The 144,179-nt window shown below is 51.9% G+C and overlaps 2 protein-coding genes across 6 annotated transcripts; one reads left to right on the top strand and one right to left on the bottom strand.

The window, feature by feature from the left end:
- The first annotated feature begins 23,953 nt into the window (after positions 1-23,953).
- On the top strand, positions 23,954-92,684 carry LOC116942620 (phosphatidate phosphatase LPIN2-like). Of its 5 annotated transcripts, XM_032954753.2 has the most exons (22): positions 52,122-52,217; positions 52,556-52,739; positions 66,298-66,498; positions 68,188-68,283; positions 72,499-72,576; positions 73,898-74,151; positions 75,803-75,910; positions 76,159-76,285; positions 77,518-78,028; positions 78,158-78,257; positions 79,548-79,768; positions 80,296-80,389; positions 81,333-81,402; positions 81,999-82,082; positions 83,824-83,909; positions 84,552-84,696; positions 85,237-85,385; positions 86,139-86,225; positions 86,788-86,940; positions 88,644-88,758; positions 88,951-89,054; positions 90,979-92,684. In XM_032954753.2, the coding sequence occupies exons 3-22, from the start codon at positions 66,307-66,309 to the stop codon at positions 91,121-91,123; spliced, it is 2,919 nt and encodes a 972-aa protein (XP_032810644.1). In that variant the 5' UTR covers positions 52,122-52,217; positions 52,556-52,739; positions 66,298-66,306; the 3' UTR covers positions 91,124-92,684. The 5 variants fall into 5 exon arrangements, with proteins under 5 accessions (XP_032810639.1, XP_032810640.1, XP_032810644.1 ...); XM_032954748.2 differs by lacking the exons at positions 52,122-52,217; positions 52,556-52,739 and adding an exon at positions 23,954-24,343; XM_032954749.2 differs by lacking the exons at positions 52,122-52,217; positions 52,556-52,739 and adding an exon at positions 23,957-24,343 and having other exon boundaries at positions 77,518-77,890.
- A 1,186-nt stretch (positions 92,685-93,870) lies between these two features.
- Positions 93,871-116,337, bottom strand: EMILIN3 (elastin microfibril interfacer 3). Its single transcript, XM_032954746.2, has 8 exons — positions 114,328-116,337; positions 109,327-109,452; positions 108,323-108,612; positions 106,810-107,150; positions 103,665-105,131; positions 102,860-103,139; positions 98,539-98,667; positions 93,871-97,108 (listed from the first exon to the last, which is right to left on the bottom strand). Exons 1-8 carry the CDS (start codon positions 114,492-114,494, stop codon positions 96,774-96,776), a joined length of 3,135 nt encoding a protein of 1,044 aa, XP_032810637.1. The 5' UTR covers positions 114,495-116,337; the 3' UTR covers positions 93,871-96,773.
- Positions 116,338-144,179: the final 27,842 nt, after the last annotated feature.

Below are 144,179 nucleotides of genomic sequence, written 5' to 3'. Positions count from 1 at the left end.
ACACACACACACACAGAGGCGCACATATACACAGAGGCGCACACACACACACAGAGGCGCGCACACACACACACAGAGGCACACACATACACACAGAGGCGGACACACACACACAGAGGCGGACACACACACAGAGGCGGACACACACACACACACAGGCGCACACACACACAGAGGCGGACACACACACAGAGGCGCACACACACACAGAGGCGGACACACATACACAGAGGCGCATACACACACACGGATGCGGACACACACACACAAAGGCGCACACACACACACACAGAGGCGGACACACACACACACACAGGCGCACACACACACACAGAGGCGGACACACACACAGAGCCGCACACACACACAGAGGCGCACACACACACACACAGAGGCGCACACACACACACAGGCGGACACACATACATACAGAGGCGGACACACACACACACAGAGGCGCACACACACACACAGAGGCGCACACACACATAGAGGCGGACATACGCACACAGAGGCGGACACACACATACACAGAGGCGCACACACACACACAGAGGCGGACACACACACACAGAGGCGGACACACACACAGAGGCGCACACACACACAGAGGCGCACACACACACAGAGGCACACACACACAGACAGAGGCACACACACACAGAGGCGGACACATACACAGAGGCGGACACACGCACACAAAGGCGCACACACACACACAGAGGCGGACACACACACACAGAGGCGGACACACACACACAGAGGCGGACACACATACACAGAGGCGCGCACACACACACAGAGGCGGACACACACAGAGGCGGACACACACACACAGAGGCGCACACACACACACACAGAGGCGCACACACACACAGAGGCGCACACACACACACAGAGGCGCACACACACACAGAGGCGCACACACACATAGAGGCACACACACACACACATATAGAGAGGTGCGCACAGAGGCGGACAAATCGCAGTCCTCTGCGCACCTTTGGAGCGAAACGGAGTCTCCACGTGGCCAGAATTCCAAGCGCTCACCTCGAGAGGCGTCTTTCGTGTTGGGTTCGACGGCTCCTTAGTGGGCCTCACGCAAAAGCATGTGTGTGACCTTAAAAGGACTATTTACGCTATAGGCGACGTTTCGGACAATGGCCCTTCTTCACAGCACATACAAGAAAAAATACGCATACAGATCATTCATTGTATTGGCTCCGGAAAGCTACGTTTGAACACTTACGGAGTTTAGCTCTCTCTCTCTCTCTGGCATGTGTTTTCGGGTTGTAGCGCGTGTTGTCCGACGTTTCGCTTCACGCACAGCAAGAACGCTGAGCACAGAGGCACAAGGATATGCGATCCATCACTGACAAAGCACGCGACCAGGCAACATACTGCTTAGCTTGCAGGATCACTCCGGGCTGAATTTGCTCGCAAGAAAAAAAAATTATCTGTCACGCACACACACACAAAAAAACAACCCGTGAACGATGGCAGGCAAATCGTAGTTTCTATTTGGCTGCTTCTCGCCTATCCCATAATAGCCCTGACATGTTTACTGGCTGCTAATGTCTGCTACATCTACAGCGGCAGCAAAAGCAATCAATTACCCGTGATTTGCACTCACGTTCCTAATGGCTGCCTGGGTGAGCGAGCTAGCGGGTTGGTGGGTGGGCGGATGGGTGGGTGGGTGGATTGGTATTTGGGCGCATTGGTGGGTGGATTGGTGGATTGGTGGGTTGGTGGGTGGGCTAGCGGTTTGGTGGATGGGTGGGTGGGCGCATTGGTGGGTGGGCGTGTTGGTGGGTGGATTGGTGGATTGGTGGGTGGTTTTGTGGGTGATTTGGTGGGTAGATTGGTGGGTTGGTGGGTGGATTGGTGGGTGGGTGGGCGGGTGGGTGTGAGAAGATTCGGCAGCACAGAAACGACCCCCTGCGTCTGCCCTCTCTATTCCGCCTGTGTCATTTCTGCCCCCACATCCCACATCAAAGATCCCCCGTATAGCCCTAACAGGCTGTTGGGGCAAGTGCTGTTAGCGAGTCTCACCTGTGAAGGCGGAAACCGTACACGAGGGGGTGGGTGGCCAGCATCACCCCGGCCGTCTTTGTCTTCCGAGCGGCGACGTTTCTGGGAGGCCCGGTTCAGATAATCGTCACCGGCGTTGGCCATGAGCGGGAATCGGACTTGGGTCGCCGGGTTCGTAGTGCAGCGCGCTAACCGCTACACCACCGCTCCCCACGCACCACCACCACCACACACAGAGACACACACATACACGGGTTAACCTGCAGAGCGTGGGGTGAGTGGGGAGATGGAGCATGTCTGTAGAGAGGAATTGAAGAACGACATGGAGACTGGGGGAGAGCCACACGTTGACACTGAGCGAGACACAGAGAGAGAGAGGCCAGCAAAGAAAGCTAGAAAGACAGAGAGACAGGGAGAGCTTGACAGACAAATACAAAACAAAGACGCCCTTAAAGCCTTAACAGACTGTAGGAGCAAGTGCTGTTCCCACCTATAAAGGCCGGCACGGCACACAAGGGGGTGGGTGACCAGGTCCACGCCGGGCCCCCTTTGTCTCCCAAGTGGCGAGGTTGACACACATTTTAGGCTGAGTCGAACCAAGGGAGTCCCAGTACCGGTGTTGGCCGTTAGCGGGAGTCGAACTCCGGTCGCCGAGTTCGTAGTGCAACGCGCTAACCGCTGCACCACGGTACCACCCATAGTGAGATAGAGAAAGGAAATAGACGAATATACGACACAGCGAGAGACACAATTCTAAACATTCCAGACAGTGAGACAGAGATAAAGAAACAGATGCGGTCGTTGTACCCATCTGCACCAGCACACAGCACCACCACCACACAGCACCACCACACAGCACCACCACCACCACACAGCACCACCACACAGCGCCACCACCACCACCACCACACAGCACCACCACACATCACCACCACACAGCACCAGCACCACCACACAGCACCACCACAAAGCACCACCACAGCACCACCACACAGCACTACCACACAGCACCAGCACCACCACACAGCATCACCACACAGCATCACCACACAGCACCACCACACAGCACCACCACAGCACCACCACACAGCACTACCACACAGCACCACCATCACCACACAGCACCAGCACACAGCACCACCACCACTACCACCACACAGCACCACCACACAGCACCAGCACCACACAGCACCAGCACCACCACACAGCATCACCACACAGCACCACCACACAGCACCAGCACCACCACACAGCACCACCACACAGCACCACCACATAGCACCACCACAAAGCACCACCACACAGCACCAGCACACAGCACCAGCACCACACAGCACCACCACACAGCACCAGCACCACCACACAGCACCAGCGCCACCACACAGCATCACCACACGGCACCACCACCACCACACAGCACCACCACACAGCAACACCACACAGCACCACCACACAGCAACACCACACAGCACCACCACACAGCACCACCACACAGCACCACCACACAGCACCACCACACAGCACCAGCACCACCACACAGCACCACCACAAAGCACCACCGCACAGCACCACCACACAGCACCAGCACACAGCACCAGCACCACACAGCACCAGCACCACCACATAGCACCACCACACAGCACCACCACACAGCACCAGCACCACCACACAGCACCACCACACAGCACCACCACCACACAGCACCACCACCACACAGCACCACCACAAAGCACCACCGCACAGCACCACCACACAGCACCAGCACCATCACCACCACCACACAGCACCAGCACCACCACACAGCATCACCACACAGCACCACCACCACCACACAGCACCACCACAAAGCACCACCGCAGCACGCGAGTTCACCGGGAGCAGAGTGGTACGAGGGGAGGTGGAAGAGATTAGAGGGGGTGAAGAGGAGGGGTGAGGGATTTGTGGAGGAATTTTGTGATGGACAGGGAGCGAGATGATGAGAGAGAGATACACGGAGCGAGACGCACGCACACAGAGAAAGAGAGACAGAGAGACAGGCAAAAGGGATAGACAGAGGTAGAGCCAGAATTGGGTTAATGTAGTGGGTTGAGGAGGTGTCAGCAGAGGAGGAGTTGGATGCTAAGTGGTGGGGGGGGGGGTGTGAGTGTCTGGAGGGTTGCGAGGGGGTTTGGATATGGCAGGGAGGAGGAGCAAGAGCTGGGAGCCGTTGAGAGGGCCCAATATTCGAGACCGACGCCTTCGGCTCTGAGCCCACAGGCCGTGCCTCCCTGGTGGGCAACCACCAGGGGTGGCATCGCTTCACTAAAGTCCACTTTCTGCACATGCTCGACAATGGTGAACTGTAGCTGCGGGAGCCGATCGCCAAGAGAGCTATAACTGCGTAACCCCAGATATTCACGCTACGGTGTGTGCATTGTCCTTGTGCTTATCGCCTTTAGGCGGCCCTTTGATCTATAGCAGGGGTGGGACAAAGCCTGCATCAGGCCGTCTCTGGTGCAGGCAAATCTGTTTCAAGGGCAGTGCGTTCAGTATGGAAGCATATTTTATGTTTTGTTCCACCACAATGATGCGTGGTGAATACGGACTTGATGCGTGGCGATTGATGTGAATTTGGTGCTGGGCGCCATGGTGGCGAGATGTTAACTACCTACAGGAGGACGTGAGTTCCATCCCGATCCCGACCCTGACGCCTGCTGTATATTTGGAGTGTGCATGTCTCTCTCTCCCCGTGGTCGCGTGGATTTTTTCTCCTGGTCCTCCGGGTTTTTAGAAACATACGTTGAGAGTATTTGGCTGCTATAAATATCCACGTGATAACCCACTTCGTTGAGCTATCGTTTGTGGCCAGGTCGCTTCTGCAAAAGAACTACATAGCTCAGTGTGGAATTACCTTGTAGAATAAAAATATATATTTTTTAAATAGTTAAAACATCTTCACTGTTGTATTGACTCCAGAAGGAGTAAAGCCTGTTTCATATAATTCAATAAGTGCATGATGTGGTGACCGCGTGGTATGACTGGGCTCTCAAAACCATTCACCCGTATTGGCCGTGTAAATAAGTGTGCACGGGCGGAGGAGATATTTGCTACGTGAGGTGACATCGATTTCAGCTCAGGCTCCTGAACTATCTGGAGCTGCGTTCGATTGCTGTGTAATGCCGTTGTGTTTTACCTCTGTGCGGAGAGGCAGATATGTATGAAAGAGACGTATCATCTGTTTATTTATTTTCGTATTTATATTCTCCCTTTATATATTTAGAAACATGCTTCTAGTATCTTTAGCTGCTCTGTTTTTCCGCGCGATAAGTCAACTTCGTTGAGCTCTCATTTGTGGCCAGGTCGCTTCTGAAACAAGAGGCTAATGGCTCAGTGGGCCTTAACCTGGAAGGATTAACAAAATTGGTTGATATTCTTAGTTTTTTCGGTAAAGTCACGTTGAAGAGAAACAACAAAATAACAAAATATATATAAAACAATAAAAAATTCTCACGACGTTTCGACCATAACTCAAACGGTCATCATCAGGTGTGTCGGTTTGCATAAATTTATTTAGAAAACGGCATATTTATTTATATATATAAAAATAACGTTTGCGTCACGCGCAACGATGGCAGTTTGCCAGGACTAGTCCATCTATTTTTTTGAAAAGAGGAGGGGGGAGACGAAATTTGTTTTTATGTATGCTGTCTGAAAGGCACTGTAAGCGTGAACAATCAATCAAGAACTGAAATGATTTATCAAATCTTTCCAATGATTGCTAAGATAGAATCCATCTTCTCGGTTGAAATTGTCTCTGTGTTTGTATATGTGGATAGCCTCATGAACGAATCTCTCATGGAAGCCAGATGGCTTACAAAGAACCTCCGTCTTGGAAAAGTCAATGGCATGTGAGCCTACTGAATTAGAACAATGATCTGCTACGGCCGAGGTGTTGGTCCTACCGTGTTTAAGGTCTGCTTTATGTTCACGAATGCGGTCCGAGATATGGCGTTTGGTTTCTCCAATGTAACTACTACCACAGAGGCAACTTAGTTTGTAGACACCAGGGTATTGTATGTCCGGAATCACATCTTTTACAGACGGAACCAGATCACGGATTTTATGTAATGTGTTGAAACGGACCTGGATCTTGTGTTTATTCAAGATTTTGGAGATCTTTTTTGTGATCCCAGCAATGTAGGGTAAAGTGATGGTTTTGAAAGGCTCCTCAAGAGGGTTCTTCTTCATGGTTTGAGTGATAGCTTTGCGGATTGTATAGTCGGAGTAACCATTAGCCCTAAGAGCTTGGTGTACGTGCTTGAGTTCACTGCTTATGTGTTCCTGGTCGGATATGCATTGGGCTCTATGATACAGAGTCTTGATGAGAGAATTCTTCTGTGATGGATGGTGGTGGGAATCCGGTTTCAGATAAGCATCCGTATGGGTAGCTTTCCTGTAGACAGAGTGGCTCATTGAACCATCAGGTCTCTTTTTAATTAGGACATCCAAAAAAGGTATCTTGCCATCTATTTCGACTTCCATGGTAAATCTGATGGCTGGGTGTATGGAATTGATGTGGTCACAGAAGAATTCTCTCATCAAGACTCTGTATCATAGAGCCCAATGCATATCCGACCAGGAACACATGAGCAGTGAACTCAAGCACGTACACCAAGCTCTTAGGGCTAATGGTTACTCCGACTATACAATCCGCAAAGCTATCACTCAAACCATGAAGAAGAACCCTCTTGAGGAGCCTTTCAAAACCATCACTTTACCCTACATTGCTGGGATCACAAAAAAGATCTCCAAAATCTTGAATAAACACAAGATCCAGGTCCGTTTCAACACATTACATAAAATCCGTGATCTGGTTCCGTCTGTAAAAGATGTGATTCCGGACATACAATACCCTGGTGTCTACAAACTAAGTTGCCTCTGTGGTAGTAGTTACATTGGAGAAACCAAACGCCATATCTCGGACCGCATTCGTGAACATAAAGCAGACCTTAAACACGGTAGGACCAACACCTCGGCCGTAGCAGATCATTGTTCTAATTCAGTAGGCTCACATGCCATTGACTTTTCCAAGACGGAGGTTCTTTGTAAGCCATCTGGCTTCCATGAGAGATTCGTTCATGAGGCTATCCACATATACAAACACAGAGACAATTTCAACCGAGAAGATGGATTCTATCTTAGCAATCATTGGAAAGATTTGATAAATCATTTCAGTTCTTGATTGATTGTTCACGCTTACAGTGCCTTTCAGACAGCATACATAAAAACAAATTTCGTCTCCCCCCTCCTCTTTTCAAAAAAATAGATGGACTAGTCCTGGCAAACTGCCATCGTTGCGCGTGACGCAAACGTTATTTTTATATATATAAATAAATATGCCGTTTTCAAAATAAATTTATGCAAACCGACACACCTGATGATGACCGTTTGAGTTATGGTCGAAACGTCGTGAGAATTTTTTATTGTTTTATATATATTTTGTTATTTTGTTGTTTCTCTTCAACGTGACTTTACCGAAAAAACTAAGAATATGAATTACTGCAGTCACGAAAGCTTTAAATCAAAATTGGTTGAGTTTTATTTGTATACATATTTATTTTAAAGTAATTTATTTACCTTTCCTATACTTTGCACTCCTATCGTGCTTTGTGTATTGTTTGTTGTGGTAACGTTCTGACCTGCCCCTACTTGACATCTTTCAAAAAGAGCTTTATAGCTCTTCGGGTTCCGCCCTGATAAATACATTAACTCTGATCCTGAGCCACGTCAAAAGATGTTGGTGATCGTGGACTCCATTGAGCTTTTTGCATTGGTCACTCGTCTCAGTCGCATACAAATGTTCATTATTCATATAAGATATATTTTTACCTACAATAACGACGCCCAGTGAACTCCCACAAAGACAAAGATCCCCCGTGTAGCCTACACAGGCTGCTGGGGTAAGTGCTGTCAGCGAAGCACCTGTCGTACGTATGTTGAACTTCTTTCGCACCGTACGTTGCCAACCGTGCCAATCGGCCAACAAAACAGCAACAACACCAACCGCTATTGGCCACGAAGTAGCGGCGACGTCACAATGGCGCTTGTGCCAGGCCGGGTGCACCCCGAAGCCACGTGAACTGTCGACGGCTCGGTGACCGGAGGTCACGGGACTGACCCAGGTGCCACGGGTTGGCTGAGACGACTGCCAGATGCCCCACCTGTACCATCCCCCCCCCTCCACTGTGCCAACTTGCTCGCTTGTTGTGGTGAGCGTCGCTCCTCTGTCCTCCGCTGTTGTTGGAGGTCGACTGCCTTCATTTCCCCAGCAGCGTCCTTCACGAGCCTCTTCCATAAAGGCTTGTGCCACGAGGACAAAGATCCCCCGTATAGCCTTAACATACTGTAGGGACAAGTGCTGTTAGCGAGCACCTATAATGGCCGGCACGGCACACGAGGGGGTGGGTGGCCAGCACCACGCCCAGTCGCCTTTGTCTCCCCAGTAGCGATGTTTACACATCGCATCGCTTGTGCCACACACACGCACACAAGACACATACACACAAGCTACGTATATCTAACTAGATATAAACAACATCAACAACAAAGCCACCAACCCAGCGAGAGAACGTCAATTAATTCCCGTGATTAAATTGATTAAGCGTCAATAAATTAAAATAATTGGCTCACCCCCCCCCCCCATCCTCTACCCCCCATGTTATCTGAAATTTGTCCGTGAAAATGTTGCGCCGCCTGTCTGCTGCTACACGTGTCGTTAATTGTGCAGCTGCATCTCATAATGATCGTCTACTTCGCTTCTACTCGTGGCAATTCATGAATCGGTGGATACGAACTGCAAGACGGGAGAGAAAACTGCCGAGATCAAATGATTGCAATGCCATCTTTTGAACCGTGGCTACACCACGCGAAGCTGGAACAGGGTCAAGGGTGCAATGAATGAGCAAATAACACGCAAAGGGAAGGGAGGCGAGGGACGGAAGTCCCCAAGATGGACAAAGAGGTTGGCACGGCTCAAGATGAGCGTCAGGGAGAGAGGGAGAGGAAGAGCTCCGGGTAGGAGATGAGAGGGTGATGATGATGATGATGACGAGCACGTGGATTAACCCCACGAGTGCGAGGAGAAGAAGCGAAGAGAGACGGAGAGAGAGCAGAAGGGAGCTGCATGGAGCAGCGTCTACCGCTCCCCACACACACAAACGAAGACGAAGATCCCCCGTAGAGCCTGAAGAGGCCGTTGGAGCAAGTGCTGTTAGCGAGTAGCAACTATGAAGGCCGGCACGGCACACGAAAGGGGTAGGTGGTCAGCACCACCCCCGGCCGCCTTTGTCTCCCAAGTGGCGATGTTTATACACTGCACCAGGTAATCGTTTTTTAGGCTGAGTCGACATAGGGGGAGGCCCAGCACCGGTTCAGATGCTCGTCACTGGTGTTGGCCGTGAGCGGGAATGGAACGCGGGTGTGTGCAGCGCTACGCTACCGCTCCCCACGCGTACTCACACTCACGCGCGCGACACACAAAACACTCACACGCGCGCGACACACAAAACACTCACGCACACGCACGCGCACGCGCTCGCTCACACGCACACGCTGAAGCGCGCTGACATTTCTCTGCGGCTCGATGAGTGAGTGAGGCGTGAGGCCTCCCTCGGAGGCACGAGAGCTCCCTTCCCTGATGCAGTCTTCGTTGCACACACACAAAAAAAAAAACCCCGTCATGAATAAATGCCTCTTCTTGTCATCTTCCCCAGGGCTTATGGGAAATCCAAGCGCCAGATGTATTCCGTGAAGCTCAAGCGAGGCGTGTGTTACTGCGATTTAATTTGTCCTATATGACAATAATCTAAGTAAGAATTAAAATGATCACGTGTAGTTTTATATATCGCGTCGTCCTTCATGCAAAAATGGAGCCACGGTAGAGAGATGTTAACTACCTCGCCTTGTAGGTGAGAGGTCATGGGTTCGATCCCGACCCTGACGCCTGCTGCTGTATATTTGGAGTGTGGATGTTCTCCCCGTGGTGGCGTGGACTACTCTCCGGGTCCTCCGGTTTATCCCTTCCACATTTAGCAACGTTCGTTTAGAGCCGTTGGCTGCTGTACATTTCCGTATGCCAAGCCACTTCGTTGAGCTATTATTTGTGGCCATGTCCCTTCTGAAAAAGAGCTACATGGCTCAGTGGGACTTACCTGGTAAAATTAAATATATACTTTCGTTTAAGTTCCATCTCTCACAATCTCTGCGGACTACGGACAAGCGGGAAGGCAGCAGCAGCCAGGAGGCGAGGAGCTGGTGCCCTACGAACAATTGCCCAAGCTTCCCAGTCCTCTCCATATATTGAGATGATGTCAGTCAATCGCTTATTGTTCATACGTGTTGCAGGAAACCCGGAGGAAACCCACGCCTGCGAGGGGGCAACGCTCTATCCCGTACGGAAGGTACAGATGGAGATTAGCCCAGACTTTGCTGAACCGCCTTCTCACGGGAAGGGAGTTTCGCAACAGCATCTGTGTGGTGATCCGCCAACCGTCGATGCTGCCCCCACAGTGCTGGATTGTAGGACACGTGCATAGCCAACAGCAACCAGCTATATACAGGGGTGCTTCAAATTTGTTTTTACACTTACATGGGACTATCGTTTTTTTAATGGAAAGAACAGGGCATAATACACTTGAACGTAATAACAAATGTATGTTATTAGCTTCAAAAAGTCAAAGAGTCTCGACTTGTTCGCCATCATTGTCAACACGTGCCTGGAATCTTCTCCAGGTGTTCTCCAAAGCCCGGAGGCACATTGCTCGTGACATTGTTTCAAATTCTCCGAAGTTTTAACATGTTTTTTTAAGCTCCCTGTATATACGCTGTATTGCTTTTGTCGCCTTGGTAACCCAGGTCAGCCTTGTCATGGAGACTAATCCTCGTCCCTTGAATACTCAACTCGTGGTTCAACAAAATCGCTTCGAATCTCGGAACTCACTACCCTGCGATGCCATGATCTGCCTCTCACTGCTGCACATGAGCTGCACTCACACGCCTCCCATCACTATCATCACTCATCACCACAGCATCGACGTCATCATCACCACTACCCCCGGTCACTCCTTTCTAATGGGACTCTACCTGGTCCCTTGAGGTTCGTTCTCACCTGGCTAAACTATATCAATGTCAAACCTTGAAACGTAATCGCATGTTAAGTGCACATCGTATGCTACTGCTGCCCATGCAGCCAATGCGCACAGCGAGATGGCTATGGTCATTTGGATTCGTTTGTCTGCGGACGTGGCGATATATAGTGTCCTCTCGAAGCAATGCCTAGGAACGCAGTGACTCACCATCTGCGCCGCTACGAGCCACTTCCACGACGAGGCCACCGTTGCAAGCACACAGTGGCATGTAAGCAGGCGACGTGTCGGGCTCAGCGGGGACCCTCTTCACAACGCACTGCTGTGAAGAAGCCGCTGGCCACCCGAGTTCGATCGCCACCGCTCGCCGCCACGAACACCGCGCCACGGATGTCGGAGCACGGCGAGCAGCACAGCTCCTGCGCGCGATGCGCTGGCACGTCGCATGTGGATATGGTGCGCGCGACTGACGCAGGTGGCGCCCCCAGCTAAACCAGCCGCGAGCCCATTCTTCGTTGAGCCATTGCCAGCTCGGGCGTGCGGCCCCCATCTTCGATCCTTCCGTACCGGCGTGATTGAATGTGTGTTTGCGTGTGCGGCGCCGCGCGCACGTAGATTTAGGAAGATTTTAATGATGGCAAAGTGCTCTTTGAATGGCACCGGCCACCTCGGGGCCCGCAGTAAATTATCCCCCGAGGTGGTGGTGGTGGTGGTGGGGGGGTGAAATTTACAGGGTTCGGTATCTGCGAAGTCTTCACAAATCACGAGTCCGAGATGACACGTGGGCAGTGTGTGTGTGTGTGTGTGCGAAGGGAGGGTAGGTGTTCGCTCACAGCAGTTGCCCTACACAGTCTGTTGAGGCTATACGGGGGATCTTTGTCTTTGGAGGGAGCTGGAAAAACACTCCACTATAGGAGCACAGAGCTTGGGAAATTGTTGCTCGTTATCAAATATGGCTGCTCTTCCTCGCTCCTTTCTGGTTTCCCGTGGGGAAATGCCTCTCGCAAAATTCGACAGGGCTTTTGAGATGCGATTTGCACGGACGACTATATATGACATTAAAAACTATATATTAAGAAAAATCATATTTACACGCATACATGCTGGCATTTCACAGCACGCAAAGGAAAATACGAAGATCCCTCTATAGCCTTAACAGACTGTTGGGGAATGGACTGTTAGCGAGCACCTATGAAGGCCGGAACGGTACACGAGGGGGTGGGTGGCCAGCACGACGCCCGACCGCCTTCGTCTCCCCGGTGACGATGTTTTTACACATCGCACCAGGTACTCACTCGAGGATGAGTCCACCTAGGGGAGGCCCAGGACCGGTTCTGATAATCGTCACTGGCGTTGGCCGTGATACGGGGAATCGAACCCGGGTCGACCGTGTTCGTATCGCACCGCGCTAACCGCTACACTACCGCTCCCCCACCTTACACGCACGCACACAGAGAACGCGCGAGCGTATCGGATCACACGCCACCCTCACGGCCAACACGTGCCATGCTAAAAATAGCCACCGCCTGCTCTCCAGACCGTACAGACCACTGCAATTGATCTCCTCGCTGTCACAGCGACCGCCCCCGACTCGCGCAATGCCGCTTCCCTTTGCCAATTAATGAATGCGTACATCTGCCGGTGCCCCCCCCCCCCCCCTCCGCCTTCTTCCCCACCAAGGAGTGGATATCCTGGGATACAATAGCCATGGACAGGACGGTGAGGGGGGGGGGGGGGGTCAGGGGGGTGGGGTCACTAAACCGGCGAAGGCCAAGAGACCATCAAGATCAATGCCAACACAACACCGGGCAATAGCTACCGACCTCCTGATAGATATATGAAAACAAAAAAACTGAACACGTTCGTCAATAACACTTTGGACCGAAAAGAAACAAATATATGATAGGTGACGTTTCGGGCAACGGCCCTTCTTCATAGCACCTTTTTTTTTAAAGGCGGTGTTATTGACGGAATGTGTTGAGTCTGTGTGTCGTTTGCTGCGCGCGTGCGCCGCTGCCAAACGCAGCGGCATCACCCAATGATTCTGTTTAATTTCCTCAACGGTCAAGTTCAACGGGAATTGCATTCAGGGCTCTTCGAGTGATGAGGGGTCATTGTGACGATGATCGCATTCCTCGTTGCGCTCATCACACGCAAAGTGGTTGCCACAAACAGAACCACGATTCCTCGCTGATCTCGCATCAAGAAGCATCAGCCATCATCACGCCATCTCGGGGCATCCTCGCGGTGACAGCGGCTTTTTGCTACCAGCCATCGAACACGGACGGCGGTCACCGCATCGCGCGGCGCTTTCAGATGCGCTTCTGCGGCCGTCTGGAACGCTCTTCCCACCGATGTGAGGAAGTCACTGGGAGCTGTGCGCTTTTAAATCAAGATTAAAAAAAAACTAATTTCTTGAGAACCGCGTTTTGTGTTTAGTGTTTGATATTCTTACTCCCAGGCACCTCCAATTAGCATGGTCGGCTACGTATGGTACGAGGCTCATCCATTGCACTGCGGGTGGGTTGACCCCTGCGATTTCCCCAAATGCGGGAAACTCGACTGTATAATTTGTGATTCCGGACATACAGTACCCTGGTGTCTACAAACTAAGTTGCCTCTGTGGTAGTAGTTACATTGGAGAAACCAAACGCCATGTCTCGGACCGCATTCGTGAACACAAAGCAGACCTTAAACACGGTAGGACCAACACCTCGGCCGTGGCAGATCATTGTTATAATTCAGTAGGCTCACATGACATTGACTTCTCCAAGACAGAGGTTCTTTGTAAGCCATCTGGCTACCATGAGAGATTCGTTCATGAGGCTATCCACATATACAGGCACAGAGACAATTTTCAACCGAGAAGATGGATTCTGGCTTAGTAATCATTGGAAGGATTTGATAAACAATTTCAGGTCTTAATTGGTTGTTCACGCTTACGGTGGCTTTCAGACAGCATACATACATTTTTCGTCTCCCCCCTCCTCTTTTCAGAACATAGATGGACTCGTCCTTCTAAACAAACTGCCAAATCGCTGCCCGTGGCGCTGACGTTTTTTTTTATAAATAAATACACCGTTTAAAAATAAATAAATGCAAACCGCCACTTATTTCAAATGTTTCTTGCCGTTGGTTTTTTCACACCTGATGACGACCGTTTGTGTTATGGTCGAAACGTCGTGAGAATTTGTATTGTTTTATATATATTTTATTAATTTATTGTTTCCCTTCAACGTGACTTTACCGAAAGAGCTAAGAATATGGAACGATAAAAGTTCAACATACCTACATACAGAGTCAACCAGAGGAATTGCCTCGGAATGCGACACACACACATTGGTGGGCGGTGGTTGGCTTCCGATCTCTTCTGCCCCCCAGGGATCATCAACCAGGGAGGCCACGCGTCTCCAGCGATCCCCAGTCTCGGGGTGGGTGGGACAAGGGGTTACGTGAGGGGACCCATTGAGATGCAAGGCACGTGTGCGCGCGCATGTTGTATCGGTAATTGAAGGGCATTAATGGCACGTGGCGTGCATTTAGCGGGACTGTGTGGACACTGCAGCGAGGCGGGGGGGGGGGGTTAGCTAATGATCCAGCAACCCAGCCAATCAATTCATCGATGCAATTAAATAATCTATGGTGATTGTTATGATTATTGAATCGGTGGTTTTGCCTCTGCTTGTTTTTGGGTCGTCCACGCCGGGGGCTCGGCTGACTGCGGGCTCCAGAGCCAGCATGCGGCTCTTTACGGACTGCATCGCGACGTAGTGTATGGTGTATGTATGTTATTCACATGGCAATTGCCATGTTATTCACATGGCAATTGCGGCTCTTGAAATATTGAGGGTTTTTTTTTTACCAAATACGAAAACAAATCTCTGCTCGTTAGTTTGTGGTTACCCACCCCCGGGTTCTATGCCGTATGTTCAATATTGATTATTGTTCTGCCTCGTTTTTTTGTTTGTCATTAAAAGTCTGTCTCGTTTGTATTGTTCCTCCGCTGTCTATTGTCCGTCTCGCTGTCTATTGTCCCTCTCAATGTCTATTGTTCCTCCGCTGTCTATTGTCCGTCTCGCTGTCTATTGTCCCTCTCGCTGTCTATTGTCCCTCTCGCTGTCTATTGTTCCTCCGCTGTCTATTGTCCGTCTCGCTGTCTATTGTCCCTCTCGCTGTCTATTGTCCCTCTCGCTGTCTATTGTCCGTCTCGCTGTCTATTGTCCCTCTCGCTTTCTATTGTCCGTCTCGCTGTCTATTGTCCCTCTCGCTGTCTATTGTCCCTCTCGCTTTCTATTGTCCGCCTCGCTGTCTATTGTCCGCCTCGCTGTCTATTGTCCCTCTCGCTTTCTATTGTCCCTCTCGCTGTCTATTGTCCGCCTCGCTGTCTATTTTCCCTCTCGCTTTCTATTGTCCCTCTCGCTGTCTATTGTCCGTCTCGCTGTCTATTGACCCTCTCGCTTTCTATTGTCCGTCTTGCTGTCTATTGTCCCTCTCGCTGTCTATTGTCCGTCTTGCTGTCTATTGTCCCTCTCGCTTTCTATTGTCCCTCTCGCTGTCTATTGTCCCTCTCACTGTCTATTGTCCGTCTCGCTGTCTATTGTCCCTCTCACTGTCTATTGTCCGTCTCGCTGTCTATTGTCCCTCTCACTGCCAATTGTCCGTCTCGCTGTCTATTGTCCGTCTCGCTGTCTATTGTCCCTCTCGCTGTCTATTGTCCCTCTCCCTGTCTATTGTCCCTCTCGCTGCCTATTGTCCGTCTCGCTGTCTATTGTCCCTCTCGCTGTCTATTGTCCCTCTCCCTGTCTATTGTCCCTCTCGCTGTCTATTGTCCCTCTCGCTGTCTATTATCCCTCTCCCTGTCTATTGTCCCTCTCGCTGTCTATTGTCCGTCTTGCTGTCTATTGTCCCCCTGCTGTCTATTGTCCCTCTCGCTTTCTATTGTCCGTCTCGCTGTCTATTGTCCCTCTCGCTGTCTATTGTCCCTCTCACTTTCTATTGTCCCTCTCGCTGTCTATTGTCCCTCTCACTGTCTATTGTCCCTCTCGCTGCCTATTGTCCGTCTCGCTGTCTATTGTCCCTCTCGCTGCCTATTGTCCCTCTCGCTGTCTATTGTCCCTCTCGCTGCCTATTGTCCGTCTCGCTGCCTATTGTCTGCATCTCACTCTCGCTCTCTCTTCGTCTCGTTCCTTCCGTTATGCCCGATGGTCAACTCTCGCGTGTTGTATGCACTGCATAAGACGCGCGTTAATAAGTCAACCATCGATTATGTCACGCAATGACGATGTGCATGTTATGGGATGTGTGTAAGGGGTCTAATTTCATCGTTGAGTGCACATGCGCGACAATTTACATCATACGTTTAGACTTATATCCCCACCTGGCGGAACCTTTTAATAGTGCAAGTCACGACGATTAAATATATTAAACCACATCCCTCGTTCTCGCCGTAAGAGACTGTTTGGGTCGAGTTAGCGAGCAGCACCTATGAAGGCCGGCACGTCACACGAGGGGGTAGGTGGCCAGCACCAGGCCGGGCCATCTTTATCTCCCCAGTGGCGATGTTTACGCACCGCAGCAGGTAGCCACGGGAAGACAGAACACATCAGATGAGATGGAGTTATGACGTGAGTTCATCTGCAGGTGCTTTGTGGATTGTTAAAATTGCAGGAGCGTGAGATATGGGGAAGGTTTGGGGAGGTCTTCATCCTAAAGTCAACTCTTTTACTGTTACCAGGTAAAGCCCACTGAGCTACAGGAATCATCATGATCTGGAATCGAACCTACGACCTCCTGCATACCTGGCGAGGGAGATAACATCTCGCTACCTGACTCAAACCTGACTGCTGATGAGACACTGAATGTTGAAACCGACCCACCTTCAACTTGTATTGAACTAGTGGTTCAAGTAAGCCCTGACTCTGCTGATGAGACACTGAATGTTGAAACCGACCCAGCTTCAATTTGTATTGAACTAGTGGTTCAAGTAAGCCCTGACTCTGCTGATGAGACACTGAATGTTGAAACCGACCCACCTTCAACTTGTATTTAACTAGTGGTTCAAGTAAGCCCTGACTCTGCTGATGAGACACTGAATGTTGAAACCGACCCAGCTTCAACTTGTATTGAACTAGTGGTTCAAGTAAGCCCTGACTCTGCTGATGAGACACTGAATGTTGAAACCGACCCACCTTCAACTTGTATTTAACTAGTGGTTCAAGTAAGCCCTGACTCTGCTGATGAGACACTGAATGTTGAAACCGACCCAGCTTCAACGTGTATTGAACTAGTGGTTCAAGTAAGCCCTGACTCTGCTGATGAGACACTGAATGTTGAAACCGACCCAGCTTCAACTTGTATTGAACTAGTGGTTCAAGTAAGCCCTGACTCTGCTGATGAGACACTGAATGTTGAAACCGACCCAGCTTCAACGTGTATTGAACTAGTGGTTCAAGTAAGCCCTGACTCTGCTGATGAGACACTGAATGTTGAAACCGACCCAGCTTCAACTTGTATTGAACTAGTGGTTCAAGTAAGCCCTGACTCTGCTGATGAGACACTGAATGTTGAAACGGGCGCAGAGTTTTGCTTGTTTAGAACCAACAATGCTGCTGATGATATGTATTCATTTCTTTTAGAACTATTTTTGTGTGTTTAGTGTAGTGTTGTCTTTCCCCCGCGCCTCCGATTAGCGCGGTTGGCTACGCACGGTGCGAAAGAAGTTCAACAAACACACACGGGGGCCAAGTGGCTTGATGGGGTTTTGGTTTGACATGGAGAGACAAATATGTACGTGCACTGTGTGTATCGTCTCGTATTCACCACCACGTGGCGATATTGTTAACATTGCGTTGAGTACCTTTAAAGCAAACAAATATCACAACATTTTATTTCCGAATCTTTATTTATCCTGGAAACAAATCCGAAGAGCTACGAAGCTCTTTTATCTTTTTTTTTATTCACAGATGTCCGGCAGAGCGCGTGAAAGTTCGCGTGATTCACACGGAAACGAATCTCGATGCATTAATGATTGCAACCTCGGATTAGATTGACGCAATTAGTTTTGCATTCCTCAGAAATCAAGCAGTTATACAATCATATCTGTCAAACCCATGCTGATTACCCACTATTCTTGTCCAGGGAAATTGAGTTTTCAGGTCCATACGGCGTACAGCCGTTTGAATACGGGCAACAAAAATTGTGTTTTGTCTATTTGTTTGTGTTTCTCCCTTGTGATGGGACTTTGTAGGATGAACGTTGAGATTTATAAGCGCACGGGTTGACCAATAAGGTCTGAGTTGGTCTGTAATAAGCGAGGGCACTAAGGGGGTTGACAAGTATGTTGAAATATAAGACTAGATTTGACCTTTTATGGCAATAAAACAGTTGCGTTAAGATGTTAAAACACTAAACAGAAAGCTCTTTGCAAGGAATCATGTCTGCATTAACCACATATACTTGCGGTGAACATGCAATCCGTTTCAAAGACGATGCATCAGATGATGTTTTGTGCTTTTGTGTTCAAGGGGCCACTACGCGATCGAGTCCTCGCGTGAAACGAGGGCAAAGCAACAGCGGGCAAGGTCAAATTAAAGAGCGGTACGTAGGGGATCAAACAGTGCACAAGCATACAGCGTTTCATTATCATCGGACACGATCAATCCACTGCTGGATGTAGGCCTCCCCAAGTTACTGCCACCTCTCGCGATCCTGCGATGGAATAAACCACCAACAACCCTGCAAACACACTAGTTTACTCGCTCCGTCTCCTGTGTGGACGTTCTCTCGGGCGCGTTCCACTCATTGTTCGCCACTTTTTCATTACTCTGGACCAGGGGTGGCCAACTTGTAACAGACCAAGTGCCAACACTATACGGTACGCATGAGCTCTGACAAAGAGCCCAGTGTGTATGTATATATGTGTATAGTGACAGTTTTCGCCACGGCACGGAAGACATTAATTTTGCTTTGCTACTGTGGTAGTGCCGTCCTACGTTGTGCCCCTTCGATAGAGCCGCTTGTGGTGGATTAAATAGCCAAAGGCGGCTCGGGATATGCCAGTTGTTCCACTGCTGTTCTAGACAACTGTCCATCGTCCCTTGGAGCGAGCCATGTGGTGCCCTGCCCCGAGCCAACTTAACTTTCTGAATAGTTTCGATCGCGTCATTTAACCCGCGTATGCTTCTCTAATCCGTGTGTGCCTCTCTCAGTGTAACTATTTAGGTCAGCTTAAGAGCGGGGGAAAAAATACATGCTCGAGAGGATGATCCACTTTCAGAGACGGGAGGGATGAGATTAGCTCGTGCGCAGGAGCCCGCGTGTGTCGATGTATCGCGAAACCCGCTGCCCTCATCCAGCAGTGGGGGATAGGTCACGGCCGCTGATGATGAGAACTCTAAAATGTAGCTTTGAATTCCAGTGAGTTGCTTTTAAAATGTGATATGGTTCAAGATCAGTTGCAGCTCGTATTGTCCAAAGAATTTCCCGACAGTTTCAATGTGTGCTCGCCCTTCAAATAGAAATATTTACTGTCATGTCGACCAATCCAAGATTGTCCATTGAATGACATCGTCCATGCACTCGGCCGGGTTGCCCGAGATTGTGTCGAATGTGTGGATTGAGTAATGTTCAAGGCCTTGGCACTACGCTTATTTACCCAGGGATGCCTCACAGAATACCAAGACTCTTGCTAGGTGTTTCAGAGTAGGGGTTCTTCGATTGCAATGTCTCCCCCAATATAAGTCATTTGCTCGTACCTTTCAAAATGTGTCAAATTTGGAGCGTGACGTCGGCCTGCTCGTCTTCGAATAACGTCACGGGATCTTTAACGTCCAGCGTGAAGCAGAGTAAAACATATCCTTGCGTTTTGTGTTTAGTTGTTGTTGCACTTGCTCCCACTTCTCCGATCAGCACGGCTGGCTACGTACGGTGGGAAAGAAGTTCAACATACATACCGTATGGCCACAGTATTCTAACCAGGCCGGCCTGCCGGATGGATACCAACTGCAAGCCCCTGCAGCAAATCGCGAACGCAATACCGCTGTTCCCCATCACCACTGCTGTCTCGGCTCACGAGTGCAGGGACGGTCGCATGTATAGAGTTCGTTCTTTCATCGTTTCTTGCAAGGCTCTTTCAGGGGGCTTTCATTTATGGGCTCCAGAGATGCTTGCCAATGGAGGCTGTCGTGCTCACACATCTTTGAAAGTCCTTCTGGACCCACTTACAACTTCTTACACACTCCCAGGTCCTCTTAAAGTGTCCGGTGATGTGTTTGACCTCCTAGGGCTTTGAAGGACCTCTTGAGCTTATGCATTGCTGTAAAAGAAGCTTTAAGGACTTTGGATGTCTGTAACTCGGTTTAGAATGTTTGGGTTCGATCAAAACGTCTCTTTGTTTTGCTTTTGTTTGATTTTCCGTGGGATATTAAGTTGTGCAGCCGTCAGCGCACAGCAACCTTAGATCGGTTACCGTCTCCTGCTAACATTGGTCGGGAGCTACGTATATCTGGATCGGTCTTCGGCCCACACAGACCCCCCCCCCACCATGAACACATGAACACCATGTGTTCATGAACACCATGTGTTCATGTGTTCATGGTCAAACAACCCCCATGACCAACGGTGTGGTGAGGCCTTCATCCTTGAGTGGATTTATTTTAAATTATTTTAAGTTATCATCCAATTTCAGCGGGTTCGTTGTGGGTTTTTCCTACACCTTTACAATTTTTACGAACATATTAAAAACCACCGTTAACATCCCGTCATATGAATAAGTAGACAAAATAGGCGTATGATCACACGCCTCGGCTATTTCAACGAACTTATTTCGCCCACTGGTTCTTAAAATAACATTTCTCCCATCTTTCCATGGCCAGTCGTTTCACATTAATCAATATCCTCATTTTTCCCAGAAGTAGTTTTATGTGGCGACGCATTGCCTGCATCTATCGATTGGTACGCTTTGAAAGATGGATGTTGTGACGGTAAAAGCCTGTCAAGCATAATAGGGCCACAGATAAAATAAGTTTCTCAAGTATTGTTTTTTGTGGGTTGAATATTTTTGGAATTAATTTCCCAGAGCCGTCCATACTCTCAGCTCCCTGCTCTTGTTGAAGCCCATGACTTGGCTTTCCTCTATCTATAAGACAACTTTGCCCACTGTTTATGTAGCGGTTTTTGAGACGACGTTGTACCGATATAGATGCCCCATTAATCTGAATTGGGTGGAGCGGTCGTGCTGCAGTGGTTAGTGCAGTTCGCCACGAACCCGGCGACCCGAATTTGATTCCCGCTCACGGTCAACACCCGCGACGATAATTTGAACCGGTCCTCTGCCTCCCCTAGGTCGACTAAGCCTCAAATGAGTACCTGGTGCGGCGTGTAAACATCGCCACTCGGAAGACAAAGGCGGCCGGGCGTGGTGTTGGCCACCCACCCCCTCGTGTGTACCGTGCCTGCCTTCATAGGTGCTACTCGCTAACAGCACGTGTCCCAACAGTCTAATAAGGCTATACGGGGGATCTTTGCCTTTTGATGTTTTGCGTGTGGCTACTCGGCACAAGCTGTCCGCCTGCCTAAGCTCACAGTGCACCCTCGGATGGTCTGCGATGCATTTTCCGCACAGTGTCAAAATTAAAAAGAAAGTTGCTTTTGGCGTCATCTGATGTGACACCGGTGGTGATGCAGGGCCCTAAGGAAGGCTGCTGTCTCTGGTTGTAGGCCAATCAGTTTCAAGGACAATGCCCATCGTGTTATCAGAGCAGTGTTTGTTTGCATGTTCACAACAAGGGCCGTGTGCGGTTAATGCGAACTTGATTCCCTGCAAAGGGTTTCTATTCGGTGTTGTCGAACATCTGAACGCCTCCTGCTTTTTTTATTGCCAGAAAGGGTAAAAACCGCATCCGATTTGTTTTCAATGCAATTTTCGTCGTAAGCCACGTGGTGGCAGCAGCAGCAGCAGCTGCTGCTGGCTCCGTGACCATGGGCATGGTGAGGCTGCGGTCGGCAACTTTCGTGGGGTTAGTTGTTGCTGCCGCTGACACAACGGCAGAGTCGCGTCCGTCATCATCGCACAGTCATCGTCACGAGTTGAGTGACATTGGGCACAGTCCCACTTGGGCCAGCGGTGTCACTCGCGTGACCGTGGAACGCACGGTGCCGTTGAATAGCGGCGGGGTGAGCAGGTAAACAGCGTGATGTGTGTTCTCGCCGATGGAATTCATGTAGTTCATCATCATGGAGTGAGAGCTGTGCAAAGTGTTTGCCAGCCTCCACGGCTCGTGAATGGTCTCTTAGGGGTTTGTATGGAGACCCCCTAAGCTGTCGTAGGCGGGCGGGTGGCGGTCTTGAACCTCGATAGCTCTTTATGCCTAATTTTTTTTCTTACATTTATTATTATTATTGTTTAGAACGGAACCGAGATATCTTATGAGTGAAACGTGAAGTCGAGGGGAATTTCCACTCGCTGACGTTGGGGTTTTTTTTGTATTGGTCCCTCTTGCTTTAAAAAAAAAGCGAGTGATATTTTTTTTTGCCGTTTTGATGTGTGACGTTCGATGTGCAATGTCACGAACTCTATGTTGCTGTCAGGATCACAATCTTAATTTATCCTCGAGGAATCCGAGAGAGCTGTGGAGCTATTCTTTTCACCCATGTCCAGTAGAGGCGGCTCAGCAAGTTAACAGCGACAAACAATACACAATTTAAAAAAAAAAACCCCGATAGGAGTGCGAAATCTAAAGTGTGCAGATAAAAGTGCCGTCCGATATGCAATGCGGTCCCTGGCATTGAAACATGGCAAACAAGGAGGGGAATTGGCAGTTGCCAGGGGAAATCTAAACGGAGTTTGTAGCCATAAACATTCCGAGGTTTGAGCCGTGGCGCAACAGCACTGTGCTATCGACTTGGCAAACTGAGTTCGAGTCCCCGCACTGCCGAGGATAAGTAGCAAGTGTTATCTGAACCCATGCTGGCCGGGCCCCTGGATCCCACCAACCTTCACTGGCCGGTAAGGTGAAGTATGGTTACCGACAATGCACGGGCTGGTTTAGACACCATCTTGTTAGTCGTTGCCAAGGATTGAAACGTATGTTGGTGAGTTCAAAGCACAGCCTCCTATCGTTGTAAGTAAACATGAACATAATGATAAACACGGGGTCTCTCATCCATGCATAAAGAGTTGGGGGCTGGCATCGATAGGATCTCGGCTGAGCGGAAGGTTTTCTCTGTGATGTGTGTTGCATCGCATTTTTTATTCACAGCACGTGACCCCTGCTGATGACACGTATTCGCGATAGCATGATCGTCACTTATTAAAATCAAAGTCAAAATGTTACATTTCTGGAACTGAAAAGCCTCCCGAGTATAAAACACCATGTCGTGGAAGCAATAACTCGTATACCTAGACGGGGAAAAAAATCATTCAAGAACCCACTGCTAACGTCAGGTTACATATGGGCGCGTGTTTTTCAATTATTCAACGAATACAAGCACCAAAGGTTGCCTAGTACAACGTGTTTCGCTTGACATGAGTTCTTTGTGAAGCTCAGATAACAATACAACCGGAATCCGCTCTTTTAAGTGTCGCTATCAGCAGTGTCACGTACTGTTTACAGAGGTCAGGGCCAAACATAAACTCTGCTGAGGCTGTGATTTCGGTAATAAATGAGGCACTTCCTATTTTGCGTGGTGTTTGTTGAGCTCCGTTCCTGCAAGCGTGGTGGCACGGGAGCCACCAGATGCTGTGTCATCAAGCCATCGAGCGCGTGTCCATAGCTCTCTCTGTACCCACCCCCCACCCCCCCTGGTGTGAGGTTTTTTTTTCCAGTGCGTACTTTAACCGGTGCCAGTGCACGGGGACTTTAAACCCCGAGCTCTCCGATTTCCCCAAGATTTGCTGCGAGCTGCTCGTGTTGCCGGCCAGGTTTAAATTTAGTTCCGGGCCGCGGAACACAAATACAAAAAAAAATGTTCTCGACGCAAGTCGCCTTGTGACACTCCGTGGGAGACGCACCGAGGAATCGCGGTGCCGGCCGGGTCGTTGGATGGATCAAGAAGGTGGTGGCAATAAAGACGGGTCGGATCGAGGGCCACTCGTCAGAAGCGGTCTGAAGATGTCAGTGGACCCGCTTGAGGTTGGGGAGGAGGTGCACGAGATGGGGAATCCGCCAGAGGAGGAACAGCCCTGGTCTTTGGTAAGGACTAATTCATGGAAATCACCTGCGGTGGTTTTAATTGGGATCAAGACTTGGTTCGAAGCTTTCGTGACTGCAGGAATTACTCTTTGTTTTTTTTTGTGACTTTACGGAAAAAAACAAAAAGTTTAATTGGGATCGCCGAAATGCGTTTTACGGCTTGTGAAAAGCGTTTAACTCCCGAGCGACGGCCTAATTAATTTCACAGCAGAGATGGATGACCGGAGCGTTGAAATTCACCGTTTAGCGTAACCCATGCTGTGTCTGAATCAACTTTTGAATACAGGTTTTTTTGTGTGTGTATTGTCCAGGATAAGGAAGCACTTTCTGAAATGTTTCAGTGTTTTTTTACGCTTTGGCCAGTGATGATAGTTGATAAATCCCAGACGCAATCGTCCTCGCGTATGGCTGGATGAATACCAACGCATCGGTCGTATCAGGCAGCGGGATGCTTATAGGGTACCGCTTTGAAACAATTCGGTGGAATGAAATAATCTGCTGTCATATGTCAGAGAGCGACATCTACTGTATGTATCTATATTGGACTTCTTTAGCACCGTACGTAGCCGACCGTGCTAATCGGAGGTGCGGGGGAAGGACAACAAACTAAATACACAAAAAACAAATGCCTTCAATGTTTACGTAATTCTCTTATCACACCAACTGATCTTACCGCCACGTGATATGTCAGTAAGTGTTGTTTGGTTATGTGCGCGGTGTATTTGACGGTGCCAGTCACGATGCAGACGGCTTTTAGTGAGTAGAGAGGGGTATGATATCATTGTTTTAATGATTGTGGATAAGGTGACGGATTGTAACTGCACATTATGAGTTGCCCATTGCTTTGTATAATACAATTGGTGACGATGGCGATGATGGTGACGGTGGTGATGATGACGGTGGTGATGATGAGTTGCTGGCTGTTCGTAACGTGTATCGCTTCGTGTCTCTTACTTATTTACGATTGAGGCTTCTCATTCCCATACCCTAATACTAATTCGCATTTGTCCAATGGGGATGAACGAGACGGAACAAACGCGAAACGATACAAACGAGACCGTGACATCGACGCAAAGAGAGTCAAATAATATCCATCCCCAGCACCCAACTGTGACGCTCAAATCGTAACATGTTTGTTAGACGAGGTAACTGGGGGGAGCTAGTGTAGTGGTTAGCGCTCTGCGCAACAAACCCGGCGACCCGAGTTCGATTCCCGCTCACGGCCAACACCAGTGACGATTATCTGAACCGGTCCTGGGCCTCTCTCTCTCCTAGGTCGACTCAGCCTCAAATGAGTACCTAGTGCGGTGTATAAAATCGCCACTGAGGAGACAAAGGCGGCCGGGCGTGGTGCTGGCCACCCACCTCCTGGTGTGCCGTACCGCGATGCGGTGCCGACAGCGATTCGTGACTGCCACCCTTGACAGAGGGCCCACCAGCGTTGACACAAAACGGCCCTTACAAGATCGGCAGCTTGTAACGAGGCTGCTTTCTGCGGAGCTCCTTTCACATCCCAAACAGCCGTGCGACGTCAAGGGAGCGCGCCTAATGGAGTATTGGGTTCCTTAGCATGTGACCACGCGTGTGAGTGCGTGTGCGCGCTGTGCATCGGATGGCCTGCTTAAAAAAAAATACTTGCTTGTGAATACCTTCCGAGATACATTTGTTCAGAAACATCTCATTGCAGGTGGCTGCATGTTAGATCCGTAATGAACGACGGATTACATGAACTTGATACTGATTCTTCGGCCTGCCGTGCACGTACTTGTACGGCCCTTTTATCGCTCCACTCTCAGTCTTGTGATGCCACAATCCGTCTCAACTCCTGCACATTAACAGATCTCGTCGCTGCATATCCAGTGGCGGTCACTGAAGATCACTTCATGTGTACGTGAAGCTCTTTCCTGTGGGTCTATGTCAGAATGAATACCGTGTAAATACAGGCCGTCCCCGACATACGAACGCCCGACTTGCGAACTACCGGACCTACGAACGAACCGCCGTGGGATGTTATTTTTATGCATCCGACTTACGAACGTTCGCTCGTAATTTTGTACCGACCCGCGGGACTATTTTGTTCAGCGGAGCGATCCTCCAGGAGGTGTAATGAGTCCCAGCATTCCGAGTAATGCACAATGACAGTCAACCCTGCAACTTACGATAAGTGAATGTAAAACAGATTTTTTTATTTTGATGTTACAGTAAACCCTTGTTAATTCGACACACATTGGGCTCTGGTCTTGCCGAATTTTCCAATATTCCGAATTATGTACAATGGTATTCCCCAGTGCCACCTGCCCCAATAAAAACACATTTGTTTTCCAAACTTTTCACCATACGCATTGACACACACCCTGCATCTACCTCAATCTTTGGGTTTGTCTCGCAGACGAAGGGATTAATACTTCAATTCCTTTCTATGACTTCTTGATGTAGGTGTAGACGGCATTTCTCAGAGGGCTGCCTTGCACAGAGTGCATAAACAAGGTAAAGTCCAAAGCAACAAGTCTTGCACTAACGCTCACCACGCGCGCCACCACGAGAATGAGTCATTGTGTTGGTCGTGGCGCGAGGCGTCGCTCCAAGTGCATGCCGAAATTGCACCATTCGGTACGGAAATTCGGCTCATGGCGAATTGCTAATACTCTACATATATATTCCGAAAGCGCAGCCGTGCCGAATTATCCCCCGTTACGAGTTATCAAATACTGAAATAATGAGGTATTACTGTACTTTATTTTACTTTGTATTTACTGTACGGTATTTATTACAGTTATAAATACAAATTCACACTTTTTTTTCTATTTGTGAGTTTTAAAAAAATGCTTCCCTTTTTTGTTGTTGAACCAAACCACTTTATAACACTGACCGTACGTACAATTAAACGTTGAGTTCCGAGATACGAACAAAACGACTTACGAACGGCTCTCGGGAACGTAACCCCGTTCGTAAGTCGGGGACTGCCTGCAACAAATAAGCCGGTAGTTTTGCTGCTCGTCATCGTCAGATAATTTCCCCATGGATTTGCTTCTGTAGCACTTGGTGGTTGTTATTTTTTTTTACTTCTCTCTCTTTGTGGCATTTGTTGGCAGATCTCTTGACACGTTCTGAGTTGGCCGCCTTGCTCAGAAATCAGAGCGCTGCGTCAGCGATGCCGAGATCCACGGTTCGAATATGCCTTTGAGACTCTTTAAATTTGTCCGAAATCGGCTTCTGAAGATTATCGTCTCATCTAGGTCAACAATCATAGCATTCATAATAATGTGCAGGTTCTTTTGGGTTTGAACGCGTAAATATAAATGTGTCGTTAAAGCTGCCACCTCGCGACACAGCCAATTAGTAAGGTTTGTCACGTAAGCAAAACGTGCAAATTAGTTACCACTTCAGCACACCGGTGCGTTGGAGAGTAAACCCACAACATTTATAATTCGAGTACTGTGACGTTTCGCTGGTGATTAAAACCAGCGTTATTAGGCGATAGCCAGAATTGTGAATAATCTAACCCTAAAAACCTTTCATATGTATAAGTTTGGTCGCGAAAGCCTACGTATCAAAATTATAGCATTAAAAAAATTCAACGCGCACCCATTTGAACAGCCGATTGTATTTAAGTGTGGCCGTGGAACTGAAGTTGGCCAGGTGTTTTGGATGTACTTTTGCGTACATAGTTCTAACCCTTATTAAACGAATAACATTAAGCTTGAACGCGAAGTCAAAATCTCTGGAACCTCCGTGGGCGTTTGTTCATCGTTGCTTTGGTCGCTGGGGCGTTCGCTGTCCACTCCACAGTGCAGTGTCCCGAGTGAGAAGCGAGCTCTTCATGCCGTGAGCTTTCATTGCATCCTGAGTTTATTTGGGCGCCGTGGTGACGGTGGTTGTTGCTGTTGAATGTGCGTCAGCTGAAACGTGGACTGTTAAGTAATCATGTATTTTATTTTAGCAGGAAAAGCTTCAACGAGTGTCGGGGCTCTGTTTTCAGGAGGGTCCTGCGCCGAGATGATTATTGAATTCCGTATTAAGTTGCGTTAATGGTATGTGGGAGGAAACCAGAGTGCTCAGAGAAAACCCTTCAGGCCTTCTGCAGGATAGCATGGACGTTGTAACACAGATATGTTCACGGACCCACTTGCTGTACTGCCATCTCTGGCCACGGTGGCTAGGAGATGTTAACTACCTCGCCTGATATACAGGAGGTCGTGGATTCGACCCCGCCCCTGACGCCTGTGGTATATTATTGGAGTTTGCGTGTCTCTCTCCGCATGGTCGAGGGGGATTTTTCTCCCGGTCCTCTGGTTTTCCCCTCCGCATTCAGAATCGACGCGCGTTTTAGAGTATTTGGCTGCTATACATTTCCACGTGATGAGCCAAGTTCGTTGAGCTCTCATTTGTGGCCAGGTGGCCTCTAATAAAGAGCTACATCTCTGAGTGGGCCTTACCTGGTAGAAAAACAAAAATTGTTTACAGTCTTCGAGCAGGGCCAGTCCACTATACAGGAGGCTAGGCATGTTCACATGATTTGCTTCATATTCAATACACCATGTGGATTGACAATGTGCTGTATATTTATTGTAAACAGGATCTAAATGCGACCATATCTCCGGATGCTGTACACAAACATGTATGAGACATCCATAGAGGGGCACACAGTCGTAGGCGGAGGATAAACATCGAGGAAGTGAGCATGGATCTGAGCAGGGACAGGGAGTCAACAGCACGGTTGACTGGGGGAAGCGTGGAGGGGGGGGGAGAGGAGTGGAGAGGCGGGAGGGTTCCAGGAGGGGAGGAGAGTAAGCGGAGTGGAGAGGTGAGTGAGTTCGTGGAGGGGAGTGGAGTGATGGGAGAGTGTGTGGAGGGGAGTAGAGTGGAGGGGAGTGGAGAGGTGAGTGAGTTCGTGGAGGGGAGTGGAGTGATGGGAGAGTGTGTGGAGGGGAGTGGAGTGGAGGGGGGTTGAGAGGTGAGAGAGTTAGTGGAGGGGAGTGGAGTGATGGGAGAGTGTGTGGAGTGGAGTAGAGTGGAGGGGAGTGGAGAGGTGAGAGAGTTCGTGGAGGGGAGTGGAGTGATGGAAGAGTGTGTGGAGGGGAGTAGAGTGGAGGGGAGTGGAGAGGTGAGAGAGTTCGTGGAGGGGAGTGGAGTGATGGGAGAGTGTGTGGAGGGGAGTAGAGTGGAGGGGGGTTGAGAGGTGAGAGAGTTAGTGGAGGGGAGTGGAGTGATGGAAGAGTGTGTGGAGGGGAGTAGAGTGGAGGGGGGTTTGAGAGGTGAGAGAGTGAGTGGAGGGGAGTGGAGTGATGGGAGAGTGTGTGGAGTGGAGTAGAGAAAGGGGAGTGGAGAGGTGAGAGAGTTAGTGGAGGGGAGTGGAGTGATGGGAGAGTGTGTGGAGGGGAGTAGAGTGGAGGGGAGTTGAGAGGTGAGAGAGTGCGTGGAGGGGAGTGGAGTGATGGGAGAGTGTGTGGAGTGGAGTAGAGAAAGGGGAGTGGAGAGGCGAGAGAGTTAGTGGAGGGGAGTGGAGTGGAGTGATGGGAGAGTGTGTGGAGGGGAGTAGAGTGGAGGGGGGTTGAGAGGTGAGAGAGTTCGTGGAGGGGAGTGGAGTGATGGGAGAGTGTGTGGAGGGGAGTAGAGTGGAGGGGGTTGGAGAGATGAGAGAGTTAGTGGAGGGGAATGGAGTGATGGAAGAGTGTGTGGAGGGGAGTAGAGTGGAGGGGAGTGGAGAGGCGAGAGAGTTCGTGGAGGGGAGTGGAGTGATGGAAGAGTGCGTGGAGTGGAGTAGGGAAAGGGGAGTGGAGAGGCGAGAGAGTTAGTGGAGGGGAGTGGAGTGGAGTGATGGGAGAGTAGAGTGAGGCTCAAAGTCTTGAGCCTGGATTTGAACAGGGTCAGGGAGTCAATATCACGAATGGCTGGGTAGGGGGGGGGGGTCCAATCTGGAGGGGGCAGTAGAAGAAATGTATCGCTTCGTTAGCAGAGGGCAGCGGCGCTAAAAAAATCCCCGAGCTGAACGCCAATTGCCGTGGGTGCTGCGCCACGAGGCGTAGCTCAGGCGGTTCGAGTCGTGGGTGCTTCCAGGAGAGAGGGGCGCTGGTACAAAACTGCTACGTTAGGCAACGTTTGACCTTGTACTCGGTTGCCGTGGTAATGTGTTCTGTCAACGAAGTACTGCCAATTTGTTTTAAATATTAACAAGGATCGATCAATAGGAATGCCTCTTGTACGCAGTTCAGCACTATCGTTCACGGGACGGGGCAGTCACGTGGGTGTTTGCCCAACACGAGATATTATCACTCAGAAACGGGGAAAAAATGCTTCTCGACTTTCGTAACTTTTCCATCTAGAAAAAAAATAAAAACCCACTGCCTCGTGCATCCTTGCTACCAGGCAGCTCCGAGCACGCACTGCTCTTTGACAACGACGCAGGGCACGCGGGCAGACGAGCGGGCGGACGCCTCGACGCACTCCGGGCACATTCCAGGCACGGGCTGGCGCGTCGCTTGGAGGCCCTCCGGCACTTTTACCTGGGATCTACGGGTGGATCCGAGGAGGGTGGAGGGAGGGTTGATGATGATGGGGGCGATGACAGAATCACCCCGAGTGCTCCCGATCTTGTCAGGGCTCAGAAGCTAAGCAACTAACGAACTATATTCGTGTTGTATTATACCAGGTAAGGCCCACTGAGCTATATAGGTTTTGTTCAGAAGCGACCTGGTCACAATTGATAGCTCAACGAAGTGGCTTATCACGTGGAAATGTACAGCAGCCAAATACTCGAAACGCACGTTTATAAATGTGGAGGGAAAACCCTGAGGACCCCGAAGAAAGATCCACGCGACGACAGGGAGAGAGACACGCACACTCCAAATATACAAGCAGGCGTCAGGGTCGGGATCGAGGCCACGACCTCCTGTGTACCAGGCAAGGAAGTTAACATCTCACCACGGGGAGCGATAGAGACACGCACACTCCAAATATACAAGCAGGCGTCAGGGTCGGGATTGAGGCCACGACCTCCTGTGTACCAGGCGAGGAAGTTAACATCTCACCACGGGGAGCGATAGAGACACGCACACTCCAAATATACAAGCAGGCGTCAGGGTCGGGATCGAGGCCACGACCTCCTGTGTACCAGGCAAGGAAGTTAACATCTCACCACGGGGAGCGATAGAGACACACACACTCCAAATATACAAGCAGGCGTCAGGGTCGGGATCGAGGCCACGACCTCCTGTGTACCAGGCGAGGAAGTTAACATCTCACCACGGGGAGCGATAGAGACACGCACACTCCAAATATACAAGCAGGCGTCAGGGTCGGGATCGAGGCCACGACCTCCTGTGTACCAGGCAAGGAAGTTAACATCTCACCACGGGGAGCGATAGAGACACACACACTCCAAATATACAAGCAGGCGTCAGGGTCGGGATCGAGGCCACGACCTCCTGTGTACCAGGCGAGGAAGTTAACATCTCACCACGGGGAGCGATAGAGACACGCACACTCCAAATATACAAGCAGGCGTCAGGGTCGGGATCGAGGCCACGACCTCCTGTGTACCGAGCGAGGAAGTTAACATCTCACCACGTGGAGAGAGACACGCACACTCCAAATATAGAGCAGGCGTCAGGGTCGGGATCGAGGCCACGACCTCCTGTGTACCAGGCGAGGAAGTTAACATCTCACCACGGGGAGCGATAGAGACACGCACACTCCAAATATACAGCAGGCGTCAGGGTCGGGATCGAGGCCACGGCCTCCTGTGTACCGGGCGAGGTTGAGTCTGGATAGTGCTTGGATGAGTGACCACCGCGCATGAAACAGGCGACGTGGGCTGCTGCGCCGAAACGTTGTCATCAGAGGACAGTGGAGCAAATCCATTATTGTACAACACTCCGTGTCTATGCTCCCCTCCTGCAAACCTGCAGTGTGGTCACATGATCACCGTGAACCGCATGGTATGGGGAAGTCCTCATCCAGCAGTGGATTGACCAAGTTCCGTACACAGGCCCAGCTATTCACCCGACTAGCTGATGGAGTTTAATATGCAAGACAACCATCATGTTCTCCCTGCAATGCCACGTGCCAGCAACATTTTATAATTTAACGTTCAATACCAATTAATGTATTAAGTAATACTCATTATTGGTTTGATCATTTAAGGGTTTGTCTGTTAATCGATAGCTCCTCATAGTTAATTACTAGCATGCCGACTTTAGATCCGTTCATCACGAACCATTCTTACAATGTAATTCTCATCAGGCCCCATGGCGTTAAGTGCGGACTCTCCAGCCCTTACTTATCCAGCTCTACCTCTTCCCTCTCTCTCTCTCGTGTGCTATGAAGAACGGCCACTGCTGAAATATTTACTTTATATCTTCTTTCTGTGTTATTGGCGAACATGATAACATTGTTTATGAATACATGAAGCTCACTCTCCGGCCTTGCCTGCTGGCAGATTCATGCTTTTTCTCATTCAGTTTTTTTGTGTCTTTAGTTTTTTTTTTCTTAAAAAAAAAATTGTGACCCGAATCTATTGACCCCAGCCAATCGACGTGACGGGGAAATTGCCCTGCAGTCTTTCCCTTCGCATTCCAGGGCTTGACGCGCGCAGCGGAGCATTGGACGCTGATGAGCGCTTTAGGGGCTGGTCGATGGGAAAATACCGCTTAAAGTGAACACACTAATAATGTAGTAATAATAATAGTTTATGTTTTAGTGCCATTCATGCACTTGCATCTCACAATGCCGTACAATAATTATATGCACAATCACATTCAGGGCGACATCCTCTTTATAGCAATTATTAAGTCAATGACACGTGATTTGGTGGTGCTGCTGCTGCTGCATTCAGAGCAAAAGGTGCACACACAGCTTCTTGTGTTTGGTTTGTTGTTCTCATCCCACACCTCCGATAAGCACAGTTCGCTAAGTACAGTGCAAAAGAAGTTCAACATATATATGTAAAGACGACTTTGACGCTTCAGTCCTGGGAAGATTTTCTTCATTAAGGAGCCACGTGCTCACACTCGGACATGACTCCCCCGTCATTACCTTCCGTGGTAACTAGTCCATTCGTACTGCAGGCTGACTCCCCTGTCATTACCTCCCGTGGCCACCAGTCCACTCACACTGCAGGCTGACTCCCCTGTCATTACCTCCCGTGACCACTAGTCCACTCACACTGCAGGCTGACTCCCCTGTCATTACCTCCCGGGGCCACCAGTCCATTCGCACTGCAGGCTGACTCCCCTGTCATTAACTCCCGTAGCCACCAGTCCATTCGCACTGCAGGCTGACTCCCCTGTCATTACCTCCCGTGACCACTAGTCCACTCACACTGCAGGCTGACTCCCCTGTCATTACCTCCCGTGACCACCAGTCCATTCGCACTGCAGGCTGACTCCCCAGTCATTACCTCCCGTGGCCACCAGTCCATTCGCACTGCTGGCTGACTCCCCTGTCATTACCTCCCGTGGCCACCAGTCCATTCGCACTGCAGGCTGACTCCCCAGTCATTACCTCCCGTGGCCACCAGTCCATTCGCACTGCAGGATGACTCCCCTGTCATTACCTTCCGTGGCCACCAGTCCATTCGCACTGCAGGCTGACTCCCCAGTTATTACCTTCCATGGTAACTAGTCCATTCGTACTGCAGGCTGACTTCCCCGTCATTACCTTCCGTGGCCACTAGTCCATTCGTACTGCAGGCTGACTCCCCTGTCATTACCTCCCGTGGCCACCAGTCCACTCACACTGCAGGCTGACTCCCCTGTCATTACCTCCCGTGACCACTAGTCCACTCACACTGCAGGCTGACTCCCCTGTCATTACCTCCCGTGACCACCAGTCCACTCACACTGCAGGCTAACTCCCCAGTCATTACCTCCCGTGGCCACCAGTCCATTCGCACTGCAGGCTGACTCCCCTGTCATTAACTCCCGTGGCCACCAGTCCATTCGCACTGCAGGCTGACTCCCCTGTCATTACCTCCCGTGACCACTAGTCCACTCACACTGCAGGCTGACTCCCCTGTCATTACCTCCCGTGACCACCAGTCCATTCGCACTGCAGGCTGACTCCCCAGTCATTACCTCCCGTGGCCACCAGTCCATTCACACTGCTGGCTGACTCCCCTGTCATTACCTCCCGTGGCCACCAGTCCATTCGCACTGCAGGCTGACTCCCCAGTCATTACCTCCCGTGGCCACCAGTCCATTCGCACTGCAGGCTGACTCCCCTGTCATTACCTCCCGTGACCACTAGTCCACTCACACTGCAGGCTGACTCCCCTGTCATTACCTCCCGTGACCACCAGTCCACTCACACTGCAGGCTGACTCCCCTGTCATTACCTCCCGTGACCACCAGTCCATTCGCACTGCAGGCTGACTCCCCAGTCATTACCTCCCGTGGCCACCAGTCCATTCGCACTGGTGGCTGACTCCCCTGTCATTACCTCCCGTGGCCACCAGTCCATTCGCACTGCAGGCTGACTCCCCTGTCATTACCTCCCGTGGCCACTAGTCCACTCACACAGTAGCTTGACTCTACTATCATTACCTCCCGTGGCCACTAGTCCACTCACACAGTAGGTTGACTCTACTATCATTATACAACAAACACAATGCAATTGCTGACCCGCCCCTACTTGGACACCTGTGATAAAAGAGCTTCATAGGTCATCGGATTACTCCTGCCGTCTAAATAAAGACTGATTCTGAACAACAAAGTCAACACGCCCGTCTAGTAACACTGTGCCCTGAAAAAGGAAGGCCTGTTGTAAAGAAGGGGCCGTGCTTGAAACGTCACCGGCGTCTTTTTGAATGCAGGAGTCTGCTTAAAAAACTTTCAGAGAGAGAAACATACACATATAATAGACGATGTTTAAGGCTGTGACACTTATTTTGGAGCAAAGGCTATCTCTGTAATGACAGTGTTAAAATTTACGAATGTCACGAACTTTGTGTTGTTACTCGTGCCTGTGCGCACACTGCCGATGCAGTATCCCCAATGTGTTTCCATCGAACATTTAGAGCAGAAAAACGTCCAGGGCTAGTGGTCAGTCAGTGAGATGTTAACTACCTCGCCTGGTATACACGAAGTTGTGGCTTCCATCCCGACCCTGACGCCCGTGGTCGCGTGGACTTTGTCTCCAGGTCCTCCGGTTTTCCCCTCCACATCTAGAATCAACGTGCTTCTGCACGCGATAAGCCACTTCGTTGGGCTATCGCTCGTGATAGCCCGGTCGCTTCCGAAAAAAAAAATCTATGCAATAGCTGAGTGGTCCTTGCCTGGTAAAATAAAATAAAAGTTTACTTTTTTTGTTTGTAGTTTCAGTGAGCTATTGCTCAACCGATGCTTCCCTGGGGATGTTGCGGTTAAAGGCACGGGGGTCCGCGTTCACAATCCGTAACCCGAGCACCTACAAATGACCGGCCGGTCGGATGCTGCCTTCCCCGCCCGCCCGTCCGCCCCGCAACTACCGATGCAGGCTACACGGCGGCTCCTCTTTAGCTCATTTGGAACTCGAGTAAGAGGCTCCCATACGAAGTGCAGAGCCCTGCTGAATTTCTTCCCCGGGCCTAAGTTTAGCCGGCGCGCTGACACACGGGCGCTCGCTCAGCGTAACGTTACGCCGCCGAGCAATTCTAATGGCTTCATCGCGGGGGCGTGCGTTCAGCATGTTGAGCAACCCTGCAGTCCGACGGGTTTCTCATTGTTCGCGGAAATTTCTTCAGATTGGGTCGCCGTCGCGCCTCGCGCGCGGTGCGAAGCGGTCCCCACGGCGGTGAGCACGCGGCAGCTGTAGGCGACGGTGGCTGAGCTGTACTGATGATTCCTAAGAGGGATGAAACCGATAAATGCACAGTTGTCTCATCGTCATGCTGCTGTCTCTGCTGTCTAAAACATTATGACAATATTGTCCTGATGATTCCAAACAAAGATGGAACCCGTGTACATTTGTCTCCGGGGTTGATAAAGTAGGTACAATTTTGTGAGGATGTAAACATTGGTTGTGCTATGGATAGACTTCGCCCGTGCCATAGAAATGTGGAATTTTCCAACTTACGATTCAGGCCTGTCAACAGGCGATGAGCACCGATGCCCCAGTGCTGCTCATGGAGCACAGACTCACTTTGGGGTTGTTGTTGTTGTTGTTATTCTCGACACAAAATGATTGACGTGGTTGACAGTGAGAGGGTGTGCGTGCGGTTCTTGGTGTAACATCACGCTGGGCACCTCCTGTCCGCCTGTTTCCGCCTGGTAAGATTAACAAAAAAATGCACTTGTCTCTTTTTTCAGTAAGTTGTTTACCTTTCCCATACCTTGCACTCCTTTCGTATTTTTTTGTATTCCTTGTTGTCGCAACTTTCTTACCCGCCACTACTGGACGTCTGCAAAAACAAAACAAAAGGAAAGAGCTTTGTAGCTCATCGGATTCCTCCGGGAGAAATAAAGATTCTGATTCTGCATGACCGCGTTGTGATTTTCGGATCGTCCACGACGTTCGGACGCCACCGTGGCCATGATAACCGACCGACGACGATTGCGGTGATCGCGTTGCTGCTGCGAGCGTTCAAACAAACGCGGGGGTTGCGGTCAGCGACGGGGCCTTAATCGCCGCCACTGCCTCGTCATGGAGCCAAACGGCGAGGCAACGACAGGGCGCACTTCTGCCCTTGACCCACATGGATGGTTGCCGCGCTACGCTGACACGCGCATTGGCGCTTAAATAAGGGGAAATGTTTTTAATAACACGCGACGTCACGGGCGACCGTGGCACACACGGTCCCTCAATTTCTGTGGTCTGATGAAGGTGCCGTCGACTGAAACGTCGCCTATTATATATATTTTCCCTTCTCAGCGCCGCAGTGTTATTCAGGAATGTGTTGACAGAGTTGTTTTTTGTTGTTCACTGCTTGTGTTCCACTGCCAACGCAGCAGCAGCGGCGGCGGCAGTGATAGGATTGTGATTGGTCGAGGTATTTACTCTCCAAACTTTTTTGTTTGTTACTGTGGTGTAGGAATTGCACGCAGGTCGGAAGGTGCAGAGGTCAGCCACCCAACTACTAACGACTGCACTTTCTTACCAGTGTACCCACTGAGTTGTGCATCAGGAAGCCAATCTCGGGCCAGGTGGCACCGTGGTTTGCAATCGGAAGGTTGTGACTTCAAGTCGCAGCCAGCCATGACTCAGCCTATCATCCTCTCATTGGAGGCTAAACGCGTACCACGTTGTGGCAAGTCAACAAACAGTCCGGTGTTTTGTTAAGCAAGGTGGCGAACTCAAGAGACCAGGGCATAGTCTCGTTTGCGAGAGTGGCCTGGGGCACCCGCGCAGTATTAACCAGGGCAGCGGCTGCAATTCGAACCTCTAACTGCGCTATCGCTAGGCCACATCACCAGACTGACTCATCCCCGACAAACAAACGTGGAATTTCCACCACTGGCTTTAAACAGGAGATGCCTGCGGCCTCATAATGGCTCGACAGCAGGAAACCACTTAGAATGATTAACACGCCTGTTAATAGCCTTACACTATTGTGTTTTTATTGAGGTTAATTACGTAGAATAGTTGTTAAAATGTAGAGAATACTATTTTTTTTATTTCAACGGTTTACACTCCTACCTACGAGACATTCGGCACGGAGTACTTAATTCACCCCTCCATAAACATCGATGGATTGTCACGATGCAGGGTCGTGATTCACGGTGCCTAGGAGATGTTAACTATCTCGCCTGGTATACAGGAGGTTGTGGGTTCGATCCCGACCCTGACGCCTGCTGCTGTATATTTGGAGTTTGTGTGTCTCTCTCTCCCCGTGGTCGCGTGGATTTTTCTCCGGGTCCTCCGAATTTTCTCCTCCACATTTACAATCAACACGCGTTTAGAGTCTTTGACTGCTGCTATAAATTCCCGCATGATGATGAGCCACTTCGTTGAGCTGTCATTTTTGGGCATGTCACTTCTGAAAAACGAGCTCCTTAGCTCCGTATTGGTTCTCGTTTTACTTTATTATTACTACAGCACTTGCGCAGTGCTGTAGCTTAACCGCAATAGCGTATCGTCGTAACTAACCCTTTACATAAGCATGAGTTATCCATTGACATACGCATGATTCCATGCGTATGTCCCACGAGTGTAGAATCGGTTTTCGTTGATGCATCGTCGCATCTCTGCGAACTCGAAAACAAATATGAGTGGTGGTCATTTGCCGTTTTACAGAACCTGAGCCGGTTGTGGAAATTTGAAATTCCTATGGCAGGGTCGAGTCTATCCATCGGACAACCAATGCCGACTTCCCCACGAAGTGGTATTTATTTTATCAGCCGCGGAGAGAGGGATGATGGGCCGAGTCGACCCCGACCAGGATGCGAACTCGCAACCTCTCGATCGCGAGCCACTCGTGCTGCCACTGAGTGACCTGAACGGATTCCACCATGTGTTTTAAATGTGCCCGCGGACGTGCAGTGGAGTTTTAAAATCCAGCGAGTCTTTTTTTCGCCCAAGCACCGATCTATCCCTTAGCTCTGTAATATCCACACACTAGGATCATGCTTGATCGTGCGGTTTTGTTGAATTATAATAACGACGCATTTCCCACGCTCAAAGCACCGCACAGTAGAAAAAAAGTGTTCGATATTTTAAACCAAAAAACTATTACGTGAAAAAAAACCAGTGGCATATGTATAACACATAAGAGCGGCATTCAGAGCATTCTAGGTAGGGAATATACGAGGTGGTATAGTGGAGGAGGAAATTCAAGGCAGGTTGTAAGACCTCGTACGCTATTCTTGACAAGTGTGCGTTACACCCCAATAATAATAATAATCCTGGAAGTTCATTACTTCAACACATGCAGCATTACACACGGCTTGTATGTTTGGGAGAAGACTAAGAAAAGATGAGGAACAAAACAAATATATAGAGTTGACGGACTTGTTTTTTTCACCTTTTGACCTCTGGGCTTTTTTTGCTTGGTAACTCTTTCTTGGTTGTGGGGGGGGGGAGAGTGTGGATAGTGGGGGGAGTGGGCGGGAGTGGAGAGTGATGGGGGGGGGGTGGAGAAAAACCTTTCGTTTTAATTGGTTGGCACAGGGGACACACCACGTTTTCTCGGGACGCTCATTGGCCAAGCCCGCCCGCCCGTCCGCCTTGTTGTGCATTACGCAACGCTCCCATTGGTCACCAAACAGCCACCCCACAACAACCACCGCAAAAATATGCTCGCAACATTCGCCACTCTTCAAAAGTTCACACACAGCCGCGTGAACGGAGCCAGACTGTGTGGCAGCAACGTTGGTGGGGGAGGAGGGGAGTGTGGAGAGGTGTCGTTCATAGGCATGCGTGTAACCATGAAAATCCGATCCGCCCGGTTCAAAGTTGACCCGAACCGCTGGCGGTACATTGACTGGGATACATTTCCTGCTCGTGCATGCGTGTGGTTGCGATGGTTGTCCTTCGTCTTGCAAATCGATTAGTTGCAATGTATGAAAAGTTATCCAAACGGTGTGCTAAGGCTTGCCCTACCAATGGCCGAGCCAGGATTTTCAGATGGGGGGGGGAGGGGGCAACCCCTCTAGCAATGAAAAATGATAGAGGAGTTGTTAGTAAGGAGTTGTTAGTAAGGAGTTGTTAGTAAGGAGTTGTTAGTAAGTAAGGAGTTGTTAGTAAGCAAGGAGTTGTTAGTAAGTAAGGAGTTGTTAGTAAGGAGTTGTTAGAAAGGAGTTGTTAGTAAGTAAAGAGTTGTTAGTAAGTAAGGAGTTGTTAGTAAAGAGTTGTTAGTAAAGAGTTGTTAGTAAGGAGTTGTTAGTAAGTAAGGAGTTGTTAGTAAGTAAGGAGTTGTTAGTAAGGAGTTGTTAGTAAGGAGTTGTTAGTAAGTAATGAGTTGTTAGTAAGTAAGGAGCTGTTAGCAAGGAGTTGTTAGTAAGTAAGGAGTTGTTAGTAAGGAGTTGTTAGTAAGTAAGGAGTTGTTAGTAAGGAGTTGTTAGCAAGCAAGGGGTTGTTAGTAAGTAAGGAGTTGTTAGTAAGGAGTTGTTAGTAAGGAGTGGTTAGTAAGGAGTTGTTAGTAAGTAAGGAGTTGTTAGTAAGTAGGGAGTTGTTAGTAAGGAGTTGTTAGTAAGGAGTTGTTAGTAAGTAATGAGTTGTTAGTAAGGAGTTGTTAGTAAGTAAGGAGCTGTTAGCAAGGAGTTGTTAGTAAGTAAGGAGTTGTTAGTAAGGAGTTGTTAGTAAGTAAGGAGTTGTTAGTAAGGAGTTGTTAGTAAGGAGTTGTTAGTAAGTAAGGAGTTGTTAGTAAGTAAGGAGTTGTTAGTAAGTAAGGAGTTGTTAGTAAGGAGTTGTTAGTGAGGAGTTGTTAGTAAGTAATGAGTTCTTAGTAAGGAGTTGTTAGTAAGTAAGGAGCTGTTAGCAAGGAGTTGTTAGTAAGTAAGGAGTTGTTAGTAAGGAGTTGTTAGTAAGTAAGGAGTTGTTAGTAAGAAGTTGTTAGTAAGGAGTTGTTAGTAAGTAAGGAGTTGTTAGTAAGTAAGGAGTTGTTAGTAGGGAGTTGTTAGTGAGGAGTTGTTAGTAAGTAATGAGTTGTTAGTAAGGAGTTGTTAGTAAGTAAGGAGCTGTTAGCAAGGAGTTGTTAGTAAGTAAGGAGTTGTTAATAAGGAGTTGTTAGTAAGGAGTTGTTAGTAAGTAATGAGTTGTTAGTAAGCAAGGAGTTGTTAGTAAGTAAGGAGTTGTTAGTAAGGAGTTGTTAGTAAGTAAGGAGTTGTTTGTAAGTAAGGAGTTGTTAGTAAGTAAGGAGTTATTAGTAAGTAAGGAGTTGTTAGTAAGTAAGGAATTGTTAGTAAGTGAAGGACTTGTCCCTCGCTTGTTACTCGACGCGTGTGCGGCGATGGCACAGACATCGTTCGAGGGTCGAATTGGAACCGCGTTGTGTGATCGGCATCGCGCTCACTGAAGGTGTTGATGCCTTCAGGGAAGTCGTGTACTGTATATGCAACTGCGCACAATTCTGAGTCACTTATAACTGATGTGCCGTTACTTATTGCCAATTATGGACTCAGACTATTGTCCTATCATCTCATAGAGTCCCTGGCACGTCATAATATGCTACACAGTGGCAGTGGGGGTCGCAAAATGCCCATTTATTACTAATAAACCCCAATGATCCAATCGAAGGTAGGGATTTCGATCGGCTCATTGGGGGGGCACGTGCCACCCCCCCCCCCCCCCCCCGTGCATAGTACAATTCAATATGTACGCTAATGTGGTAAACAATTGTGTATAAGCGAGGCGATACTATTTAGCAGTGGCGCAGAGATTAATGTTCTGCAAATGTAGATTCCACTGGTTCTTCATGATTTGCAGATTGTAGATGCCGCTGGTTCTTCATGTTCTACAGATGTAGATGCCGCTGTTTCTTCATATTTTACAGAAGTAGATGGCACTGGTTCTTCATGTTATGTACATGTAGATGCCACTGGTCATTCATGTTCTTCAGATGTAGATTCCACTGGTTCTTCATGTTCTGCAGATGTAGGTGCCACTGGTTTTTCATGTTCTGCAGATGTAGATGCCACTGGTTCTTCACGTTCTGCAGATGTAGATGCCATTGGTTCTTCATGTTCTTCAGATGTAGACGCCACTGGTTCTTCACGTTCTGGAGATGTAGATGCCACTGGTTCTTCACGTTCTGCAGATGTAGATGCCATTGGTTCTTCAAGTTCTTCAGATGTAGACGCCACTGGTTCTTCACGTTCTGGAGATGTAGATGCCACTGGTTCTTCACGTTCTGCAGATGTAGATGCCATTGGTTCTTCATGTTCTTCAGATGTAGACGCCACTGGTTCTTCACGTTCTGCAGATGTAGATGCCACTGGTTCTTCATGTTCTGCAGATATAGATGCCACTGGTTCTTCACGTTCTGCAGATGTAGATGCCACTGGTTCTTCATGTTCTGCAGATGTAGATGCCACTGGTTCTTCACGTTCTGCAGATGTAGATGCCACTGGTTCTTCACGTTCTGCAGATGTAGATGCCACTGGTTCTTCACGTTCTGCAGATGTAGATGCCACTGGTTCTTCATGTTCTGCAGATGTAGATGCCACTGGTTCTTCACGTTCTGCAGATGTAGATGCCACTGGTTCTTCACGTTCTGCAGATGTAGGTGCCACCACCGCCGTCTATTGCGTGGAGGTTGAACTTACGGCTCTCAGTCCAATCGGGCCACCTGGACATGCGGGCAGGTTTGTTCATACCTCTGAAAGTTCCTAAGTCGAATGTCCGTAACAAGAGGAGTCCCTGTATGTTGAACTTCTTTCGCACCGTACGCTTCTAACCGTGCTAATCGGAGGTGCGCAGGGAAAGGACAACAAACTAAACACAAAAATCAATTATTAAAAAATGACTTTTAAATTTAGATTCAAAAGATCTGTTCGGATTGCGCGCGTGATGTGAGTGATACATATCGCCTAAATGAACCGAATGTCACTAAAATAATAAACAAAAATGGAACAACGCGACAAACAACGCGGACGGGATGAGAACGATTCGACCCATTAAGTGAATTCCGACCGGAATCTTGATCTGCAATCGTAGCGTATTGCATGAACTCGCTGTTGTCGTGGCTACGTGAACCGTCACTCGTCCTGGGTATTCGAGTCAAACTCTGAATCCCTAATCTCGGCTGCCTGCTTTCACGGCTCTCGAGCCGGTCGCGGCAGAGATTGCCTTTCTTAAAACAAGCGGATCGAGCGTTGCAACAATGGTGGATGGAGTGCGGATTAATCCCGCCGGTGGAAAAACCGCACCCGTGCCGCAATCTCACGCCGCAGCAAGGCCCAACGAGATACGAAACTGCGAGCTGGCAACACTGCAGCGGTGTTCGCGCGAGTGACCCGACCCTGAACCCTATGGAGGAGGGAGGGAGGCAGGGCAGGCAGGGTCCGTGTTGGTTGCTGCCCGCCCAGAGAACGACGTTGTTGTTGTTGCGTTTCGCGCACGCAGAGTCGTTGAGCCCCCCCTGAGCGATCCGAGGGACCACTCGACTGAATTTTAGTTTTTTTTTAAATGCGGGTAACGTCCTGTTATTATTTATAAGGACGGGGAGGGGGTGTACAGAAGGCGTGCATTATCTGTTGCGTGTGTTTTGTGAGTCATTTGTCACATTTGCACTTCGCGGGTTTTGAATTGACTGTTAATGCAGTGCCGTGCTATGGAGACGGTGTGTGTGTGTCTGCAGGCGGTGTGTGTGTGTCTGCACGCGATGTGTGTGTCTGCACGCGGTGTGTGTCTGCGTGTGGTGTGTGTGCGGTGTGTGTGTCTGCATGCGGTGTGTGTCTGCATGCGGTGTGTGTGTCTGCGTGTGGTGTGAGTGTGTGTCTGTGTGCGGTGTGTGTGCATGCGGTGTGTGTCTGCACGCGGTGTGTGTGTCTGCGTGCGTGTGTTGTGTGTCCGGGGAACGGTACTGTAGTAGTCAGCGCACTACGTTAAGAACGCGGCGGCCTGAGTTCGATTCCCGCGCACGGCCAACATCGATGACAAATATTTGAACAGGTCATGAGCCTCCCCTAGGTCGACTTGGCCTAAAATTAGTACCTCGTGCGGTGTGTAAACATCCAGACACTGGGGAGACAAAGGTGGCCGGGCATGGTGCTGGCGTCCCACCCCCTCGTGCGCCGTGCCAGCCTTCATAGGTGCTCGCTAACAGCACTTGCCCAACAGACTGTTAAGGCTACACGGGGGGGGGGGGGAGTTTGTGCCTATGGAGTCATCCATAAATGACGTCACGCGATTTTGGACGATTTTTTACTCCCCCGTCACACGGCGTCACAAAAAGTCAGACCACCCCCTCAATTATGACGTCACAAAGCTCCGCCCCCCCCCCCCAAAATAAAACATGCTTCAAATCGCTTTAAACTATTGTCATTGTAGTGCGTATTTAATGTGCCGCTGCACTCTGATGTTGCAGGAGAAAACATTTGTTAAAACGTCTATTTAATTAAGTAGAACGTGTTGACTATATTTATAAAAATTTGCGCATGTCGATGTGACGTCACATTTCTCAACCCCCCCCCCCTTTCACACATCGTCACAAATGTCTGACCTCACACCCCCCCTAGGTGCGTGACGTCATTTATGGCCCCTTTGTTGCGTGTGTTTATTCCATTCCTGGACATCTTCCTTGTCACAGTCTGTTCCACGTTTGCTTAGTGCCCGCCCGCGTCTATGTGTGTTTATTTAGTGACACACGTACACACAGACACACGTACTGCAGTACGTGTGTGTTAGTGACACACACACACGTACTGCAGTGTGTGTGTAGTGACACACGACACACACACACATGTACTACAGTGTGTGTGTGTCTGTGTGTAGTGGCACACGACACACACACACGTACTGCAGTGTGTGTCTGTGTGTGTAGTGGCACGTGACACACACACACGTACTACAGTGTGTGTGTGTCTGTGTATGTAGTGGCACACGACACACATACACGCACTACAGTGTGTGTGTCTGTGTGTGTAGTGGCACGTGACACACACACGTACTACAGTGTGTGTGTGTGTCTGTGTGTAGTGGCACGTGACACACACACACGTACTGCAGTGCAGTGTGTGTGTTAGTGACACACACACTGCACTGTGTGTGTAGTGGCCCGTGACACACAGACACACACGTACTGCAGTCACGGCGCCGTTTAATTCCTTCCCATCTCGCTCACGACGCACAGTGACTCAGAGGGTGAATGCCCCCACACACACAGACACACACACAGACACACACAGTCACACAGACACACACAGTCACACAGACACACACAGACACACACACAGACACACACACAGACACACACACACAGACACACACACAGAAACACACACAGACACAGACAGACACACACAGTCACACACACGGACACACACACACAGACCACCGTCACCACCACTCCAAACAGGGTGCCAATTACCGCCACGAACACTTCACCGTGTAACCGCCCCCCCCCCCCCCATTGTCCCAAGGGCCCTTAGGAGCCCCCCCCCACCCCTTCCTGTTCACTGATGCGGAAAAAAGGAAACGTGCAGCACAAGGAGTTTCAGTTTCAAAGTTTACTGCCAGGCACAGTCGTCTTCTGTGCCACTGGAGCTATGCACTTTTACATCCTGATTGAAAACTCATTTATTTTAGAAGTGATTTTTGTGTTTAGTTTATTGTCATCGCCCCCCCCCCCCTCTCTCTCCACCCACGCACATTCGATGAGCACGGCCGGCTACGTACGGTGCGCGAAAGAAGTGCGGCGTGCAATGCCTGCACCTCTGTGCACTCCATGGTAAATATCTCACACGCTGGCTGTGAATAACAACGTTCTGCATGTGCGCCTTTAACTAATGGGAGGGGGGGTTGGGGAATAGGCGACGTTTTGGGCAATTACCCTACTTCGTGACAAGTACATCGCGAGTGGATGATGAGAGTTGGAGACTGCACTTTACACCATTGGGAATTGATGTCCATAAATAAAACACAATAATGTAAACCCGTTTTTTTTTAAATTGGCATATGCCCCCAAAGCGCTGAATTTGTGGACGTACATCGCCCTCCCCCTCAATGTATTGATCAACATTCCAGTGCAGAGCGTTCGGTGGTGTAATATTGCAAAGGCTCCTGGCTCTCGCGTTACAGCGGCAATGGCATCTCTCGCTTAATTGTAATCGGATGCGTGCTTCTCGGTACGCGCAGATGCGCTGGAACCGAAGATCTGAGAGTTCATTATAAAGTTGATGATATAAAGTTGATTATATATAAAAAAAAAAAGTCCGTGTCCTGATGTAGCAAGGAGGGCAGCGCTTTGAACAAAGGATGGATGCTCACGGTTAAATGATTTTGCTGCGACAAATTTCCAAATGATGAGCCACATCTGTGGCCAGGTCGCTTCTGAGAAAATAATTTAATAACACAGTGGGTTTTTGCCTGGTAGGATGGGGATGGTTTAGTATTGCAGATATGTTCTTGGGTAATTTGTTTACCTTCTACTTTGCACTACAACCGTGTTGTTGTATAGTGTTTGTTGACGTTCTTACCCGCGCCTACTGGACATCTGTGAAAAAGAGCTGTATAGCTCATTGGGTTCCTCCAGTATAAAAGATATATATAAATATATAATATATAAAACATATATAAAATATTAATATATAATATATATAAAATATAAATATATATAAAAAAAATTGTAGAAATATTTTACAAATATATATTTTATTATATAAAGTAAATTTAGCACGAGGATTAGCAGATCACGGGTTTGTAATAATTCTTCCGCTTGCGATTCAATTGTCGTGATGCAGGGCAGTGATTCAATTCAAAAGACTGTGTAATTGTTTTACAGAGAGGCCGCTACATTCGCACCGTACGTAGCCAACCGTGCTAATCGGAGGTGCGCGGGGACGGACAACAAACTAAACTTTATTATGAATAAACACACGAAGCAGTTCTAATGGCCGCAGATTTCACGTGAAAGCATTACATGCAACGCACAGCGAATGAAAGAAAACCTCTATTTCTCACGGCACGCAATTCATTACGTCTACCGGTAACTTACAAATTCCTTCATAATTAATTTGTTGGGTTCGACCGTGTATTGATCCCGCCCGGTTCTTGTCGCAAGATTATGTAATCGCAAAATGTGGCTGTGAGAATTGTGCCTCAACTTTGCCGGTGATATGCAGCAATGAGGATCGTCAACGTCGTTCAACAGTCGCACACGTGACCACCGTGTGTTGACGTGGGCTGTGGAGGGTGTTGCAACAATGGCTTTCGGCCACATCGCTCCATGGCATAACCCCAAAACACATCGTATTGCTTGCGGGGAAAACAACGTATCTATTGAGCGACGAGTTGATTTATGCGTCAATCGTGAGGCCTTTGTGGGTTTACTATTGCTATTTATTATTGTTTTAGCGGTACGCACTGCAAGTGGCAAATTAATTGGTTCACTCGCGATGGGTGCTTTTATATTTTAAAGTGTTCTGCTTGTGGTCATGTGGATTTTTCTCCGGGTCCTCCGCTTTTCCCTCCACATTTAGAATCAACACGCGTTTAGAGTACTGTATTTGGCTGCTATAACTTTCTATGTAATGAAGCCACTTCGCTGAGATATAATTTGTGAGCAGGTCTCTTCTGAGAAAGAGCTATGTAGCTCAGCGGAGCTTACCTGGTCAAATAAATATATATTAGTTGAATGTGTCTGTCACGAGACTCATAGTCCATGGGCTCGAGCAGAAATCGGTACCACTTAAGTTAGCAACACTTTTATCGTACCGATTTATTCATACGGCCGACTCTTGTGTTTCTGGGCCTCCATGGTGGCGAGATGTTAACTCCCTCGCCTGCTATGTCGGAGGTTTTGTGTTCTGACCATGTGACGAGCCACTCCGTTGAGCTATTAATTTGTGGCCAGGTCACTTCTGAAAAAGCCATAGAGCTCAGTGGGCCTTGCCTGGTAAAATAAAAAAAAGTTTAGTTTTTAATGTTGTCAGCTATTCCACGGCAGCATCCGGGGTAGCCGACTGGAATAGTCGGTTTGTTCCACCAGACCACGTGTGGTTGTATCCGGGCAGCCATCAGAAATGTACGCTTGAGGCGTGTATGCCGAACTTACTTTGCAGCGTACGAAACAAACCATGCTAATCGGTTGGCTACGGGTTTCCATCTCACTTGCTAATTGGAGGTGAGGGTTTGCACCTCACTGCATTTGCAATTTGGTGGAGTTCCTGACCGCTAATTTTTTGGAGGATATATGCACACCTCCCACGTGTTGTTTTTTTCGGAAGCTGTACCCACCGTCGTCCGGACAGAGAGAAACCAACAGCGCTGTTTTTTTCCCACTTCGGGTTCGGGTCTTCAGTACGCGGCCGATACCAATTAATTACTTGACGGCCCAGTGATGCCGCGTGATTACCGCACACACACACGCACTGTGATTGGCCACATCAACCAAAGTGGAGTTTAATTCCTGAAGCCGTGGCCACCTCTAGGATATCTGCTGTGGGATCAGGGACGGTGAATGCCATTACGAACTCCAGGCCGTCCCCACCCCCCGCGTGACGAGGGAAACTCGTTGGCCCTCCATCGTAAATGTTTGGCGATTTCTGCTGTCGCAAGCGTTCGCTCTGGACTATATTCGTACCAGATGTCGGTCTCGTGATCCCTCTGAAAACATCGTCGTATTTTCTTACATCACTCGCGCATGACTGTGTATACGTACGTCAAATTCAGTGAAATGAGATCAACCGACCCTCGTTACTGGCATTGCATGGGGAGGCCCTCCATCCAGCAGTGGAACTTTGAAATTGACGACTGTATTGTAATTTATTCGTACTGTATTGCGGTGGACGTAAAGTCTCCGGAGAGGATGACCCGAGCGGAGATTGAGCCGCGAGATCAGCTTGCGCGGGTGGCTGGATGGGATCGCCGGTGTCACGAGACCTTCATGATGGCGAAAACTTCATTCAGCAGTGGATAGAGCACGGCTGATGATCGTGATGTCTCTGCACTGGCTACCAGTCAAGTATCGAGTGGACTATAAGATCCAGCTGCTAACCTACAGGCTCTCAATGGGTTAGCCCCGCAGTATTCGGAGGAACTGGTCCCTGTTTACTCTCCATACGAGGTCGCTGATATCTTTGGATTGCCTTCTTCTAAGGACAGCGAGGTCAAGGCTCTGTTCCTGGGGTGATCGGGCTGTTGCCAAAGTGCAGCTCCCAGACGATGGAACGCTTTGTGCCTTTTCTCATGAGACAATCGGGAGTTGGTTGAGCTATATGTCCCGTCTTGAAAACTCATATCTTTACACTGGCCTTTATTACATCTCCGCTAGTTGCTGCCCGTTCACTCTCCGCTAGTTGCTGCCCGTTCACCCTGGCTTTCCATACACGGTGGAGCATTGGAATCCACGGATGAAATGCACCACTTTACAAGTGTCGTTTATTATTACGTGGATGCGCAATAGGAAGGAATACGAGCTGGCCTGGTCACTCACCGGAGTTTGGTTTCACCCGGTGAACGAACGCTCACGTGAGTGCGTGCGTGCGTAAATACGTAAGTACGCGCACACGTGAACGTAAGTACGTACGTACGCATGGTTCACACACACAGGGTGCGATACTGTTTGCAAATCTGTAATTTGGTGTAATTTGTCATGCGATGCTCGGTTTCATAACACCGCTCGCACGCCTGCAAACGCAACAACGACTGTGGCCTGTCGCTATCCTAAAGAGCCTTTTAAAATTGTATGTGTTTTCAGTAAAGCAAGAGAAAAAAACGGCATACGTGGCAAACAGAAATGCATCGAAATTTGTCCCGCGTCTAAATGGCAAGTGGAACAAGTTTTGAGCAAGTTATTGAAAAACCTTTCAATAAGTTATAGATAATGTGCACAACCCTCACAGCTATGTCGTTCGTGACGGTTGTTCAACCATACTTCACCACTCCGTCTGCGGAGTGGTGAAGTAAGGGCTGGTTAGGATACCCATATTAAAGGTTTTTGGGTTATATCGCGTAAATGTGCCGTTAAACCCGCCACCACCCGACACAACCAATTAGTAAGGGGTTTGTCACGTAAACAGAACATGCCAATTCGTTACTAGTACAGCACACCGGTGTGTTGGAGAGTAAACCCACAGCATTTACAATTCGAGTACGACGTTTCGCCAGTACTTACAACCACCGTCATCATCAGCCGACGGACATATTTGTGGAGAAATCCTCCTGTTTCCGTCCCAAATAGAGGGATAAATGTGGATAATGTTGGTCGCGAAAGTCTTGCGTGGTTCGGATACCGCTCGCTCGCCCATTGATATTAGCCATGGCCGGGACTCAACGTCAGGTTGTGATGCACGATGGATGTTGCACTTCGTTCGTACCCTACGTCGCCTACGTCGCCAAACTGTGTTCATCGGAGGTGCGGGGACAAACACAAAACGTTGGCAGCTTCATATCGCAGTGCAACGGAAAAAAAACTACTCCCCTCCCGCACCACAGCACATTAAATTCGTGCATTTTAGTTTTTTTTTAAAAGAGGATCTTGAAACTATTGTACACAAAATAAATAAAATAATGCATATTTTTAGATATATATTTTTACTTGCAGTCATTGTTGTATAACAATGAGACTCCCCCCCCCACCTCCCCCCACAAAAAAACGTAACCTGTACCACGACTGTGTATAGATGCTTGTCTTTTTTTCGCCGTGCTATTGGAGTTCATTCACCTTCAGGGGGGTGGCGGCGGTGACGCACGATCCTCCCACAGCCGCCGCGGGTTCGACCCCAGCGGCCACCCTCGTTAATACCGCGGCCGTGTGCATCGTTGCGAGTCATTTTTGCCTGCCATGGATTGCCCACGCGACGATGAGACACTTCGGGTTGAGGTGTCGTTCGTCGGTGTCTTCTGAAGAAAAAATAGCTGTCTAGCTCAGTGGGCCTTACCTGGTAAAATATATATATTTTTAGTTTATTAACCGTAGCGTCGTCCGCTTCACAGCGGACCTAAAAGATCCCCTTAACGTAATTAGAATCTTAATATTTGTTTTTTTTACTGGAGGAACCCGATGAGCTATAAAGCTCTTTTTCACAGATGTCCACTAGGGGCGGGTAAGGACGTTACAACAAGCAACACAAACACGCGATAGTCGTGCAAAGTACCTGAGAGGCAAACACATCGTTCAAAAACATCAAAATTAAACCCATTAGAGAAGAGTAGGCCGTTGTGTGCCGGTGTCAGGACCCACGTGTGCCATTTCTTTTTTTAATTATCCAAAACGACCACTCAATGTGGATCACACACACACACAAACACGGGAGCGACAATCGCCCCCTACTGGCACAACGATGCCCCCAGGTCACTCTTACAAACGAGACCACCACCCTTGCCTCTGGAGTTCTCACCGGCTCCCGAAAACACCTGGAAACCCCCGAGTGGGGGGGGGGGGGTGTTCTCAAAGCCCCCCACCCCTGCTCTCGTCAGCCTCCCCCTTCCCCACCAAAGGCCCCCCCTGCTCTAGCGAGCCTCCCCCCACCCACAAAAGCCCCCCCCCCACCAAAGCCCCCCCCAACAAAGCCCCCCTGCTCTAGCGATCCTCCCCCCACAAACCCACAAAAGCCCCCCCCCACCAAAGCCCCCCCCTGCTCTCGCGAGCCCTTCCCACCAAAGCCCCCCCCCTGCTCGAGCGAGCCCCCCCCCCACCAAAGCCCCCCCCACCAAAGCCCCCCCCACCAAAGCCCCCCCACCAAAGCCCCCCCCACCAAAGCCCCCCCCAAAGCCCCCCCCACCAAAGCCCCCCCACCAAAGCCCCCCCCCCACCAAAACCCCCACCAACCCCCCCCCCCACCAAACCCCCCCCCACCAAACCCCCCCCCCAAACCCCCCCCCACCAAACCCCCCCCCACCTAACCCCCCCCCCCACCAAAACCCCCCCCCACCAAAACCCCCCCCACCAAACCCCCCCCACCAAAACCCCCCCCCACCAAACCCCCCCCCCCACCAACCCCCCCCCCCCACCAAACCCCCCCCCCCACCAAACCCCCCCCCCCCACCAAACCCCCCCACCAAACTCCCCCCCCCCACCAAACCCCCCCCCCCCACCAAACCCCCCCCCCCCCCTGCTCTAGCGAGCCTCCCCCCACCCCACCCCACCCACCAATCGCCTTTCGGGTGGCGCGATCAGCTGATGTCCGCGGCTGTTGCGGCCCGCCGTGATGTCATCCGGCGGGCGGATCACGTGGTTAAAGCCCTGGCCACGCCTCCCGGTGTCGTCCCCCCTCCCTCCCTCCCTCCTCCCCCGGCTCAGCCTGCGACCGGGGCGAGTCGAGGAGCAACGCGCGTGGCTCCTCTGTCTCGGGGTTGAGTTGTGAGTGAGTGAGTGTGGGTGAGTGTGTGTGGGTGAGTGTGTGTGGGTGAGTGTGTGGGTGTGTGTGTGTGGGTGAGTGTGTGTGTGTGGGTGAGTGAGTGTGTGTGGGTGTGTGTGTGTGAGAGAGAGAGAGAAATGAACCCGGGCGGCGATGTCCTGACAAGAACTTTGTGTTCTTTGCCAACTTCCCTTGCTCGCTCGCCCTCTCTCGCTACGTCCGTGCGTGTCTTGTAAATCGTTTTCGTGTTCAACCACCACCCACCCCCTGCCACCCACCCACCCCCTGCCACCCACCCCGTGTGTTTGCTCTTTCGCCTACTTCACTTGCTTCCGAGCAGCCGGTGGCTCGGCAGTCGCTCCACGTAAACTAGGGCAAAGCTCGCCCGCCCGTCCCGCTTCATTCATTGCGGCTGCGCGGGGCTCCCCTTTGTTCTCCCGCGGACACAACAACAACCACAACAACAACCACCACAACAACAACAGCAGCAGCGGCTGCAGCAGCTACAGTGCGAAGAGCCCAAGGTAAGGATCACCACGCCCGTTACGGCGTCTCGCTGCTGGAGCACCGAATGAGCCTGCTGCAGCTGCAGCTTCGGCGTTTCGGCGTTTCGTTTCACCCCCTCCACCCCTCCCTCCTTCCACAGGCTTTCTTGTTGGTTCTCTCCGCTAACTTTGTTGACTCTAACGCGAGAGAGAGAGAGATAGACTGAGGGGGATGGCTGTGGTTGTGGTGGTGGTAGGTTGCGTTTGGAGCGTTCGAGACAATTACTGCGAACATCGCATCTTCTCTGCCGCGTGCCGAACACAATCTTCGTCTTCTCTGGTAGCGACTGAGGGGGGCCCATTGTATCGTCTCCCTCGGGGGCACGGGTTGCCCCACACGCCGGGGCCTGGCTCCTTGTTGCCCAACGCAGGGGCTGGCGAGGTTTTATTCATCATCATGATGATTATGATGATGATCATGATGATGATGATCATGGTGATCATAATGATGATCATGGTGATGATCATGGTGATCATGATGATGATCATGGTGATCATGATGATGATCATGGTGATCATAATGATGATCATGATGGTGATCATAATGATGATCATGATGATGATTCTGAGACGGGGTACTACGTGCCTCTTATTTGCCGCTGGAATTTAGAGGGTCGAGGCAGTGCCGGATGAAGCTGGTGCGGGGCCTGTGGCATCTGTTATTAAGGGGCCATAAATAAAAATACAGACAAATATTAAAACTTGCATTGTAAAGTAATTGTATGGCTTCATTTGCTATACAGCCAGATAGTACAACAAATCGCTAACCTTAAACACCCAGTCGTTGTAAAAGTTGAAGGCGGTATAGTACTATAGTAATAGAGCAAGTGCAGAATCACTGAACCGGAACTGACAGCTTGAAAGCATTTAGCGCGGGGCCCTTTAAAGTGCGGGGCCCGTAGCTACTACATATGTAGTAGTAGCTACTATATATGTAGTAGCTACTATACATGTGTAGTAGCTACTACTGCATGTGTAGTAGTAGCTACTACTACTACTACATGTGTAGTAGTAGCTACTATATATGTAGTAGTAGCTACTATATATGTAGTAGTAGCTACTATATATGTAGTAGTAGCTATATATGTAGTAGTAGCTACTACTACATATGTAGTAGTAGCTACTACTGCATGTGTAGTAGCTACTACTGCATGTGTAGTAGCTACTACTGCATGTGCAGTAGCTACTACTGCATGTGCAGTAGCTACTACTGCATGTGCAGTAGCTACTACTGCATGTGTAGTAGCTACTACTGCATGTGTAGTAGCTACTACTGCATGTGTAGTAGCTACTACTGCATGTGTAGTAGCTACTACTGCATGTGTAGCAGCTACTACTGCATGTGTAGTAGCTACTACTGCATGTGTAGTAGCTACTACTGCATGTGTAGCAAGCTACTACTGCATGTGTAGCAAGCTACTACTGCATGTGTAGCAAGCTACTACTGCATGTGTAGCAAGCTACTACTGCATGTGTAGCAAGCTACTACTGCATGTGTAGCAAGCTACTACTGCATGTGTAGCAAGCTACTACTGCATGTGTAGCAAGCTACTACTGCATGTGTAGCAAGCTACTACTGCATGTGTAGCAAGCTACTACTGCATGTGTAGCAAGCTACTACTGCATGTGTAGCAAGCTACTACTGCATGTGTAGCAAGCTACTACTGCATGTGTAGCAAGCTACTACTGCATGTGTAGCAAGCTACTACTGCATGTGTAGTAAGCTACTACTGCATGTGTAGTAAGCTACTACTACACGTGTACTACTACTACATGTGTGGCTTCACACCCCCCCCCCGTTTCCTATGCGTACACTGTCAGTAGACCCCCCCCCCCCCATACGCAAGCGTACGCATTTGGGTTAACCCTCCCCCCTCCATGCGTACGTACTAAATGGATGTCCCCTAAATGGATGTCCCCTAAATGGATGGGCCCCAAAGCAGCCGGCGGCGGCACGGCGCGCCCCAACAGGGAGACCGCTCTCTGAGCAGAGTCGGGGATGCGATGAGACGGCTCGGGGCAGCGTCATCGCCGCCGTCTAGGACGCCGCACGACGCCGCACGAAGGCGTGAGTGAGTGAGTGAATGAAGACGTCAGCACGGCACGCACGCCGCACGATGGCGTGAGTGAATGAATGAATGAAGACGTCAGCAAGGCAAACGGCACTCACTCACGCCGCACGATGGCGTGAGTGAGTGAATGAATGAAGACGTCAGCACAGCAAACGGCACTCACGCCGCACGATGGCGTGAGTGAATGAATGAAGACGTCAGCAAGGCAAACGGCACTCACTCACGCCGCACGAAGGCGTGAGTGAGTGAATGAAGACGTCAGCACGGCACGCACGCCGCACGATGGCGTGAGTGAGTGAGTGAATGAAGACGTCAGCACGGCACGCACGCCGCACGATGGCGTGAGTGAATGAATGAATGAAGACGTCAGCAAGGCAAACGGCACTCACTCACGCCGCACGATGGCGTGAGTGAGTGAATGAATGAAGACGTCAGCACAGCAAACGGCACTCACGCCGCACGATGGCGTGAGTGAATGAATGAATGAAGAGGTCAGCAAGGCAAACGACACTCACGCCGCACGATGGCGTGAGTGAGTGAATGAATGAGGACGTCAGCAAGGCAAACGACACTCACGCCGCACGATGGGGTGAGTGAATGAATGAAGACGTCAGCACAGCAAACGACACTCACGCCGCACGATGGCGTGAGTGAGTGAATGAATGAAGACGTCAGCAAGGCAAACGACACTCACGCCGCACGATGGGGTGAGTGAATGAATGAAGACGTCAGCACAGCAAACGACACTCACGCCGCACGATGGGGTGAGTGAATGAATGAAGATGTCAGCAAGGCAAACACGCCGTTCTGGGCGAAGCAGGAAATTCTTTCGCGCTACCCGAATCGAGTCGAGTGTACCGCCGGCTCCGTGATTTGAGCGGCACAAAGACACACAGACGCGTACACACACAAAGATCCCCCGTATAGCCTTAACAGACTGTAGGGGCAAGTGCTGTTAGCGAGCACCTATGAAGGCCGGAACGGCACCAGGTACTCATTTGAGGCTGAGTCGACCTAAGGGAGGCCCGGGACCGGTTCAGATAATCGTCACTGGTGTTGGCCGTGAGCGGGAATCAAACTCGTGTCGCCGGGTTCATAGCGCAGCGCGCTTACCGCTACACTACACACGCGCACACATACACACGTACACACACACGCGCACACATACACACGTACACACACGCGCACACATACACACGCGCACACATACACACGTACACACACGCGCACACATACACACGTACACACGCGCGCACACATACACACGCACACGCGTGTACTGTCCCGGCCATAGAAATTGCTTCTTTGCTTCAAGTGGTTCGGAGCACGGCGAGTCTCGGAAGGTTTTTTTGTTTTAGCAACATTCGGTGCCCGTAACTCGGTCGTCTGTCGAGCCACGGAGGATGCGACTTCATTTACAGCTTCGGAGGCCGGGTAAATACGGGAATCGTAAAAATGTTTTACTGTGGTGGGCCCTTTGTTTTGCGTGCCAGGGCGATGTGATTTAAGTGGCCACACGGGGCCCACGGTAATTTAAAGGCCACCCCTCCCCCCGTATGTTGCTGAATGCAGTGCGGACCCGGGGCAACGGAGTTGGGATCTGTGCCGGTGTGAACAAACGTGGCTATTGTTTTGTTGATGGTGGTATTAATCGCGTGGCCGCGAGAGATATCGGCTGCTCAATCAGTGCGTTGATCAAGCGTCGATTCTTAACGATCTCGATACCTCCCTGCTCATCGAGCTCAGAATGAGTTTTTATTTCTATATATACTGGAGGAATCCAATAAGCTATAAAGCGTTTTTTTTTCCACAGATTGCTAGTAGGGGCGGGATCACTCATTTGCGCCAGTCGATGTATTTAGGTTCTGTGTAAATGACATGCAAACGAGATGCTTGTGCAACGTTTAGGCGAAACTGTACAAGCAGTGTGTAAAAAAAAACATCCCGATAAACATTGCGAACCAAATTGTCAAAACAATAATTGATTCTTGAATCCAACTTTGACCCTGAATCGTGACAGTCGATGGAATTGCTTGGGGTGTGAATCGTGGCTCTGTGTGCGTGTTGTGTGTGTTTGGGAAGCCTTGTCAGTGAACCTTTGACACTTCACGTGGCCTCAAAGTGCCCCTAGCCTGCCACAAGCACCGTGGTGACGTCCCCATCACTTAGTGACGAACGGTGGTTTGTTGTTGTTCGAGCACTGGGTGCGATGGTTTGCGCACTGTGACCTGGGTTTGACACCCAGCCATGGGTAACATAAGTGCAACACGCAAATCGGAACTTGTCCTAGGCCTCTCCTAGGTCGACTCAGCCTTAAATTAGGTCTTGATGAAGCTTATAAACGTCAGCACTCGGGAGAGGGGCGGAAGGTCAGACCAGAACTTGCCCATTCGTGCATTGTGCCATCCTGAATAATGTGGTCGATAACAACATTCGTACCAACAGCCTACAGTAATATATGGAGGGTGGGGGGGGGTCGTTGCCATTGTGTCCTGCTCTGCCCTCCAACAACAACGGATGGCAGAGGAGCGACGCTCAGAACAACGAGCGAAGCGACGGGCTGCGAAATAACAAAGCAGCAAGTTGACACAGTTGAGGGCACAGGTGGTGCATCGGCCAGTCATCTCGGTCGGTTGGCCTACGGCACCTGGGTCTGTCCCGTAGCCTCCTGCCAGTGCACCATTCGACACTTCACGTGGCCTTAAAGTGCACGTAGCCTGGCACAAGCGCCGTGGTGACGTTACCGCCACTTCGTGACGAATGGCGGTGACGAATGTGTGTCAGCTGAAACGTGGACTGTTAAGTAATCATGTATTTTATTTTAGCAGGAAAAGCTTCAACGAGTCTCGGGGCTCTGTTTTCAGGAGGGTCCTGCGCCGAGATGATTATTGAATTGCGTATTATGTCGCGTTAATGGTTTGTGGGAGGAAACCAGAGTGCTCAGAGAAAACCCTTCAGGCCTTCTGCAGGATAGCATGGACGTTGTAACACAGATATGTTCACGGACCCACTTGCTGTACTGCCATTTCTGGCCACGGTGACGAGATGTTAACTACTTCGCCTGGTATAAGGAGGTTGTGGGTTCGATTCTGACCCTGACGCCTGTTGGAGTTTGCGTGTCTTCCCGTGGTCGCGTGGATTTTTCTCCGGGTCCTCCGGCTTTTCCCTCCACATTTAGAATCAACATGTGTTCAGAGCATTTGGCTGCTATACATTTCCACGTGATAAGCCACTTCGTTGAGCTATAATTTGTGATAGCCAGGGTCGCTTATGAAAAAAAGAGCTATATATAGCTCAGCGGTCCTTACTTGGTAAAATTAATTTAGTGTGGTTTGGGTTTTAGTTCCACCTCACAGCCCAGCAGGCATTCTGGGTGGCTACAGTTCGCCATGTGATCCATCAACGCTTGCCTCCAAGCGCTATTCACCATTGCACCCTTATCAGTAGCCATGATCTGCCCGCTGCTGGATGTGAAGGCCTCCAGTAGTTTTCACCATCCCAGCAGGCATTCTGGGTGGTTACAGTTCGCCATGTGATCCATCAACTCTTGCCTCCAAGCGCTGTTCACCATTGCACCCTTATTATCAGCAGCCATGATCTGTCCACTGTTGGATGTGAAGGCCTCCAGTAGTTTTCACCGTCCCTCGTAGCATCACGATGTAAGAACGCGGATTTATGGATTGCCTCCCCCACTCCCGTGTCGGTCACTTCAACACGTTGGTCAGTGGAGGTTGGTGAAGGGGGATACCCAGGACCGGTTCAGATCTCGCTTGCCACTGTTTAGTTTGGTAGTGGCCAGAAATCGAAGTCGGGTCGACCGGGTTCGTAGCGCAGCGTGCTAACCACTGCGCCATAGCTCCATGCACCCTAGAAATTACAAATAATTTAATGACAAACGCACCACACTTTTGACTCACACGATATAAATACATTGACTCGTTTTAGATGAGAGGCAATTAAAATGATTCAAGCAAATGGTTTGACGAAATCATACAGATTTATGTGTTTTTTTATTTATAATTATAACCCACGTAAAGATGAGTGTTCTTAACGAGTGCAGTCTATTTTATTTCCATGTTGTGAGAAATTACATTGTCGCTCTGCAAGGCTGTCCGTCATAGCACTGGAGTATAGTATTCTCCACGTACGGTGCCAAGAAGTTCACCATAATTATACATTGTACAGAGACCAAGTGAGAGCTCATTCTGACCTATGACCTGTGGCAAGGAACCATGTGACCTATGGTATCAGTAATGAGCCGTATACAACCTTTAACCTTTCGCCTAAGTCAACAAACCACAACCACACATTTTTTGCCACGTTAATTTTCGGCTTTTCTTTTATATACAGCTTTTTCTAAATTTTCTCACCATTTTTTACAGTTTGGGATTAGTTTATCAAAAATTAGCGATACAGATTAATTGAAAATTATGTTCCCTTCTACCTATGACGTTTTTGTTGCATATAATGCAATTTTATAAAAAAAAAAATTGTCATTCAAAAGACATTTAAAGGCAAGCCACAGTAGTGTGTGTGTGTGGCTTTGCAACCGAAGTATGGATCGTATAGTAAACCACTAGTCTGTGCTCCTTAAACGGAGGAGGAGAAATAGCAAAACTCCACAAACTCTCTCCTGAAAACCCTCTCGTGGCCAGCAGCCTCGATTTTGGCATTTAGTTCCTAGAACATATTTAGAGGACTTGGCTGCTATAAATTCCCAAGCGATAAGCCACTTCGTTGAGCTATCATTCGTGGCTTCTGAAAAAGAGCTGTATAGCTCAGTGGGCCTTACCTGGTAAAATAAAAAAAATAGTTTGTAGTTCATATGGCCGTCATATGCAAGAACTGACTAGAATTGATGAAAAAACTGGATTTACTGTGTTACGCAGAAAGTAGCACGGGCCAGTGCTGGTTTGTCCTCGTGCACGAGGGCTGTCGTGGCTGTGTTGCATTGCATCCCCCCCCCCCATGTCACTTATTTAGCAGGCAAACCTCACCGAGGGTCTGAAGGACCTCGGCGAGGTCTCCCGTGGCCACGTCCACGTTGCACGGTGCCCTTGCTTGTGGCAGGAAACCGGAGAACCCAGAGGAAAACTCCTCCGGGCCGTAGGAGAGAATGAGAGGATTAAAGAGAGAAGCGTCCTCACAGATGGGTTCGCGAAACCCACTTGCCACCTCGCGCAATTTAAGATGCGCTTCTGCAGCCGTCTGGATTGCTCTTCTTTCCGATATTAGGAAGCCACTGAAGCTATGGACTTTTAAACCATCATCTAGATTGAAAAGTTATTTCTTTGGAACTGCTTTGTGTTTAATTTGTTGTCCTTCCCCTGCACCTCCGATTAGTACCAATTTGTGGGGAAGTCAACAGTAGTTGTCCTACGGATGTTATCAGACCCGCCATAGGAATGTTGAATTTCCACCAGTGGCTCAGGGCTGTGAACAGGAGATGAATATCAATGGCTCAATGCTCATTTGAGCAGAAAAAACACTTCAGACTTTTTTTGGAATGTCTGGCTCACAGCTTAGGCTACAATTGTAACATTTTTTTGTAATCTTACCAGGTAAGGCCCACTGAGCTATGTAGCTCTCTTTCAGAAGCGACCCGGCTCAACGAAGTGGCTCATCACGTGGACACTTAAATACTCTAGACGCGTGACGTTGATTCTAAATGTGGAGGGAAAAACCCGAGGACCCGGACAAAAATCCACGCAACCAGGGCAAGAGAGACGTGCAAACTCCAAGTATACAGCAGCAGGCGTGTGTGTGCAACGTGCATCCCTTATCGACTTTGCGAAGTTCACACTTTTTTTTGCGAGTCACCACCGTCTACGGGATGCCACCGCTGGCTTCTGCTGCCACCCCGCAGAAGGAGCTGTTGCTCAAATGTCGCGTGGCGGAAGAACGGCTGGCCAGACAGCCCAGCTGGGTGTTGTAATAACCATTTGCGGCTTTTAAAGCGTGGGTTAAAGGGGCTGCCCTGCGTGTCGTAATTTGGTACAGTGCTGGACTCTAAACAACGACAACGCCGACAGCTGAAAAGCCCAGAGTGCAACAACAAAAAGTATACGCACGGTTACTTATGAACAATGTGTGTTATCGCTTTCAGCTGTTTGGTCAATCCACTGCTTAGTAAAGTCCTTCGGCCGCCCATGCTGTGTCAGCTATGGGTGTTGTTTGACCATACTTCACCATTTTGTGTCAGCTATGGGTGTTGTTTGACCATACTTCATCCTGTGTCAGCTATGGGTGTTGTTTGACCATACTTCACCATGTTGTGTCAGCTATGGGTGTTGTTTGACCATACTTCACCATACTGTGTCAGCTATGGGTGTTGACCATACTTCACCATACTGTGTCAACTATGGGTGTTGTTTGACCATACTTCACCATGTTGTGTCAGCTATGGGTGTTGTTTGACCATACTTCACCATCCTGTGTCAGCTATGGGTGCTGTTTGACCATACTTCACCATCCTGTGTCAACTATGGGTGTTGTTTGACCATACTTCACCATGCTGTGTCAGCTATGGGTGCTGTTTGACCATACTTCACCATCCTGTGTCAGCTATGGGTGCTGTTTGACCATACTTCACCATACTGTGTCAACTATGGGTGTTGTTTGACCATACTTCACCATGTTGTGTCAGCTATGGGTGCTGTTTGACCATACTTCACCATCCTGTGTCAGCTATGGGTGTTGTTTGACCATACTTCACCATCCTGTGTCAACTATGGGTCTTGTTTGACCATACTTCACCATACTGTGTCAACTATGGGTGTTGTTTGACCATACTTCACCATGCTCTGTCAGCTATGGGTGCTGTTTGACCATACTTCACCATCCTGTGTCAGCTATGGGTGCTGTTTGACCATACTTCACCATACTGTGTCAACTATGGGTGTTGTTTGACCATACTTCACCATCCTGTGTCAACTATGGGTCTTGTTTGACCATACTTCACCATACTGTGTCAGCTATGGGTGTTGTTTGACCATACTTCACCATACTGTGTCAGCTATGGGTGTTGTTTGACCATACTTCACCATCCTGTGACAGCTATGGGTGTTGTTTGACCATACTTCACCATGTTGTGTCAGCTATGGGTGTTGTTTGACCATACTTCACCATCCTGCGTCAGCTATGGGTGTTGTTTGACCATACTTCACCATCCTGAGTCAACTATTGGTGTTGTTTGACCATACTTCACCATGCTGTGTCAGCTATGGGTGTTGTTTGACCATACTTCACCATGCTGTGTCAGCTATGGGTGTTGTTTGACCATACTTCACCATGCTGTGTCAGCTATGGGTGTTGTTTGACCATACTTCACCATGTTGTGTCAGCTATGGGTGTTGTTTGACCATACTTCACCATCCTGTGTCAGCTATGGGTGTTGTTTGACCATACTTCACCATCCTGCGTCAGCTATGGGTGTTGTTTGACCATACTTCACCATGTTGTGTCAGCTATGGGTGCTGTTTGACCATACTTCACCATGTTGTGTCAGCTATGGGTGCTGTTTGACCATACTTCACCATGTTGTGTCAGCTATGGGTGCTGTTTGACCATACTTCACCATGTTGTGTCAGCTATGGGTGCTGTTTGACCATACTTCACCATGCTGCGTCAGCTATGGGTGTTGTTTGACCATACTTCACCATGCTGTCAGCTATGGGTGTTGTTTGACCATACTTCACCATACTGTGTCAGCTATGGGTGTTGTTTGACCATACTTCACCATGCTGTCAGCTATGGGTGTTGTTTGACCATACTTCACCATACTGTGTCAGCTATGGGTGTTGTTTGACCATACTTCACCATGTTGTGTCAGCTATGGGTGTTGTTTGACCATACTTCACCATGTTGTGTCAGCTATGGGTGTTGTTTGACTATACTTCACCATCCTGCGTCAGCTATGGGTGTTGTTTGACCATACTTCACCATCCTGTGTCAGCTATGGGTGCTGTTTGACCATACTTCACCGCTCTTGTCGGTGCGGGTTGGTGGAGCGGTTTGTCAGGTCCGGTTTTGTGCATTTCGCTCGCCACTGATGTTGGCCGTGGGCCGGGGTTAGAACCTAGGTCTCCGGGCGCACCGTGCCACGCGCCGACTAGTACGGGGCTACAAACGTATATAAGCAGCGTGCTCTTCTGATCTACTAACTCGCACCTGCAATAGGAATGAGGAATTTCCTTCCGCTACTAAGACGAGAGATGACCAGTAATAAACGGCATAGCGCTGATGAAGACAGACTCCACGCGACTGCGGTGTCAGTAACAAATATCCCAGTTGTCTGTGTGTCAGGTGCAGCAGAGTCATTAAGTGTTTGTACGCCTGGGGACATTAATGAAAACGGTTGAGAGAGACGCAACGAATCAACGATGCCTTGGCAAGTTTCCATTTTCACGGACACGACGCGTTTTGGTGGCCACCCGTCTGCGCGCCTATCGGAGGTTTGAATCTCCTTGGCGCTCGAGATCAGACGAGATCGGACGCATTCCGTGTGATTTTGGTCAAAGTCACCCGCTGGCTTTTGTTGCAATAAAAAAAAACGCGCTGACGGCCACAACCCCCCCCCCCCCCAACGCGTACCACATGGAATAGAACACGCAGCGTTTCTGTGTAGTGACATAAATACAACTCAGCGCATTTGTCAATAATGCTGAAGTATACTTTAGGCAATAGCCTTTCTTCTCAAGTGCAAGAGAAGAGCGGTTGAGTTTGTTACTTTTGTGGGTGTGCACCACTGCCAATGCGGCATCGCCTCTGGAGTTGGCAATTTTGAGGTCATTCCAAATCACAATTCAAGTGGAACTGCCAGCCGTTTGGAGGCAAGGACAACTCTGCTAGATGCAGGCCTAAGTTTGTCACAAAACTACTTCCCATCGTCCTGAATATAAGTTCTAGAGTAAATGTTTATTTACATTGGTTATTTATATTCGCCACAGCGACGCAAACTGTATTGCATTGCTTCTATTGCTGGTGACTATACTGCTACTGATGAAGATTCTGATGATGATGATGAAGTCAAAGGCAGCCACATCATTCCTCATTGACCCAATACCTTTTATTTCGCATCTCACGCTCTATAAAGGAAACTCCTCGTTAATATTATTAATTGTATTATTTACGCAATTATTAACTTAATAATTAACGCGATATGCGTTAACACATTTTGCGTCGTATCTCCCTTTATTTTACCAGTTTTTGTTGTTGTTGTTGCCCCTTCAAACCGAAATTTGCAGAGCGACTTCGCTGCACGCCGGGGCACGTCGGTCAATTTCGCACGCGCCAAAAAGGGGGGGACACTTGTGACCCCGTGTTGTTTCCCTCTAAAGTTCACCCCCTGATTGACAGCCACATCCTCCAGCGGGGGGGGGCGGGCGGCTATGGGTGGCGGGGGGGGGATGTTGCTGGCCGTGTGCGGTTTGTGTAACGAGCGATCGTGTGATCGTGTGACGTCAATTTAGCCGGGTTGGGGGGGGGGGGCGGGTTAATTACAGTAGCTCCTTTCGAGCGTTTTATTTTACATCTTTGAAACGGTGGCAGTCGGATTTTTTGTTGTCGCGTGTGTACATATGCGGTTTTATTTTTGGCCGAGGCTGCTGTCAGGTTGCGGGTGAGCCCGTTGTACGCTCGGGCTTGGGAATCGGGAGCTCGGCGATATGCAAGCTCGTCTGCCGCACACTTGTATAGGGCACGATTTTTATAGATGTTCGGGATAAACGTGAAAACCCACGTTCGGCTTGTGTCATCGTATTGGCCACGCTCGCCACATTTGAAATCGTCAACGAATCGACGCTTTGATTGGTTTTAATGCATCGTTTTCCCTGGCATATGACCGTGAAATGAACCGAATGATCGCTCACTTCGGCCACTTTGTGCTGCGTTGGAGACACTGAGCCTGCACCGTGGAGATTCTGGTGCGTGAATCCAGGTTTCATTTGGCCGTGTTTAAAAATCTGGTTGTCGAGTGTGTGCAGGTTCATGATCTCAGCTTGTTTCTCAATGTCTGCATAAAAAACAAATCGCGTTGAATGTTTTGCCGCTGAATTCATAAGTATTATTATTATTATTGCTCTCTTGGGATGAACAACATGAAGGGATTGTCGCTCATTTGCAGCTTCTCTACCTGAAAGTCAGAGCACAGCAAATCAAACCGCGTGCTCATCTTGTGGGATGAGATTCATCCTACGGGTGTAAGGTGGGTGGGAGGGGGGTGGGAGGGCCCATCCCGACACGGGGTGATGCACCATTCTCTGCTCCAATTCGCAACGTTTTTTTTCTCGACTCCGCCTGTAGATGGACCGCAAGCCCGCCGGCAGTGGCACGATTGTCGCGACCGCGACGACAAAACAACCACGGAAAAGCCATGTTTCCTTGCCGGGAATTTTCCCGGCAAGGAAACATGGTAGTGGCGCGTGGCGTGGTTTGTCAGTGGTCCCACAAAGTGGTTTATTTCTAGAAGCTGGCTGCGAGGGCAGCGGTTATGAAACGCCGCGCTCCGCATCCGTGCCGAAGTTCATCTGGCAGTTAGTTACGAGTCCGCGCTGCCGGGCCGGTGTCTGTCCCTTCACGCTCGCCCCGGTAAAAGCCCTTGGTGTTGGCTGCCAAAGCTTGTCCCCCACCTTCCCCTGCCCCCCCCCCCGCCCCGTACCGTGCCCCCCCCGCCTTGCTGCTTTGTGTCTCCGGTAACGTCCAGGGCAGAACGGTGGAAAAAGTAGCGGTATTATAAGGGCTCTGTAATCCCGCGCACGTATTTAGCCCTGCTGCTTGTGACGGCTGCGTGCGCATGTTCGCAGGCCGAATGCGGTGGTGAGATGTTAACTGCCCCGCCTTGTATGTAGAACATTGTGAGTTCGATCCCGACTCTGATGCCTGTATATTTGTAATTTGCGTGTTTCCCCGTGGTCGCGTGGATTCTTCTCCGGGCCCTCCAGTTTTTCCCTTCACATTCATGATCAACGTGCTTTTCGAATATTTGGCTGCTGCTTCGTTGAGCTATCATTTGTGACAGCCAGGTCGCTTCTGAAGAAAGCTCTATACAGCTCAAGTGGGCCTTACCTGGTAAAATAGAAAATAGAATTTGTAAGGAGCCCGTGGGCCACTTATTACAGCTATCGTCAAACTTGTTCCCCTGCTCAAACCAACAGCACCGAGAAGGCGGTGGAGGCGTTGCTCATCTCCTGAGCCCTGAGCCAGCGGTGGAATTTCCACATTCCCATGTTGGGGTTGGGGGGTTGGGGGGCAGCCAGGCGACTCGAGTCTTTGCTTTGGACAACCGCCGTTGACTTACCCACGAAGTGGTGTGACCCCGGAGAGCGGGATGATTGGCCTAGTCCACCAACTCCAACCGGGATTCGAACCCCCGCGCGATCCCCTTCCGATCGCGAGCACGCCTGGCCGTTGCCCTAACACGCCCCCCCCCGCCCCCCCCCCCTCCCCCACCTCTGCGTGTGCTACAGGCGCAGACCATGAACTACATAGGGCAGCTGGCGGGGCAGGTTGTGGTGACGGCGCGCGAGCTCTACAAGGAGCTCAACCCGGCCACGCTGACCGGCTGCATCGACGCCGTGGTGGTGCGCCACGCCGACGGCTCGTTCCAATGCTCCCCGTTCCACGTGCGCTTCGGCAAGCTCGGCGTGCTGCGCTCGCGGGAGAAAGTCGTACGTACGCTGCACGTCCGCGAGGGGTGGTGGCGGGCACGGTGGCGGGCGCGGTGATGGCTGTGGTGGTGGCGTGATAGTGGTGTGATTGTGGTGGTGGACTTTGAAGTGTTTCTCAAAGTGCACCTCAAAGTGCACCTAGCCTGGCACAAGCGCCGTGGTTACGTCACCACCGCTTGGGTGAAGAATGGTTGTTGTTGTTGGTGGTGGTGGTGTTGATGATATGATCGTGGTGGTGGTCACGGTAGTGGTGTGGCGGTAGTGGTTGCATGTCGAGTGGTATCGTGAAAGTGCTGGTGGCAGTAGCGGATGTGGTCGTTGTGGGGATGTGATAGTGGTGTGGTGGTGGTGGTGGCGGCGTTGGGGTGGTAGTGGTGACAGTGGTGTGGTCGTGGTCGTGGTTGTGGTGGTGGCGGCGGCGGTGGTGACGGTGATGGTGGTGGAGTGGCAGCCAAAGAAGAGAACACCCCGAAGAGCACGTGGGCCGAGGAGATGGAACGATGAATCTAGCTCACGTGTGTAGCTACCAGACAGATTACTGTGACCTGGCAGCACGTGGCCTGTTGGACCAGCCTTCAGCACCACGCTTGCCAGTGCAGGTTTATGAATGTGGACAGCATACATCCGGGAGCATAGAAGTTCAGTGCAACAAAGGATGTTGCTGCACTGCCTGCCCACAATGCCCATACAAGCGCTATCCATGCTTGCACCCGATTAGCTTCTGAGATCCGACGAGGTTGTGGGGGTGCATTCCAGTTCAATTGGTCAACGTCAGGGCAGTTGAATAACAACAAAAAAGTTAACAAATAAAAAAAAGAATCCCTCTTGCTTTTAGAATATCCTCCTCGATCAGGAATTCTTTAAGTGTCACTGCGACGTCACTCACCTTCCACTCACCTTCCACTCCTCTTTCCGGAACTTCTGCTTTTTCGGTTCTGCTTTTGCTTAAAACTCATCGCAAATGATCGCCGTTGGTTACATCGCGAGATCGTTTACAGCTCTCTGAAAGCTTAACTGCTCTCCAGCAAATCGGAGTGGGGCGGGGGGGACATTTCACGCCTGGAATCCGCCCGTGGGAACTGGGCCTCAACCAAAGTACCAAAAACCCCGTATTTCGTAAAAAATATTTCGTAAAAAATGATTCATACAGCGTCTCGGTTCCCTGCAAGGAAATGCGTGAGATTAATCAGTCGCTTGATCAATACGACCACATTTTTTCTTGATGTGAAACACCACGTTAGGGAAATTACACTGGCAGAAGGTTGAAAAACCGAAGCCGTAACACAGTCAGTCATTGACTGTTTTAGACAAATCAGGGTGGGCGAAATGTTAACTACCTCGCCTGGTGTGCAGGAGTTCGTGGGTTCGATCCCGACCCTGTGACGCCTGCTGTATATTTGGCGTCTGCGTGTCTCTCTCTCCCTTTGGTCACGTGGATTTTTCTCCGAGTTCCTCCGTTTTTTTTCCCTCCACATTTAGAATAAACGTCACACAAATAATTTTCGAGTATTTGGCTGCTCTAAATTTCCAGATGACGATAAGCCACTTTGGTTGAGCTATCATCTGTGACGGCCAGGTCGCTTCTCCAGAAGAGCTACACAGCAGCACAGTGGACGCTTCTTTCCTGTTGTTTCAGTTCTTTCAGTTGAAACCTCGCCCCCCCCCCCCCCCGTTGCATTGTGTGCGCAGGTTGACATAGAGATCAATGGCGAGCCGGTGGATTTGCACATGAAGCTGGGGGACAACGGAGAGGCTTTCTTCGTGCAGGAAGCGGACGACGATGGGGTGAGAGCCGCATTAAAACACCTTCCCACGGCTCGGCACGTCAGTCGACACATGCCCCCCGGGAAATCTTGATCCGCATCGGCCTCTTAGACGACGCACGTGACAGTGCAAGTCACACAAGCCCATTTTGGACCTATGCGCTTGAACCTTAAGCAATGCGGATTCAACCCCCGATGGAACCTGCAGAACTGATTGGAGTAAAACTGAACTCGCAAACAAACACTTTGTGAAAGTCCCGACCCAAAAGTTCCCAGGGTTTGATCTTCCACAAAGTTCGTAGTCCACCCTGAATCGCATCCCACTGCATAGACCATGGCGGTGGATGCGGACACCTGATGCTCAAATGGAAAATAAAAAACCCTCCAGTAGTAGTGGTGCGACTGTGGTCATCCAGAACAGACCACGGTACAACGTGTAACGACGCAATCATGCCCCTATCCACAAATACGAAGAAGGAGACATCACAGCAATACACTACGCTGCTCCTGACACGGCTACCTGGGCTTGACCACCTGCATGTGAAATTGTAGTTGCTGCTCTGCATCTATATCAGCCGTATGAAAGAAGAAAACAGTTTAATGCGTGTACACTTTCAAAGGCTATTTTACGCCATTGAACAGATGCGTTCCACTCAATGTGCTCAACTTTTGTTTGTAACCGTGACCCAGTGGTGGAAATTAATCATTCCTATGACGGGGTCTCCCCCACAGAACAACCGCTGTTGACTTCCCTGCAAAGTTGACGCTCGTTTTAATTAAACCCCGGATATGAACACGCAATCTTCCCCTTGCGTGCCCCCTCTCTCTGCCGCTGAGCCACAGCTGCGCCGATGTCAGATTCGCTAAAATATATACGGGTCTCAAAAGCGCTTATATAAAATGGCAGAATTTTTACGACATTAATTTGCGGAGTCGTTAATGCGCCTACCGACGCGGCCTTGGCGCTCGACGCATCGACGCGAAGGCTGCGTCGCGGCGGCTGTCGTCATCAGAATATTTACTTACACCGGAGAAATCCGATGAGCCATAAAGCTCTTTTTCACAGATGGTCCAGTCATCGTCGCGGGGGGTGCGCCGCACAGCGCTAATCGCGAGCACGAATAACCCACCCAACGGGAGCCAGTTTTACCCAGCGCCGATGAATTCCTTTGCCGGTGACTGGCACGGGGAACAAAGGGAGGGATTGTAAGCGGAGGGCTTGGAGGCCGTCCCGCTCACGATTGCCAAAGTGTCGTTTTGAAGGCCCAGGGATGGGACTTGGGCACCTCTCGCCCCCCACCGCGTAGGGCCGTGCAGGGGAACGGACTTTTGCCGTCCGGCCTCCACGCTGTTCGAACGCTCGTTCATTAATTTCTTCATGAATTCGTTGGTGTCTTTTATACATGGTCAGGCGAGAGTTCGTCGGGACATAATGTGCGCGTTCATTCGTGCACTTTGTTTCTAACCGGGTGAGAACACCATTCGCGTAGTGACGTCGCGGGAGATGGCGGTGCATTTTGGGGAAGCCTCTATCCAGCAGCGGATTGAACATGGCACATGATGATTGAGAGAGCCAATTGTTTAGTCATGAATTCAGTCACCGGTATACTTTAGTTATTACTCATTTGGGGGCCCATTGACACTGCTTGTCTCTTTCATGAACTTGTTAGTTAATTACTCTCCTTTATCTCCCTAAGCACGTGACGGTCCAATAATACTTGCCATCTGTTGGGCGGAAAAAAAAATATATGTATATATTTAATTAATAATTGTGACGAGGTGAGCCGCCTATTTTGTAATGGCAATTGGTAAAAAAAATATCAATTTCGTAGCCTTGTGATAAAACCAAAACAGCTTGAAAGCAATTAGCAATACAAAGCGACAGATAATTATAATTTTAATTAGGAATCAAGATTTCAGTCATATATATTTGAAAACAATGGCGCTTTGATATTGACCAAGCGGCGATTTTCCAATAATTCTCATCGGTTGTGGACAGCTTTTTTGCTTGTGGCAACCCGGCCTCATTTGTTGAAGGCCGCTGACGAGACACATACAAGTTGAAACCAGCCCACGGTTTGCTGCTTATTTAATTGCTGCTAGAAAACGTTGGTTCAAAAAGCCTGTTAGCTAGCGGCCAAAATTTTTATTTTTTTCTATATTTTCCTGGCAGTGACACAGACCACATGTCTGGTCTTTCACTTTTTTTATTACCCACAGTCTGCCAAGACCACAATAATTAATTTGAATTACTCACTGTCTGCCAAGACCACAAGAATGAACTTTCCCCAAAACTTTGACGAGCAGCCCTCCGTGGTGTGTTCATGGACGGCGCCACGTCAACCCTGTGGAATTTCTTTACCTGGCCCATTCCTGCTGATGCCACTCAGAGAAGTCGAAACCAGCCCGTTTGTTTTTCAGCTCGAACCAATGCCGCTGGGAAACGTTGCTCCAGAACATATTTTGGCCTGACGGACCTAAAACTGAAATTTTACAGGAGAAAACCCCTCTTTAACGACGGTAGTTGATTCGACAAAACGGGTCGTTGAGTGATTTGGTTGTTCAGCGAGTATAGGAAATACACGTCAAAGGCTTAATTAATTCCGATAGCATCGAACGTAAACAATGAGACAACGCTCATGAATGGACGTCGCTGATTGGGGGAGGACTGGTCAGACTACTTTGGAGCTCACCGATTGGCCGATATTGAGAGTCGCGTGCTCATCGTAAGCACGTCGTTAACAGGGGAATGGTCGGTAAGCGAACCACATTGGGCTCTATGGAGGCCTGTCGTTAAGCGATTAGTCGTTAACAGGGATGGTCGTTAAAAGGGGTTCTATGGTATTCTTTAGTGATGACACACACGGGGCATTTAATGATCTCGGGTGTACATTACAGACTTTTTAAGATCTGGGTAATCATTGATGTAATAATAATAATGATAATTGACAAGTTTTTTTTCTGTCAGCCTATTGGGACTGTCATTCGGAGGTCCGCATTTCTTAATTCGAGAGAATAGCTCGTACAATTACCGGAGTTTGGTGTCGGACGTACTCGGGGACAGACCTGACTTTTTTTCATCCATGCTGGGACGGCAGTGATGACGCAATGCAGATTCGTGTTCGCGTCTAACCCATCGACTTAATGCGCGAGTAGGCCGTGCGTTTCCGGTTTATCCCTCCACATTTAGAAACGTACGTTCAGACTTTTCAGATTATTTTGCTGCTATAAATGTGTAAATGATAAGCAACTTTGCAGATCGATCACTTGTGGCCCAGGTCGCTTTTGAAAAATAAGTTAATGCCTCGGTGGGCTTTGTCTGGTATGATGGGGAGTTTTATTTGTATGTGTTTGAGGGTGATTTGATTACCTTGTACTTTGCACTCCTATCATGTAATGGGTTTAATTTTGATGTTTTTGAACGATGTGTTTGCCTCTCCGATACTTTGCACGACTATCGTGTGTTTGTGTTGCTTTTTGGGCATCTGTGAAAAAAAGCTTTCTAGCTCATCAGATTCCTCCAGTATAAATAAATGATTCTGATTCCGAAAACGACACCCTCCGACCCGCTGCCCCCAAATGTCTCGGTCACAAGCGCGGGTCCGCTACACCTGCTTCAGTTGGCGGCTGCCAACGAGCATGCCGTGGGTTTTATCGCTTGTAGCTTTATGAACGGCAATTCGGTGGTTACCGGGTTGCGTAACCGCGCCGTAGCCATGCCACCCACGCCTTGCCGGGCGTGGCCCGCCGCGTGTTTGTGCCGCGTGTTTGTGCCGAAGGACTGTAAAAACGGTACATGTCACGCAGTTAGGCAGAGGCGCACAGAAACTCGTGGCTCTGCTGCTTATGCTCGTGTTATGAGCTTCAGTCAATGTTTAGTTGCACCGTTGTTGTTGTTGCTGATGATGACGTTGGGGATCTTTCTGTTTTCATATTGTTTCTGCAGCTGTTGCTGCTGCTGTTGATGCCGCCGCTTTTGCTGCCGATCGTGATGATGATGACGACACTGCTATTGTTGCTGCTGCTGATTCTGATGATGATGATGACGATAATTGCCGATGATGCTGCTGCTTCTGTGTGCCGATGCTAATGATGATGATGCCACTCCTATTGCTGAATCGAACCACGATGATGGTGATGGGTAATGCTGTTTCCGCTGATGATGATGATGATGCTGCTGTTGCTGATGATGATGACGACGACGACGATGCCACTGCTGCTGGTGTTGGTCATGTAGGAGGTGGTTCCTGCCCACCTGGCCACGTCGCCCATCAACACGGAAGGCGCCGATCTCATGGCCGCACACCTCGGCAAGGTGACCGCACGGCGGCCTTTCCCGCAGCGCTGCCGTTCCGCGCAAACGCGCCGGGTTTCCGCGGCCAGCATCAGGTCTCGTGTGTTAAGGCCACATGCGTGATCGCCCGGCAAACGTACGCCGCGAAACCGCCCTCCTCCATCCGGCACGGCCAGACGAGTCGAATTGTCACGCGCCAGTTTATATTTTTTTTTTTCCGGCTCGCGGCCGAGTTGGAGATGCGGAACGGTAACGTTCGGCGCGTCTCGGCGCCCGCACAGAAAGGAGGTGGTCCGTGATGGGGGCGGGAATGAGTGGAGAAAGAGAATCGTCAGGATGGTAGACCCCCCCCACCCCCGCACGAGTGGGGAGAATCCCAAGAGGAAGAAAAGGATGATGATGATGATCTACAATAGAGTTATAACACGCACACAGAGTGATCACTGTAGCGGCACATTGAGAGCAGGAGGTGAATCGATGACTGCAACGCAGGGGCAGACCGTCAGATCGTTCTTCTAAACTGTAAAGATTCAGATTCGGTGCCACCGATTGGACAGCGCCCTTAATGCACAATGAGCTTTGTTTTTTGAATTAACAATAAATTAACATTTTGATTTAAAACTTTCGTCACTGCAATAATTCATATTCTTAGCTCTATCGGTAAAGTCACGTTGAAGGGAAACAATAAAATTATAAAATAAATATAAAACAATAAACATTCTCACGACGTTTCAACCATAACACCATTTAAAAATAAATAAATACAAAACCGCCACTTCTTTCAAATGTTTCTTGCCGTTGGTTTTTTCACACCTGATGACGACCGTTTGTGTTATGGTCGAAACGTCGTGAGAATTTTTATTGTTTTATATTTATTTTATTGTTTCCCTTCAACGTGACTTTACCGAAAGAGCTAAGAATATGAAATAAATTAACAATAAACCACCCTAACCCAAGGTGGGGATAGTTCGCCATGCTACGAAGCCGGCGACCCGGGTTCGATTCCCGCTCACGGCCCACATCAGCGATGAATATCCGAACCGGTTCTCGGCCCTCCCTTAGCTCCACTCAGCTTCAAATGAGTACCTGGGGCAGTGTATAGTAAATCTCACCACTGGGGAGACAAAGGCGGTCGGGCGTGGTGCTGGCCACCCACCCCCTCGTGTGCCGTGCCGTCCTTCATAGGTGCTCGCTAACAGCACTTGCTCCAACAGTCTGTTACAGGCTATAGGGGGTGTGTGTACGTGTGGGGAGAGCGGTAGCGTAGTGGTGATCCGGGACTGTGAGTGGGTCGTGATCGCGGTGTCCATCGTTGTCCTCGCTGCTATTGTTTCCCCGGCAGGCTGCCGGTGAAGGTGCCGTCCGCGAGGGGGCGGAACGTCCTCCCTCCCCGTGTCTCCCGCTGGCCGATCCAGGATCCGGCTCCGGCTTCGCGGCGCCACCCGGCTCGGCCCCCAAGAGGAGGAGGAAGCGGCGGAAGCGGTCGGAGATGGGGGGGCAGATGAAGAAGCTGGGCGAGCAGCAGCCGTCCGACGGGGAGATCTTCGAGATGGAGATGAGCACCGACGAGGAGGCCCCGAGGCAGATCGCTCAGAGGTGGGCCGCGCGACCTTGGAACGGGTTGACCGTCTCACCTGTGTCTAGAACTTGCGATGATCGCGTCGAGTAATCGATTTTGTACAATCGGGATTGCCCAGCTCTGGATGTGACGAGCGCCTGAATTAACATCGGATTTATGGGCGCCACGGTGGCGATATGTTAACTGTCTCGCGTGGTATACGGGAGGTCGTGGTTTTGACGCCGACCTTTGACGCCTGGATATTTGGAGGTTGCGTTGCTCTTCCCGTCGTCGCGTGGATGTTTCTCCGGGTCCTCCAGTTTTTTTCCTCCACATTTAGAAACATGGGTTTTTTTTTACAATATTTGACTGCTGCTGTGAATGCATACACGATAACCCGCTTTGTTGAGCTATCGCTTCTGAAAAAGAGCTGTATAAAATAAAAATAGGGTTTTTTTTTTACAATATTTGACTGCTGCTGTAAATGCATACACGATAACCCGCTTTGTTGAGCTATCGCTTCTGAAAAAGAGCTGTATAACTCAGTGGGCCTTACTTGGTAAAATAAAAATAGTTAATAGTTTTTTTTTGTTTTACGTATGCATGCGTGCGATGCCTGGGATTAACCGCTCGAGCTGCTTACAAGAGAGAATTTATAGCAGGCACCTCGGCTGCCAAAACGGCCGCCTATGACCGCCGCATGTTTTTGGGGGTCGTAGAGGCGAAGATGTCAACCCTAGGAGTGTATGTTCGGTAATGAGCTTATCTCAGATATCGTCAAAAAAACCACGCGTGTGCTTCGGTGTGAACACGCGCGTTTGTGGTCTTCTGGGGCACGATGTAAAAACATCTAAAGAAGATAAAGTTTTTATTGGTCCCCTTCCCCCGTCTACCAAAGCAGAACATTTTGTCGATTTAAAAGTAAACAAAATTCTCACTCAATTACTGAGATGCTCACTAAAGCAACCTTTGAATCCCTATGGGTTTGTAACTGAATGTGAAAAAACCCCTCTCGATTGAGCCTCGATTAAAGTTGCACAGGGTTTTCTTGGACTAGTGCTAAGACTATGTATGAAGTATGACATTCTGACTATATTTAACACTAAACGCATACATTTTGCCAGCGAGTATTACAATTTGTAATTGTGTTTTTTTTTTGGGCTAGCCCGTGCGATTATCTGCCCAAATTTCTGCCGCAAGAACCTCCTCCGCCACCTCCCGACATTAGCCAAACTTAATGAAATCTTCACGCGCACGAGCGTTTAACGACCCGCCGAATTATTGTTTCGTGTTGTCTGCCGGCCGATCCGCCCTTGAAGAAGAGCCGCTTTGCTCTCAGTGGGCCTCCCTCGGTAAATAAACTTCCGATTCCGATTGTTGCTTCGGCTCCGTCACCACCGAAGGACGTCAAAACGTCGTTAGGAAGAGCCAAACAGTCGGAATGGCTTCCTGGAATTGTGTTGGGTGTCAGAGGTCAAAGCATTTAGGGCTCGTCGCGCGTGGCGACGGTTTAGTTTTTTGTCTTGGCTGTGTGTCGCGGCGGTTGATGGGCTTGCCGACAGACATTTGACCGAGACCGTCACTTAGCCCGACACGGAAATCGATTTGAAGAAGCGCATCAGCGCTGCTTGGGGGACTGACGTTCGTAAGGTGAATTCTCGCCGTCTTCTGTTTGCGCCTGCGTGTCAGACCGACGAGCCTGGAGGTGTCCAGGCCGGAAGTGACCGCGGTGACTGCGTTGTACTCCAGCGACACCATCCACCCCTTCTCCGACGGCGAGTGGAGCACATCCGTGGGGTCAGCACTTCTGTTTGTCCTACCCGCTTGACAACGCTCATAAATTCTTCTTATTATCGTGATTATAATCTCTGTGTTTATACGGCGCTTGAATGCCCCTGCAACTCGGAGGCCCCTTAGCGTCGCGGCGTCTCATCTCAAGTCAGACATTCGAAGGGGACCCCCCATACCCCCCTGGTCCGTGTTTGGAACGCGCTTTGCTGACTTGCGTTCCCCCCCCCCGCTTCCGCCTCGCCCCGTTCCTCCAGCCCCGACGAGTGCCGAGCGCCGTCGCCGAAGAGCGACTCGGAGCTGGTGACTCGGCCCTCGGAGGCCGCCATGCGCTCGGAGCTGCCCATGCGGTGGACTTGGGGCGAGTTCCCAGAAGCCGCGAAGGTAACATGGTGCTGCAACGATTGATCGACGACGCCTCTTAATAATAATAATGACATCTATAATGCGCCAGATGTTGCAGGCAAATCAACAACTCGGAGGCACGGAGCCAAGCCGAGGGCTGCTCGAAAGCCTGACCCAGGCCGATAGAGGAGGCCTTTAGATGTTTCTTGAAAGTCAGAGTGCATTCGATGTTGCAGATGTGCAAAGGGATTAGAGAGAGTTCCACACCGATGGGGCGATAGCAGAGCACTGACATGAGGCTGTAACAGTATAGTGTATTGTAGTGTAGGATATTATTGTGTCGTGTATAGTGGCATGTATTGTAGTGTATTGTACAGTGACGTGAGGCTGTAACAATTCGAGACCTTTGGTGTCCGAAGCAGATTTTGAGTGGCGCTGCTGCCTGGGGTTCTACGATGAACTTCAGTGCAAGGCGAGAGTAGTGAGGCGAGGTGTGGTGGTGAACGGGTCACTTCAAGAAGTAGTCGTGAGATAGAGCGTTAATGTGTTGGCCCTGTCCGTCAGTCCGTCTGCAATGGGCAGCGGCGCATGACAACTCTTACAAAAAAGATGCTCCAATGTGAAGGTGGTTTTAGAAGAAAGTGAATTCCTGCTTCAGTGAGCGTTGACGTGTACAGTGCTGAGCCAGTGGTGGCAATTCCACATTCCTCTGGTGGCGGCGAGTCTCTCCAAAGGACCCAACCGCTGTTGACATCCCCCACCGAGTGGTACTCGAAATTTAACCCCGGAGGGATGATGGGCGCGTGGCGTTCCGATTGCGAGCCTCTCACTCTCCCGCTGAGCCGCTTGACTGGCCCGTATGGATTGGACAGCAAACGCCCGCGGATTCTGGTGGCGAGGTGTTAACTGCCTCGCTTCGTATGCAGGGGGTTGTGGGTTCGATTCTGACCCTAATGCCTGCTGCTGTATATTTAGAGTTTGCGGTGTCTCTCTCCTCGTGGTCGCGTAGATTTTTCTCCGGGTCCTCCGGTTTTTCCCTCCACATTTGGAATCACGGTGCATTGAGAGTACTTGGCTGCTACAAATGTCCACGTGATGATAATCCACTTTTTGTTGAGCTATCCTTTGAGGGCACGCTGCGTCTGAAAAAGAGCTACATAGCTCAGTGTGCCCTACCTGGTAAAACAAAAACTAGTTTTTAGTATTAGCTGTGAAAAAAAACAACCGTTGCTCGTTTTGTTTTCCCCCGCCACGCTGTGCGACCTCGGCAGTACAAGAAGAGCGAGAAGTCGGTGGACTCGCCATCGACGGCGTCCGCCGACGTGCCGGCGGGCGAGCGCCCCTCCCCCGCCGACTCCCCGTGCCCCTCCGACCCCGGCGACTCGGGCCTCGTCGGCTCCGACGACCTGAGCCACGCGGCCTCGGGCTCCGAGTCTCCGGCCCATGCCTCCTGCGCCTCTCCCCTGCCCGCCGACGACGACGACGAGGAGGAGGAGGAGGAGGACGGGATGGACGGCCGGGAGGACGACGATGGCGGTCGCACCGAGACTCCGGCCACGGCGCCCCCCGCGATGCCCGCGGTGCCCGCGGAGCCCACGGAACCCGCGACGCCCGCGACGGACGACGGGAAGGCGACAGCGGGAGGCAAGTCACCCGCGCGCGAGTCTGTTGAGAGCGTCGTTCCGCCTGCCGCAGCGGCCGCCGCCGCCTCCTGCCAGGAGCCCAAGGCTCCGTCTTCTGCGAAGGACGGAGACCAAAATGGGTCGTCGTCGAAGAAGAAAGGTGAGCCCCATTTCACGAGCGCTCGCGGGAGCCCGTGGGGGGGGGGCCGCGATGAATGGCGTCGGCTGACGCCGCCGCCGCTGTGATCGTAACGATGGTCTAGCGCTGCTCCCACCCACCCCCGTGCAGACGCATCCAAGCGGAGCAGACACCAGGGCCCCTCGGACATCTACCTCGACGACCTCACCGCCCTTGACCCCGAGGTCGCCAAACTCTACTTCCCAAAGAGGTGAGTGCCACTCGTGATGCGTTGCCACCTTTTGCGCATCGTGTGTTTTGTGTTTTTTTTTTGTAATTTCGCAATTGGTGTTGTTGTGATGACTCTCGCGATATTGTATCGTTATAATCAACGAAATGTGGAGTGGGCACCTACGGGCTATCTGCCCATGGATTGTGATGATTGATGATGATGATAGTCAACATGGCAATAGTCATATCATCATCATCATCGTCGTCGTTGTGATCAACATCATCGTCGTTGGGATTGGTGTCATTGCCTTCATCGTAACGGTTATCATCATCACCATCATCATCATCGTTGTGGTCATTGTCATCACCAACTGTTGACGCAATCATTATCGTGGTCGTCATCGCCATGAGCCTGAACTCTTGTTGTCCTCGGCATGATCAGTGCGAGTCGTCATTACCGTAATTATCTTCACAATCATCATCGTCATCATGGCGATCATCATGTTTTCATTTTACCTGTTCTAAATTATGTTTCTCTCTGTGGATTTGGATGTACACACATTTGACCTTTCTGAACACAGGTCTGGTGTCTGCCATGTATCCGTAACGTTATCACTAGTTACCCATAACCCCCTGCTGTTCTTGTCTCCCCTCCCCTCCATAGCCCGCTCCTTCCCACTCCTCGCTTGCTGCCCTGCTCCCTCTTCTCACCTACCATCCGCTCTACCCCTCACCCCAACCATTCCCTTACCCACTGCTACCCTCCCTTTCACCGTCATCCCTTCAATTCCCCACGGCCTCCTATTGCCACCCTACCAGTCCCCACCTCCTCCTTCCCTTCCCTGAGATCACCACACTTTGTAACCCACCCCAACCCCTCTCCACGCTTGCACCCCCCTCCACCATGTTATGTATATCGTTTATTGTTAAATTTGAATCACATTTCCTATGGTCACTGTTACATTGTTTTTATAACTTTATTTTGGTGATTTCGAAAACGTATGATTTAGCCATGTATGTCCGTTGAAGTACAGAGTTAGCCTGATAACTTTAATCTAAATTGTCTTATGGTTGTTATTGTTTGACTTGTATCCCACTGGCATTACTGCACACAGCGTTGATGTACGGTGTTTTTTTCTGGAAGACTTTGCTGTTTTTTTCCTGGATTTTTCTGGTGCGCGTAGTTACTTTAAGATGTTCTTTCTTCATGTTTTTGTTTGTTGCGGTTGCACCCGAGTCAAGAGCCGCATGGGTCACAGGGCTATACCTAATAAATGAAACTGAAACTGAAACCACGCCCCCGCCGCTCTTCCTGCCCACCGTCTCCCAGGGAGGGAGAGCTGGGCCGACGCTGGAGCGTGAGCGGGCCGGACGCGAGAAGCGAGCGATCCGACTGCCCCTCGCCCCGCTCCACCGCCGTCGGCGGCGGCGGCGGCGGCGGCGGCGCCGTTGACAGCGGCACGGAGTGCCAGTTCGACTCCGACTCGGACGCCCTATCCGTGGGCCTCTCGCTGTGCGGGGGGCTGTGCCACAACGCCGAGGTGTCTGAAGGTGCGGATGCCCGCCCACACCGCTCGTTATAGCCGCGCGCCAGCTGTTGGTGTCAGTTGGCCGCCTACTGGTACCGGTGTGGCCCTTGGATGTTAATTATATATACGTGTGTGTGTGTGTGTTGAACTTCCTTTGCACCGTAACGTAGCCAACCACCGCTTTTTCATGTTTTGTTTGTTGGCCTTCCCCCGCACCTACGGTTAGCACGGTTGGCTGCGTACGGTGCGAAAGAAGTTCAACACGCATACATACATACATACGCGTAATGCACCTAGCATGTGAATCACACTATTAATAATAGTATGTAATAACTTGTGTATTGTGTGCAAAACTCGCGAAGAACATACCAGCCTTGCACACTTGTACATTACGTAGGTCACCGTGTGACCGCGACCAGGCCGGACTCCGGAGCCCGCCGGGACGCTGGTTTATTTTGCGGCATGGGCATCGTTTAATAGCCTCTGATTTTTTTGTTCGTTGTAATCGTCGTTGTCTTTCGCAAAAACCAAACCTCATCCTCGCGACAGAGAAGTTCCAAGAGCGGGTGATCCAGTACACGGACCTCACCCAAAACCCGGCCCTCCTGGACGACCCCAACCTCGTCATCAGAATACAGAACAAGTGAGAGATTCGTCATCTTGCGGTGCAGTTGGCACAATGGTGGGCGGCGGCGGGGGGGGGCGGGGGGCGTGTTGGTGGTGGTGGGGTGGGAGGTAGTGAGGCGGGGGGAGGTGGTAACAATGTCTCTCGTTATTTATTGGAATGCGATTAACACTCGTCTCAAAGTGCCGCGTAATTCACTCGTGACGAGGAGCGTTGGAGGGAGTCGGCGTCGCCCGCCCCTTGGGCAGCCCCTTGTGCGCCTCGCCTGAGCCCCTTTCAGTAAATCACTTCAGAGCCCAACGATTTTGGCGTCCGCTCGTCAGCGCCCGCCGTCGGGCTCTCGGGGTCAGCGGGTGACCCCCGAGCGGGAGCCGTGATTGGCGCGAGCGGCTCGGGGTCCCCTCCCTTGCAGGCCCCCCCCCCCCCCGGCCATTATCGGTCGGAGCGCGCCGCCGACGGGCAGCACGAGGCGAGCCCAAGGGTGAACGTGTCCGCGAGTTGGCACTCGTGTCTTGCTCACTGCCATCAACCCCCCCGAGTCGGTGCTGGAAATTCTTCTTTCTTATGGCTGGGCGGGGGGCGCGGGCGCAGGGGGGGGGGGCCGGAGAGTGAGTCGGCCCATCGGACAAGCGCATGCCAACTGAACTGGCAGCAAAAAAAAAACTCGGAAGTATGATCAGAATCGGAATATTTATATCCGTGGAATTTGATGAGCCGTAAAGCTCTTTTATCACATGTCCAGAAGTGGGCGGGTCAGAACGTTACAACAACAAAAAAATACAAAACACACGACAGGAGTGAAAAGTATAGGGAAGGTAAACGAATCGCTTAAAAAAAAAAGATACGGATTAAACTAAACAATTTTTTTTAATCTTACCGTGGACTGGGTCCGCTTGGCCAACCGCAATTTTGAACTCGCGACCTTCCGATCGTGAGCGGATGTTCTTGTCCCCCCGTGCAGGTATTACAACTGGGCAGTGGCGGCACCCATGATCCTGGCGATGCAGGCGTTTCACAAAGGACTGCCCAAGGTATTTCCTCCGCCCCTCGTGTACATCTCTAAGATCGTGTGCAGGGGGGGGGGAGCGGTTTATTCATCGACAAAACTAAATGACGTTGTGCTGTTTGAACGAGCTGTTTTAGCAATTAAAGCCTTGGGACTTCGATGACATTGATGATGATGATGATCATGACGAAGAAGTCGATGCTTTCCATACATTAGTATTTATTCGTCATCATGTATGTATCTCGAACTTCTTTCGCACCGTGCATAGCCAAACGCGCTAATTGGAGGTATAGGCAAGGAAAACAAACTAAACACATAACGCAGTTTTAAAGAAATGAGTTTACATCATCAGCATCGGGCCAGCAATGATCATTCCACTGCTGCTCATTACCGGGCCTAAGAGTGCGATCGAACGTCAGGTGGCAGGGGGTGCCGAAGAGATCAAGGGGGTCCGGGTTCGCTTCCTTCGGCGTTAGTTTCCTTTGATGGCCGTCAGCGCTCTACGAGAGAGAGGGAGGGAGGGAGAGGCCTCAGTCGGCACAGCTCGCCGAGATGCGGCGGTGGCGGTAGAAGCAGCATGTTGCCGGCGTTGACGTCGGCGGCGTTTTGCGTGGCGCGCAGACCACCGTGGACAAGCTGGTCAAGGACAAGATGCCCAAGAAGCCCGGACGCGGGTGGTGGTTCTGGAGCCGGAAGGACACCAAGGTGGGGGGGGGGGGGGGTTCGCGGCGCGGGGCGCACGGCCAACGGACGGTGCCGTGGGCACGCGCGTGGCTCAAAGGGACGGACGACGGTCTTTGAGCACCTGGAGGACAATCGCTGTTATCGTCTTGGAGGGGGGGGTGGCGGGGTATGGGGTAAGCGGGAGTGGTTGGTCCGGGTCAAAGAAAATTACGGAGGGAGGAAAAACAAAGGCAGAGAGTGGGCTACGGTTGCGTTCGTGCGTTCGTGCGTTGGTGCGTTGGTGCGTTGGTGCGTGTGTTGGTTGCCTGCGTAGCCGTCTTGCCCGTGTTGCTTTTTGAACGTATCAGTTTTGCTTTCCTTGACCGAGTTTTTCTGTTCAGTTTCTGGTCCTTCCCCCCGCACCTCCGATTAGCGCGGTTGGCTACGTACGGTGCGACGGAAGTTCAACACGCACAGACACATTGGCGACGAGTTTGCGGTCACATGGACGCCCCGGTCTTATCTCCGCGCGAGTTAGGAACTCCTAAAAATAAACCAGCCGCCCGGCCACTTCCTCGTTAGATCGCTACCCCCCCCCCCCCCGCCCCCTCGTGTCATTCGGGTTGTCGCCACGGTGGCCGCGGTCACTCGCAACCCAGCGGTCGCCGGTTCAATCTCCCGGCGCGGCGGTTGAAACAACTGGGCGAGTTTCTTAAAATCCCACCGCGTCTGCCCGCCCAGCGGCGCGAATGGGGTTGCTCTCATCTCTTCCGAGACGTTGTGGCCAGTGTGCAAGAGCAGGCCACAACAATGTCCTCGTGAAGGGGCTCTCTTAGACCAACCTTCATTGCAAGGCCCGCAAGGGCCACTGGCCGGCCCTTGCTGGCCTTTAGTGCGGCCCCAGACGTGCTGCCCCTTGACGATACACAAAGAGTGAAAACACCCCCCCCCCCCCCCCCCCCATCATCATCATCATTGTCGTCGTGCTGCTGTCAAACCCAAATGGTTTAAAATGTGTGGCGGCCACGGTGGCGAGATGTTAGTTACCTCGCTTGCTATACTGGAGGTCGTGGGTTCGATCCTGACGGCCTGCTGCTGTATATTTGAAGTTTGCATGTTCGCTCTCCTGGTGGTCGTGTGGATTTTTGTCCGGGTCCTCCGGTTTTTCCCTACACATTTAGAATCGCCACGCGTTCAGAGTGTTTGGCCGCTATAAATGCCCACGCGACAAGCCACTCCGTTGAACTATCATTCGTGGCCAGGTCGCTTCTGAAAAAGAGCTACATAGCTCAGGGGTGTCTTACCTGGCAAAACAGATACAGTACAGGGCGCTTTCAAAAAAATGTTAACACTTCCGAGAATGTGCAACAATACAACAAGAAATGTGCTGCTGCCTCCGGGCTCTGGAGACCACCTGGAGAAGATTCCAGGGCACGTGTTGACAATGATGGCGATTTTTTTTGAAGCTATTAACATACATTTGTTATCATGTTACAGTGTACAATTATTATCCGTTCTTTTCCCATTAAGAACGATAGTCCCATGTAGGTGTTAACATTGTTTTAAAGCGTGTAGTAAATATACTGCCGATGTTTTATCGCCGAAAGTGGAGGGGCCCCCCTCCTCCCCTTTGAAAAGAGTAAAGAAACACCGCTGTCGAACGGGAGGCCTCTTCTTTCCAGTGCGTGGCGCACGGGCGAGGAGTTGCGGGGCTGCACCTTTAACCCACGCCTCTCCCCCTCCCCCCCCCCCCCCCCCCCCCCGGCTGTTCGCCATGCCGCAGGAAATCAAGGCCGGCGGGACGGCAGCCAACGGGAACGTTTCGCCGGATTCGACGATGCCTGCCGAGAAGTTGGACGTCGGCAGCAGGTGGGTGGGGGGGTCGCTTTGCCCATTTCCACCCGCCACGTTGTCGATAAAACCTTGGGACACTCGCGGCTTCGTAATCCGTTGCGTAACGAAGAGGGGGCGGCGGGGGGGGGGGGGGGGGTGTTTTGCGGACGCGGGATGCGCGCGTGAACTTCGAGCGGCTCGTTTTGTTGACTCAAATAAAAAATGCCGCCCGCAGCAAAAATTGACATCGGCCGGTCGCAGGTCTTTCCCACGGCCCGGTCGCAGCTCTTTCCCACGTCGCAATCTTCGCACTGATCAGATTCGGTGCTCGTTCGTTCTCGAGTCGTCATGAACGCCGATTCGTGGCGCCCGCCCACGTCATCGCGAACGGCGTTCCCACAAATCGGACCGCCGCGAAAAGTGCGAGTTTAGCTTCGTGCGACGGGAAGCCTGCGGAGATCAGCGGGAGGTCTTTTGCTGCCCCTGGTCCAAGGTTTTCCCAAACTCCCAGTCCTCGTGGACCACCACACTCTGTCTTTCCATTTTGATCCAAATGTACTCTCTCGAGTTGTTGACACGGCTGCTGTTGCTGACACTGCCGCTGCTGTCACTGTTGCTGTTGTCGCTGCTGCTGCTGCTGCCCGTGCTGCTGCTGCCGCCGCCCCTGCTGCCCCGCAGGCTGGTGGATGAGGTGGTGATCTCTGCCGAGCCGCTGGCGCTAGTGGAGTGCGACGCCAAGCGGGTGGTGGTGCCCGACTCGCTGGAGGAGGCCTTGACCTGCATTTCCTTCAAGAAGTCTCTGCGTCTCTCGTCAGAGCAGATAGTACGTGCCCATCTCCACCACCCCCCTCATTAGGAGGGCTATCGTGAAAGATTTGGGCAGAGGCCGAATGTACAATTAAATAACTGCACCACATATGTGTGTTCTTCTTTCGCACCGTAACGTAGCCAACCGTGCTAATCGGAGGTGTGGTGGGAAGGACAACAAATACAAAGTGTTCAAAATAAATTACGGTCCAGTTGTTTTACGATCGTCCCTTTTCCCCAATTTTATCGCGATTATGCTTTCGGCGTCCTGTGTTGTCATGAAGCGAAAGAATCCATTAGGATATTTCGCAGGGCATCGCACAATCCCTTTCTGTTAGCGGATGTCACAGCAACCGCTCTTTGAGAGAGCTCTGTAAGTGGACGTCCGATCTACACCACACGGGTGGAGGGGGGTGACTGGGACAGTTCCTCACCCAAATTTACCAGCGATGAGATGCGCGACATTTCGCTTGAAACTCGCGCCAAGCATCTTCAAGGACTCGAGATCCACGTACGTACGTCCAACGCGACGTTTCCCCCCTTCGTGGGTGAGCAGGCGAGGCTGAACCTCCGTGAGGGTGCCAACAGCGCGACGTTCAGCATCACGACGCAGTTCCAGGGCACGACGCGCTGCGAGGGCACCATCTACCTGTGGAACTGGGACGACCGCGTTGTCATATCCGACATCGACGGCACCATCACCAAGTGCGCGCACACCGCCACTCCCCCCTGAACTCTGAACCCCTTGACGACCGCGTTCGCCTGGCGTGCGCGACGCGTCCCGTGACGTAATTATTTTTAATCGGCGATGTCGGTCAACGCCGAACCTTGCCCGACCACGCGGTCACGTCGACGGTGGGATGCGAGCGCCACGGAGAAAACTGAACGAACAAGGTTCGGGGAAGTCACGGTGTCGAGTGCGGCCGCGAGCCGCGCGGCGAGACGGGAAACGCTCGGCCTGTCCGGGAGAGCCCCCGGGGTTGTCCAAAGAACCGGATTCTTAGGCTCTTCAGAGCAGCCCAGAGCCCCCCCCCCCCCCCCCTTGTGAAACCCCGCTTGTCTGCCCTCCTATCGCCCGCTGATCCTATTAACAGGCCCCAGAAATCGTTGGAAGAACGTTCCGTTATCCGCGGTTCGACTCTCGCGGTCGCGCTGCACGGATCTCCCGCGTGCGCGCGGGTTGTGCCGCGTATTTTGTCCGGCACGATGTCCGACGTTTTGCTGCACGTGCAGTGGCAGCCGGCACCGGTCTGTAATCGAGGGACGACGGGAGCTGGTCCCGGCGCGTGCGGCGAACTGCGGACGTTGCGCCGAACAACCCTGAAGACGCGTCGGAAAGATCGTTCGTCTGATTATCCGTGGCGTTCCGCGGGGCCGGAGGAGTGAACTGAACGTGGTTGCTGGAGATGAATAGTGAAACGCTTCTTGACAAACAATGAATGTTTGCGCGTCCCGTAGGTCGGACACGCTGGGCCACATCTTGCCGCAGTTTGGCAAGGACTGGACGCACGAGGGCATCGCCAAGCTCTACCACAAAATCCACGAGTGAGTCTCTCTCGTTTGCGTTTGACGCGTATCCTCGCCCGTTTTTTGTATTGTTTGCTTGTGTGTGTGCGGTGGGGAGCACAGTTGTTGCATCTGCCGGTCATCTCATTCAGTCCCGCCATGGCACCTGGGTCTGTTACGTGACCTCCTACCGGCAGGCCATCGACACTTAATGTTGCCTCAAAAGTGCACCTAGCATGGCACAAGCGCTGGGGTGACGTCACCGTCACTTAGTGGCGATCGCGGTGTTGCGCGCTACGAACCCGGCGACCAGAGTTCGATTCCCGCTCACGACCAATAACATTGCCGAATATCAGAACCGTCCTGGGCCTCTCCTTGGTCGACTCGGCCTTAATAAAACCAGTACCCGGTGTGGTGTCTAAACATCAGCACTTGGTGGGACAAAGCCGGCCGGGTGTGGCGCCTGCCACACCACCTCCTCGTGTGCCACGCAGGCCTGCGTGTAGGCCCTCCTCGCTTAGCAGCGCTTGCCCTGGCGGTCCGTTAAAGGCTATGCGGGTGGGAGGATGATCTCCGTCTTGTGTGCACGCGGTGTCCTCAGGAATGGTTACAAGTTCCTGTACTGCTCGGCGCGTGCTATCGGCATGGCGGACCTGACCCGCAGCTACCTCGAGTGGGTGAACGAGCAGGGCGTGATGCTGCCCAAGGGCCCACTGCTGCTGTCCCCCAGCAGTCTGTTCAGAGCTTTCCACAGGTATGCCATCTCTTACCTATACTAGTTCGACTACATCTACTCGTGCCTATGACGAGTACCTATAATACTACTAGTACCTATAATACTATTACTAGTAGTACTACCTATAATACTCTTAATAGTAGTACCTATTATACCGGTACTAGTAGTACCTCTAATACTAGTACTACTAGTACCTATAGTACCACGCCTAGCAGCGCACCTGTGATGTGGTGTTTTGGAGCTAAGGGGATGGTAACAAGGTTCGCAAGGCTCCCAACACACACTTGAGATGTTAGGTGGTCAGGTGATGGCAGCACAGGCAGTGGGAACGTGAACCCGTGCGTGTGGACCTGGCGAGTGTTGCACCCACGCATGGGCGGGAGGTTTTCTCCAAGGTTCTCCCAATCTTCTTTTCCCTTCGGCTCTGTGCGTCGAGGCAAACATTCAGGTGCGGCCGGCAGGTGGCAGTACAGATATATGTACTGTTTGGTGTGGGTTGCTTGTGAGTACCCAGCTTTTACTCCGACAATAACTATGCACGTACAGCAAATAAATAATTGAGCCCAATGGCGCGTCTTTTTTTTTTTAGCGTCGTATGGATGTGCATGTCGAATCTTCTTTGGCGCCTGTACGTAGCCAACCGCGCGCATTTTTATTATTTAGTTTGCGCGCACGATTGAGACCGGGATTTGTGGAGTTGGCCGGAACTTGAGAATTCGGTCATCGCTGGTTGGTTCAGTAGCTTTCTGGTGGGGGAGGGGGGGGGGGCTAGTTGGCGGGGGGGGGGGGAGGTGCAGGAAGGGGGGTACCAATGGGGGTCGAGGTGGGGGGGGTGGTTACGACCCGGACATTGTAAAGGCGTCGTGGAATTAACATTTACATCATCTGGGCATTCCCTCCCACTTGCCACACACTCGGGAAGAAATTGGTCGAACGTCTGGGGGCAGGATCCTCGTGGTAAATTGGGTCTTGAGACTCAATGCAGCTGTTCCTCGAAATATATACGTAGATCGTACTGTTATGTTAATTGTCATCTGGTTGTGTATCTACCAACCCATGACTAAAATCACCTGCGATGTGCCAGACTCATCAGATCTCAGAAGCTAAAGCAGTGTTGAGTCGGGTTGGTGCTTGTATGGGTGACCACCATGCATAACAGGCGCTATAGGCTGTGAGGCTTTACTACGGGCAGTAAAATGCAGTGCATCAAATTGCATTATTGTACTGTAATTCTGTGCTCCCACGGCTATGCTCCCCAACTCCACCGACCCGTACTGACCAGCTCGATGAAGTATGGTCAAAATAACCCCCCCCCCCCCCCTGTCATGCCACATATGGCATGGAGAGAGGCCTTCATCCAGCAGTGGATCGACCAAATGGCTGTTATTTAGTATTTGTTTTACATCAGAATCGGGATTTGTTTTGAGACCGCAGATAGGAATCCGATGAGCTGTGAATCTCCTTGTCGCACATGTTATGTCGGGGCAGGTCGGCAAGTCACCACAACAAACAGTACCAAAACAAACGACGGGATAATGCATACACGTACAAATTGCACAAGCGCACAATTTTTCAACACTGAACAACATCTCGCAGCGGTCCTCCTGCCGGCAGCCACTGCCACAGTTATGCAGCGGATGAATGGACGCCCGGGAGGGAGAGCGACCGCGCTGTGAAGCGGTTAGATGACGACCTAAAGTGCCTACCGTCGTCCAAAACAGGGAGGTGATCGAGAAGAAGCCGGAGAAGTTCAAGATCGCGTGTCTGAGTGACATCGGACGACTCTTCCCTGCCAACTCGCAACCGTTCTACGCCGCCTTCGGAAACCGCCCCAATGTAAGGACTCGTCCAAAGTGCAGCGCGACAGCGCTCCGAGCCGTACGCGTGCAACTAACGCAGTCGATAAACCCCACGGAAATCGAATCGGTCCGATGCAAGCCTGCGAATCCTGTGTAAGTCTACGCGAGAGTTCAGTTGCGGGTGCTTGGTGCTGGCCGTGGTGCTGACGCCGTCTCGTCGGGGCGGCAGGATGTGTACGCTTACAGGCAGGTGGGGGTTCAGGAGAGCCGCATCTTCACCGTGAACCCACGCGGGGAGCTCATCCAGGAGCCGACCAAGAGCTGCAAGTCCTCGTGAGTGACGTCAGCAAGCACGCTTGCGCACATACGCACGCACCACGTACGTACGTACGCATAAGCGTACACACAGGCGTACGCACAAGCGTACGCGCCAACATACCCACCAACCTACACACCAGCGTACACACCAGTGTACACACCAACGTACACACCAACGTACCCACCAACGTACGCACCAACGTACACACCAACGTACCCACCAACCTACACAACAGCGTACACACCAGTGTACACACCAACAAACACACCAGTGTACACACCAGCATACACACCAACGTACACACCAGCGGACACACCAACGTACACACCAGTGTACACACCAGCGTACACACCAACGTACACACCAACAAACACACCAGTGTACACACCAGCGGACACACCAACAAACACACCAGTGTACACACCAGCGGACACACCAACGTACACACCAACAAACACACCAGCGTACACACCAACGTACACACCAGTGTACACACCAACGTACACACCAGCGTACACACCAGTGTACACACCAACATACACACCAACGTACACACCAACAAACACACCAGTGTACACACCAACGTACACACCAACGTACACACCAACGTACCCACCAACGTACACACCAGCGTACACACCAACGTACACACCAGCGTACACACCAGCGTACACACCAACGTACACACCAACGTACACACCAACGTACACACCAGCGTACACACCAACGTACACACCAGCGTACACACCAACGTACACACCAACGTACACACCAACGTACACACCAACGTACACACCAGTGTACACACCAACGTACACACCAGCGTACACACCAGTGTACACACCAACATACACACCAACGTACACACCAACAAACACACCAGTGTACACACCAACGTACACACCAACGTACACACCAACGTACCCACCAACGTACACACCAGCGTACACACCAACGTACACACCAGCGTACACACCAGCGTACACACCAACGTACACACCAACGTACACACCAACGTACACACCAGCGTACACACCAGCATACACACCAGCGTACACACCAGTGTACACACCAACGTACACACCAGTGTACACACCAGCGTACACACCAGTGTACACACCAGTGTACACACCAACAAACACACCAACCTACACACCAGTGTACACACCAACGTACACACCAGCGTACACACCAACCTACACACCAACAAACACACCAGTGTACACACCAACGTACACACCAGCGTACACACCAGTGTACACACCAGCGTACACACCAGCGTACACACCAACGTACACACCAGTGTACACACCAACGTACACACCAGTGTACACACCAACAAACACACCAACAAACACACCAGTGTACACTGCATGGCGGTGGTGGTGACGCCCTATGGTCAATCACTGCGGAGGCAGCAGCTCGGGTTGTTGTTGTTGGATCACTGCAGAGATGGGGTGAACCTCGCTTCGCGTGGGCGTCGAGGAGCTGTGCCGTACCCTGGCTCGCCAGCGGAAGGCGCTGCGACGAGTGGACTAATCGCCATCTGTGTCCATCTGTACGGGGGGGTTGTGCTGCCCCCTAGCTTAACGCATCCGCTGCACAGCTTGGGTTTACAACGTGACTGTGCAGTCGTACACAGAGACATTGTGGTACGGTAGCACGGTGTGATGGGTTGTGAATATTAACTTAAATGAATTAATTGAAATACCACGAGTGAGAAATTACTTGGAAGAAAATGCCTGTAGACGTGGCATTGCACCTGAGTGTAATGTTGCTCTCTTCCCATCCTCCTCCTCCACTCTCCCACCATCCCATTCTGTTCACCCACCCTCAAATCCTCCTCCTCTCCCCCCATCCGCACGCTACTCCTCTCCTCCCCCGTGCCTGCCACGCGACCGCCGCCGCTGCTGCTGTGCTTGCGTGCTGCGACCACAGCTACGTGAAGCTGAGCGAGCTGGTGGAACACATGTTCCCCCTGATGATGAGAGAAAATGCCGCGGCGTTCCCCTGCTCGGAGGAGTTCAGCCAGTTCACCTACTGGCGCAGCCCGATGCCCAGCGTCGACCTCGAACCGCTGTGACGGACGGACGGACCGGCGGACGGTCCGACCGACCGATGGATTGCGGCCTATGTGGAGGGAAGGGAGGGGCGGAGATGGGAAACACCGCACGAGGCTGGGATGTGAAGCGGAGTGGAGCAGAGTGGAATGGAGCGGACCGAAGCGGAGAGCGGGATGAAGGTGGTGTACAGCTGTCTTGTCGCCGACTCAGAAGGATGTGAGAGCTGCCTAAGTCGCACTTTGAAAAGAGACTTTTGTCTCTCCCGGCCAATTTCCTCGCGTCGCGAGTCGGGGGGGGGAGAATATTGAACAAAAAAAAAAAAACGGCGAAAATAATTTCCTGTTGCCTCTGCGGAACACGTGGGTTTCACAGCCGCTTGGATTTCCGTCTTGTTTTAAATCGGGGGCGGGTGGGGGGTGGGGGGGCAATAAAACCACTTGTACTCTGAATGTTGCTCAATTATTTTAAAACCCTTTTGCGAGATGTGAACTCCCGCTCGTGAGTTTTCCCGCCGAAACCCGAGCGACGGACGCCGCAGCGAGGAGAAGGCTTCGTGGGTGCACTGCGTCCCTCCTCCTCCTCCTCCCAGCGGTGTCACTCAGGCGGCACTTTCGGTGAAGTTGTGGCCTGGCTGAGCAAGAAAGAGACGCGCGCGCGGCTCTAAGTCTTTCACGCTCGCTGTTGTCGTCGTGCCTTCTGATTACGGAGGCCTACGACGACTGGAACTGCACGGCGGCCGCTGCCTAGAATCGGTGTACACCGAGACGAACTCGCTTTCTAACCCCGACCGTGCGGATTTTTTGCGGTAGTGCGGCGCGCTCTCGGGTTGCACACCCGCCCCACCCGCATGGAATGAAACGTCGGACATCCTTCCAGACTACGCGGCGACCTGGAAGACGCCGTGGGAGAGCCGTATCTCTAAAAACCCGGCCCGCCTCTTCCCCCCCCCCGGTCGAGACGCCGTCGGCTCAGGGGACCGCACGACCGCCGCGCTCTCACCGAGGAGCCTCGTGCGCCTGCACATGAAGCGATGCGAGTCGAGGTGGCGGGAGCAAGCAAACGACGGGAGTGAACAAAATGTGAATGTAAGAATCGGCCACACGCCCGTGTTGTTTACGGCGCTCGCAGTCCTGATTGCCGATAACTTCCCCGGAGAGAGGAAGTCAACTCTGCCGGATTAATTCTCTTTGGCGTCGCTGCTGCTGCTGCTGCTGCTGCGTCGTTGAGGACACCGCGCCGATGTCTTTGGCGTGCGGTTGGCCGCCGAAAAGCGGCGCGACGCTCGTGGGTGGTGCCGGATTCGTCGCTCCGAGGGCCGAATCACTTTAGCCGGCACACGCACAAGATCTTTCAATGGGGTGCTTTGTGCATAATTGCAAAACATATATCGGTCGTGTAGTACGTATACACATCTACGGTGTGTATATATAAACACAGCTATTGTGAATAACAAAAACTACCTTGAGAGTTGTATTATGTCCACATTCTTTCTGTGAAAGATGGGGGAAAAAGGGAAATACTGTATTAAAATAATCATTAATGTGCCATGATATCACGAATAAAGTTTAAGGCTGCTCTATAGCCATGTAGCGTGTGTTCATTTTCATTGGTTCCTCCCATCAGTAGCAGTGGCATTCGGTGCACTTCACTTTACAATCAAAGTAGATTTGCTGTGCGTGTAAAGAGAGACGCTGCAGTGCAACGGTGAGAGAGGCAGAGGAGATGAGGGAGGTCTTAAGTCTGGACTTGGACAGGGAGTCGACAGCACGGTTGGCGGGAGTAGGGAGTTCCAGGCGTTGGGGGCAGCGGAGGAGAAGGAGCGACCTCCAAACTGAGCTGAGATTGACCGGGAACTTCGACAGAACGCCTTGGCTGCTGGAGTGGAGCGAGTGTGGAGTGGAGTCGTGAGATGAAAGGGGAGAGGTAGGAGAGTGTGTGGAGGAGTGTAGAGTGAAGTAAGGACTTTACAGAGTGCGATCTTGACATTGATCCGGAATTGGATCTTGAGCCAGTGGAGGGATCGGGGCGATGTGGTCTCATGTCGAGGTGTGGGGGAGAAGTGTGACAGGCATTTCGGATCCCCTGCGGTTGTGAGGCGAGCGAGGTGGGGGGAGTTCGTGGGGCAAAGTGGCAGCTGTCGAGTGGGTGGTGGCTGATGAAGGCACTCGTGTCTCCCACAGTAGCTGTGTGTCGACGTTGAACTTCCGCACTGTACGTAGCCAACCTTGCTCATCGGAGGTGCGGTCGGAAGGACAACAAAATCAACACAAAAAGCGTCCTAAAGAAATTATGATCCAGTTGTGTTTACGTCCCTTGCCTATTATTATTTACATGATTTTATAAAATCGTCCCCGTTTTCCCCAATTTTATCGCGATTATGCTATCGGCGTGCTGTGTTGTCATGAAGTGAAGAATCCATTCGGATATTTCGCAGGGCATCGCACAATCCCCTTTGTGTCGGCGGATGTCACAGGAACTGCTCCATGAGGGCCCTGTCAGTGGACGTCCGAGCGATACAATACGGATGGAGGGGGTGGAGGGGGTGGAGAGGGTAGAGGGGGTGGAGGGGGTGGGGGGGTAGAGGGGGTGGGGGTAGAGGGGGTGGAGGGGTGACCGGGACAATTCCCCACCCAAATTTGCCAACACTCAACACAAAGCAGTTCTGAAGAAATGAGTTCAAGCTGGGCAGGGGATGAAGGAGCCAGGAAGATGTTGAGATGTGCGGATGGCGGAGGTCCAGTTGACAAATTGACGATTCACCACCACCAAAGTTGTAATCGATGTTTATTTGTTGTATAAAAACACAAGTTCGGCGATACAAAATAAGTATTTTTTTGTTATCTGGTCTATTCTTAAATACAGCTTCAAAGATGCATATATAACAATATGCTATATATAAACCATTGCGTTTAAAATATAACAATTATTTCAGCTCCACGAAAAACAAACCCTTTGTAACAAAAAAAACAGTCTCGTGTACACCGTGGCCACTCCACCACCACCACCATCCTCGTATATGTGGCGACCACTCTCAGCGCTTGGGTTAGACAATTTAAATCTGCGTCTTATAGATGACTTACTGATATAGGTAAATATGTGAACCCCCCATCCCCACCCCCCCCCCAACTTTGTACAGCATCTCGCCGATGAACCGGGACGTCGCGAGTGATAGCACCATAAAATGACAACGTTGGGTGTTGAGAGTCTCACGTATCAAGTCAAATTACCACTGTTGCTGTTGTTACTTTAATGGACGACTCATAAAGCCACGCACGCGGCCCTTGCCTTGATAATAATTATAATCCAACGCAATTCAAGCGCTCCACGAACAAACGCGGAAACAGAAGGGCCCTCCACCCCTTTCGATCAGCGCGTGCTACACGTGCACATCGCCCCGTCAACGCGTGGAAACGTTAGTCCGACGTTGTATCAACGTCGGACTTTGCTGGACTCCTAAACCCTGTGCGCGTGGCCGGGCAGCGAGATGCGACCCGAGTCCCCGGGGCGCGTGGCCCGGGTTGCATTGTGGTTATGGGGCGCGCGCGGGGTGGTGCAGGTGACACGTGTTTGGCGAAGTCATACAAATACCAGGAGACCCAGCGGGCATATAGATAGATACAAAAAGATCCCCCGTATAGCCTTAACAGACTGTAGGGGCAAGTGCTGTTAGCGAGCACCTATGAAGGCCGGAACGGCACAAGAGGGGGTTGGGGTGGCCAGCACCACGCCCGACCGCCTTTGTCTCCCCAGTGGCGATGTTTACACACCGCACCAGGTACTCATTTGAGGCTGAGTCGACCTAGGGGAGGAGGCCCGGGACCGGTTCAGATAATCGTCACCGGCGTTGGCCGTGAGCGGGAATCGAACCCGGGCCGCCAGGTTCGTAGCGCAGCGTAGCGCTAACCGCTACACTACACACACACAAACGCAAACATGTACAGCCCTTACACAAAGAACCCTCCCTCACCCACCCCCCGTATCGCCTTTAACAGGCTATTGGGGCAAGTGCTGTTAGCAAGCACCTATTAAGGCCGGCACGGCACACGAAGGGGTGGTGTGGACGTCACCATGCCCGGCTGGCTGTCTTTCCCGACCCCCACGCCCCGTTTCCGGCGTTTACGCACCGCAGCACTCATTTTTTAAGGCTGAGTCGACCTAGGGGAGACCCAGCACCGGTTCAGACGAGTGGCAAATCGAGCTCGGCTCGCCGGGTTCGTGGCGCAGCGCGCTAACCACTGCACTGCCGCTCCCCGTACTCACGCTTACGCACAACATATATACAGATGCACACACACGCGCGCGTTAACATACACTGACACTTTTACAAATGTAGCGACATCGCGGACACCACAGTGATGTGGGTGCAGTACCGGCCCTAGAGGGGCCCGGTGAGCGCTGATTGACAGCGCTGGATGGCACCACGCTTGGCGTGCAGTGCCAGCCCCTACAGGATAGGGTGTGGGAGTGCCGGCCCTAGGAACGGGGCTACCAAAGGCCGTGGAACTCTGGTTGACCCGAGAGGACACGTGACCGGTTAAGTCTACAACGAGGCCCCAAGTGGGGGTTAGGGGTGGTCACGTGGTTAGCGTCCAGATCCTGCTTGAGGGTTCTGGAAGGTGGGCGTGGCCAAGGGCGGAGCTGGCCACGCCACAGAGGATATAAGCCGGGTCCCCAGAGGGACCGGCGTTGTTGTTCATCTTGAAGCAACCTTCATCAACGTTCTACATTCTACCGAGTCTCCAACACGTGGACCTGGACCCGAGCTGTGGTTCCGGTCCGTTGTAGCTAGTCACGTGGTAACTAGTGTAGTTACTAGTGTAGTAACTAGTATAGTTAGCCAGGTGGTCACCACCAGGTTAACTACACCAGTCACGTGGTAACTAGTATAGTTAGCCTGGTGGTCACCACCAGGTTAACTACACCAGTCACGTGGTAACTAGTGTAGTTAGCCTGGTGGTCACCACCAGGTTAACTACACCAGTCACGTGGTAACTAGTGTAGTTAGCCTGGCGGTCACCGCCTGGCTAACTACACTAGTCACGTGGTAACTAGTGTAGTTAGCCTGGTGGTCACCACCAGGTTAACTACACCAGTCACGTGTTAACTAGCCTCTTTACCCCGTGTGTTGGAGTTAAATGAATGCCTCCAAGTATACGTCTGCGACTCAGTTGAACTCACTACACAAAGACAAACATCCCCCGTATAGCCTTAACAGACCTATGGGGCAAGTGCTGTGAGCGAGCAGCACCTATGAAGGCCGGCACGGCACTCAGACACAGATACAACAACGACAAAGAACCCTGCACCCCCCCATAGCCTTAATAGACTGTCGGGGCAAGTTCTGCAAGCGAGCACCTTGTGGCGATGTTTACACACCGCACCAGTGAGGCTGAGTCGACCTAGGGGAAGCCCAGGACCGATTCAGATAACCGTCACCGATGTTGGAAATCGAACTCGGGTTTGCCGGCTGTCCAGCACAGCGCGCTAACCCCGCCCCCCGCAAAGACAAACGCACATCCACACACACACACGCACACACACATACACACACACACACGCACACACACATCCACAAACACACATCCACACACACATCCACACACACACGCACACACACATCCACACACGCACACACACACACGCACCAGCACGCGGTCACACCGCGCGCGCTCACAGCGTCCCCTCCTGCGTCTCGTACAGCATCGCGGCGCTGAACGTCGCGCCACGCCCCACCTGCCCAAGCGAGCTGGCCACGTAGAGAGTGTCGCCCGCGTTGAGACCCAGCACCGCCAGGAAAGAGGAGGAGGAGGACGCGACTGCCTCCTGCTCCCCCTCCTCCTCCCCGCCGAGGTTGAGCCACGGCCCTCCTCCTTCCCCCGCCGTTGAGATCTGCCCCACGGGTTCGCCGGACACCACGAGGGTCACGCGCGACGTCGAGGGCCCGGTGCGAGCCGGGAGGGCGACGCTCACGAGGTAGCGGCCCGTGTAGGGCACGCGGAAGATGCCTGGGGGAAGAAGGGGGTCGCCGGGGTCATCTTTGTGATTGTTGCTGCTGTTGTTGTTGTCGTTATCATCATCGCCGCCAATGACACTGCTGTCACGAGCGTTCATCTTGCGGATAATACTCACCGTCATCACCAACATCACCATCAACACAATCATCATCCTCGTAACCATCATCATCAACGTCACCGTCACCACTATCATCACCATTGTCACCAATCACCACCATCATCACCATCGTCACCATCATCACCAACGTCACCGTCACAACTATCATCACCATCGTCACCGTCACCACTATCATCACCACTATCATCACCATCATCACCATCATCAACACAATCATCATCCTCGTCACCATCATCACCAACATCACCGCCACCACTATCATCACCATCGTCACCATCATCACCAACATCACCACCATCATCACCAACATCACCATCACCACCATCACCATCGTCACCATCATCGTCACCATCGTCATGACTACAAGTGGCGAATCGGGGCGTCTCTGCTGTGTGCGACTACGGCGACGAGCTCCAAACCATGGTGAGCGAGCAAGTGGACACCGTGGGGTGGACTCAGCGGGGTGGACTCAGCGAGGTGGACTCAGCAGGGTGGACTCAGCAGGGTGGACTCAGAGGGGTGGACTCAGCGGGGTGGACTCAGAGGGGTGGACTCAGAGGGGTGGACTCAGCGGGGTGGACTCTGCGGGGTGGACTCAGCGAGGTGGACTCAGAGGGGTGGACGCAGCGAGGTGGACTCAGCGAGGTGGACTCAGAGGGGTGGACGCGGCAGGGTGGACGCGGCGGGGTGGACTCGGCGGGGTGGACTCAGCGGGGTGGACTCGGAGGGGTGGACGCAGCAAGGTGGACTCAGCGGGGTGGACTCAGCGGGGTGGACTCAGAGGGGTGGACTCAGCGGGGTGGACTCAGCGGGGTGGACTCTGCGGGGTGGACTCAGCGAGGTGGACTCAGAGGGGTGGACGCAGCGAGGTGGACTCAGCGAGGTGGACTCAGAGGGGTGGACGCGGCAGGGTGGACGCGGCGGGGTGGACTCGGCGGGTTGTGGACTCAGCGGGGTGGACTCGGAGGGGTGGACGCAGCAAGGTGGACTCAGCGGGGTGGACTCAGTGGGGTGGACTCAGCAGGGTGGACTCAGCGGGGTGGACTCAGCGGAGTCGACTCAGAGGGGTGGACTTAGAGGGGTGGACTCAGAGGGGTGGACTCAGCGGGGTGGACTCAGCGGAGTCGACTCAGAGGGGTGGACTCAGCAGGGTGGACTCAGCGGGGTGGACTCAGCGGGGTGGACTCAGCGGGGTGGAATCGGTGAGGTGGACTCAGAGGGATGGACTCAGTGAGGTGGACTCAGTGAGGTGGACTCGGCGGGGTGGACGCAGCGGGGTGGACGCAGCGGGGTGGACCTGCACCTGTCGTGGGCTCGTAGTTGTCTCCGTCGTTGAGGAGGAGGCGGTCGAACCTCACGACGTCTCCCGCGGAGCGCGCAGAGAGCGCCACGGAGAAGGCGGCGGCCTTGGGGGAGTGGGGAGCAAGCGCCCCTGTGCACACAGTCACACACAGTCACACACACAGTCACGCACAGTCACACACAGTCACGCACAGTCACACGCAGTCACACACACAGTCACACACACAGTCACACACAGTCACACACACAGTCACACACAGTCACACACACAGTCACACACATTCACACACACAGTCACACACAGTCACACACACAGTCACACACAGTCACACACACAGTCACACACAGTCACACGCACAGTCACACACAGTCACACACAGTCACACACACAGTCACACGCACAGTCACACACACAGTCACACACAGTCACACACAGTCACACACACAGTCACACACATTCACACACACAGTCACACACAGTCACACACACAGTTACACACAGTCACACGCACAGTCACACACACAGTCACGCACAGTCAACAACAACCGCCATTCGCCACTAAGTGGAGGTGACGTCACCACGACGCTTGTGCCAGGCAATGTGCACCCTGAGGCCACGTGAAGTGTCGAACGCCCGCTGGCAGGAGGTCACGGGGCAGACCCAGGTGCCACGGGTCGACTCACTGAGATGACTGGCTGATGCACCAACTGTGCCCCCTATTGTGCCAACCTGCTGTGCTTTAGCCACCCGGCGCTCCGCTCGTTGTTGTGAGCGTCGCTCCTCCGCCCTCCGTTGTTGTTGGAGGGCGACTGCCTCCAACTGCCCAGTAGCGTCCTTCGCGAGCCTCCTCCACAGAGGCCGATCTTGACACCGCTGGTACCAGTCATCGGCAAGTCCACTCAGCTCCACGTCCTCCTGTACCACATCACTCCATCTCTTCTCTAGCCCGTGCAGCGCCCGCTTAGCCCCCTCAATCCGGCCGAACAAAAGCTGTTTCGGCATGCGGTGGCTGGGCATGCAGGCTACATGACCCAGCCATTGCAGCCTTCCCCGCCGGAGGAGCTCACCGATGGGACCTTGCCCAGATCTTTCAAAGATTTGTGAGCTCCTCACACAATCCAGTCTGGTTAAACCCAGGATGGATCATAGGCAGGCCAGCCTAAATGTTTCTAACCGGCGAAGATGTTCCATTAGGGGGGTCCACGTTTCGCAAGCGTAGAGAAGGGAGGGAATGACCGTGGCCGAGAAGACCTGAAGCTTAGTGCGGAGTGACAGACCAGGTAGCTTCCACACAGCGTTACGCAACCGATGAAAAGATATTGCCGCTCGACTGATTCGGAGTGAGACCTCTGCTGTTAAACTGGAGCCAGTCATAAGCACACTGCCCAGGTATGGGAAACTCTCCACTCTCTCCACAACTGCCCCATCACCGATTGGGAGTTGTGGGGGTGGAGTGTCCGATGGTACAAAATACCCAGGCAGGTGCTTAGTTTTGGTGGGGCTGATGGTAAGGCCCCACCTCTTAGTGGCACGCTCCAGTCTCAGCAGCAGCGTCTCCAACTCCTCCTCTGACTGAGCAGCTATTACCAAATCATCAGCATACGTAACGTGGTTGAGCAATAGGGAGCCATCCCTTGACACACAGTCACACACAGTCACACACACAGTCACACACAGTCACACACAGTCACACACACAGTCACACAGTCACACACAGTCACACGCACAGTCATGCACAGTCACACACAGTCACACACACAGTCACACACACAGTCACACACAGTCATACACACAGTCACGCACAGTCATACACACAGTCACACACAGTCACGCACAGTCACACACAGTCACGCACAGTCACACACAGTCACACGCACAGTCACACACAGTCACACGCACAGTCACATGCACAGTCACACGCACAGTCACGCAGTCACACACAGTCACACGCAGTCACACGCACAGTCACACGCACAGTCACGCACAGTCACACGCACAGTCACGCAAAGTCACGTTCAGTCACACGCACAGTCATGCACAGTCACGCGCAGTCACGCACAGTCACACGCACAGTCACGCACAGTCACACGCACAGTCACACACAGTCACACGCACAGTCACACACAGTCACACGCACAGTCACACACACAGTCACACACAGTCACACGCAGTCACACGCACAGTCACACGCACAGTCACGCACAGTCACACGCACAGTCACGCAAAGTCACGTGCCGTCACGCGCAGTCACGCACAGTCACACGCACAGTCACACACAGTCACACGCACAGTCACACACACAGTCACACACAGTCACACGCAGTCACACGCACAGTCACACGCACAGTCACGCACAGTCACATGCACAGTCACACGCAGTCACGCACAGTCACGCACTTTCACACACCGTCACGCACCGCGAGCGGGAAGCAAACTCTGGTCGCCGGGTTTTAAGCGCAGTGTGCCACCACTACAACAAACTGAAACAGAGATCCACACACACACGCAGAGACCCACACGGAGACCCAGAGTCTCACACGGAGATCCACGCACACACGCAGACACCCAGAGGCTCACACAGAGATCCACGCACACACGCAGACACCCAGAGACCCAGAGTCTCACACAGAGATCCACGCACACACGCAGACACCCAGAGACCCAGAGTCTCACACGGAGATCCACGCACACACGCAGACACCTCAGAGACCCAGAGTCTCACACAGAGATCCACGCACACACGCAGACACCTAGAGACCCAAAGTCTCACACAGAGATCCACGCACACACGCAGACACCTAGAGACCCAAAGTCTCACACAGAGATCCACGCACACACGCAGACACCCAGTGACCCAGAGTCTCACACAGAGATCCACGCACACACGCAGACACCCAGAGACCCAGAGTCTCACACGGAGATCCACGCACACACACAGAGACCCAGAGTCTCACACAGAGATCCACGCACACATGCAGACACCGAGATACCCAGAGTCTCACACAGAGATCCACGCACACACGCAGAGACCCAGAGACTCACACAGAGATCCACGCACACACGCAGAGACCCAGAGTCTCACACAAAGATCCACGCACACACGCAGAGACCCAGAGTCTCACACGGAGATCCACGCACACACGCAGAGACCCAGAGACCCAGAGTCTCACACGGAGATCCACGCACACACGCAGAGACCCAGAGACCCAGAGTCTCACACGGAGATCCACGCACACACGCAGAGATCCAGAGACCCAGAGTCTCACACAAAGATCCATGCACACATGCAGAGACCCAGAGTCTCACACAGAGATCCACGCACACACGCAGAGACCCAGAGTCTCACACGAAGATCCACGCACACACGCAGAGACCCAGAGTCTCACACGGAGATCCACGCACACACGCAGAGACCCAGAGACCCAGAGTCTCACACGGAGATCCACGCACACACGCAGAGACCCAGAGACCCAGAGTCTCACACGGAGATCCACGCACACACGCAGAGATCCAGAGACCCAGAGTCTCACACAAAGATCCATGCACACATGCAGAGACCCAGAGTCTCACACAGAGATCCACGCACACACGCAGACACCCAGTGACCCAGAGTCTCACACAGAGATCCACGCACACACGCAGACACCCAGAGACCCAGAGTCTCACACGGAGATCCACGCACACACACAGAGACCCAGAGTCTCACACAGAGATCCACGCACACATGCAGACACCGAGATACCCAGAGTCTCACACAGAGATCCACGCACACACGCAGAGACCCAGAGACTCACACAGAGATCCACGCACACACGCAGAGACCCAGAGTCTCACACAAAGATCCACGCACACACGCAGAGACCCAGAGTCTCACACGGAGATCCACGCACACACGCAGAGACCCAGAGACCCAGAGTCTCACACGGAGATCCACGCACACACGCAGAGACCCAGAGACCCAGAGTCTCACACGGAGATCCACGCACACACGCAGAGATCCAGAGACCCAGAGTCTCACACAAAGATCCATGCACACATGCAGAGACCCAGAGTCTCACACAGAGATCCACGCACACACGCAGAGACCCAGAGTCTCACACGAAGATCCACGCACACACGCAGAGACCCAGAGTCTCACACGGAGATCCATGCACACATGCAGAGATCCAGAGACCCAGAGTCTCACACAGAGATCCACGCACACACGCAGACACCTCAGAGACTCAGAGTCTCACACAAAGATCCACGCACACACGCAGAGACCCAGAGTCTCACACGGAGATCCATGCACACGCGAATGATCTGAGCCCGCGCCACTCACCGAACGGGGCCCCGGGCGCAAGCGACGACGCCGACTTCGCCGCGGCCGACGCGGCCGCCACCTCACGGAGGCGGCCCTCCACGCCGTCGATGGCCCCCTTGAGCTCGGCGACGTCGCGCTGCTGCGAGGCGGCGGCGCGCTCGAGGCGGGCGATGTCGGAGCGGGCGTCGTGCGCGGCGCGCTCCGTGGCGTCGCGCACGCGGTCCAGGCTCTGTGAGAAGGCGTGCAGCCTGGAGCAGGCGTCCTCCACGTGCGCCACGCGCCCGTCGAAGCCGTGCACCTGCGGGCGACCCGCCACGGTCGGTGACCGGCGCGGCGGAGCACGCGGCAGCACGTCGTCACGTGTCGCGTGTCGTCACGTGTCGCGTCGTCGCGTGTCGTCACGTGTCGCGTGTCGTCGCGTGTCGTCACGTGTTGCGTGTCGTCACGTGTCGCGTCGTCGCGTGTCGTCACGTGTTGCGTGTCGTCACGTGTCGCCTCGTCGCGTGTCGTCATGTGTCACGTGTCGTCACGTGCCGCGTCGTCGCGTGTCGTCACGTGTCGCCAGGAGCTACCGCCGGCCGCCGCCGTCGTCGTTATCCTCGTCAAGACCACCGCCGCCACCAACACCACCACCACCACCACCGTCGTCAACAATACTACCATCATCATCAACACCACCGCCACCACCACCGTCGTCAACAACACTACCACCGCCACCACCCCCATCAACACCACCACCGTCATCATCGCCACCACTGTCATCTTCATCAACACCACCACCACCACCGCCGCCGCCACGACAGCGGCGAGCGCGAGGCCCCACCTCCTCGTGCGCGGCCTTGGCCGACAGCTTGCACCGCCCGACCTCCGCCACGATCTGCCCCGCGAGCTTCCCCAGCTCGGCGCGGAGGCCACGGGCGCGTCGGTCCCCGAGCGAGATGCGCGAGCCGTGGTCGCTGAGCAGCCGCTGCATCTGCGCCACCTCGTGCACGAGCTGCCGCTCGCTCTCCTCCAGCACCGTCGTCGTCGTCGACGACGAGGACGACGTCTCGGACAGCCGCTCGTCGTGCTCGCGCCGTGCGGCCGCGTCGCGCAGCCCCTTGAGCGTGCGGTTGAAGGCGTTGAAGTTCACCTTGAGGATGGTGAGCTCGCCCTGCAGGGAGCCCACGTCCCCGTCTCCTCCTCCCCCTTCTCCTCCCCCTCCTCCTGCCCCGTCGGGCCGCCGGGCCTGCAGCTCGTGGACGCTGCGGTTGACGAGGCGCAGCGCGTGGCTCTGCCGCTCCAGGCGCAGCAGCGTCAGCTCGTGCTTGGCGCCGCAGTCGGCGATGCCCGCCCTGATGCCCTCCAGCTCGGGCTCGCTCACCACGCACTTGGTACTGCACACCTCCTCCAGCTCCCGCAGGCGCCCCTCGATGCCGTCGAGGTGAGCTGCCGCGCCCGACGAGTTCGCCGCGAACCCGGCGAGGAGGGCCCGCAGGTCGCCCAGCTCGGCGCCCAGGAGACCCGCGCCATCTGCCCCGTCGCCTCCTCCTCCTCCTCCCTGGCCGCCGATCTCCGTGATGATGTTCACGAACTTGTCCTCGAAGCCCTGCAGCTTGCTGTCGAGGCCCGTCTGGATGCCGTCGATGTCGGCCGCGAGCTGTCCCCGCAGCACGTCCTGCACGTACTGGCAGTGCACCTCGGCGTTCTTCTCGCTCGCGTTGATGCGCGCCTCCAGGTCTTCGAAGCGCTCCCGGAGCAGAGCGTCCACGTCCTCGGGCAGGGCGCCGCCCGCCACGCCGCCCAGGCGCTCCACCTCGCTGTCGAGGCGAGCGTTCAGCGTCTCGTGAGCGTCGCCCACGAGCGACACTCGCGACTCGAGCCCGCCGAGGCGAGACGCGAGGTCCCGGCAGCAGTCGCCGCCGACGTCCGAGCCGCCGGTGCCGCCGGCGGAGGGGTCGCCGACCGGGCCGGTGGGCGCGTCGAGGCGCGCTCGGAGGCTCTCCAGCTGGCCCGTGAATCCGTCGAGGGCGTCCTGCACGCGCTGGTCGCGCTGCTCCTCCTGCTGCTGCTGCAGCACCACCAGCTGCGTGTCGCAGCTGCACTTGAGCGCCGACGTCTTCTGCTCGACGCCCGACAGGATCTGCGCCCTGGCGTCGTCGATGCGCTTCTGGAGGTGCGCGTCGATGGACGAGAGGTCGTGGCCCGCCGCCGAGTCGGCGCCGTTCCTGCTGATGTCCATGAGCTGCTGGATTTTGTGCGTGTGGTCCAGCACCAGGCCCTGCAGCTCGTCCAGAGCCTCGCTCTTCGTCTGCATTGTTTTGGGACGAGAGGAGAGAAGGGGGGACGATTCGTCATGACGACGACGGTGACGATGACGGCGATAGGTCGTGACGGTGATTCGCAGCTACGTGTTTATTTGTTACGTGAGGCCACGTCGTGATCGGGCCACATTTGTGTCGTCAAGGCACCGCACCACCCAGCACAACACGAACGAATTAAATCGTCACGCGGACGAGCGTTTTTGAACGCGCCCATCATTATCGTTCATCCAGCTCACTCACCGCTGAGTTGACGGAATCGTTCTCACAGTTAAGTTTAGCGGCGATTACACACACGCGGATTACACACACGCCGGTTACACACACGTGGATTACACACACGTGGATTACACACACGTGGATTACACACACGTGGATTACACACACGCCGGTTACACACACGTGGATTACACACACGCCGGTTACACACACGCCGGTTACACACACGCCGGTTACACACACGCCGGTTACACACACGCCGATTACACATACGCGGATTACACACACGCCAATAACATACACGCCTGTTACACACAAGCCGATTACACACACGCCGATGGGGTTGGAACCATCATCAAGAAAAAATCGAGGAAGTCAGAATAACCTAACCTAATTTTATATTTACAGAGCGCCTTCGCTCAAAGCGCTTGACAATGTTCAGAAAACGGTGATACACAACGGAACGGTTTGGACGCCAAGGGGCGTGCGAGATATTGAGGAATGAGTGATAGCAGCGATAGAGGGACACTTCGGGATGACGAAAGGGGGAGGGGAGACCCGGGAAGGAGAGGCGAGGGGAGGGAAGAGGATAACAATCCAGGGTGGCCCACGTGGTGCGTGTACAGCGTTCTAAGACGCCCCGACAAAAAAAAAAAACCACTCGAATCGGTATTCAGTTACTACAATCGTTACATCTCAATCTTGATTTGAAGCTTTCGTGACTGCAGGAATCCATACTTTAACATCTCGCCACGGCGGCGAGATGTTAACTACTCGCCTGGTATGCAGGAGGTTGTGGGTTCGATCCCGACCTTGATGCCTATTTGGAGTTTGCGTGTCTCTCTCACCCCGTGGTGGCGTGGATTTTTCTCCGGGTCCACCGGTTTCTCCCTCCACATTTAGAATCAACATCACCACGCTGTTTAGAGTATTTGGCTGCTATTAATTTCCACGTGATGATAAGCCCACTTCGTTGAGCTATCATTTGTGATTTTCGGGTCGCTTCTGCGCTATAAAGCTCAGTGGGGCCTTGCCTGTTAAAATAAAACACATTTAACACTTCTGCTTTCGCGACCAATATTATTCATCATAAACGTTTTTGGGTTAGATCGCGTGAGTATAAATGTGTCGTATCCCTCCACCACCCGACACAGCCAATTAGTAAGGGATTTGTCACGTAAACAAAATGCAAATTAGTTACTACTTCAGCCCACCGGTGCGTTGGAGAATAAATCCAGAAGCATTTACAATTTTATTAGTACGACGTTTCGCTGGTAATTACATCCATCACTGTTTGGCGATTGGCTGCGTCGGATGGTGGAGGGTTGCAACAAATTTATATCTAACCCAAAAACCTTTAGTATGACAAAAAAAACCCATTGTTTTGGTTTTTTGTCCGTAGTTTTTTTTTTTTTTACATCGGCACCCGGACGCCCCCGTCCAACCCACCTTGAGCACGTCGGTCACCTGCGTGACCTTCGAGGCCACCTCCTGGAGGCCCGGCGCCACCAGCTGACCGTTGGGCCCCAGCCGAAGGCCGGCGGCGCGCAGGTCGGGCAGGAGTCCTTCGGGATCCCGGATCGCCGTGCCTTCGGGCAGGCGCGTGTTGGCGCCGCTCTCCAGCAGGCCCAGCAGCAGGCGGCTCGCGTCCTCCTGTGCGGCCGCACGGAGGCGATCGGCCATGCCGGCCAGGGAGACTCGCAGCGTCTCGAGCGACGAGGCGAGGCGCCGGTTGTCCTCCTCCAGCCGGGACACGCGCTCGCCCAGCAGGTCGGGCGGGGCCCTGCCGCCTGGGTGGAGATAAACGGCGGCGACGATGATGGTGGTGGCGGCGATGATGATGATGATGATGGTTGGTGTGGCGGTCGCGTAACGAGCGTGGGGGCACCTCTGGTGGCAAAAGCTACGAGTTGGGGCCTCCTTGACAACCACCATGAGATGTGATTTCAACAACAACAGTGTAACAGAACAACAACTTCTGTAATGATGTGATTAGGCAAGAGGAGGCCGCGGTATATAATAGCAGCCTCTAGGTGCGACCGTGCGAGACAAGTCAAATATTGGGGCCCCACCTGGCCGATTGCCGCACGCCCTGAGCTGATGATGGAGTTAGTTCCTACACCGCTGGTTGGTGGTGAGAATAGTGGTGGTGCCGGTGGTGATCGTGGTGGTGGTGTTCATGGTGGTGGCTCAGCGGTACGAGCAGTGTTCCACGTTTCAAACCATTGGGAGGTGTGACAGCAGCACGACGATGATCATGGGTGGGTGGGGTGTTGTCACGTGTTGTGTGTTTTGTCGGGAGACCGCAACGTCAGGGGCCGCACTAACGACCATCAGCGGTCGCCAGTGACCCACGTGGCCTTGCAATGAAGAACGCTGTGGGTTAAGGGCGATCACGTGGCGTTTCCACTTACGCCGTGTTTCCAACGCAGCGATTTGCGAGCACCGTGTAAATTGGTTTTCAACGAGTGACAGCGTTGGCCCTTCCACCGCTGCTCTGTGACTGAACCGCCGGTCACAGCGCCAGGCATCGGCACTCGCGGGCGGCTGCGGACGCGGTAAGCGACCGCGGTCCGGACATCCAAACCATCAAACGCGTCACCGACGAACGTCGCGCAACGTCCGTGCGACGTCCAGGCGGTGTCGCCGTGATCCACGCAGGGTCTACACTCGCTGCTGCTGCTGCCTCCTTGGATTGATTCTGAGGTGGACAACTTTTCAGAGAAGAAGCGGAAGCGGAGCCATTGTTTACCCAAAATATTTCCAGAGCCGCTAAACACGCAGAGCCACGTGCACACAAACATCTCAGCGGGCAATGAGCCGCATTCGGCTCCGGAGCCACAGGTTCCCGACCCCCGACGGATTGGGTCGAACCAACTTCAATGCGCGTCGATGACCGTCGCCTCTCCCTCCTGCCACACGGCAGGAGACGAGGACAGCGCCACCTCCGTCGTCGTCTTACCAGGTCCGTCGATCTTCTGGCTGGGAACTTGGCGTCCCCCTCCATCGCCTGCGTGCGGCCCTCCGGGCACCCCGTCCACGGAGCCCCCCGGGACCTCATCGGTGTGCCCACTGGGTCCACCTCCAGTACCCCCACCGGGCACCCCGCTGGGCAGCCCACCGGTGGCCACCCCGGGGCCGCCCGTCTCGTCCTGGCAGTTGACCCCGTGGTAGCCAGGGCAGCAGCGCCACTCGAGTTCGGTCACCGACTTGTAGCCCACGCGGTACGCGGGCCGCTGGTACACGCGGTACCTGTTGGGTCACGTGAGCGGAGCGCGCGATTTGTTGAGAAATGAAAAGGTTTTTACATTGCTACGACGTTCGTCATCTCGGCTGCACTCATCAGGTACTAGAAGGGGGGGGTGGGGGGGATAGGGAGATTCCACCGTGGTAACAACAGCCGTGTTTTTAATATTCAAATCATTAAGGTGCTCAGTCAATTCTGTCACTAAGAGCGGCCTCTTAGTGGCAGGTGTGTGTGTGTGTTGATGTGAGGAGCGGTGGCAGAGCGGTTGGCGCACTGTGCTTTGAACCTGCCGACCCAAGTTTGATTCCCGCTCATTGCGCGAAACGTCGCCTGTTAAAAACGGCAAGTCCTCGATTAACGCGTGTCCACATAACACATTTTCGCTATAACACGGGTTCTCTATTAGGAATAACTTTTCGCGAAACGCGCCGAGTTCGAAGTGCGGCGCCGCGCTGCGCTAATCGCTGCGCCACCGCTCCTTCTAAGGGCACGGCGTTGCAGACAGAACGTGCTGCGTGGGGCGGTGTGGAGAAGCGTCGTCGTCGTCATCGTCGTCATCATCGTCGTCGTCATCATCGTCATAGTCGTCGTCATCGTTGTCGTCATCGTCGTCATCGTTGTCATCGTCGTCATCGTCGTCATCGACGTCGTCGTCATCGTCGTCGTTGTCGTCGTCATCGTCGTCGTCATCGACGTCGTCACCATCGTCGTCAACCCACGTGAGAGTTCGCGAGCACTTGGAGAGTCCCCACGAACAGGGCTGGTACTCGGCCTTCACGTGGGCATCGCTGCCATTTTGTATGACGCACGTCACACTCTTGGTCACCACGAAGGCGCACCAGTTCCTGGAGTCACACCACCACCACAGCGTCACACCGTCACGGCTTCGTACCATCACGGCGTCACGTCTTCATTGCACGCTCGCACCAGTTCCTATATTCACACCACCGCAGCGTCATACCATCAAAGCATCATATCGCCTATGTATATATGTTGAACTTATATCGCACCGTACGTAGCCAGCCGCACTAATCGGAGGTACCGGGAAGCTTATCGGAGTCGCACCACCACAGTGTTAGACCATCACGGCATCATACCATCCGAGCATTACATCATCACATAATCGCACCGGTTCTTACAGTAATATCACAGCGTCATGTCGTGATATAATAATAATAATAATAGCATCACACTACACCATAACATCGTTACATCGTCGCATCATGCACTATCATTACGCTACCACGGCATCATACCGCCCACAGCATCACATCACTCCATACAAACACCCATCGCCACTTCACCATCACAACGTCGTTCCCGTAGAAGGCGCAGGAAAGGATGAAGTGGGTGAGTGAGTGGTCGCAATATCACATCATTACACCATCACGTAATTCAATCATCATCATACGAAAACATTACATCACACCAACGCATCACCATCACACGGAGATGACATGTGACACATGCCCTCTGCTAATCCGCTGTTAGATGAGGGGGTGAGCGGTGGGGGGTGAGCGGTGGGGGGTGAGTGGGTGGGGGGTGAGGGGGTGAGGGGGTGGGGGGTGAGGGGGTGGGGGGTGAGGAGGTGGGGGGTGAGGGGTGAGGGGGTTTGCCCCAGCACCGGGTTCAGAATTCACTCGCCGCTGATGTTTGCCGTGGCCTGGCATTGGACGGCAATGTGGTCGTCAAGAAATGAAGGTGTGGGTGCTGACTTGGTTTCACTCAAATGGACATACAGCCCAGACTATGGGCCGTATATTAAACCCACATATACCCATAAAGACACACGGAGACGCACATAGACCCATAGAGATAGATACTGCACAACAAGTCCCACTCACTGTTCTGAACAGTCGCAGCGATGGTGCCTCTACCCTGCGGCGTGTTCTTTATGTTAAAGTGGCCTTCACCCCGGCTCTGAGCGAGTGGGTGGGTGAGTCGGTGGGGTGGGTGATTCGGTAAGTGTGGGGAGCGGCGGTGCAGCGGTTAGCGCTACGCTGCGCTACGAACCCGGCGACCCGAGTTCGATTCCCGCTCACGGCCACCAGCGCCAATGACGATTATCTGAACCGGCCGTGGGTCTCCCCTAGGTCGACTCAGTCTCAAATGAGTACCTGGTGCGGTGTGTAAACGTCGTCACCGGGGAGACAAAGGCGGTCGGGCGTGGTGCTGGCCAACCTGCACCCTCGTGTGCAGTGTCGGGCCTTCATAGGTGCCACTCGCTAACAGCACTTGCCCCGACAGTCTGTGCAGGCTACACGGGGGGGGGGTGGGTCCTGGCCCGTACCGCCCGTCTCGCTCTGACCGCACACCCCGCAGGCTCCTGTTCATTTTCTGGCTTCCCATACACGGCGGATGAAGTGCGCCACTTTACAAATGTAAATGATGATGATTATTTTTATTATTATAAACCTCCACGCGTAGTTCTCCCCAGTCTCGGGTTATTATCGACGGCCGTGCTCCTGCCCTCCCCCCCTTCCCACCCCACACACGGCTGCCCTGCGCAAACTTTCGTTCCACTCGCTTTCCCATCGTCCACGTGTTCACGATATTGCAGGCACCCTCTGTACACACCGAGGTGCACAACTGTGCCATCGTGCCACACCCGCACCGACCAGCGTGGTGAAGTATGGTCAAAAATAACTCCCCCCCCGCCCCCCAACACGACCAGGCACTGCGTGTGGTATAGGGCCCTCATCCAGCGGTGGATTGACAACAACAAAAAGGACCCGCGTTGAACGTGCAGGTACGTATGCAGTACTGTGTGTGTATGCGACCGAGTATGCGTGGCTGCGTAACCTCAGACTGACTGCCTGATTGGTAATTAGGTCTGGGGGAGTGGTGATGGAGGAGGGGGAGAGTGAGGGGGAGGAAGGAGGGGGATTGGGGGGGTGGTAATGGCCCGTCAGGATCAATGATGGAGAACCAAAGCCAGTTCAAACTTATACCCTCTTACACAAAGACAAAGATCCCCCGTGTAAGCATCACAGATTGTTGGGGCAAGTGCTGTTTACGAGCGCCTATGAAGGCCGGCACGGCACGCGACGGGGTGGGTGGCCAGCACCACGCCCGGCCGCCTTTGTCTCTCCAGTGGCGATATTTGCACACCGCATCAGGTACTCATGTGAGGCTAAGTCGACTTAGGGGATGATCAGGACCGGTTTAGATAATCGTCACTGATGTTGGCTGCGAGCACGATACGGACCCGGATCGCCGGGGTTCGTAGCGCAGTGCAGCGCGCTAACCGCTGCGCCACCGCTCTCCACGCAGGCACACACACACACACAGAGGCACGGGCACATGTGGTAGTGGTTACGCCACGAGAGACGTTAATGAAGAGGGGGGAGCTACACGTGGGTCAGCCCGGGATCGCAGTCTCCACGGGTCCGTGCGGACACGGCCTCCTCATGCCTCCTCCTCCTCCTCCTCATCCCTGGACGTGCCTCCGCCTTCAACTCCGCGTGTGACGCTACATTCGCACACGTGCTCGTGTGCGTGTGTATGTCTGTGTGTGTGTATATCAGCGTGTGTCTGTGTGACGATTATCTGAACCGGTCCCGGGCCTCCGCTAGTTCGACTCAGCCTCAAATGAGTACCTGGTGCGGTGTGTAAACATTGCCACTAGGGAGACAAAGGCGGTCGGGCGTGGTGCTGGCCACCCACCCCCTCGTGTACCGTTCCGGCCTTCATAGGTGCTCGCTAACAGCACTTGCCCCTACAGTCTGGTAAGGCTATATGGGGGATATTTGTATATCAGCGTGTGTCTGTGTGACGGTTATCTGAACCGGTCCTGGGCCTCCGCTAGGTCGACTCAGCCTCAATTGAGTAAAAAAGAAATTACATTTCCACTGGGGAGACAAAGGCGGCCTAGTCGCGATGTTTACACACCGCACCAGGTACTCATTTGAGGCTGAGTCGACCTAGGGGAGGCCCGGGACCGGTTCAGATAATCGTCACTGGTGTTGGCCGTGAGCGGGAATCGAACCCGGGTCGCCAGGTTTATAGCGCAGCGTAGCGCTAACCGCTACACTATCGCTCCCTACTAACCTAAGACACACGCGTGCACACTGACAATACAACCAGTTTACCTGTGTTGAACCAATGGTGACTTTCACCTGTGTCTGTCAGCCTGTGGCTCTGTGGGGTGCTGGAGGCACAGCTTTGACCAGATCATTACGTGGCCTATAACCTATGAAGCAATTATGAATTCGTACCGTTTATACAATACTGCATAACGGCACACGTTTTCCCAAGTACTGATATTCGCACCGAGTACGAACTTAAGGCTGAGTCGACCTAAGGGAGGCCCATGGCTTGTTGAGATTAATCACCACTTGATGTTAGCCCTGGCCGGGAATTGAACTGCTCAGTTCGGTAACCACAACGCAACTACACAGCACCGCACGCTCCAAAGTGATTTGCTGAGATTAGAATTGCCGAGGGCGTTCAAGTTACCGTTGGCAGCCCCGAGCCCGTAGTGGAAATTCCACGTTCCGGTGGCAAGGGGGCGAGTTTATCCATAGGACGACCACCGTTGACTCCCCCGCAAAGTGCTACCGATTTCATCAACTCCGAAGAGACGATGGGCTGAGTGAAAACACCCCAGCCAGGATGTGAACTCGCGACCCTTTTACGATTGCGAGCCTCTTGCTCCGCCGCTGAGTCAACACGGCCGGATATCTGGTTTATAACACCTTTGGTTTTTTTTTTAATCGCGGGCAGTGTTCACGATTTGCAATCGCTCTCCGTGAGTCAGGCGAACGTAGCGAGCCGTAAGAGCTCCCTCGGCCAATGTGCGGTGACGTCGTCGGGTGGCGGAGGGCCTGGGTCTTACGACACAGATGTTTGGCCCGAGATCATTCACGTTGTCCTAACCGTGGGAGAGATTACATCCGCGTCTGATATTAGCTCGTCCCCCCCCCATCCCATCGCAGTGTGTGACTGCACGAGCTTGGGGAGCGGTAGTGGAGCGGTTAGCGCTACGAACCCGACCACCCGAGTTCGATTCCCGCTCACGGACAACACCAGTGACGATTATCTGAACCGGTCCTGGGCCTCCCTCTAAGGTCGACTCAGCCTCAACATGAACACCTGGCACGGTGTGTAAACATCGCCACTAGGGAGACAAAGGCGGCCAGGCGTGATGCCTGCAACCCCCACCCCCCTTAGCATGCCGTGTTGGCCTTCGTAGGTTGCTTACTCGCTGAACAGCACTTGCCCAAACAATCTCGTTGAGGCTATACGAGCGTGCAAAGAAAACAACAACAATAACAACAACAAAACATATTCTTTGGTTCTTTCCGTAAAGTCACGTGGGTATAAAATGAAATAAATCACGACGTTTCGGGCGCAACACAAGAGTCCGTCATCAGGTGGAAAAGCATGCAGGTGGGAAAGCATGCTTTCTTACGACACAGATGTTTGGCCCGAGATCTGATGACGGACGCTTGTGTTGCGCCCGAAACGTCGTGATTTATTTCATTTTATACCCACGTGACTTTACCGAAAGAACCAAAGAGTATGGATTCCTGCAGTCACGAAAGCTTCAAATCAAGAACAAAAAAAACATATTCTTGGTTCTTTCGCTAAAGTCACGTTGAAGGGAAACAATAAAATAATAAAAAATATATAAAACAATTCAACGTGACTTTACCGAAAGAACCAAGAATATGAATCACTGCAGTCACGAAAGCTTTAAATAAAAAAAAAACATTTACTTGTGTTTGTTGTGGGGCCGGAATCCAACTCCGGGAGGGTGCGAGGGCCCGGAGCCCCACGAGTAGAGGTTGTATCCCAGGGGCTGGAACGTGCCCTTGGCCGACGCGAGGCCCACCGAGGACCACAACGCGCCACAGAGGACACACAGTGCGGCCAGAGAAGCCATCGCGGGCGGGGGCCGGCGGGCGACGAGCCGAGCAATGACTTCTGCAACCCTGCTACCGATGAGAGTGGAAGGAGCTGGTGGTGGTGTTGGTGTGAGGTGATCGAATAGGCAGGCAAATAGATGGATCGATGGATAGGCGATTGAATGAGTTGACGCGCGAAGTTGGTGATCGGATGGGCGAACGGACGGGGTTGAGTTGTTTCGGAGACGAATTGATGAGTGGTTGATAGATGTAGTAGTGGTGGATATAGGCGACCTAACGGATGGGGTGGACACGCTAGTGTGTCCAGGGAAATACTGGCGGCCGAATAGAGGAACGAATAGTTCGATGGGTGAATAGTTTAATCGACGCTGTGCTTATCGAATGAATAGATGGATGGGTGAGTGAATCTATGGGTGTGTCAATAGATGAACGGATATGCTGCATATATATACGCCGATACGTGAGCCGTTGGTCGGGTGAATAGGTGGACGCATAGACGATTGGATGACTAGATAAATAGATGGCGACTATACGGACGCGTGAATAGGTCGATGGGTGGCTAGCTTGAAGGAAGGATGGACGAACATACGATCGAGTAGACTGAACAGGTGCATGCAGTTATTGGTAGATGGACTAATGGATAGACGGATGGATAACTCGAAGGATGGAAGGTTGACAACTCTGGAGGTGATCGTCCACGCTGTCTTCTGGATCTATGGCATCGCCATCATCACCTCCGAAGTCTTCGGCACCACCACCACTATCATCACCCCCATCATCTTCTTGATCATCATCACCATCACCGTCGTTCTCGGCAGGATAACAACGCGTGTAAGATCACCACCATGGCAATCGTTGCTCTCTCTCTCTCTGGCGGTCGGCTCGAGGAAGATCTCCTGGCGATCCGGAGTGGATGTAATAAATTATATCCCGGGAAGTCGATCGTGATGACAAATCATCTTGTCAATTGACAACAGTGAAACTTGTACAGGCACACACACGACCGCAGCACATTGTCGATGTGCTTACAGTGTGTCTATGAACTTCATATTGATTGTTCCATCGTTGCTGCTGATGATATTGATGGCGATGGAGTTGCTTTTGTCGCTGATCTAGATGTTGCAGACGTTGATGTAGTTGCTGCTGCTGTAGATGTCGAGGTTGGTGATGTTGCCGGAGACGATGTTGTAGATGATGTCGACGATGATGATGATGGTGTTGCAGATGGCCTTTGAATTTAATGATCTCAACATCAATCGGAAATTATGTTGTTACAGATGTTGGGAATGGTGATGCTGGTGGTATGCAGATTACGTTTATGTATATGGGCTTATAGATGTTCTGTGTCGCATCGATTATGTTTGTAGATGATGTGGCTACTAGTTTAATGGAGACGACGTAGACTGTGTCGATGTTTTATGTCGATGATGTCGATGGTATTTGCAGATTATGTAGATGATGTAGACGTTGCGATACATACGTCGATGCGATTAAGTGCAGATGATGTCGATGTTGCTACTGAAGTATATGGCATTCTAAATACGCTCGATATTAATATGTATGAAGATGAGGATGTTCGTTTGAGCAGACGATGCAGATGATGTCGATGTTATTATTTGTAGATGTCCCGAAAGAAGATGATGCTGGTGTAGATGCTATCGATGACGCTATCGATGACGCTATCGTAGACGATGACGGTGACGACGATGGTGAATTTCTTATCTATTCGAAAATAAAACTTTTCCCACGCCGATTTCAATCGCGGGAGAAGGTGTCACGTGGAGCCCCGCGCGCACACACCCACACGCGCACGCACGCGCACCAACAGCGCGCGCCCGGGATGAGAGAGGAACGCGAGAGTGGCTCGGATAAGAAACCTCCACCCCCCCCTCACACCGTGACGTCACGTACACCCCCACCCACCCAACCCCCCCCCCCCCCGCCTCTACCACCTTTTTCTCCCCTCCCCACCACCACCTCAAAGACAAAGATCCCCCGTACAGCCTTTAACAGACTTGGGGCAAGTGCTGTTAGCGAGCAGCACCTATAAAGGTCGGCACACGGCACACGAGGGGGTAGGTGGCCAGCACCACGCCGGACCGTCTTTGTCTCCCCAGTGGCGACGTGTACACACCGCACCAGGTACTCATTTGAGGATGAATCGAGAAAGGGGAGGCTCAGGACGGATTCAAATTGTCGCCACGAATGTTGGCAGTGAGCGGGAATTGAAATCGGGTGATCGATTTTTGTTGTTGTAGCGCAGTGCGCTAACCCACTGCACCACTGTTCCCCACCACGACCCCCCCCCCCCCATGACCGCTACTAAAGTGTAGAGACAGATACAAGACGAAGACATTGTCCCTGCTTCGTCTCCATTCATTCGTTAGAAGCCTAAAGCAGCGAGACGAAACGGGCTGACACGCAGCGCGATTCATGGCTGCGTGGGGAGGAGCGCGTTCGGGGAAAGAGTGGCGGAGGGAGGGAGGCTGGGGGGGGGGGGTAATGTGATGGATTGGGGGGAGGGAGGAGCGGGGTTATGGATCTCAGAAGCAGTTTCGTGGTATCTGCTTCCGCGGGCCGTTCCTCGAACAGGCGGCGATGCGGCTGTCTCTTGCCGAGGTCGGAAATTGTCGCGGAAGCGTGGCACGACGGTGGCGCGATGGGAATGAAACAGCGGCGTTTGGAAGACGACGACAAAATGACAACAACAAAAAAAGTTTAATAACCCAGAGTAGTTGTGCGTTTGTCTCTCGATGTCTCTCGCGAGCGTGACGCAGCCGTCTACATCCGTTTGAGCCAGCGGCTCCAACAAAAAACCATTTAGAGTGAGAGAGGAAAAAAAAAGACACGGTCTCGCCATCACGCCAATCCAACGGGGATTTTTGCAAGCTCTATTCTTTATCTGAGTTCTTCTTCTTGTTTTTTTTTTTGGAGCCGGGAATAGTTTTATGAGATTTTGGAAAACATTCCTTGGTTACCTCTAAGACGCAAATGTAACAACAAAATCGGCAGGGAAGAGTAACTGCGATAGCAACATATGGAGGTGCGTCTTATACTCCGGTAGTCACGTACGGAGTAGGTAGGCACGTACGGAGTAGGTAGGCACGTACGGAGTAGGTAGGCACGTACGGAGTAGGTAGGCACGTACGGAGTAGGTAGGCACGTACGTATGTTGAACTTCTTCGTTCGACGTCGTACGTAGCCAACCGTGTTCATCGTAGGTGCGGGGGGAAGGAGGTGTGTGCGTGTGTGTGAATCAATGTGTACACTGCAACTCTATTGACACAGTGCACGAGCTTTGGGCGCGTCTTACTTTACGGAGTACTCCGTAATCAAGAGAATACGGTAACTGAACTCCATGTCACTTCGACGCTCAATGTGTGCACGGGGGGGTGTGGGGGAGCGGCAATGGGTCCGTGTCGTGACTTGGATGACTGACTCGTGGTTGTGATGGAGACGGGAGTGTGTGTACATTCAACTGGCTCACAGCTGTGCTAAATAATGTGGGTTTTTTTCCCCCCCAACAAATATAAGTTAACTATATATATTCCACGACAAAGATATTGAAGACCTTGTTTAGGCCGACACGGCGCATCAGCCGGTGGTTGTGCCCACAACCACCACCGGCCGCCTTTGTCTCCCTCGTGCTGATGTTTTCCACACCGCGCTCATATTTATAAAGACAGCAGCGAGTTTCTCGTTTAGGGCCGAGGCTCAGGAAAGTCGATGATACGAATTAAAAATTCATCAAACAAAAACACGTGCCCCTCTGGGTGGACGGGATGAAGGGCAACCACGTGCACGCCCCTCATACGCTGTTGAACGTAACTAGGGCGTCGTGAGTTTTACGGGGACACGATCTCCACGTGGTCCCTCGCGTGATTCCATCCAATCGCGGACATACTTTCATTCACTGATAATTCACGTCACTAAGTGGGGGTGGGAGGGGGGGTAATTACAATTTAACCGCGTGTGACAGATTTAGTTGAATCGCCAGCGGTTATGAGCACAGATATGTGGTAGACACACACAAATCGTCATTCCTTCACAGCGCAAGACTCCACCGGCGGCCGCTACAGCGGCATCGTTCCGTTTTGGGTGAAAGTTGCTCGACTTATTTTGGAGAAGAGGAAGAAGAAGAAGGCGACAAAGGGAAACAGATCAATGTCAGTTGCGAGGAAGTCGCCATGGGAACCATTGGCGTCACGTGGTCGGCATTGGCCCTTTCCGGTGCATGAAATGAAATACCCCCTAACTTCTGCCCCCCATCTAATGCACGCCCCCCCCCCTTTCTGCGTAGCCCGGCGCCTGGGCCCATAGCAGACCGCGGGCCGCAGAGCAGCCGCACCGCCTGCACACTCGACGAGAGCTCAGGCCACGAGGCACGGTCACCGTTTAACAATCGATGAGAGATCAGGACACGAGGCACGGTCAACGTTTAACAATCGATGAGAGATCAGGACACGAGGCACGGTCAACGTTTAACAATCGACGACAGATCAGGCCACGAGGCACGGTCATTGTTTAGCAATCGACGACAGATCAGGCCACGAGGCACGGTCACCGTTTAACATTTCTTTGGACCCTAACGCTAAACGCCGAACGGAATTGTGGTCGCGATACGATCTGACGCGGCTCGGGCCAGGCGTTCTTCCCTCGCGCTCAACTCTCTCATCTTGAACACCGCACCAACATTTTTGGAATTAACTGAGGATTTAAAAAGAGGTGTTGGGGGTAGGGGGAGGCAGTCGCCCTCCAGCAACAACGGAGGGCAGAGGAGCGATGCTCACAACAACAAGCGGAGCGCCTGGCGGATATAATACAGCGAGTTGGCACAGTGTGGGGGTACAGCTGGTGGTGCATCTACCGGTCATCTCAGTCAGCCAACCCATGGCACATGCTGGGTCTGTCCCAAGACCTCCTCCTGTTAGCGAAACCTTCGACGCATCACGATGCCCTCAAAGTGCACCTGGCCTGGCACGGGCGTCTTGGTGACGTCACCGTCGCTTAGTGGCGATTTGGGGGGTGTTGATATTGGGGGTGTAGGGGTGGTGGTGAGTCCCCTCCAGTCCAGCACCCCCCCCCCCTCAACCGCAAGGCAACTACGGCACTGATTGGTCGCCTCGCGCTTTCTTCTGGCTTCAACGTCACACTGCACGCCAGGCAAAGTTCTTGGTCCACTTGGTGATGGGATCGTATAGTGCTTAAAAGGAGTATTAACAGAAGCGTTGCTTATTGTATATATATATGGACACACATTGCGTGTGTCCATATATATATACACATTGCTGTTCGGGCAATGTTAAAGACAGTGTGGTGAGTTACAAACTTTTTTTGCATTGAAATCTTCAACACGATATCACTTGGTAGCGACGTTGGCACCTGAGGCTGGCCCTGCCGCGCTTCCAGTGAAATCAACGCAAGCCCCACGGCTGCCACATGTCTGGGCCGACCAAAACATCGATCACCTAAAGCTCCCTTCTTGCCTCCCCCACCCACCCATCCCTTCCAGCAACTCGCACGCGGAATGGAGACGGAATCTCCATCGCCTGGCGCGCAGGAGGGACGTGGGTTCGATTATTACCGGACCCTGATAATGCCTGTTGCTGTATGCAGGGTGCTTCAATAAAATGTTAACACTTACATTGGACTGTCGTTTTTAAGGGAAAAAGAAACGGAAAATTCACTGTTAACGTCATAACAAATGTAATGTTAATAGCTTCAAAAAGTCAAAGAGTCTCCACTTGTTCGCCATCATTGTCAACACATGTCTGGAATGTTCTCCAGGTGGTCTTCAAAACACATTTGTCGTGGTAATGTTGCAAATTCTCCGAAGTGTTAACATTTTTTTGAAGCACGATATATTTGGAGTCCACGTGTTCCCTCTCTCTCCCCGTGGTGGTCCCAGTGTGGATTTTTATCCGGGTTCCTCCGGTTCTGCCCTCATCCTCCTCCCCCACATTTAGAAACAATGCGCGTTTACAATATTTGTCTGCTGCTATAAATCCCCACGTGTGATGATGGCAATATAAGCCACTTCGATGAGCTATCATGTGTAGCCGGTTCTCCTCTGAAAAATAGCTCAGTGGGCTTTACCTGGTAGGATTTTTTTCAATATATAAATATAGACATAAATAAAGCAGTGACCAGGGTGGTGAATAACCCCCACGACCTGCACGGCAGTCAGTCAGTCAAGAAACCAAGAAATTTGTGTTTTTCTCATTGAAATTTTCCTAATTTTAAGGGTAGACTCGGCTATACTTTATGCCACGTTTCAGCTCTCCATCACCTGCACGAGCATCTTAAAAATGTACACTCGTCTGCCTGTAGACGTATCGGATACCAGCCAGGCTGCCCGGAGTGCCCATGGTAAATGATGCCCGCATGACCTCTGCACGTGCTTCGCGCTACGCGCAATACCGAGATGTGACCGCGAGGCGGCGAGACACCCCCCTCCACCCCCCCCCCCCCCCATTGCGTTTCCCGATGTGCGTCGAGTCCTCTCTTAACGCGAGTTCACATAGCGCGTTTTCTCGCTCTACGTACTGCAACGCGGTTCTTCCGTTCGGGGATACTTTTCGCAAAACGGAGGGAGTTAATTTGACGATTCTTCACCACGCTGGTCAGTGCCGGGGGTTGGTAAAGCACAGACGCGGGAGCGTTTAAGTTCGGTACAACCCCTGTATTGATCTTCCTGCATCAATAAAGATAGCGACACTGCAGAGGTAGGAGTAATAAATGCGTACGATTAACCACCGTTCAACTAAAATTGCTTTCACGTTTCAGATTATGCTCCTATTAATATTATTATTTTGCCAGAATGTTCTTTAAATTCTCAAGATCATAAAAAGGAACGCTCACAAGACGTATTATATTGACACTACTAAGCAGATTGCAGTGGCGTCACTCGTGTTGGTGTCACCCAGTGCTGTAAACTCGTGGTGTCACCCCCCATGTACCTCCTCCCGTACCAGACCATACAGAATCCTTAGGAATTTCGATTTAAAGCTTTCGTGACTGCAATGATTCATCTTCTTTGGTTCTTTCGGTAAAGTCACGTGACTTTACCGAAATAACCAAAGAAGATGAATCCTTAGGAATGTTTTTTGTATTGTTACTCGCAAATCGTAATTCCCGTATATCACTGAATGTAATGGCAATAGTAGTGACGTAAACAACTAGCAACATTTAAATTACATCTTTAAATTAAAATATACGTACGGCCTAGATGTACTTTTACATAGTTTCATGTGGTTAAAGTGAAAATTCTGTAAGAAAACAATAGAAATTGGAGTTAAAAAAAACGTCAAAACATTTAAGAACTACATGAAATCAGATATATATTTGCAAGACAGTGATGTTTTTCAAGAAAATTTTAAAAAGACTCAAATTAAAATAACTCAATTTAAGATTTAAGTTATATTTCTAAACATGTATCAAGAAACGTAGCATTTCCTACAACTTCACGTTTTAAATGGTCAATTTTTTTATTTAGTTATCAAAGAGTTACAGTATATAATCAATAATTGTTGTACATGTAAGTTTATTATCAATTTTAATCATGGAATCATGTGATATAGTTGTAAATTGCTTAAATGTAATATTTCTTAGATTATATGAATACTAACAACAAAATAGTTTTGGAAAATATTTCCACATTGAATTACAACATTATTAGTTACAACATTATTAGTAACTGAGTGGAAGCCTTTTTAAATGTTCTCCTTTTCCTTTAATTACTACTTCATTCTCAAAAAAGTTATTGATATAGGTTCCCAAATACTAATTACCACAATATTGCAGCTAAAACACCAGAAAATGTGACAAAATCAGCGACTATAAAAACACGAGCAGCAACGAACACGACAGCGCGTGCTTGCAGAGCGTGCAGACAAAACCACGTGACTCGAAGCGTCAGCGCAATTGGGTAACAGTGACAGCTCTGACCGGAGCGCATAAGAAGGTTCAAAAAGTAAATTAGCATGGAGTCTTAGTCTTGTAGGTATATTGATACAGCACATGTAAGCTGGGCTTACGAAAAATGTTTGGCTGTTGTTATAACTAACTACGGGGATAATTTTTGTTTAATGAAAAATAATACATTTCTGCAGAATCACTGCAACAAAAAATCCATCGACAGTCATTTTGATGGTGTCACCCGGTGCGGTCCGCACCCCCTGCTCGTGCGGCCACTGGCAGATTACTTTTAGTGCTCCGTGTCCAGGAGGATTGTGAGCAGAGTACGGACATGACAGCTACTGTCTCGCTAGTTCCAGTTGCAGAGTAACAACGGGTTCTCTTACGGCGAAAGTAAAAAAAAACAGTAGTTTGCTATTTAAATGAGCATTGAACAATTGATGCTCATCTCTTATTTACAGCCCTGCTGAGCCGGTGGGTGTAAATTCCACATTTTTTTTTATTGGCAGGGGCGAACCTAATTCATAAGACAACCATTTGCCGACATTCCCCTAAAAATTAGTAGCAGTCATTTGATCGATCGTGGGAGAGGATGATAGGCTGAGTCAACCCCCCAACCGGGAATTGAACTCGCAGCCCTTGCGACTCCGAGCCCGCCCGGCTCCACGGCTCGTTGGAGCCCACCTGGACCGCGGTGAATCACTCGTGCGCGACCCAGTGACATATTTAGGCGCACACGATACAAACTCTACTCGAGCGCACGCTGTTCATAACTCAGCTGGCGATGATAAATTCAGCAGTGGTTTACACAGCTCCGTGTTTACGGCGCTGCCAAGCGAGTGAGTGGGCGCACGTGTGCCTCTATAATTAGCCCTATATTTCATGCCATGCGAAACAATAGCTCCCCCTCGCCTCTCCAAGACCGGGCAGAATACAATTATGAAGTGCATGCACTGTTAATAAGTACATGCTATAAATGTGTTTTCCCATATATATGAAAACGCAATATTGGAGAATTTTGGTGGTGTGGTGTTATAAATCGGGTGGTGCTTTGCCTTTGACGTGTTTTTGGTCCGTAAACCTTCCAAGTACTCCACGGCGGATGGGCACGCTGCTGATGCTACTTTAATCTTCACGTAACCTCTCCTTCGCCAAGGTGTGGGAGGTCAAATGCTTTGGGAGGGGTTGACCCAGCTCATCATCCTTCCGGGGTCGATAAAAATTAGTACCACTTTGTGGGATCTCAAGAATGGTTGCCCTGTGGATAGACTAGCCGCTGACATCTAATTGTGGAATTTCCACCACTGCTGGCTCTCTAATTTCCCATTCTTCCTTTTCGCTATGCCCTCTCCAATTCCTTTATCATTCTCCATTATTTACATCCTTGACTACTCCGCTTCCCTTGGTATAACTACGGGTACAACGTTTTATCTGCAACAAGATCATCATCAAAATTATAATCACAATCGACATCATCACCATCTACAACATGATCATCATTATCATCGTTACGATCATCATCAATCTGAGCACCGATATGAGTTTCACCATCTGCAGGAATCTTGACACCACTGAAATCTGTCCCCACCTTTATCCAACTAGCGAGATGTACGTCCCCGGTGTAAGTCCCGTCCGAATATCGGGGTGTCACGGGCGGTTTGAGATGCTGCCTTATCAAAGCGAGAGGCGTTCTATTTTTTTTTTGGCGCGGGAACAAAACAACCCAGAGTGACGGAGCTGTTCTGCTCGGGCTCGACATTTTGAAGGTCCCCTTTGTAAATATTTGGGCGTCGTATTTGAACGTTCGTTGGCTGCAGTTTCCCCCCCCTTGGCGTCCCTCTCGCCGCTTTCTTCTCCCGTGAGATGACAAGTTTATGAAAGCGGTGCGGAGACGCTTTCATCATCGAGAAGCTCACCCGCCCTCGAGTGGGTGACCAGGTGGGTGGGTGGGTGACCGGGTGGGTGGGTGACCGGGTGGGTGCGTGGGTGAATGGGGGGGGGGGGTGAGGAATGAGCGGGTGGGAGTGGATGGGCGGGTGGGTGCTTGGGTGAATGGGGGGGGGGGGTGAGGAATGAGAGGGTTGGAGTGGATGGGCGGGTGGGTGGGTGAATGAGTGGGGAGCGATGACAAAATGCAAAGCGCGAGTGCGCTACGAACCGGGTTTCTCAAGTTCGACTCCCGATCACGGTGGCTGGGTGTGTGTGGTCCTGAGATCCTGTGCTGAACGCTGTTGGGCGCGGAAGCATCCGCGCGCCCGGGATGTTGATTCACGACCGCACGCTTGCCAGGTCGGCCCACGTGAGCAGGGATTGTCGACACTCCAGATGCCTGCGGCGTCTCGTTAGCCCCTTCCCCCGCTCCGACCCCCCCCCCCCCCACTTCGACCCCCTCCCCCCACGCATTTCCGTTGGGTGCTGCCGCTGTGAGTGGAGCGGTGGCGCAGTGGTTAGCGCGCAGTGGGCTCTAAACCCCTCCGACCCTGGTTCGATTACCGACCACGGGAGCCTGCGTTAGCGATGCGTGGGTCCTTTCGGATCGATCTTTGAACCCTCGACGGCGTCAATCCTGCGTGGACCGGCGTGGTGAAGTACGGCACGACGCACCCTGTGACTGCATTGGTGCGTGTGGAGGGGTGGGGGTGACGGGGGGGGGGAGAAGCCTTCATCCAGCAGTGGATCGACCAAGGGATGTATGATGATGAAACACAAAGGTCGCAGTCTGGAAAGTTGACCTCGCGCGTCTAATCCGCAAAGCGCGTCCCGTGTTTATTATCCAAACAATGGGATCGCTCATCGCGTGGCAGCGCACCAAATAGTTTAATGGTCAGAGCTGCATTTCGTCTGACTTGAGTGACAAACAAAATCAATGCGATAATGCGATGGGGTTTTCATGCAGTCACAAGGGACCGGGCTGAGCCCCATCATCTCTCTGGACTGGAGAACCGAGTTTAATCACAGCTCAATCTATTCGAGATTGTGGGTCTCTATGCGTGTCCTTGAGTCTCTATGTGGGACTATGGTTCTCTATGTGAGTGTATCGGTCTCTGTGTGAGTCAGTGGGTCTCTTTGTGGGTCTTTATGTGTCTGTGGGTCTCTTTGTGAGTCTATGGGTCTCTATGTAGATAATCGGCGAGCGACCCTGAAACCAATCAACTGGTCCCACTCGACAACACCCGCTTTAATCTACCGGCGGATAAATCCGCATGCGTCAGCTTAGTGCCGGCAACAGGGCCATTATGAGCCACCCAGCCTACATCTGACACATTCTTTGAGAAGCACGGGGCTTGTGCTGGTCACATGCCCTTGCCTTCCGTGCCATGCGCGCGGAGCTTGGCACCAGCGTGACCCTCCACCCCCCTCCCCACCCCCCACGTATCCCAAACGACGGGTCCCGTAATCCAACCGTGGAGATCCCCACAGTACACCCAGCAGTACACACCACTATAGCTCGACCCCCAACCACACGAGACCCATGTCTGGCGCGCCACTCGATCAAATTCTGAACTCGTGATTCGCTGGTTGGCGTTTCGCTCGCGGCGTTGACCGGCGAGTGACGTCGCTCCACTCCGCTGTTCGATATTTGGGGCTGCGATTGCCGCTGCGCGAGAGGGAGGGGAGGTGGGCGAACGCCAAGGGCAGCAGGCGGCCCGAGTGAAGAGCTCACATTCCTAGGCTCAGCACACGTGTGCGTTGGGTGTGTGCGTGCGCGCGCGTTGTGTGTGTGTGTGCTTGCGCGTGCGTGAGCGTTGTACGTGCGTGTGTGTGAGAGTGTAGATGCGTGTGTGTGTGTGAGAGTGTGGATGTGTGTGAGAGTGTGGATGCGTGTGTGTGAGAGTGTGGAAGCGTGTGTGTGTGTGTGAGAGTGTGGGTGTGTGTGAGAGAGAGGGTGGATGCGTGTGTGTGAGAGTGTATGCGCGTGTGTGTGTGTGAGAGTGTGGATGCGTGTGTGACGGGCAACTCTGTCGTGGACAGTGCTGTGGGGGGAGGGCCAATACCGATTGACCCCTCCCCTCATGGCGTATGTGACCACCACAGGGGCTAAACGGGGGCTCTGGACGGGTGCGAGGGGCTGGTAACCCCTCCATCTTAGAAAATTTACCACGAAACCACGAATAAAAAATGTAACGAATAAGCTCGTGCCGGAGGCCCCGGGGGGACAGGCGTCTATGACGTCTCCTGGCCAAACCCCAATTGGCGGAGCCAGGAGATTGAATCTCTACACTCCGGGCTCCTCCAGAAACAACAAAAAGCCACTTCGTGTGGCCACGTGGAATGTTCGAACGCTCACTGCGGAGGAGAGGCTGCCACTCCTCTGTCGGGAGCTGGACCGGTACCGCTTGGATCTCTGTGGCATTCAGGAGGTCCAGTGGACCGGTTCTGGCTCCTGCCACCATGAGGGGTGGACAGTCCTCTACTCGGGGCAGCAGACTGCCAAACAACAGGGTGTGGCTCTTCTTTTGAACAAAAGAATGAAGGATGCGTGGGAGCGTGGCGGTGAGGTGTGGGAAGCGGTAAGCCCCAGCCTACTTTGGGCTCGCCTTCCCATCAACCGGAGGCGAGGAGTGGTGGTTGTGGTTACTTATTCCCCCACCGAAGTCGAACATCCGTGAAGGGATGCAGGCAAAGCCGATGAGTTAGATGCCTTCTATGACCTCCTGTCAGGTGCTGGCTAAAGTGGCCCCTCGGGATAGAGTAATCTTGTTGGGTGACTTCAATGCACGAGTTGGTCATGATGCTGGCACCTGGTCTGGAGTGATTGGAGGGCATGGGCCAGATCAGTCCAATAACAACGGTAGGAGGCTGCTAGATTTTTGCGTAGCCCATGAGCTTGTAATTACCAACACGCTGTTCCGGCATCGGCGCATCCACACAACATCATGGATGCATGCCGGGTCCAAGCAAGAACATCTGCTGGACTACATAGTGACGGACCAGCGGATGCGAGCCCATGTCCTTGACACCAGGACCTACCGTGGAGCTGATCTGCCCTCTGACCATCGACTAGTCATCTGTAAGATGCGCCTGCCATTCTTCCACTCCGGTGGTGGGTGTACACCCAGGACCCCATTCCAACCTAAAGTGGCCTGGTCTCAGTTATCTGATGATAGTTGCAAGCGAGAATTTCATCATTGCTTGCGGCTGGGATTGGCATCGTCCCCGACTACTCCTGATGTCGAGGGTAAATGGGCGAGGTTTAGGACTGTGACTCATGCAGCTGCAATGGCTGCTTTGGGTACGTGGTCCAGACCTCCCCAGATACCCTGGCTGACAGAGGAGGTGTTCAGGATAGTTGAGAAAAAGCGACAGGCCCACTGTCATCGGCTACAGAATCCCACATCAGAGAATGAGGAGGATTACCGCAGCCTTTGCTCGGAGGTTCGGAGAGCCATGAGGCGCTGCAACGATGGGTGGTGGTCGCGGGTTGCTGAGGAGATGGAGTCTGCCTCAGTGGCCCGCAATCACAAATCTCTATTTAACTCCATCAAAAAAGTAACCTGCAGCGCCACACCTAACACCATCATTAGGGGAAAAAATGGTGATCCAATCTTCGACCCCCAGGAACAGGTTTGCAGATTTGCTTAGGATTTCTGTGAGGTCCTGGGGGAGGGGAAATCCCTCAGCCAGGAAAACATCATGGCACAAAGTGGGGATGACCCTGCTGAGGCTGCGGTACCTCAAATATTGGAAGAAGTCACCCCCTGTGAGCTGCTGGCTGAGGTGCCATCTGTTGAGGAAGTACTGAAGGCGATCCAGAGTCTGAGACTAGGAAAGGCAGCGGGCAGAGATGATCTACCAAGCGAAATGCTGAGGGAGGGTGGCGTTTGTGCACAGACTGCCCTATATGACATCATAACAACAGTCTGGACCACTGGACGGGTTCCGCAGGATTGGAAGGATGCCCTGGTGGTCCCCGTCTTTAAGAAGGGGGACCACACAGACTGTAACAACTACAGGGGCATCTCACTCCTCAGTGTGCCGGGAAAGATCCTGGCAAGGATTATTCAACATCGCCTTGCCAGGCACGCTGAGGAGAGGCTTACGGAGCCCCAATGCGGTTTCAGGAAAGGGCGGTCCTGCACAGATGCCATATTTTCTGTCCGTCTGCTACAGCAGAGGTGTAGGGAATTCCAGCAAGACCTACATCTCTTCTTTATGGACCTGGTCAAGGCCTATGATACCATTTGTAGGCCTGGGCTCTGTGTTGTTCTTCGTGCTTTTGGAGTCCCTGACCCTCTGCTCACGATCATTAAGGACCTTCATGATGGTGAGCGGGCCCGGGTAAAATTACGTGGCCGGGAGACAGAGCCATTTCCTGTACACCTTGGGGTGCGACAGGGATGTCCTCTGGCTCCCACATTATTTAACATCTTTTTTGAGCACGTAGTTCGTGAAGCCTTCAATAGCTGTACCGGGTGAATCTCCATTTGGTACAGATATAATGGGAGTCTGATCGATGCCCGGGTGCAGTCAAGAGATGGCTCCCTATTGCTCAACCACGTTATGTATGGCGATGATTTGGTAATAGCTGCTCATTCAGAGGAGGAGTTGGAGACGCTGCTGCTCAGACTGGAGCGTACCACTAAGAGATGGGGCCTTACCATCAGCGCCACCAAAACTAAGCACCTGCCTGGGTATTTTGTACCATCGGACACTCCACCCCCACAACTCCCAATCGGTGATGGGGCAGTTGTGGAGAGAGTGGAGAGTTTCCCATACCTGGGCAGTATGTTTATAACCGGCTCTAGTTTAACAGCAGAGGTCTCACTCCAAATCAGTCGAGCGGCAAAATCTTTTCATCAGTTGCGTAACGCTGTGTGGAAGCTACCTGATCTGTCACTCCGCACAAAGCTTAAGGTCTTCTCGGCCACGGTCATTCCCTCCCTTCTCTACGCTTGCGAAACGTGGACCCCTCTAATGGAACATCTTCGCCGGTTAGAAACATGTAGGCTAGCCTGCCTACGATACATCTTGGGTTTAACCAGGCTGGATTGTGTGAGGAGCTCACAAATCCTTGAAAGATCTGGGCAAGGTCCCATCAGTGAGCACCTCCGGTTGGCAAGGCTGCGTTGGCTGGGTCATGTAGCCCGCATGCTCAGCCACCGCATGCCGAAACAGCTTTTGTTCGGCCGGATCGTGGGGGCTAAAAGAGCGCGGCACGGGCTAGAGAAGAGATGGAGTGATGTGGTACAGGAGGACGTGGAGCTGAGTGGACTTGCCGATGACTGGTACCAGCGGTGTCAAGATTGGCCTCTGTGGAGGAGGCTTGTGAAGGACGCTACTGGGCAGTTGGAGGCAGTCGCCCTCCAACAACAACGGAGGGCGGAGGAGCGACGCTCACAACAACGAGCGGAGCGCCGGGTGGCTAAAGCACAGCAGGTTGGCACAGTAGGGGGCACAGGTGGTGCATCAGCCAGTCATCTCAGTCAGTCGACCCGTAGCACCTGGTTCTGCCCCGTGACCTCCTGCCAGCGGGCGTTCGACACTTCACGTGGCCTCAAGGTGCGCATGGCCTGGCACAAGCATCGTGGTGACGTCACCGCCACTTAGTGGCGAATGGCGGTTGTTGTGTGTGTGTGAGAGTGTGGAAGCGTGTGTGTGTGAGAGTGTGGAAGCGTGTGTGTGTGAGATTGTGGATGTGTGTGTGTGTGACAGTGTGGATGTGTGTGTGTGTGTGAGAGTGTGGATGCGTGTGTTTGTGAGAGTGTGGATGCGTGTGTGTGTGAGAGAGAGGGTGGATGTGTGTGTGTGAGAGTGTGGATGTGTGTGTGTGTGAGAGTGTGGATGTCTGTGTGTGTGTGAGAGTGTGGATGCGTGTGTTTGTGAGAGTGTGGATGCGTGTGTGTGTGAAAGAGAAAGGGTGGATGTGTGTTTGTGAGAGTGTGGATGCGTGTGTTTGTGAGAGTGTGGATGCGTGTGTGTGAGAGAGTGTGGATGCGTGTGTGTGTGTGAGAGTGTGGATGCGTGTGTGTGTGAGAATGTGGGTGTGTGTGTGTGAGAGAGTGTGGATGTGTGTGTTTGTGAAAGTGTGGATGCGTGTGTGTGTGTGAGAGTGTGGATGTGTGTGTGTGAGAGTGTATGCATGGAGCGGTGGTGCAGCTGTTAGCGCTCACGGTCAACGCCAGTGACGATTATCTGAACCGGTTCTGGGCCTCCCCTAGGTCGACGCAGCCTCAAATGACTCCCTGGTGCTTCGTGTAAAGATCGCCACTAGAGAGACAAAGGTGGCTGGGCGTGGTGCTGGCCACCCACCCCCTCGTGTGCTGTGCCGGCCTTCATAGGTGCTCGCTAACAGCACTTGCCCCAACAGTCTGTTAAGGCTACACTGGGAGATCGTCGTCTTCGTTTTGTGGAGTCTTAAGGGCAGCGCTTATGAGCTTAAGAGAGCGGGGAGCTCAGGTTCTTATCCCCTGTAATTGACGCGGTGTTTTTAAGACGGGGGGGGGGGGGGTGAAGGTCGCGTCAGCAGTGGCGATTCCAGGACGCGGTCGTGGCGAGATGCAAATAAAAAAATCCCCGGGCCCGCGCACACGGACCCGGCAAAGCCCCGCAAAGCCGTCTGGAGCACAACGTCGTCTCCACTTGGTTGTAAACGTTGGGGGGTGGGGGGAGGAGGAGGAGGCTACGTTGGCCCCAGCGTCCCCGTGTCTTACTGGGGATTCTTGTAAGGCGTTTGTTCCGAAGTGCGTTGTTTTTTTTGTCATCAGAAGTTTTTGTTGTTTTTGAGTTTGGCGGGGCGGCTCTCGCGTCTGGCGGAGTAGTCGATTAGTGGGGGGGGGGGGGGGGGGGTTGGCAGTTGGCTCGCCCTGAGGCCGCGATGGGGCCCACGGTGGCCCATCCCTTTCCATCGTGAAGAATTATTCATTAACGATGATAGTTACAATTTGTAAAGTGGCGCAATTTTTCATCCGGAGATTCCCCACCAATGCGCCCCGCACCGTGTCTGGGAAGCCAGGAAATCAACAGAAGCCTGCAGGGTGCACGGTCATTACTAGCCAGGGGGCGAAGGACATTTTAAAGAGTTGAGTTTTTAAGACAGACTTAAATATGTCTAACGACTCCGATTGATTTATGAGGAAATGCAACGCCTTGTTCCATAGTCTGGGAGCTACACCGTGGCAAAATCCCGATCACTCACGCACTGACTCACTCACCCACTCACTCATCCACTAACTCACTCACCCACTCACTCACCCACTCACTCACTCACCCACTCACTCACCCACTCACTCACCCACTCACTCATCCACTAACTCACTCACCCACTCACTCATCCACTAACTCACTCACTCAACCACTAACTCACTCACCCACTCACTCATCCACTAACTCACTCACCCACTCACTCATCCACTAACTCACTCACCCACTCACTCATCCACTAACTCACTCACCCGCTCACTCACTCACTAACTCACTCACCCACTAACTCACTCACTCACCCACTAACTCACTCACCCACTAACTCATTCACCCATTAACTCACTCACTCACCCACTAACTCATTCACCCACTAACTCACACACCCGCTCACTCAGTTACCCACCCACTCACCCACCCACTCACCCACTCACTCACTCACTCACCCACTCACTCACTTACCCACTCACACACTCACTCACCGACTCACTCACCCACTCACTCACTCACTCACCTACTCACCCACCCACTCACTCACTCACTCACCCACTAACTCACTCACCCACTAACTCACTCACCCACTAACTCACTCACCCACTAACTCACACACCCACCCACTCACTCACCCACTCACTCACTCACCTACTCACCCATCCACTCACTCACCCACCCACTAACCCACCCACTCAACAATAAGATGGACTTCAACAGCTTCAACGACTCTGATTGACTTCTTACCAACGGCGCAGGGCGTTGTTCCATCGTCTGTGAGCTGCACAGTGGCAAAAGCCGCGTCACCTGAATAGTCCGCCGTAGCAACTTGATACGAAAGTTCCGTTCGTCTTGGATGAACCTTGCGAGAGTCGTCGTGATCAGCCCGTGTTGGCCGACGGGCACACGTACGGGCAGAGCTAATGCGTGAACACGTGGTTTAACCTTCGCTGGAACTTGTTCAGAAGGGGCGCCACCTGATATTCCCCGCACCTCCGATTAACGCTGTTGGCTACGTGCGGTTGCGAAAGAGTTGAAACATACCTACAGTACTGGAGCGGGATGACACTGCAAAACCTTCGGAATTTCCTCCCGATCCTCTCTTGGTTCCAAACTCTGATAATGAATAAAACCTCGCTCAATTCAAGACGCGTGTTACACAATCTCCTCGATTACAACTTTGACGGTGCTCATTGTTGCTGGCCGCTTCACGTCGTGGGCCGTTTCTCAGCAAACTGTGGAGGGAAAAGGAAAACCCAAAAGTGGTTGAAGGTCAGGAGACGTCGACTGTGCAGCTGCTGACGCTGCTGCGGGTTCTGGCAGAAGGAAGGAAGCGATTGCAGTGTGCCGTGACCTCTTCGTGACCTTGACTTTGATTCCTTCCCCAGTCACCCTAAGTATCTCGCTCTTCTGTGCATCAGGGGGCCAGTTGCAAGCTTTTTTTTTACGTAACAAAATAGACTTAAGTAAAAGTGTATCTTAGTTCAACGCGGATTTACATCGCAAGCTTACGGGGAAAATATCACTCAAGACGTTTTATGCATCTGACCACTGAACCCCCATCGACCCCCACCTCTCCCCAGTCCCCAGACTTCTCATGCAATCACTACTGGGGGTCGCAAGGGTCAGCTGCCTTACCCCACTCACAACAAATATTACGTGGTCGGAACGGGCAATATTTGCAGACCCATCTCGCCTTTAAAGATAAACACGCTTTGGTTTTTTTTAGATGGGCGGGGATGCATTACCGTGGCCGATGTCCATGGATCCATCCTCGGAGGAGTCTCGCATCACTTCGTCAACTACCTCGCCTGGTATGCCGGAGGGCGTGGGTTCGATCCCGACCCTGACGCCTGCTGCTGTATAGTTGGAGTTTGCGTGTCTCTCTCTCTCCCCGTGGTCGCGTGGATTTTCCTCCGGGTCCTCCGGTTTTTCCCTCCACATTTAGAATCAACATCACACGTTCTCAGTATTTGGCTACTGCTGTAAATGTCCACGTGATAATCCACTTCGTTGAGCTATCATTTGTGGCCAGGTCGCTTCTGAAAAAAAAATCTATATATCTCAGTGGGCATTACCTGGTTAAAATAAAAATAACAATAGTTCAGTTTTAGTGTCATGGCACCCACCATCCCCATCCGACGCAAGATTTATTGAACGGGGTTTCTCCCGTCGGATCTTACGCGTGTACCCGCGAGAGGGACGGTACTGGGATGAGCTAAACGGCAAAAGCCGTGCCAAAAACAAAACAAAAAACAGTGTCTACTATCCAAATTGCAACTTTGCCAAAATCAAAACACAGCCGCTCCTATTTAATGATAATAATAACAATTCTGGAATGTTTTTTTTTTCCCAACTGTCAATGATTGAGAGAGAGAGAGAAACAAAAATCACACTGGACATCGATCGTCTCCATCGGCTGTCTTGATCACGCACCTCCGATTAGCGTGATTGGCTATGTACGGTGCGAAAGAAGCTCAACATTTATAAAGTTACATTAGCACTTCTTCATCATTGCCCCTTCTCGCGACGCGTCCGGCCCAAGATCCCCACTCGCTTTGGTGAACGTTTCGGGCAATGGGCCTTCTTTATAGCACACATATGGTGTTGTGGTGTTCATCCACGTAATATTAAGAAAATACAAAGTTATCCCGTATAGCCTGTAACAAACTGTTGGGGCAAGTGCTGTTAGCGAGCATCTGCTGCTGCTGATGGTGATGATGTTGCTGCTGCTGCTGATGATGATGATGATGTTGCTGCTGATGATGATATCTGTTATTTTGTCACCTGGATAGTCAGCGCAGGAGACTCTCGGCGCCGGGGTGGGACCTGTGTCCCGCTTCGATCGTTGGGGCCACGGATATTGGAGGACCGGCGAACTCCTCCTCGCGGATCCACCTGCCCGGGCCGTGGAAAGGTCACGGGAGCCGGGGTGAAAGATTCCCTCTCGTAGGGGCCGGAGGTGGGGGGGCAGGTGGGGGGAGGGGGGGGCGACGGCCTCCCGCAAATGCCGTCTGTAATCTTGGAAAGTGAACCCCAGGGGACCTCTGTTATCGCCACAGATCTGAAGGATGTGGGCGTTTGTGGTGGGGGGGTTGTGTCTGTGTGTGTATGTGTGTGTGTGTCTGTGTGTGTGTCTGTGTGTGTCTGTGTGTGTGTCTGTGTATGTCTGTGTGTGTCTGTGTGTGTGTCTGTGTGTGTGGCTGGCCTGCCTACGATCCATCCTGGGTTTAACGAGGCTGGATTGTGTGAGGAGCTCACAAATCCTTGAAAGATCTGGGCAAGGTCCCATCGGTGAGCTCCTCCGGCAGGGAAGGCTGCGATGGCTGGGTCATGTAGCCAGCATGCCCAGCCACCGCATGCCGAAACAGCTTTTGTTCGGCCGGATCGAGGGGGCTAAGCGGGCGCGGCACGTGCTAGAGAAGAGATGGAGTGATGTGGTACAGGAGGACGTGGAGCTGAGTGGACTTGCCGATGACTGGTACAAGCGGTGTCAATATCGGCCTCTGTGGAGGAGGCTCGTGAAGGACGCTACTGGGCAGTTGGAGGTAGTCGCCCTCCAACAACAACGGAGGGCGGAGGAGCGACGCTCAGAACAACGAGCGGAGCGCCGGGTGGCTAAAGCACAGCAGGTTGGCACAGTAGGGGGCACAGGTGGTGCATCAGCCAGTCATCTCAGTCAGTCGACCCGTGGCCTCAGGGTGCACATAGCCTGGCACAAGCGTCGTGGTGACGTCACCGCCACTTAGTGGCGAATGGCGGTTGTTGTTGTTCTCTCCTCGAGCCGACGTGCCCACCACCGCCACCACTGCCCCTAATCCTCTCTTTAAACTCACCGTGGCTGAGCCGAGGCTCGAACCCAACTCCAGTCGGCGTTGTGAGATGCAGTTGCACATGGACAACGCTATAATTAATTATTATAGTAATACCCCGATTTGCGTCTCTCCCTTTCACGTGGTTTCGCAAACACGTCGTCCCTTTATCATTAATACCACGACCGGATTTGCGTCGCCTCGACCCCACACGTGCGTCGCTGACAGTGTCACGGGTCCTTTCTCGTTATACGTCGCTTCTCAGGCTTCATCTCCACCAACACCCTACCCCGTAAGTCGCTTCGATTGACGTCGTTTCGATATCCGTCGTCCCAACTTTCAGGAACCGACGTAAGTCGGGGTATTGCTTTATTTTTTATATTACCAGGTAAGGCTCACGCAGCTAAACAACACTTTTTCAGAAGCGACCTGGCCACGAATGACAGCTCAACGAAGTGGGCTTATCATCACGTGGAGATGTATAGCGAGCCAGGTACTGTAGATGCATGATGTTGGTTTTAAATGTGGAGGGAAAAACCGGAAGACCACCGAGGGAAAAAAATCCACGCGACCACGGGGAGAGAGACCACGCAGACTCCTGACGGATGCTGAGCGGCGGTGGTGGTGGTGGTTGACTTGGGGGTGGTGGTAGTGGTGGTGGTGGTGGTGGTTGATTTGGGGGTGGTGGTAGTGGTGGTGGTTGACTTGGGGGTGGTGGTAGTGGTGGTGGTGGTTGACTTGGGGGTGGTGGTAGTGGTGGTGGTTGAATTGGGGTGGTGGTTGACTTGGGGGTGGTGGTGGTTGACTTGGGGATGAGGGAGATGGATGAGGCTGCGACGCTACCTGCTCGCTATGCCGTACCCCCCTCCCCCCCCATCTGCGGGGCAGAACGTACATCGCTCTGAATCCTCTCCGCTCAACACCCCCTGGGTGTTGAGCGCCTCCGGGGCTCGGGGCCTCGAGCAGACGCGCGGTGGGAGGTGGGTGGGTGGTGATGGTGATGGTGGTGGTGATGGTGGTGGTGATGGTGGTGGTGATGTTGGGGGATGGTCGAGGGGGGTTGGGAGGACAGCAGAGATCTGCATCAGTGAAACCGCGCACGGCTAATCCAGCGTTTTGGGGTGGAGGGCGGAGCTTTCGCTTCGCGGCGACATCGTCGGGGTGAAGGGGTGAGGATTGAGCAGTTTTGGGGTGCACAGGTACAGAGGTTGGGGTTAGGGGTGGGCAGTTATAGGGTTAGAGATGGCCAGGATTAGGGGTAGGGAAAATATAGGAGTTAGGTTATGAATGGGTGGGGGGGGTATAGGGGTTGGGGTTATGGATGGGCAGGTAATAGGAGTGAGAGTTGGGGACGCGTACTTATAGGGGATAGGGACCGGTTTGCCATAGGGGTTAGGGACGGGTAGTTATAGGGGTTAGGGTTAGGGACGGATAGCTATAGGGGTTCGGGACGGGTAGCTATAGGGGATAGGGACGGGTTTGCTATAGAGGCGGGTAGCTATCGGGGTGGTCAGTATCGCTGCGTCAGCGAGTGTGCGATTTTCGAGATGTAAAGTGTCGGTTTCTCTGCAACCAGCGACGCTTGCAACGAGAGAGAGAAGTGAGAGAGAAAAGAGAGAAGTGAGAGAGAAGACTTTTGACTTTTAAACAACTTTTACTGCCGCCAGCAGCAAAAGCAGTGGAGGCGATTTCGATATGAAACACACAAAGTCACCAGCAAACAAATTAAAGTAAACGCTATAAATCCACGCGCCGTGGCGCTAAAAAGCACCGCGCACAGCACGAAAGAAAAGTCACGTGGTGGTGGTGTTCATCGCGCACGCCACGGTGACGAGCGAGCGCTTCAGAAGGTGAACACGTGGGGTGCCGTCCACGCTGGTACAGAGAGGGGCTTTTCCGGCTCCCCAGCATTCGAAGAAGACGTGCACATCACCGACATGTGTGTGGTATGCGTGCTCCAGCCGGAGCCGCGCCTTAAGCAGGCCCCTGGACACTGGAAGAACGGAGCAGCCGTCAGTGTCACCTTGCAGCATCTATTTCTTCGTTCTGTACACCGCCAACTTCGCCTGAGCACAGGCGAAGTTGGCGAGGTCATGGCGCTTGTTAGCCAGGTAAGGCACTACCCCGTATACGAAGCTGCTGTTGTAGAAGTGCACCTCCAGTTTCCTGAAGATGTCCCCCAAAAGGCGGAACATTGGTTTGAGCCGCTGGCAGCGTAAGTACTGGTGGGGCAGATTCTCCCTGGCACCGCAGGAAATGCACAAGTCTGTGACCCTTGGAGAGATTCGGCTGAGCCACACGGCCGATGGCAACGTGCAGTGTGCCAATCTCCACTGGAGGTCACCGCAGCGTTTGGCTACGGGAGACTTGCACATTTGTTTCCACTGGGGGGGGCGGTCGTAATGAGGGGGAGAGAAATGGTCTCTCCGTTTTGTGTCCGGTAACTCGGCCAGGTCCCGGGAATGCAGCGCCTTGACACAGCCACGTGTAAAGCGCTGTGTTTGGGGCGCTCTTGAGGGGGCACGTTCCTGCAGCCTCGGAGCTTCAGTAGCTTGCCGGAGTCGCTGTGGCCAGAGAGAAGAGAGAGAGATGGATAGGAGACGTTGGTAGAGGGGGGGGGTTGCCTCGGGTCGGCGAGCGGCACCGCTTCACAGTCGGAGCTCGGCTCCGAGATAGCGCAGTCGTGAGCTATCATAAACACTCGGCAGCCGCTGTGCGTGCACGGTGACACGCGCTTCCGCAGGCGTGTCGTCAAACAATCGAGCACACTTTACTATATCGGAATATTATACTGGTACTGGTAGGAACGAAGTTGTAAACTGAGTGTACCAACCTGCAATAGATTAATGTGTCCGTCCGTCCGTCCCCTTTCAATACTTTAACGAAGTGAAATCTCGTGCTGTTGGGTGTAAAATCAGCAATGGACAGCGCAGAGACTTGTCCTACCAGCCCACCCTGCAGGGACCTGTTTTCGTCGGGTTTAAAAAAAAAAATCCAATTCACCCCCCACCCCGAATGTACCCGGTCTGCTCGGATAGTTGGAAGTTAAAGCGGAGTTGAGCAAATGCGGAATTATAATTCTTGGATCGATCTGTGCGGAGATTTGAGCGTCAACCGGTCTTGCGTGTGCTCTGTTTGTGTAATCAATCATATGTATAAAATACGGCAATAATTACATTGCAGCCCATTATCAATACAGTTTGCCAATACTTCACCAAACATTACAATGTGGATTGCCCAGGACCGTTTCAAGTTTCACTTGCCACTGACATGAGCCGTTTGCTGCGAATCGAACTCGGTGCGCTAACCACTGCGTCACCGCTCCCCGCCGAGCCCTGTGTGTGTTTTTGCAAGTGGAGCGACTTGGGAGCATGCTGTCTCGCCTTTGGTGAGTTCTTTGAAGTGTGCCCTAAACGTGTCGGCTCTTGCATCATTAGAACATAAACAACTTTCCGCCTCTCTCTCGAGCGCACATGGACACACAGACAACGACAAAGATCCCCCGTAGAGCCTGAGCAGACTGTTGGGGTAAGTGCTGTTAGCGAGCACCTATGAAGGCCGGAATGGCACGCGAAGGGTGGGGTGGCCAGCACCACGCCCGACCGCCTTTGTCTCTGCAGTGGCGATGTTTACACACCGCACCGGATACTCATGTAAGGCTGAGTCGACCTCGGAAAAGCCCAGAACCGGTTCAGATATTCGTTACTGGTGTTGGTCGTGAGCGGGAATCGAACTCGGGTGGTCGGGTTCATAGCGCAGCGCGCTGACCGCTACACTACCGCTCCCCACTCAAACACTGACGTACATACACATATGCACACACAACAACAACCGCCATTCGCCACTAAGTGGCAGTGACGTCACCACGACGCTTGTGCCAGGCCATGTGCACCTTAAGGCCACGTGAAGTGTCGAACGTCCGTTGGCAGGAGGTCGCGGGGCAGACCCAGGTGCCACGGGTCGACTGACTGAGATGACTGGCTAATGCACCATCTGTGCCCCCTACTGTGCCAACCTGTTGTGCTTTAGCCACCCGGCGCTCCGCTCGTTATTGTGAGCGTTGCTCCTCCGCTCTCCGTTATTGTTGGAGGGCGACTGCCTCCAACTGCCCAGTAGCATCCTTCACGAGCCTCCTCCACAGAGGCCAATCTTGACACCGCTGGTACCAGTCATCGGGAAGTCCACTCAGCTCCACGTCCTCCTGTACCACATCACTCCATCTCTTCTCTAGCCCGTACCGCGCCCGTTTAGCCCCCTCGATCCGGCCGAACAAAAGCTGTTTAGGCATGCGGTGGCTGGGCATGCGGGCTACGTGACCCAGCCAACGCAGCCTTGCCTGCCGGAGGTGCTCACCGATGGAACCTTGCCCAGATCTTTCAAGGATTTGTGAGCTCCTCACAATATCCAGCCTGGTTAAAGCCAATATTGATTGTAGGCAGGCTAGCCTAAATGTTTTTAACCGGCGAACATGTTCCATTAGGGGGGTCCACGTTTCGCAAGCGTAGAGAAGGGAGGGAATGACCGTGGTCGAGAAGACCTGAAGCTTAGTGCGGAGCGACAGACCAGGTAGCTTCCACACAGCGTTACGCAACCGATGAAAAGATATTGCCGCTCGACTGATTCGGAGTGAGACCTCTGCTGTTAAACTGGAGCTGGTCATAAGCACACTGCCCAGGTATGGGAAACTCTCCTCTCTCTCCACAACTGCCCCATCACCGATTGGGAGTTGTGGGGGTGGAGTGTCCGATGGTACAAAATACCCAGGCAGGTGCTTAGTTTTGGTGGGGCTGATGGTAAGGCCCCATCTTAGTGGTACGCTCCAATCTCAGCAGCAGCGTATCCAACTCCTCCTCTGAATGAGCAGCTGTTACCAAATCATCGGAATACATAACGTGGTTGAGCAATAGGGAGCCATCCCTTGACCGCACCCGGGCATCGATCAGCCTCCCATTATATCTGAAGGCTTCACGAACTACGTGGTCAAAATAGATGTTAAATAATGTGGGAGCCAATGTGGGAATCAATAAAGCAGAGATTTAGGTCTTGCTGGAATTCCCTACACCTCTGCTGTAGCAGACGGACAGAAAATATGGCATCTGTGGCAGGCCCGCCTTTTCCTGAAACCGCATTGGGGTTCCGCAAGCCTCTCCTCAGCGTGCCTGGCAAGGCGATGTTGAGTAATCCTTGCCAGGACCTTTCCCTGCACACTGAGGAGTGAGATGCCCCTGTAGTTGTTACAGTCTGTGCGGTCGCCCTTCTTAAAGAGGAGGACCACCAGGGCACACACACACACACATGCACACACTCACACGCACACACACATGCACACACACACACACGCATACACACATGCACACACACATGCACACACACACGCGCACACACACGGACACACACACACACACGCATACACACATGCACACACACACACACGCATACATACATGCAGACATGCCAGATTTATATCTCTCACTCACACCGACACACAGACACAAATACCCATGCAGACACACACATACCCATGCAGACACACAGACACAAATACCCATGCAGACACACAGACACACAGACACATGCAGACACACACATACCCATGCAGACAAACAGACACACATACCCATGCAGACACACAGACACACATACCCATGCAGACACACAGACACACATACCCATGCAGACACACAGACACACATGCAGACACACAAACACACAGACAAACAGACACACTTACCCATGCAGACACACAGACACGCATACCCATGCAGACACACAGACACACATGCAGACACACAAACACACAGACACACAGACACAATACCCATGCAGACACACAGACACACTTACCCATGCAGACACACAGACACGCATACCCATGCAGACACACAGACACACATACACATGCAGACACACAGACACACAGACACACAGACACGCATACCCATGCAGACACACAGACACACAGACACGCATACCCATGCAGACACACAGACACACATGCAGACACACAAACACACAGACACACAGACACACTTACCCATGCAGACACACAGACACGCATACCCATGCAGACACACAGACACACAGACACACATACACATGCAGACACACAGACACACAGACGCGCATACCCATGCAGACACACAAACACACATACCCATGCAGACACACAGACACACATACTTATGCAGACAAATAGACACATATACCCATGCAGACACACAGACACGCATACCCATGCAGACACACAGACACGCATACCCATGCAGATAGACAGACACGCATACCCATGCAGACACACAGACACACTTACCCATGCAGACACACAGACACACATACCCATGCAGAAACACAGCCACGCATACCTATGCAGACAAGCATACCCATGCAGACACGCATACCTATGCAGACACGCATACCCATACAGACACACAGACACGCATACCCATGCAGACACACAGACACGCATACCCATGCAGACACACAGACACACATACCCATGCAGAAACACAGCCACGCATACCCATACAGAGACACAGACATGCATACGCATGTAGACACACAGACACACATACCCATGCAGACACACAGACACACATACCCATGCAAACACACAGACACGCAGACACGCATACCCATGCAGACACACAGACACACATACCCATGCAGACACACAGACACACATGCAGACACACAAACACACAGACACAGACACAATACCCATGCAGACACACAGACACACAGACACAATACCCATGCAGACACACAGACACACATACCCATGCAGACACATACCCATGCAGACACACAGACACACTTAACCATGCATACACACAGACATACTTACCCATGCATACACACAGACACACTTACCCATGCATTAACACAGACACACTTAACCATGCAGACACACAGACACACTGACATCGCTCTCCAGGAAACTACAGCATTGAGGAAATTCAACTTTGTTGCCTTTGTTCTTAATTGGGTCTCCTTCGGTCCTAATGAGTTAACGAGGCTGTGGGTTGACATCGTTAGGCTAATGATTTGGCTCTGTCGGCGTGGGGGAAGGTGGGGGCGCAGTGGTAATTTTAAGAGTTAATGTTGTGTGAGTGTGTGTGTTTTTTTAAGGAAGCGCCATAGATCCTTGCTGTGTTGGACATCGTTGGGCAATCACCGGGGTTCCAGTTGCCAAAGCGAGCGGAGTGCATTCGCTTTATGTCGTGTTTGTAAATCTCAGCTTGTTCATTGAAACAGCAGAATGCCAACTTTATAAGCGATTAAAGTTATTAATCAGATTTAATATTTCTAGCTATGGCCTACCAGTATCAAAGTATGACAAATGATAATAGGTTTCATCCTTTCTGGCAATACAACAGGGTATTAAGACGTTCAAACACCAAACAAACACCATTCGCAGTAACTCAGGACTGCATTAGCCACACGTACTTGCGGTGAACAAGCAAACAAGTTAAAGGTTTCTGTTTGGTGTTTTAACATCTTAACACCTGTTTTATTGCCAGAAAAGGTAACACCTACTCTTACAGGAAATCTATTATTGAACTTTGCGGCGAGTGTTTGGAATGTTTTATATTTCCGTTGTTTTTGCGGCTGATTTATGTTTGCTTCATTGTTGTAACTTTCCATTTTTTGTTTCCCCCCCCCCCGTACCATTTTGTTGACCCTGGTCACTCTTGCGAATGAGACTCATCATCTACTGTGATTACATGTTGTATGTTGCATACTGTACCGTCTGTTCAACTTCTTTCGCACCGTACATAGCCAACCCTGCTCATCGGAGGTGCGGGGGAAGGCCAACAAACTAAACACAAAACGCAGTTCTACAGGAACCATGATCCCTCTTGAGCTCTCACCATCAACCCGAGTTGAACCCACACTGACCAGCGTGAGTGGTACCTCGAGATCAGAAACAACGGTGATGATGATAACGCTCAAATAATCCTATGACTCACACGGGGCATTGATAAATCCTTCATCCAGCAGTAGATTGACAAACGGCTGAAACGTGTAAAAACATACACACATATATACATCTTATTTAGTTTGGCATCTAGACACACCGCTGTACAGGGCAAGCATTTAAACACAAACAGCACGTCCAGACAAAATAAATAATTGAATAGAATCAACACAAGAACTTCAGCTGAGCAGATCGAGGAGTGATGAGATGCAAGGAGTATGTGTGTATGTGTGTATTTTTGTTTTCTTACCAAGAAAGGCTTGGAAGCGACCTGGCCACAAATGAAAGCTCGCCCAAGTGGCTTATCACGTGGAAATTCATCGCAGCCAAATACTTTAAACGCGTTATGTTGTTGATTCAAAATGTGGAGGGGGAAAACCGGATGAGCCACTAATAATATGAATATTATGATTGTTGCTGTTGCATTGGCCCTGTCTTGGCAAGGGCCGCAGTGCGGCTGCCGCTGAGAATGAATCCGGAACGCCGCCGTTTTCCCCGACAAACTCGCAGCCGCCTCGCACGCAGTCAAAATAATATTTTTTGGAGGCCGCTGTCGCCGCAAGCAAAATATTTAGCAACATTCTCGCGGCGGGGATTTTTTTTTCCTTCGTCTTCTTCTTTGGGAAAGAGCACGTGGCGGGAACCTTCCTGGCCGATTGCCACGGCCGATCGTTGCGCCGCTCAATAGCGGCGCAGTTGTAATTTTAGGACAGCGGTCTTAATAACGCGGTGATCCGCGTGACTTACATTCTCCGAAATTTGAAAGAGCGCAGTCGGGGTCTGTTTTGAGATCGCGTTACACGGCGCGAGGATATGGAGCCGTGGCCAGAGAGAGAGAGAGAGGAGCGAGAGGAGAGAGGATTTTG

This window comes from Petromyzon marinus, chromosome 15 (genome assembly GCF_048934315.1).
Source record: "Petromyzon marinus isolate PM22_M1 ecotype Great Lakes invasive population chromosome 15, UKy_Petmar_22M1.pri1.0, whole genome shotgun sequence".
NCBI lineage: Eukaryota > Metazoa > Chordata > Hyperoartia > Petromyzontiformes > Petromyzontidae > Petromyzon > Petromyzon marinus.
Note: the sequence above shows the minus strand (reverse complement) of the source record. Positions and strands in the feature narration are given on the sequence as shown.

What these genes read in the sequence shown, in the direction of transcription:
- LOC116942620 (XM_032954748.2), top strand. Translation starts at nt 24,194, where the DNA reads ATGGATCAAGAAGGTGGTGGCAATAAAGACGGGTCGGATCGAGGGCCA. An exon ending in GTCTCTCGTCAGAGCAGATA is followed by an intron (nt 84,697 to 85,236) that starts GTACGTGCCCAT and finishes GTGGGTGAGCAG; the next exon opens with GCGAGGCTGAACCTCCGTGA. An exon ending in CTCTACCACAAAATCCACGA is followed by an intron (nt 86,226 to 86,787) that starts GTGAGTCTCTCT and finishes CGGTGTCCTCAG; the next exon opens with GAATGGTTACAAGTTCCTGT.
- EMILIN3 (XM_032954746.2), bottom strand. Translation starts at nt 114,494, where the DNA reads ATGGCTTCTCTGGCCGCACTGTGTGTCCTCTGTGGCGCGTTGTGGTCC. An exon ending in CCAGAAGATCGACGGACCTG is followed by an intron (nt 107,151 to 108,322) that starts GTAAGACGACGA and finishes ATCTCCACCCAG; the next exon opens with GCGGCAGGGCCCCGCCCGAC. An exon ending in TGCGCCCGGGGCCCCGTTCG is followed by an intron (nt 98,668 to 102,859) that starts GTGAGTGGCGCG and finishes CTGTGTGCACAG; the next exon opens with GGGCGCTTGCTCCCCACTCC.